Here is a 144,179-nt window from a genome sequence, read left to right as displayed (position 1 = left end):
CGACTTTTTTACTGTAATACAATTATTGTAGCGATGTATAATGGTAATAGTACGGTACAATATGTATACGCCTCCTTATAGTTTCATGTAAGTTTTACTGTTTTTTGAAAATATGGTAAGTACGTAAAGTTTTACTTGCTCACGTATCACTTAAAAAAAGATTTAAGGAAACGCATTTATAAACACGTGAATTCAAAGTTTAGAATAGTTGTTTTTATTACAAGAATTAAAGCTTCCTTTTTAGTTTGTACACTAAAAACATTAATACAGATAATGTGTTACAAAATGTGCATAAGTTTTGTAATTACTGTTTTATTATATAGTCTAATGAGATTTCATTTAAATTATACAGCAGTTTATTTATTTGTTTAAATCTATTAGTTTTAAAAAAAACTTTGTTTGAATATTTTTAAATGCTGCGGTTTTTAGAAATATTTGTGTTGTTTGAAAACCATGCGTCTCCATGACGCGATTCAAAAAGTCCGAAAACAAAAATATGTTTGTGTTTTTCTATTTTGAACTGGATTTATATCTAATATCAGTTCGAAATTTTCATATAAACTTAATTGTATAAATATACTTATAACATACTGTATTGCTTAAGTCTATAAATCGAGCAACAATAGATTTACTAATAGATGTTTTATATAAAAAAGAGATTTAATTGTTTGATAATTTTAATAAACTTTTGAAATCTTACAGCATCAAATTAAAATGTATTATTATATTTGGTATCAAACAACTTAATGGTTTTAATAAATTTAATTGAACCGCAATTTTTGTTTTGCTGCATTTGTCTTTTACATAACATTCCTAAGCGTTGCACAATTACTTAACAAGATTACTGGACTTTAATTGAACGGTTTTTACTCAAGTCGGTGTGATTGTTGTTGAAAATTATTTTGTCAACATATGTTTGTGGTTATAGCGAGAAGTATATAAACTTTTTTTTTAATTTGAGTTCTGTCAAGGGATTTGTTTAAGGTAGATATATATATATATATATATTTAAAATTAAAAACTTTCAAAAGCATTTCTAAACATAAGTATGATTAAAAGTTTGAAGAAGATTTACATCGTAGAGTTAAAAAAATATTGTAAAAAAACTTAGATATAAAGAATAAAAAAAAATCTATTTGTATAGAATTATAGTTCGGTTATAGACTGAAGATGTTTTTGAGTTAAAAAAATAGGGATAAACTGTATTTACTTACCAATTAAACTTTATCACAAACTTCAATTAAAAAAATATGTTACTACGTACTTATGTACGGTTTTTATTTAACTTTAGGTTGTTCTTTGACTTTTATTCGCTGAACTAGCTTAAAAAATGATTTTATATTTTTAAATTGTTACATACTTTTGTAACTAATTACTATGTATTAGTTTGTGATGATAATTTAAAAGTTTGAGGTTATAAGATCATTTTTATAAGTGTTTTCTAAAAATAGCCTAATCATATTATTTATGCATTTAAAAGAAAAGGTTTTTAAATTTAAAATGAGAACAATAGTCATAATTATAATTTTAGTTTCGGTAAACTTCTACGAAAAAACACAAGTTTGTTTGGTTTTAGTATAAACTTACTTATGGCAAGAATGTGGTGGAAAAACTTTAAAAGAAGTTTTTGGTTCAAAGGGAAGAAAAAATTAGAATATGTGTTGTACATAAAACTAAAGTTTTAATATAGCAGGAGTAAAGTTATGTACTTTTTAGATCCTTGGGATGAGAAATTCAAATATATAGTTTTTATCTAACAGCTAATACTGTGTGGTAAAGTGTAAAAAAAAACATAAAACTGTTTTATTTAAAATGATATATTTAATTGCAGAGCTGAACTGTTCATTTTTTAATGTTTTGAAATTGAAATCTCTAACCTAGCCTATTTACATAAAGTTTATAATTTTTTCATCAAGATAAATTTTAAAGAATTTTAGTTTTATAAAACTTTTGTGTCTACATTGTATAACTAGCTTAAAAATATTTACATTTTTAATTTATTTCAAAGAAATTTTGTCGAAGTAATTCTTACAAGTGTACTTAAACCTACAATCTAATTTCATAAATCTTTATTTTTAAATGCAGATTTGATTTGTCTGGAAGCTGTAATAAACTGAAACAATTTTTTTAAGTTGCAATATTGATATAGTAAATTTAAACAAATATCACAAGTAAATGTGCTCGTATAATTAAATATTATACTGAACTAAAAACAATGAAAAAATGCTAGAGATTTGTTCTCTGTGCAAATATGATTTAACAACTTGTTTTTAATTAAAATATACTTACTCTTTAGCTTTGAGAAAATAATTATAAAAAACTATAAAATGATTTTTTTTATTGCTTAAATAGTTTCAAGTTAATATGAAAAGTTGTAACCTTAAGAAAATACTTTAAGTAGATTGTTAAGTCTGTAACTACAGAATAAGTACTTATGTTCTTTTATATCGGTTTAACTTAGTAATGGTTTAGTTCCAGCTAGAAAATTTTAAAATTTATTTCTTATAACTAGTATATTCATTTATAAAGTTTGTGAAAATGTTTTTTCAGAATCATGAAAATAATTACAGCTTTACTTTTCTGTTTTCTTGTTGCATTGATTTCTCGAACAACTGGGACATTTGGAAATGCTATAAGACGTAACACAAAACTTGAACAGTTGATAAGTGTTGATCCTAAAGGTAATACTAAAATAAGACAGTGCGGAAGACAACTAGCTAAGACGATCGCAAAAGTTTGCAGAATGAAATTCCTTAATTTTCTTGCTGTGGTAAATTTTGCTGAAAAGCTAAAATGTAAGTTAAGTTTAGTATTTTTTATTTGTTTTTCTATTATAATTTAGTGTTTTTTGTTTACTTAATGTCTAAAATTTAAACATTTACCAGTTATATTTTTTAGACACGTTTTATTTATAAGGTTCAATAGAATTTGCTTTGCGTGTTATTAAGTTTATAAAATATTTTTTCGATTAAAATTTTAGCCCGTTAGTTTTCACTGAAGTATTTTCAAAAAATATTTTACAGCAAGAAAAACTAGAGCAGCAGTAAAGTACTTGAACGAAAAAAGTGAAAGGTAAGTCATTTTTCAGTTATTTACAAATAAATTGTAGTACTTAATTTTCAAAATTTATTTAAATTTACACACGTTTGTGCAGAATTGTACAAGAAAAAGAAAACTACATAAGAAGAAAAATTAGTAAAAGACACCACAGTTCTGAAAAATGCTGCGCATCCGAATGCACAATAACATACATTGAACGTTATTGGTGTCGTATTTAGTTTCAAAACAAAAACAAATAACACTAAACGATATTTAACAAAGCATTTAATCTTTTGTCTTTATCAGTTTCGTTGAAGTGTTTTAGTGTTATATTTAAAGTAAAATTATGTTTTAAAACCATCTTGTAGTTTGTTTAATTATTTAAAACCGAACATTTATACTTTTACATGTTATAAACGAAGCTATTAACAAACTTGCTCAGTTTTACAATAATATTAACGTATTTAACTTTTTAATTATTACACGTAGGCTAACAAGTATTTTAATCTAATTTTTAGTTGTGTCTATTTTGAATATTAACTTGTTGTTTGAAGGTTTTGAGCGGAATTAAACTACAAGAATGAAAAAGTGTTGTTTTTATTTATTTTTCATGGCGTTATAACACTAAACTAAAAAGAAACGTTAATGAGTTATTAAAAAACAAAACTATAACTTTTTATAATTCACTTATAGTTGTGAAACCGTATTATCTATAATTTAATTTTAACTATAACTTTTTTTAGTTTATTCATAGTTGTGAAATCATATAAACGGATCACATACAAGAAAAGCAACAAATTATCTTTAGCTCACACTGTAAAAGCAAAAACAAAAAATCCCTTATTATAGTTAAAGAAATTTCCAAACTAACATAACTTGATACAAAGTACCTTATTCCAATACATTATTATTTAAGATCGATCTATGAGTAAAAGTAGCTTCATGGAAAAAAATTAAACCTTTTTAAAACATTTTCACAAATTTAAGCAGTATTAATAGCTACCAATTCTACTACACCAGTCTTCCTGTTAATACTTCTAATACTTCTCAGGTATGCTTTAGAATCCAATAAACTTAATGTTCAAAATGTATTTTTAAACTTGGGCTTTTAAATCTTAGATATGCACTTCCTGTTTAATACTGAATTTAACAATGTGTCCAAAGAGCGTATTTAAGATTAAGATTAAAGTACTTTGAAAATTATTTTTAAGATATACTACTATATCAATTTAAAAGTTTACTAAACATTGTCTTATTATAATAAGAAATCTTTATAAAATAATATATTTAGTTCGGACAAAAACATTAAATGTCTATTAATAATGAAAACTAAAAAAACTAGTTCTACTATATTTTTACATATTTTTGTTGTAAGTTTTAAACATAAGATAATAATTTGAGAATAACTTTAAGTATATACACATGTATAGAAATTGAAATGCTTTTAATTTCTATCAATGTATCATTGGTTTTAGAAACAAATTCGAAATAAAACTATAAGAAATTTTAGTTTACGTCAATTAAAACTTTTTTTAATTTAGAAAAGTTTTCAATTTAGAGTTTGCCTATTATCGATATCAACTTTTTTACAGCGTTTTACTGACTTTAATTTTTATCGAGTCTAAAACTTAATAATATAATTAAAGTAAGCTAAACACCAAAAAAAATTTCAAAAAAATTACAAGACATTAAACTGTATTAAAGTGGTATATGACTCGATATCATAAATATTTTCGAAAATCAGGTCGTAGAACCAAATATTTTGAGCGTTTATTTTTTTTTGTTGTTCAACAAGTTATCAAACTAATTGTTAAATAACAAAATACATATAATATTTCAAAAAGTTCACCAGAAGTTATTTTATTTTAATATACAACAAAAAACATTCCTAGCAAAAGTTATAGGTGTATAGAAAGTAGTTTTTTTATAACTTCTTTTTTTAGTTTCTCAGTAAACTTTTTTAGAAAAAATAGATACAAAAATAAATACATCCGTCGTCTACTTTTTTATCAAGTAAACTTAGACATATATATAAAGCTGATTATTTTTTAAATTTCTTCTTTGAATTAGTAATCATAAACCGACAATAACACGGTTAAAGCCAAATTTAAAGTTTAAAAGATTGTTAATTTTTAAATTACTATCAAAAGTTTGTTAGTTGATTTTAAACACAAACTTCTAATAAAATGCTTATTTTCTCCTTCCATTAAGAATTTATTATAAATTTTAGTTAACACATACAGATCGATAGTTTTGGAGTAATATATGGAAAACAACAAAATTAAACTTGTTTTAACTTTAAAAACAAAAATTTTAAGTATTATCAATAAATAAAAAGAGGCTTAAAACTTATGAAAAATAAAAAACTTTGCTAGGGTCATTCATACAGTATGTTAATATATTAATTTCTTGAACTGAAAAGTAAAAACATATTTATTGTCTAATATGTCAAAGAACTAAAAAAAAAGTTATTTGTTTTTTATTTTTTATTTCAAAATTTTATAATTGTTAAAGTTAATTAGCATTGGGCTACATTATTTTAAAACCAACAGTTGAAAAAAGCTTATAGTTAAATTATAATCATTTATAAAAGTTAAATAGGTAAAGTATATAATACCTTAAAACAAATTTAAAAGTTATTTATTAATTTAAGAAATTTACAAAAAACAAAGGCGAAAGTCAGCAGAGCAGAAGCCTGGACTTTCGTTTGCCGTGAGACAAACTCTAGTTTAACAAAAGGGTTGATCATGCCAATTCGATCATCAGATCACAAGTTTCGGTAGACTGAGACCGGTTTTGTCCTTATTTGGACTCATCAGTCAGTCACAACCGAAAATTCAGTCAGATCATTGTCAGCAAATGGTTGCTTTATGTGAAAGCATGATAAACCGTTTGTAGATTGACGACTGCAAGTTTTTCGGTTGTGACTGACTGATGAGTCCAAATAAGGACGAAACCGGTCTCAGTCTATCGAAACTTGTGATCTGATGATCGAATTGGCATGATCAACCCTTTTGTTTAAGAAATTTACTACAGTTAAAACAAGTAAGCTTTTAATGCTTTAATTTTATTTTCATATAAAGTATTCTATCAGAAATGTCTACTATAATCTAATTGACTCTTTATATAAACATAAAATAAACTATTGGTATAATAAATATTTACACAACAAATGTTTTTTTAAAAGTAAATTAAAAGTTTTACTAATCTTTTTATTAGTAAAAAAATATAAACCAGCTCTTTTATAGAACATAGTAAAAGTAATACGACCAACATCAATTATCTTTATAAAAAATATAGTTAATAATCAAACTGGATTAGTAAATAATACAACTTAACTTTTGGTTAATAAGCCATCGAGAAATTTTGCTTGTAGATAAAAAAGAATCGATAGTTTTTTTTACATATTACACCATGATTTGGTAAAAAAAATTATTTAAAAGTTTTTCATGTAACTATGTTTATAAAATATATCTTATTTAAGGAAAATCAATAGTTTTGTTTTAAACTAAGCAATTGTTCACTGCAGCAAACAAAATGTACGCTTAGATCAGAACGCTTTTATTTTTCAGTTAAGTACACAACAAAAATTCTTTTTTTTTATTACTTTTTTATTCTAAAGTAAGTATGTACCAAATAAAAGTACGCAGTTGTTAATTAAACAACAATCAGAGTTTATATTTCTTAAGAAACTATTTTGTAACTATATTTCTATGCCGTACAATATATAATAATATTCACCACACTACCAACAACAACAGCATCCGAGACAACCTACAACCGGTTTCGTCCTTATTAGGACTCATCAGGCAGGCATGGTCGCGAAAAACCGTTGTTGTGATCTTACCAAACAGGTTTAAGTACAAAGCACTGAAGCGACCGCTTGTGAGTAAAGTTAAATAAATTGACACAGCTAAATCATTCACATGCCAACGTTATCAAACATAGTCGGGTTATGCGGTACAATTAATTTGTTTATATACACCATTTGCAACTCAGTATATAGAGATTACTGATTTTTATTCTATATTTTATTTCACATACGTTTTCAAAACTATGCGAGTTTTATTGTCAAGTGGTAAATGTTAAATGAACTTGAAAAATTTTGGTTAGTAAAACAGTTTAAAAAATAAGTTTTATCATGACGTATGAACAAGTTCAAATAAATACAAACTTTAAAGTTTAGCAAGTAAAACTAAAGTAAAGATATGTTAATTATTAAATTCTTAATAATTTGCTTTTCCATTTAATGCTATTAGCGTATTTAACTTAAGTCGTTATTTCTCAATGAATATTTATTCCAGGCTGTAGAGTTTGCTTTCTTTACATCGTTTCAAAACTTTAGAGTTTTGAACTGTGTCAGAGTTTTGACAGCGGGAGCAATAAAAAAGACGGTCAAAAATTACTCTGTTTTTATCTGTTCCGCAGTGGTCTGTAATTCGTCAAAAGACTTGCCGTGTTGTTTCTCCAATGTAGGAGATGTTCTGATCTGCAGAGCAGGTGTACTTATAGATAACATTTGCGTCAGATACTACCGAGCATTTACTTTTGTTCTGAAATAGTCAGGAACTTTTTTGCTGGTGTAGGCCGGTTTAATAACAATGTTGTGTTTTTATAATATGAATGCTATTCATTTTTGGAATCTTATTGAACAACTACCAACGTAAACTGTTGTGAAATAAGAGCAGTTTTCAATTTCTGTTTTCTTTTGATTTTTTGTATAAATATTTTAATTTTGTTTAAATGTTGAGTTGTTGATTTTATGAACTTCAAGGAATTTGTTGACTTTGGACACTATAAGGTTTTTTGGATACTGATTCTTAAGCTATAAGTTTTTTATTTTTGTAAGTTCTTCTCTAAATGCGGTAAAACATGAGCATATATTTAGCGATCTGTTTATATAAAGTTTATTAAACCAAGTTTCCAAGATTTTGGATAAGTACTAGTGTATTGCATTATTAGACCTGTGTCTGTTGGTTTTCTAAACACATTTGTGTGTAGTTGGTTTGATACTTGCTTTACTTCAGTGTCGAGAAACGGTAGTTTTTCGTCAACGGATCTTTCTAAAGTGAATTCTAATTTTGTGTGTAGAGTATTCATTTCATGATAGAAGTTGGCTAAATCAGTGTTATTTAATTGTTGATTACGGCAAATCTTCCGAAGAATTACAGGCCACTGCGGAACAGATTAAAACAGCGCAATTTTTGACCATCTTTTTGATTGAACCCGCTGTCAAAACTCTGACACAGTTCAAAACTCTAAAGTTTTGAAACGATGTAAACAAAGCAAACTCTACAGCCTGGAATAAATATTCATTGAGAAATAACGACTTAAGTTAAATACGCTAATAGCATTAAATGGAAAAGCAAAACTATTAACAATTTAATAATTGACATATCTTTACTTTAGTTTTACTTGCTAAACTCTAAAGTTTGTATTTATTTGAACTTGTTCATACGTCATGATTGAAACATATTTCAAAACTGTTTTATTAACCAACATTTTTTCTTTAATTAAAATGGGATGAAAGTAGTCTTCCTCTTTTAATTCTAAAGACCGGACAGGATTGAAGTTTAGATAAACAAAAATAAAAATTGGTTAGAACCATCAAAAAAAATCATTCTCAGTCTTATACAAGCACTTTGAAGAGAGAGATCTTTTGTTTATTAAAAAATAAACGTTTTCAATTCTTATTCAAATAGAATCTTAAATTAAATTCAAATAGAAATCAAGAATCTCAAATAGACTCTATTTGAGTAAGAATTGAAGATGTTTGTTTACAATAAACGAAAAATCTTTTCAAAGTGCTTGTATAAGACTGAGACTGATTTTTTTTGATGGTTCAAAATTTTTTCAAGTTTATTTAACATTTACCACTTGACAATGAAACTCGTATAGTTTTAAAAATGTTTGTGAAACAAAATATAGAATAAAAATGAGTAATTTATATATACTAAGTTGCAAATGGTTATATAAATACGTTTTACCCTCCTATAATATAATATAGATAATTTGTTTTGTTATAAAGTCCACATCTTGTACCAGGAGTCGGAAGTTTGATGCCCACAACGCAAAAATTTTTGGTCTGCAATGTACTTAAAAATACTTTTAATAAAGAATAAAAAGTAGTTTTTATAGTAAAAAGTAAAAAATATACTTTTAATTAAATAGTTGCTATTTACGACTGCTTTGCTATTGCTTATTTAATCACACTTTAGATTAAAATGGTATTTTTATATTGGTTGACATTACTCTTTTCAATAACTACGGCCTGCATAAGACTGTTCTTCTCCAGAGTGCGGGCCGCAAGCAACATTTATTAGAAAAATTAGCTCGCGAGTTATAAAAGACTACCGACCCCTCCTGTAAACTTTTTAAAGGAAAATCAGTTATTTTGTATCAATAGTTATTGCTTATCTAACATGAAACACTTTTTATTATATTCTTTTGAAAGTTTATAATAGTTAATATGTCGGTAAAAAAATATCAAAACATCAAGTTTTTAAATAACATTGCTACCTTAAAACAAAGTTGTTAAAATTTTTGTAGATAAGTCAAAGCTAAAGTATAGTTTCCTAAAATATGTTTAAGACCAAAATATGTTCGAGCTACCATTGCGCTTCTATAAAAAACTAGTTTTACTTTTTTTTAAACTCTTGTTCACTGAAAATTAATACTGAGCAATTAATTTTTTAAAATCGTTGCTTAGTTTTTAAAATTAATATACTAAGTAACTAATATCATTTCATATCGCTAAAAACGTGCATAAATGATCATGAAAACATTATAAAGTTGTCTAACTTTAGAATAATCTTCATTTTAATTAAGTAGTTCACAACAAACAGATGTATTATGAGAAGTATTTCGTTTTTTTTCATTATTTTACAGTGAGAATATTTTACCTGTTAAAAATGACTACAAGTAAACTTCCTTTTTAAGTTACCAATTCGTAAAATATAGATTTTATGATGGGTCAAAACGGGAACTTAGTAAACTAATTTAAATTAGTTTTTCATTATAAAAAAGTAAAACAAGGTATAATTTGAAAGTGTGCAATATTAGCCTTTATAAGAAAGAAACAACATTAATGCATATCCAAAATATTTTTCAACCCTCATTTATTTAGAAATTACTGGTTTAAAGAACCGATAAATAGTTGTTTATATGAAAATTCATTGTTATTTAAATAATACAAGCTTAAACTGTGTTAAAAAGTTTGAAGTTAAGTTATTTAATAAAAATTTTATTTTGAAAAAAAGCTATGTGTACAACTTATTATAAAATATGCTGTTTTAATGCTCTCACTTTAAGTAAAGTTAACAATTTTAATTAATAAACGTATAAAAAATATTATGATAGTCAAAAAATATAAAAGTTGGTCATCTGTTATACTTCTTTGCTAGTATACTTGATTATCTAGACTTTGAAACTTGTAACTTATTATAATAACATATATTATTACCTTTTATCAAGAATATGTACTGCATTTTAGAAAATTACTTTGTAATAATTGTTATTTAAACTATAACAACTACATATATTGCTCATATAGTAATTCAAAAGTCGATTCAAAGTTATTTAATCACTTAGAATTGTTTTCAAATTGATAAGAACATAGATAAAAACAGAAAGAGAACTTGTAAAAGATCGTAATTATGAGTCAAACTAAGAAATTTGCGTGTTAAATGAAACTAGGTACTTAATTTTCACATTATATTTAACTGAAAAAACGCTTTCATCTTTATACAACATACTAGCAATAAAATACATCAAACTAGCAGACAAACTACTAGCAATAAAACAAAAATCTGTAGCTAAAAAGTTAACAGTTTCGATTACCTAAAAGTTATTTAGTTGCCAAAATAGAAATTAGTTACCACTTTTTGTCTTAATATTAGTACAGAATATGTTTGTGAGCTTTATTTACTATAAAATATTAGTAGTTTTAAAAAATGAAAAGCATCAAGATTAATCAACTTTAAGTTTGGCGTAGTTGTTAAAATTGATCTTATTCTTAATAATTTTATCTTATTTAGATCTAAGAGATATTGTTTATGGCTTAAAAAGCTGCTATGTTCAGTGTAGTTAGCGAGATATAAAGTAAGCCAATTTAGTAGGGGATTTTTTAATACGATTACTATTGTTTTGTAAAAAATTTTACCAATTTTCTTAGACAAATACAAAATTTTACGACTTTTTTCATAAAATTTTAATTATTACAAATTGTTTCTTAAAGCTGGTGTTTAATAAAACTTTAAGGACTAATAAATATAGTATATAAACTTTCTTCATTATGATAATTTTATTAAATTCTAAACTGTTTGTAACTTTTTTTTCAATATATTATAAACACTAAGTTTTTTGTTTTATACAAAGGTTTATTTTTTCAATGCGTTATAAACTCATAAGTGCATCAACAGTTGATGCTAATAATATTTTTTTTCAATGTAATAAAGTTTGAAACATATATAAAGTAATTAACAAGTTAAATATTAACTTTTTAAATAAAAATTAATTTTAGTAAGTTTTAGTTATAGAAAAAATTCTTGAAATGTGATTTATGAAATGTTTTATTTGAAATAAAACACTTTAGATTATTTTTTTAGCTTAGTTAAAAAAATTTTAGTAAAAATTTAGTTTTGTTGTAAATCAGTTGTTTACTTTCTAACTATAACAAAAAAATTTAAATGAAAACCAACATACTGGTACAGGTACACTGTGTAATTTACAAAAAGTTGCATAAAGTAACCTTTGCTATAATTGTTTTTTTCAAATGGTATAAAAGCAAAACCAGGGAATAGTATAATATTATTAAATGTTAGTATTGTTATTTTTGAATTAAACTTTTTGTATTGTAAAACAAAAAAAAGTTATGAATTTATATACAAAATTTTAATTAGCTGCTCAATGAAATTATTTTTGAAATAAACAGATTTAAAATATAAAAATTCCTAAGACTTTAAATTAAAATTCAAAAATTGATTGTTTTTTTACCATTCTCTTTACCTTTTATTTTTAATTTAACATTCCTAAAACTATTGTTTACCGTTTTTATACTACCCGTGAAGTTGAGTGTGACAAAGGTCTACTAAATACGGAGACTTTTTTGGTTTTAAAACTTCTTTCTTTTTAAATGCATCAGACTTAAAACTTCCTTTATTATTGTTGAAAGTTTTAACATTCCTGTTTGTTGAGCTCTTGTAGCTTTGTTTTTTACCTGAAAAAAAACCTACAGGCTTTAAGGTTTCTTTTTCTACAGAGTTGGCATGGAAGTGTTTGTTCGTTTTCCTGCTTTTCGTAAATTTGTAATTAAACTTTTTTGCTGGTTCAGATGGATTTTTCCATGCATGCGAAGGAAATATAACACCTAAAATGTTTTAAACAGTTACAACCAGATGTACTGTTTTGTTTTTCAATAGAACAGCTTAATTATTAAATGTATAAAAGCTGTTAATACACATTTAAAATGAAAAATTAAAAAAAAACCAAATAATTAAAAATTAAAAAGTTAAAGTCTAACAAAGACAAACTTTTTTTTTATGTATTTTAGCTACAGCTATTATTATAACCAATTGTTTTATAGAAGTTTGTTTTAATCTACGATTATTATCATTGTACAAAACTAAATTTTGTTCAATTATAGCATCAAAAACTAACAAGAACTTTTATTTGAGCTTGAGTTTATGCTCGGCAGTGTTAAAACTTCTTTGTTTCTTCTCTTGTACCGTCGGAAGTCATCGCGATGCGGTCTTTTGCCGTCGGGAAAATCGTCGACAACGTCGAACTGTACGCTCTTCGCTTCGGGCTTCGCTTTGAATATGTATTTTCTCTTCGGCTGTTTTCTTTCGGTAGTCTCTCTGACGTGACTCTGCAAGCTTCTCGTCACCATCGACCTCGGCTCGAGCATCAAGCAGCCTTTGACCGCGAACGTTTGGTCGGTGCCGTCCTTGACCAGCAGTCCTTCAACTGGCGGAAAACTCAACCGCTTCGGCTGTTCGCGCTTCGAGTGGCACTTGAGCATGCAGTCGTTGTGCTGAGGGAAACCGAAGGCAGGATTTCCGAGCAGCCTGAGCACCATCGGCTGGCGGGCGAGTTGGTGGGGGGGAATTACTTTTATTGACATTTACAAGTGTTTTTAAGGCTGCTGCATGTTAAAGTAGTATGAGTGTTATGTCCGTAAAAACATTTAATTAGGAAATTCCGGTGGTCAAAAAATACGTGAGTATTAGTTGCAAGCTAATTAAAATTCAATCAACTTTAGTAGCTTGGAATAAATTTGTTTTGATAAAATCTTATAAAAAAAGTAGTTCCATTAGTTTTTTTTTGCTATAAAAAGTTTTTTAAAGTCTACATAATGTTATAAAGTTAAAAATTATAATTTACTTTTAAAGCCGAGCCGTAATTAATAAATCTTTCTTAAATTTAGAAGTAATAATTTTGATTTTTTTTTCATCAAAACTAATTAAGATTTAAGTATGAGAAACTATAGCATCTACAACTTATAAACTAGCAAAAACTAAACTTATGACAATCTAGGTCATAGAAATCAAAAATAATTTAAAATAAAAATAAACCTGGAAAGGTTCTTTTAAACTTTTTAGATATTGAATAGCCACTCATTTTAACTGTTTATGCTAATCATGCAGCATGCTACTAAAATCAGTATGCATGAAAAAAGTTTTTTTGTACACAAAATCGAAACACTAACAACATTTTTATCGCTATGTTGAAAGTATTTCAGTTTTGTTTGAAACTTTTCTTAATGGCTTTTTAGTAATCTTAAAAAGCTTTTCAAGTATTAATGTAGTTTTAAGCTGCTATACGTATTCAACAAAGTACTACTTCTACAGTACTGTTTATTGAGCAACAAAAATACAAGGAAAAGAATAATTGATCCTAGGACCTGGTTAACGAAAAAACCTTTCGGTTATCGAGTCGCACACAACTTGGAAACCTTTTAATGTATTGTCTACGACTTAAACTATAAACCAAGTACCATAAACTATAATTTATTATAGAAGTATTGTTCAATACATAGTTAAATAATAAACTAAAATAACTTTCTTTTTCAATATGGCCTATTTGTTTGACTTATGTTCATAAGTAAATTTTCTTTACTACTAAAAATTGTCCAAATAGTTAAAGAAATCAGTTAATAGCCAAATCTAAATTTATTACAAAAAACTAATAAAGCTGGGTCTAATATAAATATTCTCATACGATTTTACTTCAAAAGATATTTGTTTTATCTGTTGTTGAAATGCTTGAAATACTTTACACGAACTTAGCAGTCATATTTTAAATGTTCAACTTAAATGTTAAAAACTTTAAAACTATTTTTTAGAAGGAAATTACTTTAATTTTCAAATTTATTGTTTAATGAAAATTTTCTGCAAAGTAGTCATGGAGCTTCTTAAAACTTTTAAAGCTGATTTAAAGTTTTTTGCTTGTGTTGTCTGAAAGTTTGTGTTGCAATAAAAAAAAACAGATTATAAGTTGCACGTAATTATAAGTAAGAAAATTACAAAATTTTTATTTATAGTTTTTATATAACTTTGATTAATAAAAAGTATTTTATATACTTTAAAGTGAATGTTGGAAAAAAAGTTGTTGATAATTAAAACAACAATTTTTAAACAATTTTCTTCAAGTTAATTTATCTTAAAGTTACTTTATTGATATTTGTACACTTATTTTCTCTGTTATAATAATTATACCTTAAAACAGATGATAATTTCAAAATTCTTCATTTTTCAATAACTTGTAGCTTAAATCGTTAAAACTATATTTTGTTTAGAGACTAAATTAACTAGGCTAATTTTAAAATTTTAAAGACATTAGTAACAATTTTGTAAATAGAATTAAATTCGAAAATAGCTTCTTTATTTTTTAGGTAATAACCTATACGTTTACGTACCTAAAGTTTTTATTTTTTGTAAGGTATAACTCAACATCTATTTGAAGTTTTCCTAAATAAAAATTTAAATTAATGATTCAATGAATATCTTAATGAGTAATTTTTAATAAAAAAAATTGAACTTTTTAAACTATAAATGAGTATTAAAAATTTACTACAAAAGTATTATTACTGACATTTTTTAATAGACTCAGGTTAAGTAAAAAACTAATAACTGTTTTAACAGACATAACACTATTAAAAGAAAGTTTAATATCTAACACTAATTTAACTCTACATTTCATTAAAATTGTTTTTTAATAAACTAAAAGTCTGCAGATAGTTCTTCAGAAAAAAATAGTTAAAGTGTATTTGGTACTACTTAATATGCATTCAATTAATTTATAAGCATTGATTGAATTTTATGCTTAGTTCAAGTACTCTTGATACAAGAGGTTGTGCGTGATTAATAGTTTTCACACATGAAAGTAGCCGCATTGATTTGTCAACAACCAGTCTGAGTTAGATAACAAACATAACTTTATTTAAAAAAGGTGTTTAAAAATACACAAATCTGTATTTTTCACTAAAGTTACGTTGTTAAAAAAATATCAATGTATATCTTTGACATTTGTATATAAAATATTCGATTTCTAATTTGTATTTACTTAAATTAATTTATAGGAAGTATTTCACTCATAAACTTTGATGTTTATTTAATAGCTTTAAGTTTAGCTTACCGAAAAAAAAAAGTACAGTTTTAAATCTTTAGTTTGAAGTAGACTTAAGCTTATCGATTATTTCGGTCAACTGTTCTTGAACAATTATTTGTATAAAAAACTACCCATAGCACAAAAAATTATTAAAATTTTTTTAGTAAAACAAAAAAAAAGTTATTTTTAGTTTACATTATTGATCATTTATGTTATAGCAATTTTTTTCACGGTTAATAGAAATTACAAGTTAAAAAATAGTTTACTTTAACTCGGTAACCGATTTACGGTTCCTTCGTAAACTAGATCCTAGGATTAAATATTTTGAGCGCTTTTTTCATCGTTCTATAAACACTACTATAGTATAAGTTTAATATAAGGGTCGATCATACCAATTCGATCATCAGACCACAAGCCTTCATTAAACTGAGACCGGTTTCGTCCTTATTAGGACTAATCAGTCAGTCACAAACGAAAAATCTGCAGTCATCAATCCAAAAACGGTTTGAATTTTTTTTACCATTTGTCAACCCACTTTGGAATAGTTATAGCTGTTTTAAGATGTTCCTATTGCGCTACAATTTATATATTTGAAAATAAATACTTTAAAATTAGTAAAAAACCACCAGCAAAACTATCACATGTAAAGTTTCCGAAAAAAAATACAACAAATAATCTAAACTTCCTTTTTGTTTTCTTTTTTAAAGCTAGCACAGGCTAAAAGAAACAGGTTTGAACCGTCTTTAGATAACTTGTAGATAAATGTGTTTAAGCACTGACGAGGTCTTTGACCGAAACTTAGTTTGTAAAATAAATTTTTGAAAGAATAAATATATCTATATAAATGTGTTTAATAAAAAAACATCAAAGTTTTAAGATTTTTTTCCTAAAACTTGTGTTATAAACACGTTTCTCTTTTTGTTTATTCTTACATCGCTAATGATATGTAGATATTCATAGTGTATCCTATATTAACATCTTATTATTTATCATACCGCTTGTTTGTTTTTTATATTTATTTTAACCTTCTTAAATGACAACACAGCTTTAAATCGACATTGACCCCAGAACCAAAAGAAGAATTACTTATTATAAATCCTAAACTATTGCACTTGCTTTTACGTAACGTTTTTTTTCCATACTGTTATATGTATAATAGTAAAGTTTACTAAGTTTAAAGCAGGGTTACCAGAATTCAAAAACAAAGAGTTCTGAGTACTGAATAACTTAAATTCTTAAATAATCCTGTATTCATTTCTCACAAATAATTGGTTTAAAAGTAATTTAAAACTACAACTTTTTTCTAAACTAAAATTCTTAAATTGTAGACTAGGTAGAACTAAATGACTTTTGGGTAAAAAAGCAGAACAAGACAGAGTTATCAATCGTTAGTGAGGATATAGGAATTATACTAATTTATTGTTTAACTTTTATTGCGTTACGCCATTTCGCTGCGGAGCAGTTCATCAGACGCAAACAAAAGCTGAAAAACAAAACACAAAGCGATGAATTATAAAATAAAAATACACATACAAGTAAAACTAAATTTAAAATATGACTTACCATTAACATGTTGTTTATAAAAAATAAATTACAATAAAATATAGGAAAGTTAAATTTAAGTATTCTGTTAACTATACATTATTTAAATCCATGCTAATAAAGAAAAATAAAATTAGTTTTGCACAAAGTTAAAACAATATTTTTTATATTAAACTTTGAAAAAATGTAAATATTAGGGTTTATAGAGGATTTTAATAAAACAAAAATGGTCTTTTTATGTAAAAGTTGTAACTCAAAACAAAAATACATACACAAAACAAACATAAATATAACAGAATCATAAACTAAGTAGGATAAAGTAAACTTAGTTAAAACAATTACAAATAAACTAAAACTATTCCTTAGGGCAGGGTTTCCCAACCAGGGGTGCTCGCACCCCTTTGTGGTGCGAGGCAGCATTCAAGGAGGTGCAAGATGGCTTTTAAATTTTGTTTAATAGATAAGGAGATTTTTTAAACTTGGGTGGCTGTAAGCCAAAACTTCGTTCACTAAACATAACTATCGATTTTTAAAGCTAACAAGCAATTCAAATCATTAGAAAAAAAAAAGATAATTACGCCATAGTATAATTGAATAATTTTAACCTAAGCTTTCAAAACCAATACTAATTTAGTAATAAAGAATAACATTTATTTATAATTTAATAATAAATAGAAAAAAATGGTCATTAATTTTAAAGTTGATCTTTTGTTGAATTCTAAATCTTTTCAAGAAAGTCTAGCATAAATAAAAACTTAATTTTCCGTTAAATACGTTGTTAGTATTCGCCAAACGACGTGTCAATAGGAGTTTTATTGAAGAATTAGAATTAGATTTTTGTTTTTATATTCGTTAGTTAAAAATAAAATTTTTGTTTTTGTGTTTAAAAATAGTTTCATATTTATTTTGTTTGATTAAAAGTTATTTTTTTTAAACTTATTCAAAGATAGGGCAGGTAGAATAACGAGTGATGAGCCTAAAACTCACTTGCTTGACCTTCAGAAAACGTTTATCGTTGCAGAAGGAGTCTGAGTTCTGCTGTTTTTTACCTTAAAAAAATCATGCAGTTTGTTGTATTTTTTAATTTCCATATATTTAATTCTTGTTAATGTAGACCACTATAAGAAATTGATAAACAAGTCTTTATCGTTTTCTATAAAATTGTTCTTATTGAATCATTACATTTACTGCAAGGGGTGCGAGAGCAAATAAAAATATTTTAGGGGTCGGGGTGTTTTAAGGTTGGGAACCACTACCTTAGGGTATTGAGGCCACTAAGTATCCAGTTTATTTCTCTTATTTAGGATTACTCTTTTGTTAGTTTTTGCTATGTACAGTCTTTCTTTATTACATAATGAGCACATAAAGTTTGGTTTGAATCTTCTGTTGGTCTATCTAAGTATTTTCCATTTAATTGTGTATTTTTCGTTTTTTTTCATACAATTTCCATATGTAATTGGCGGGTTTTGTGCAGTTGGTGGGATTCTTTATGATTGGTTTAGGAAATGGTGCTCTATGTTCGTATAATAGTATTTTGAAAGGTCTTCAAGTGGATCCAATATATGACATATTTTCGTTTTTCTCTGATGAGACAATTTCTTCGTAGATTACATTTTCGGATTTACATTTGTTCGTTACTGGACATAGTATTTTGTTTTTACAGTTACATAGTTTTGGCCCTGTTGATGGTTTTTCGAGCAGCTTTTTATTGTGTCCACTTATGATTGTTTTATGTTTGGGGAACAATTATGAGGCAATATGGTCTACTAAGTTACATTATAATTTTATATAACTGACTAAAATTTTATATGTAAAAAGAGTATTAAAATTTGTACTCATTTTACAGCTTTATGAGGATTCGTTCTTAGCAAATTTGTACAGATTATCAATTTTTATCATGATAAATAATTTTAGTTTTAATTTAACAAATCTTTAAAGTAACTTTTGTACATTAAAACATAAATCCCCCAAAACAATAATTTTAAAGTTTTATTAAACTAAAAAATAGTTCTTTAAAAAGTTGCATATAATACGTTTGTTTTATACTTATCAATTAATATTTGAAACCAGAGATCGGCCCGCGATTAATTTATAACTGAAAAACACTTATAACTTTTCGTGGTAAAACTTACAATTTAGGCTATTCAATTAACAGTTTAAAAACATTATGTGACTTGTTAAATATTATTTTTTTTTACTTTTTTGGTTTAGAACAGTATTTTTTATCGATTAGAACAACTACTTTATATGAACTTTTTTTTTAACTTACTTTATAAAAAAAACAAAGTTATTGATGAAACCAAGGTCCATATGCTATTAGAAATTTAATTATTTTAAAATGAATACATACTATTTTATTTCAAGTTCAGAGCCGATTGTACTCTTTTGTGATAAGCTTTTACTTAAAATACATAATTTTCTACCGAAGCGTGCCGATTATACAAACTTTGCGCCAAAAACTAAAAAAGGTATGAATAAGGTTTAATTTTAAAATTAAGTACCTGTAAAATTTTTTTTTTACTAAACGGTAAACCGATAATGTCAAAGAACTAAAAACTATTTTAATACACAAGTTACATTTATATATTTACAGTTAAAACTTTGTACAAAAAAATGTAGCAAATGGGTGTTAAAAGTTTTAAATTAGGCTAATAGTTTTCAATAGTTTAGGGTCAAGAATTTTGTGTTTAAAAAATTCAAGGATGCTACTACTTAAGTAAAAAAAGTATTATAACAACTTAATGAATTATAACTAACATAGCTTTGGTATTATTACAGTATCAAATAACACAATTTTTTAGGTCATATTAACTAAGTCAACATCGAACTACTTTTCGTCTAACTTAAACAAAATCTTTTTGAAAGATAAAGTGTATTCTTGCACAAACGTAACAGCAAAAAAAATTTACAAAATCAAAATGCTGATTTTTGCTTCAAGTTTTCTAATTTGCTAAGTTTGCTAGGTATCAAAAGAACAATTTTAAGCTGTATAAAACGTTGTTTTGTTATGGTAGTTAAAGCAATTTTTGGAATGTAACTTAACAAATAGTTTAATATCGACAAAGGAAAAAGAAATCTAATAGAAAACAAGGTTGTGCAAAGGGGAAGATTTTAGGTAATTTTTTAATATTATTTTGTATTCTGTAGTTTAAACAAAATGCTTTTTACAACCAGATATTATTTTTGTTTAGAAAATAAACTTACAAGTTTCAGAAATCGAATTTTATAACGCTGCTAATGAATGGTTAAACTACGACATTGATGAACGTAAAGAACTTGCTAAAGATCTTTTGTTGAAAGTGCGTCTTAACTTGCTATCAGTTCATGCTGTTAAGCTACTTCTAAATGACTCGTCGTCTTTCTCTAAAGTAACTGAGTGTGTTGAAATATTAAAAGAGGTTTTGGATGACAAAAATAGTATTTCTGTTAAAGATTCTACTACCTATTATACAAGTAGATATTATATGTTTTACTCTGTTTTACTATTATACAACTAGGTATTGTAGCCAAAAAGAATTTATGTTTTATGTTGTCGAGGATTTGATATAAAGATGTTTCGAAAAATTAGCAATGTGAACTTTGTTGATGTAAGTTAGGAATTTCAAAAGTTGAATCTCAAATAATAACTGAGCGACAGTTTTCTAAAGTAGTTTATCTAAAAGGTAAACTTTATGTATTTAGTGGTCGCGGTCTAAGTAGAAAACGGTTAGAATCTGTTGATAAATATTCTCCTGTCACTAATAGTTAGAATAAAGTATTTGATATGATTGAAGATGGTCAAGTTTATTATTTTCGTGCATTTGTGAACAACATTTTTATTATAGGAGGAAGTAATGAAGAAAGTCACACATTAGATTCTTGCTGAAAGTTTGAACCCAAACATTGAACTCTGAAAGATACTTCTAGAATGAATCAGAGCATGTGCTGCTTGCGCAGTTTATAAAGAAACGAACAGGGTTGAATCACTCGATGTTCTACCGGCCGAATGGTTGCCAATTCCTAACATGAACACTACTAAATATGGACACCGTTTGGTTTCTACCTATAACAAGTTTTATGTAATTTCACACAGTGTAAACGAGTTTGAAGTTTTCGACAACCTTTTTAAAAAGTTTGTAAATTTTAAATCATCAAGTATACTAAATTTTTTATAATGCTAATGTTGGAAGCAAAATTTTTTTTTTACGAACTGACATCCAAGTTTTATATATTATGACATTGATAAAAACGAATGGTTATAAGAATCATGTGAATTTACAAAAGATCTTGCATGTTGTTCTTTTGCAAAACTCCCTTGTTTGTTTATAAAAAATTTTTAGAACCTAAAGTATTTATTTTTTGGATACTTCTAACAATATTATAGTTTTTTATTGTCTAGTTTTTGATATTTTCCTCAAAGTATACCTTTGTACAACTATTATGATAAAAGTACTTTATGCCAACAAAAATAAAGCTTCATTTAATTCTAAAATTATAAACCAATTCTGTTATTTTTAAGGTTTGAATAAACTAGAAATATTTATTAGTTTATTTTTACATATTTTAAGGTATACATTAAAATATTTGATTCTTATTTTCTGAACTTACTTAATTTGTTGAAATAAATATTGTTGTTTTTTTTAAACTTGAACTCGTTTACTAATTAGCTGGAAATTGTTTTGCAGTCAAACTAAATAACCTACTAAGTTATAGAGTATTACAAGTAGTATTATTTTTTTTTTATGTTTTTTGGTATTAAAAATGTTTTAACTATTGAGTTGGAAACAAGTTTGACAGAGTAATGTATCCAATAAAAAGATTGAAAATAGCGGTGAAACAGTGTAAGTGTGTTTCTTAAAATAATAAAATTGTATTTCATAAAGAAAAAAAAAAGGGACGTACTTATTTACTAAAATGCATAAAACTATTAGTTATTTCTAAATGTTTTTTTAATTAATAATCATCTTTAAAGTATTCTGTTGAAGAAAGTAACTAAAGTGGTGTGGTCTACCATATCTGGCCTCAGGTTGCCGAGATCTGGATCAAGCAAGATTTTTTTTGAAAAAAAAAAGTTTGAATCCGGTTCTGACTGGATATTAATTCAAAAGTTATGTCCTATTTAGTTTAGGTTTGATTTCAATGTAGTTAAAAATCGAAAAACGAGCAAATTTATTATTAAGTTTAGCTCGGCCGGATCTTTAATATAAACTAAGGTCACACCAAAATTAGGTATGAACTTAATTTTAATTGAGATTCAGTCAAAAACGGATTCATTTATTTTCTCAAGTATTTTATTTGATCCAGATCTTTCAAAGTTATGGTCAGATTAAGTAGACCACTTCAATTAAGCAAGTTTTTGCCAACTATTAATTAATCTAACAAAAGGAATTGAATAACAAGTTACAAAATTAAATTTATTAATATTTCATTTTAAACACTAGATTTTAAGTTAATTTTAAATTTAATGAACAATTTGTTTAGGTTTTGTAGTGAAGTTTTTTTAGTTTCAACTTTATTGGTACTACAAATAATATAGTAACTTTGAAAGTTATTTTTATCCGTTTTAACGACGAGTTCTCTTAAATCAATAAGAAAAAATGTTTTTTAGTAATATAATTATCAGGACATTAGTTTTTATTAATATTACTATAGTTTATTGAACGACAAAAAAGACGCTCAAAACATTTGGTCCTAGGACCTAGTGCACAAAGAACCTTTCGGTTATCGAGTCGCACAACACGGATACCTTTTAACGTCTTGTCCAGAACTCATATCAAAGCAAATGTCTTCAGAAGTTGATTTATATGTTAAACCTGAACGTGCAACGTATTGCTTTCTCTTAAATTTGTTGTGACAGTATGTAGAAAACATTTAGAAAAAAACCACCATTAACTTTATAACTTCTATTAGGTTTGAAACTGAGTTTTGTTTTTTAACAATTTAGTTCTTAGTTTTCTCTTTTAATTTACGTCTGAAGTATCATACCTTTTTATATATGCAAGAAGTTGTATGTGTTGTATAGTACTTAAAACTAATTAAAAATAACTTTACATAAAATAGTTCATCATTTATTTATACCATTTGATACATATTAAACCATCTAAACCAGGACTTTTAATTTTTATTAGAATTGATAATTAAGACCTTCATTAAACGAGTATTTCGCATTTAACGGCAACTTAAGGTAAGCAACGATAAAGGCCTGAGACATTTTTATCTCACCACCCTTAGCCAGCGCAGGCTTGGTATTGTTCTAAAAATTACAGGTATGCGCATTTCAAAAACCTTGTTTTGCAGAAAGTTGGTAGTTAGCAAGCGTTATTTTTGTCGACCAAAACAACGTTACAAAGAAGTTTTTAAGCTTGGCCTGAAGAGATTAATATTAGGAATTGAAGGGTTGACATAGCTAATCTCAAAACTTTGCGAACTCAAATTTTTAAATAACTGGGTAAGATAGAAAAATATTCAGCAAGCCCAAGAGGACGAAAAAACAACAACAACTTAAAGACAAAAAAATATAATTGTTCTTAATTAAATCGTTTATTCTTGCCACGTATATTAAATAAAAATCACGTGACCACGCTATGGGTAGCCGATTTCGGCTGTTAGCGGGTCATTACTAATGCTTGGTTAAAATATAAGACCATGATAAACTCCTGAAAACATACAAATCATTTTTTTTATAATTTGTTGATTGAAAATTATAGAGCTTTATATGTACTTATTTTATTACTAGAAAAATAAATGAATTTATACAAAGAAAACAAAGTTTTCTGTATCAGTTTTTTTTTTCTAGCTTTCTAAAATACGCTTCAACAAAACTAAAATACATCAAACTTCAACTATAAACTAGATAACATTTGTAATAAAATTAACTTTTTTATAGACTATACTTATTAGCTTATCTATCAAATTTATAAAAAAAAATTTTGTTAACTCATTAGTACTACACTCTTATTGTGTTAAGTTGAAATATTAATAAACTTTTAAGTGTTTAAGCAATAAATATTTGTTAGAACGAGTCCATCAGAAACCTATAACTTTAATTTAAACTACTTTTATTGTGATTGTAAACAACTTTATAAATTACGAATGAAAAAACTACAAGAAGCTGTATTTACTAATTTATAGAATCAATACAAAACTTGGTATTGAAGAAAATACTGAATTTTATTGGTAAATATAAAATAAATAATAAACTACTGATTAAGAAAAAAAAAAACTATGTGTATAGAGTAAAAAAAAATCAAATCGACAATTAAAAAACAACTTTATAATTTATTTTATTTTACTGAGTTTTATGCATTTCTGACATCTACTTTTAAATCAAAAACGTAGTCAATACAAATCACTGAATAAATTACTGCATCAAAAGTTAATATTTACACTTAGCTTTTTCAAGTTAAAAAACACAGCATTTAAAAAAAACTTGATTAGAAAATGCAAGGATATTTATAATAGATATACGTTGTGCAAAAAGTTTTATAATGTATTCAATCACTTGACCACGGGAATCTGAAATTTGTATAACAATTATGATTAATTTTTTTTTTAAATCAAGATGTACAAACTACAAAACAGTTTTTAGTGTATAAACTATAAAAAGTAAACTATATTATAAAAAATACTGTACTACATAATATTTAAGTAATTAATAAATAACATAAACATTTTTAAGTAATTAAATAAATATCAACTTTGTTTTTGTCTTAAAAAAAAATCAAATATCTAATGAACACTTTTTAGCCTAAATATATACAGTTATAATATAGTATACTAACTTAATAAAAGTATAAAGCTGTACTTCAGATATTTTTTTTGCAATTTATGGTCGCTAATTTTAAATAAGTTTTTTGATATGACAAAGTTAAATCCACACAATTTTTTAAGAACATAATCAAATATAAAAAGACTTGAAAAATTTCTTAATAGTAACATTATCATTAATTGCCGTTATGATACAATCAAAAATATTAAAGAAATTATTTACAACTTGTTTATAGCCACAAAACTAGTGGTAGCGTAGCAAGTGCTTTTTTATTGATTTCTGTTGAGGTCACATGTATAAGTCCAAGTATCATGTCAATAAAACATGTTATTGATTTTATACAACAAACAAGTGTCTAATGGAATTTTATTAAATAAGGGGGAAGTAAGACTTTTAAACAAGATAAAACTAAAGGACAATATCAAAACAGACTATATCTCCTTAGTGGAAAATATTTTTTATATATCACATGCATAGAAAAGTATTGGGAAACAAAACTAACAGTTAATAACTGACAAAACTGTTATGAAATAGAAACAAATAGTTAAAATTAATCTTATGTAAAAGTAATTTTAGAAAAAAAGTATAAAATAGTTTAGCCGAAATTTATCTTTTAAGCTTTCATAACAAAACTGTTATGAAAAGTAAAACCCATCTGAAATTGACTTTTTTTTTAATAAAAACTCGTTTTAAGTTATACAAGATTTGTTTTAAACATACTAATGAGTGTTTAAAAAAAACATTAATAAGTACTTTATATATGGTCAAAATTTTGCATAGTTTTAATGCATACAACTAATAACTCTAATGAATGTTTATATAAAGAATATCCAACAACTATTATCATATTTATTTTCAAATTTAGACTATCTAAACCTATAAATTTTTAATTTAGACGTTTAACTTCTAATTGGCTGGATTGTCTGTATCTTTAAAGATTTAACGTCTTAACACATCATCTATAATAATTTTTAAATAAAAAAATTATTTACTATTAGAACATAGTTTTTTCTACAGTTAATTTGTTGGCTTGGCTTATTTACAAAACGGTTGACAAAAATATAATACTGTTTTACTTGTTTTCGTTATTCAATTAGTTATTTATTATTTTAAGACTTTTTCGAACCCTTCTTTAAATCTCAAGTTTACACACTTAACTCTAAAAAATATCTTCTACAACTTGTACTTTTTTTTCAACAACACGTCTTAGCTGTGGACAAAGTAAACAACTTACACTTTACCTACAATTTAACTGCTGCTGTTTTAAAAAGCTTACTTTTCTATTGTTTAATACTACCAATACAAAGCTGACAAAACCAACTTCCAGCTCGTTTCTTTGGCGCACTTCCAAGTGGCGTCGACCAGCCGGAAGAATCCGGTGTCCTTCGGCCTCTCCAACCCCCGCATCAGCCTCCTCTTCATGATCTGGACGAACTCGCGATCCGACAACTTTCCGTTGCCGTCGTCGTCGAAGGCGGCGTACACGACGTCGATCACGTGGTCGGAAATCACCTGACCCGAAACCATTTTGGCGACCTGAAGCGGTGCTTGGTTAATTTAAAACGAGCGCTGTTGCTATTATATGCAGTAACTTTAATTTATGTTGTCTATGATTGTTTCAAAGAAAATGATGATGGATGTAGTTAAAATACAAATTAGATCGTTCAAGTTGAATTACATAAGCATGTTGGTGAAACTTAGATAAAACTGGAATATACAACACAAAATTTTGAAACTCTACTTAGATTACTGCATAATTAAACTTCATTTATTTATCTAACAAGCTAAATTATTTATAATAAAAAATAACAAGCTAAATCATAAATTCGGTCTTTTATAAAAAAGTTTGTTTTGTGTAATTATTAAAACACTGACAAAAAATACGCTTTAAATCAAAAATTTATGCACTAATGAATTTTTGATAGGTAATAGTATCTATAGAAAAAAGATATATGAAACAGCAAACTCTTTTCATAGTTTCCATGTCAATTTCAGCTCCGACAACTCTGTAAAAATCGAAAGCTAGATCCACATCATGAATTTGCTTGATGAAAAGAAAAAATGATTTTGTCTCTTCAAAAGAAATTCCAACTTTCGTTCCATCGCTAAACTGTTTTCTCACTCGCTGTAAGTTCATAAAGAAAAACATACTTGTAATTTATAGATTCATATAACACAAATGTAAACTTAACTTTACATTAGTATTTTATTTAAAAAAAAATCATTTTTTACTTGATTTTACAAAAACTAGTTTTTATTAGATTTATATTTAATAAAAATAGATTACAGGTGTTAGTAAGATTGTGATTTAAAACTAAGTTCGAATAACACAATATATTTTGACTAAATTAAAAAAAAAAGTCAAATCCAGTTTAAATTAAAGAAAAAAAAAACTCTTACTTTTAGCATAGATTTTTGCTTTTTTGGGTTGAGACCAGAATACGTCAGTAACATTTTTATGAATTTATCTTCAGTAATCGTTGTATCGCTTTCATCTTCCAAATATTTTTTAAATTCTAACTTCAAAACATCTTCCTTTAATGTTAATGATGTATAGTCTATCTATCAAACTTACAAAATATACTTTTCTTTTATCAACTAGTTTTAAATGTTTGGCTAAAATAAACTTAATTTATTTTACTGCATAATAAGCCCTTTTTGAGTACTATCATTAACTAAACAATTCAAAGTTTAGATGTTTTAATTGACTTTTAAGGCCTTAGAGAAGCTTAAACATTAAAAAAAAAATATTTGAAAGCTTCATGTATAAAGTAAGAGTAAATTTTTGGAGATAATAAAAATTAACTATATTATAAGATATACTAAGTTTTTCTATTTTTTTGATAATTTTTTTTTTATGTATTGACTCATTATAATTATTATCTTCCTCGAAAATTTCAATGCTAACTAAAAATATAACTATTTTTTTTACAAAAGAAATTTTAACTAGCAGGAAATATTTAATAGGTATGCACATAATACCAAACATACAAACTTTTATCTAATAACTCGATTATAATACTCTATTGAATAAAAATCTATTTATACAAGATTTAAACAGTAAAAGTAGACTAACTTTGAATATTAGAAAAAAAAAATTGAAAGGACAATAGATTTAAAGTTAAAAAGTCATTTGATGCCTTTTTATCTGGTGCCTTATATTAAAATAAATTGGGCTCATAACTTTGATTTCGTAGATCTGAATTATTACTTTGATGTTTTTAAGTCGTAAAGTTGTCTAATAGCTAAAATAAAAATCGAAAACTAAGAGTAACTTGTAAAACAACAAGGTATACCCTCTTCTGGATTTAATACAAGCTATCTTCAAAATCAACCTGCTAACTGTTAAAAGAGTATATTAGAACATGTGTTTTTTAAACGGATGTAATACATGAATAGAGAGATACAAAAAATATATATAAACTATTATTGATAACTTATACTTGACAAAAAAATTCTAACTCAATTGAAGTTGTTGTTAACAGCGTTTTCAAATAAATTAAAACACTAAAAAGGGGTTAATGTACCATAAAGTAAATTTAAAAAAAATTAAAAAATAATAATTTGTTATTTCTAAAAATTATATATTTAAATACTATGATCATATTTAGGCTACCACCTATACAAAAATTAATCATCTAACTTGCAGTTTTTTTTGAAACTCAACGAATTTGTCAACAGTAAGTTTTTTTTCTTTACCAGTAGGTCCAAAGAAATATGTTACAAGGGCCGAGTTAGATTCTTTAAACGACTTAGCTACATTACCTAAAAAAAATGTTATAGATTAGTATTATGTTTCAAAAGGATTCAACTGCTATTGTTTTTAAGGCAAAATAAATCTAAAGGCAAAGTTTTATGAATTGTGCCTTTACAAGTGTTTGGAAATAAATAATATACTTCGTATACTTGCCAGTATTTTTGTGGTCTCTATGTCTCATACCAACAGTTGTCTGGCTTCTTGCAGTGGTAGTCACTTGATAAAACTCATGGACATCAACTCTACCATCTCCGTTCAAATCAAACATACGAAATGCTATTTCAAAATTTCTTTGCGGAGTTGCAAGTACCTAAAAGTTTAAAATAGTTAAGTCGAGTTTGAATAAATAATGTGAGTTTTCTAAGAATTTAATGCTACTTAAACAGTTTTTTCAAATAAAAATGGTTGTAATTATAAATCATAACATTAAAACAAAATAAAACACATTTAAAGCACTTATATAAAATTATTTTATATAAAGCTAATAAATTAATACTATAGAATTATATTGAACGTTCCATAGTTCAAAAAGTAACTCTCATAGAAGTAAAAAAAAATAAAAAGCGTTTGTACAAGAATTAAATTGAAATGGTATAATAAAGTTAATAAAAAGAATTTATTTAAGTTGAATCGAAAAACTTCTGTTTAAAGAAGTAAAACAAAGATAAAGTAATTAACTTTTAGTCACATTTAACCTTCTAATAGCTAAGATTTTTCAGTTTTACTGGAGAGCCTTTATAGATTTATCATAAAGTATAATTAAAATAATACACAATTGCTTTTAGAATTAGTGGTTGAAAACTGAAGTCTTATTTTAATTCGTAGATACTTGCATACAAAAAGAAGTTAATACATAAATTAAACACTGTACTAAAACTCACTGTTAGCAAAAACAAATAATCACTGAAACTGATCAATCCATTTTCACCAAGTACCTCGAAAATAGATTGTGAGCTGTCCACAGAATTTGTTTCATTACACTCATTCAAAGTTTTTACAAGGCTTGAAGCTTTTTTATGCTAAAATTTATGTAAATATAAACATTAACAACTACAAAAGTTAAGTACAAATTAGCCTATTGTTTTTGATTAGTAGGTATTTTTTTACTTTCACATATTAAAGAAAATGGTTCTTGAAAATAAAGTTATTTACTAACTTTTATTAATAAAAAAAAAACTTAAAAAAAATAAAATTTACTGTTTTTTTAATACTATATTACAAGTATGCTAGCTAAAAAAATTATAAAACTTACCTTGAACTTGTCTAATCCGTACTTTTCAGGTTGTTTTTGCCCAGGAGTAATAGACCTGAGAAAATCTTCAGGAGTCATAAATATCTCACTATCACCAGTTTCATATATTATTTTGTAAGTTGCAAAATATCTAAATATTTTGTCAGGTGTAGAGAAGGCTCTGATACGATTTTCATATTCAATTATTTTCCTGTCCTAAATTTTTTTAATTGCTGAATAGAAATAAAGAGGGTAAAAAATATTATACAACTTATTTCATTGGCTTAATTACTATGTTTTAATTGACTGTCAAAGTACTTTAACAAAACTGTAGCATTTTTTTTAATTATAAACTAGCTATATTATCAAGTTTACTTTAGAACAGAGAAAAATGCTTGCTCAAAAATCACTAGAATTAACAGTATAATTAAAAAAGGCTATGTAAAAGTTACACCAAAAGTAAAGTACATAACTTAAGCTTACAATATTTTTAAAACAAAAGTAAATGTAAATTTACATTTATTCTATGTAAGTATTAAAGTTATAAATAAAAAAAAATGTGTTAAAAAAATTGATTTAGTTTTTCAGATTTTGATTCATTTAACACATGCTTTAAAACTTTTAACTGTGTTTGATTATCTATTTCTAAAGTGCAGAAAATAAAACATACTACTTAAGGGGGATGTTTAACATTTTTCAGAAAAATTAGCAATCACTCTTATTTGCAAGCAGGTTTTTATAGAATTTAAAAATGTTATTTAACTTTTCAGATTTTTGTAAAAAGGTTAACAAACTTAACAACCTCAAATTTTTCAAATATTAATAAAGCACCTTTGATTGTTGAATAAAAAGTTTAATAAGCATGTATTGTATTTTTAAAAATAATTTACCATATTTTTTTTTATGAAAAAGTACTATAGTTTATAGAATATATAAAGACTTGGTTACAGAATGAAAACTTTAATTTTTTTAAACAAACAAATATCAAGTCCTTTAACAGTACCTTAAAACCAGTTTTCTTTTTTCTTTCTGGAGTAGAATCTACTTCATTGCTTGATTCAACAGTTATATCATCTGAAGACTCTGTCTTTAAAGAAGTTATATTTTCAGCAACAGCTTTGCATTTGACAGCTTGAATCAGGCCTGAACTAATTGGGTTGATATGATGAAAATTGAAAGGTTTTTCAACAAACGAATTTTCTTTAAAATTCCTAGCTACTAAGTGTGAGCAATATAAAGTTGCAGCACCACCAACTATTTTAGAAAAGCGGTTCATGTTTATTTTATAGATTTTTTGTACATCTGTAAGTTGTTGACTATATTAAAACAACATTTTTTACACTAAACCATTTTAAAAATTGAAATCTCCACAAATAAAATCAAAAAAACTTAAGTATGAAAATTAAGAGCATTTGAAAAGTATTCATTAATTCTATTCTATTAAAGCATTTAATTTACAAAAATTTTTAATAAATTTAAAATTGCTTTTTATCTATATTTGTCTTCTAACTCAAAACTTTTAATTTATTTATTCGTACTTTTATTATGATAAAAAAGCAAAATAAGTATCTGTTTAGAAGCTGCCAAGCACAAACAAAAAGTTATTTTTAACTGTATAACTTTATACGTAAACAAATAAAAATTAAATAACAAAATTATTAGAAAAAAAAACATTTACTGATTTTTGAAAAAAATTAACTCATTATTATTTCAATAATTTTTAAAATGTCCTGAGCCTTTTTAAATAAGTTATAACAACTAGCTTTAGTAAGCTTATTACATTAGCCAACCTAAGTAATTTACTAGTATAAAAATTAGCATGATCACAGTTTACATAAAAATTACGGAAAAAATATGTGTTATAGTTTTAGTAAAAACTTTTATTACCTAAGTTTTGTGAAAAATTATATGCCTTAAAAGCTAAAATAAATTAAGAAGTTTTGAGATCAAATAAAAACTATACCAAAGAATTAGTGAAAGTTATATGTAAATTTATTGTTTTGACAACAAAAACACAGTATGATAACCAGAAAATAGGCTATTATTTATTGTCAAGTGTGCCTTTAAGATAAGTTTCAGCTAAAATTTTAAAATAAATTTTAAAATAATCACAAAAATTTAACACATTTTACCAAAAAAAAAACCATTAAGGACCATTATAGAAAATTATAATAGGAAAAAATACTAGAAAAGTCTTGGAACTGAGTTGATTTAAATTCATATCATTTAAGTACTCTTTTAAAAAACTTTGGTTTGATTTTTGCTAGAAAAACATCACTCTTACTCTTTTCTCTACAACAATAAAGTTTTTTAAGGTTAAGCAAGTTGCATCACCTGTAATGCTATTTAAGATTTGAAAACTAAAGTCAAATAGTAATAAAAACTATTTATAAAACTGAAAAAAATCCCTTGGTAACATGTCATTTGGCTAACACTCACAAGTTTAAAATCTCAACACTAAAAACTCTTAAGTGTGGTAAAATCATAAAGTATCTGCCGAGCTTTAACAATCCAACCATATGATTACTCCTACCAGTGTGGACTAACTATAGATAGTTAAAAATTTAAATTTAATTCTATTAAAGTAATTGGTACAGTGCCTATGCTATACTTCAATATTATGTAAATACTGGTAGTAATAGCTATAATATTTGTATAAGTACCCCCCACTTCTGCTCAATAAGACAGTATACTTACAATTCCCACCAGCAATCATTTTCCATGCGCGCACAACTCCCACCAAAATAAAAAAACTCCTCATTCATTTAACTTTTTTTATCATTTTGGTTTTCATTTATTTATTTTTTATCTTACTCTTTTTGATCTATGTGATCCCTAACCCTTGGTTGGTAAGCAGTTATCAGATTTGATTGGGTGGGAAATGATCGCGGATAGGAACTGAGCAGTTCCCCTTTAACACACATGTAGCAACAACAGAAAGGAAGGCTTACTGTTATTAAATTGACTTATGAAAAATTTGATTTTAAAGTGTCTTGTTATTGTAATCCAAAATAAAAAAGAGCAGTATTTTGCTCATTTGAACTAAATTTTTCTCAACATATAGTCTAATGATCTTTCAATGACAATTTATGTCTCTGGACAAAACGTTAAATGGTATCCGTTTTGTGTGACTTGAAAACCTAAAGGTTCTCTGTGCACCAGGTCTTAGAGCCAAATATTTTAAATGTCCTTTTTTAACATGTATTTCAAAATTTATCATACTAATAAATAGCATTTGATTGTTTTTTGTAGCTTGTTAGTTTATTAGTAAACAATTTAATTTAATAGTCTACATTTTATCTGTATAAATTAAATTAATAATCTCTAAAAATGTTTTAGCAAGAAAAAAAGAAAGTTAGCTATTTAAATCATGAGCTAAAATTACTTATAAAATTCGAAACTAATAACAGGTTGACTTATTTATGATTGTCATTGTTTTTTATTTTATTTTTTTTATTCAAAAAATAATTATTATTTTAAGTATTTATTTGTGGTTTTTTACATTATTATTTTGGTTTAGTTAAACTGCTGTATTAAGACATTTATTCAAGTTTGTAAAAACTGAAAGTTTTATTTTAAATATTGCAGCATTTTTTTTAATTTTATTTTTATTTTAATGTTATAGCTTTATTTTGATATTACTTATTTTTTAAGTTAAAATAAGTTGATAATAGAATCTAAATTCTTAAACATACTTTTAAAAAAATATTCAAATTTATTAACTAATTTAAATTTTCAAATTTTCTTTTAAATAATATAAAAGGTTAAATTGTTTGCTAAAATTATAACATAGTTTATAATTTTATAATTTAAATTTATATTAGTTTGCCAATATTGATAAATTTAAAAATTAAAAACATTTCAGATTGAAACTTAACCTTTTAATGTAGATTTCAATATATATTTTATGTGTGTATAATATAATGTTAGACCTATTATACAAATATAATTTTAATTTATTTAAATATTTATTTTTTAGAAAAATATTTAATGTTGTAAAGTTTAATAGTCTCATTTTTCATATTTTTTTGTTTTAGAGTTTAAATTTTGACTGTTAAGTTTTTTTTTTTTCTTTTTTAGCCCATTATAATTTTGATTAAGTTGGGTATGCAACTCGATGACTGTTTTGTGTATCTAGGTCCTTAAACCATAAAATCTTGATCAATTTTTCGTTTTTGTTTAATAAACCACTTGATAATAAGGAAATTTTGTTTTGTTTACTATTCTTACTAATTTATTCAGTATAGGGAGTTTTTATCGTTTACACTTCTTTTACTAGAAATACTAAAATATTTTTGCTGTTAGCTTTAGTTCTCTTTCTACGTGCACTATACAATGCAACAATGCTATAACTTTAAGTACTGTAATTATAATTTATTTCATATTTTTTACCTTTTTTAACTATAAGTCATTAGAAAATGTGAAAAACTAGCATTTATTCCTACCAGAAAAGACTTTAGAATTAAGTCTTAAATTTATTTACACAACTTAATAAAAATTTACTTACATGTTTAAATTTAAACCTAAAAACAGCTATATCTTTTAATTGTAATTTAAACATTCTAAAAACAAAAAGCGAATAAGAACAACTTTTTAAAGCTGTTTTTCGACAACACCCATAATCGGATGCTTCAGTGCTAGGGTATTAACTTTGTTTGTACCCTAGCACTAGTACTACTAAGTCCACTTCTTCAAACTGAAAACAGCATGTTTTGCAACTATATCAGTGTTCGTATTAGAACTAGTTAACCAGCCAAATTAGCGTCAATTATAACCTCAAATTAAAACTGACAATGCCGTAATTACACATAAAGTTTTGATCATACCATTTCGATCATCAGATCACAAGCTTTCAGTAGACTAAGACTCGGGTTTCGTTTTTATTAAAGCTCGAAAATCGTCAGTCAGTCGCAATAAAAAACTTGCAGTCGTCAATCTACAAACGGTTTGTCAACTACCGTTTTCTGGTATGTATGATCAGCTTTGCCAAATTACCGTGCAACCTTAATATACAAGCGGGCCACGTTTTCAGTTAGCGGGCCAGTCGAGAAAAATAGTCCTTTGCAGAACGGAGCATTTAATTTTCATTTATTTAACAAAAACTACACAACTACCTAACTCATATTAAAAGATCTTTTTTTCTCTGTACACTGAAGCCATATTTTTCTAGTGTAATTATAACAATTTGGTTTAGTAGAACGGATTAACATGCTTAATATATTAGAACAAACTTAATTTAGCTTTTTTTTTTTGGGCGTGTCAATTTTGCTCTGCAGGCCATACGTTGCTCACCCTTAATTTGATGCATTGTCTACTGGGCAAAAAAGCTGGTACTTATCGTGACCTTGTTTCACAGCACAAGTAAGTCCAGGTCTTGGCTTTCATAGACTTTCGCTGATGTTTTCTTTGTCTTAGTTAAATGTTTAATTATCAGCGATTTATTTGCGTCAGTCTCATGTTGTTTTACATGGTCTACATTAAAGCTATTGTGTAATTAACTACTATAGTTTTTATTTTATTTTATCATATCGTTTGTAACTTATTTGTTACTTTAGTTCGGAATGTAATGTAATAGATATTTTTAAATACTTTTTTTGTTAACTAATATTTATAATAAACAAAATTCAAAAGCTTTATTTTAGTAAAATAAAAGTTACTAAAGCAGAAAAGTTCACTATTGGTAAAGCCCTTTATATTTAAAGTTGGTGAGAGTTTGCTTTAATTAAATTAAACAAACTAACAAGACTTTACTTACAGAAATATATTTTTTGTTGACGATTGAATTTAACTTGAACATTTTTACGACGACTTGATTTTCTGCAACTACAAATTTACAATTTTTTTACCATTTTTTCATACTTTGACAACTAATATGAATCTAGATTAAGTATCATATACGATTTAAACTTGGTTAACCAGCTAATTTAAACCGGCACTACCGTTGAGTTGATTGCATAGTTTCCAACGGGCATCAACTTCGGAGCTTGTTATGATTTTGTCTTATGACTTTAATAAAAATGCTCTATAAGCATTAGTTTAAAAATTCCCATCATCCCCTATAGAACTGTGGTGCTAAATTAATGAAGATTTAAATGTAAAAAAATGTTTTACAATCGTTAGATCTATAAAACTTGTTATATCACCAATGGTTTCTATGATTGGTTTAATTTAACGATGACAGAAACAATAATTATTTTGTTAACTTTGATGTTTCAGTAATTAAGTCGTATTAAATAAAAACGCAATAATTTTTTAATTTTATGAAACAACTAGTCAAGTTTGACCTAACTATATAGTTAATTTGTTTTACATACCTTTTTTTAGCTTCTTTTGTAAATGATGTAAACATCATACTTAAATAAATAAAGTCTTGTATCATACTTACACCATTGTATAATGCATTTCCACCTATAACCGTATTTATAAAAATAGAGGCATATAAATAAATATTTTATACTAAATTGTTCTGCGTCAAAAAATGTTGTAAATCGTTTTGCAAAACTTTTTTGAACAGCTTTTTTCCGGTGCATAACTTACTAAAAATATATAACAGAGTGCATTTCATTTTGTTTAAATTTATTTAAGTACTTTCAAATAGGACTCGTCAGAAATTGTTTCCTACTGGATTGCAATGAATACAAATTGAAATAAAATTATACTGCAGTTAAAGTTTTAAGATATAAAATGACGTAATAATCAAAAGTTTAAAATTAAATAAGTTCTAATGCTAAACAAATTTGGTATACTAATAAAACTCGGTAGAATTAAAACAATCTAAATAAAGAAGCGATAAAAATTTAAAATTAAAACTATGCTTAAAAATAAAGTTTAACAAGAAACTAATTACTTTAAAATTACTAATATAAGGATTTAAAAAAGTCTAGTTTGGTAAACGAACTTTTTCTGCTTACATAAACTGGGCCTTAAAAATTGAATACATAAGGCTTCCAGAATATGCAATTGAAAAGAGTTCTCCGCTCTCAATAAGACTGAAAAATTGTCCTTTTTATAATTTTTAACACACTCAGGATTGTCCAACAAATGTTGCCCAATCGCTGAGAAGTATTTTTTAGTTGGTTTCTCAGAACGGCCATCAAACCTTTTTTGCTATAAAATTTAACATATTTTTAAGAACTAATTTAATCTGAAATTTTTGACTTTATATTTTACAACTTTTTATTTTAAACGGAGACTATACTTTAGCTAAAATTATAAATAAGAAGTTTTTTGATGTCACTTTTTATCTGTATGAAGTTTTTGGAAAAAATTGCTGTTCTGAATTCAAAAATTATTTATATTTAATAAATCTTCAAATATAGATAATCAATGTTATTAACTTATAAAAAACTCATTTTACAAAAAGAATTAAAATGCTTTTTTGTTAAACATGGATTGTTATATAAATAAAAATCTTAAGCTTATACTTTACTTAATTTACTTCTAACACTTTATTCAAATTTTTTCCAGTTGTGCTAAAATTAAATTAGTATAATATATTAAATATTCATAAAAATTAAAAATATATCTCAAATTGTTCTTTACTCATAGTCATATATTTTCCATGTCTTAAGCTATAAGAATTTTGTTAAATTTTAAAGTTTTATACTTCGTTTATTAAAATAATAAAAGTTTAAAAAAGTAAGTTTAAATAATTCAAGGACAGCTTTATATATAAGCAGCGTTATGTAATTTAGAAAAATACATCTTGAAAACTTTTAGTCAGTAAATAACTAAAAAACTATGTTTACAAGTATTTTTTAGTTAGAATTTCAGTCTTTCAAAAATGTTTACAACCGTTTACCGTAATTTACAACCGTAATGTATGCTTGTTAAAATATAAGTAATAACGCATGGAAAAAAAGTTGAGTTTATATTTTATTAAAACTATAACATACAATATAATATTAAACAAAAATTATTTAAGTTTTTTATTTAAATATGTTGTTCAAAATGCATGTAAAACTTCAAAAAGTTTTGAATTACATGTGAATAATTTCTTTACCGCAATTTCTAGTACACTACCAACACAAAAAGTATATATTTATATATTATTTTTAACAAACTTAACAGACATAATTGAAATTCAAAGTAAAATAACTTAAAAAATACTTAGGTTATTTTCACTTAAATTAATTTTTAATTAATGTACATTTTAATTTTATTAAAAAAATACCTAAAAATTTTTATTTTTAAGATTTGTCTGGTTTGGAACAGAAAACTAAAAGTTAAAACAAATCACCAATTGAAAGAAGTTAAACGGTAAATACCCATGTTTTACTACTACTTGAACAATTTCTTTAAAAATAAGAAAAGCGTTGAGTTTTGTTTTTAACTTTCTTTAAAATTCCGGTAGAACTTCTTTTGTTTTCAGTTAGGTTCAGGTGTTTTGGTTTCAACGTTGTAAAGTCAAAAGTAACTCTTTTGTTACTTTGTTTGTTAGAGCAGTTTGGTAAATTTGTTTTACTTCGAAGTTGAACATTTGTTTTTGATGCAGATTCAGTTTCTTTTAAAACACTTGCTCTACTCTCTGAAGGTTTATAACGGTGTTTTAAATATAAGCTCAATGGTGTTTTTTGATGCATGAAATGAGATTCCAAGTTACCATTTTTCAAAATAGTGCTGAGTTTCTTATGACAGAAAAAGTTATTTTTCTGAGTGTCGGGTGGGCAATCAATTCTTTTCTTAATTCTATTTATACTTTCGTTTTTTATAGTTTTAAACATTTAAATTGATTACCTGTCGTAAAAGGTAAGCACTTAAAAGCATTACAGACATATAGTACAAAGAAAAAAAAACAGAGTTTATATTAAATATTTTCTTTTCAACTAAACCTTAAACTATTTCACTGCTGAAAAAAATATTGTTATAAGATTTTTAAGTAAAGCTTATAAATATTTGGCATATAAAAAACGTAACTTGAACTTTTTTGAGAAAAAACTTTACATAGTTTAAACAAATACTATAAGCTAAATTATAAGTTCCGAATGATCTATAGAAAAACTAACTTGCTATATTCTAGTTAAGGTTTAAAAACATTAAGCATTTAATATTTTAGTTAAAATGAATATGAAAAAAATCAATGAAACTGTAAAATTAAAATCCAAACATTTGAATACAAGATTTGCTTTTGCTTAAATATTCAAAAAAAAACTGTACAACTGATTTATATTAAGTTAGTAATTCATAATTAAGAAACTAGTTTTAATTCCAGTATAGTTTTAAAAGATTAGTCATTAGTAATTTTAACATAAATTCAAACAGTTTTAAGATTTGAATATTTAAATAAACATAACTTAAATGTACGGGTTTTAATAGGGTTATCTAACCAGTTTTAACACTTTGAAACACTTTAGTTTACTTATTTTAATTAGCAGAGCTATATTTAGATTTAAATTTTCTAGCACTTCTCACTACAAGTAACTAATCTAAAAAAATAAATTTATGTCTGTTTTAAAAAAATTTAAAACTTGTTTAAAAAGGTTAATAACGTTTTAGTTTTTAAAATAAAAATTATAAGGTTATAGAAATCTGTTTTCGGAAAAGTTTGAATTATCTTGTACTGTTTTTTATAGTTGTAATATGTATTTTAATTATAATATTTCTAGTTTAGTTTGATGGTAACATTAAACGCTTTTTAAGATTTAAATTTCTCGTTCTTTTTATAATATATATCCTTTAAAGTAAAATAATCAAATCTAAAAAGCTTGTTTTTTATATAGTAAACTTTAGTTAAAACTTTTAAATAAGTTAACTACTTTAGACCAATTGTTATTTTTTCTCGAAATAACTGCATTAAATGAGTGTATTAGAACTTGATTTAAAGTTAAAAAAGTTGAAATATTTTTATGCTTAATATCTGAATTTTAAACATGAATTATGTGATAGAATATCAAACAAATAAAATAACTAAAATTGCCTTAGAATAAAAACATACCGAACAATACTAAGTAAACCTTCTATGTCAAAGTGTTTTATTTTTGAATTTAAGCCAAAACAAAAAAAAACAGTTGTCTTTATTTTAAAGGCATTTAAAACTCGTGTTTAATTTTTATTATATTAAAATAAAAAAACAGTTTTAAACAAAATAATAAGAAATTTTTATATAGCAAAACTACTTTAAAAATAAGAAAACGAGCGAAAACTTTTTGTTTATAATAGGAATCAGCAACGTACGATACGGCCCGAAAAAAGAACTTTATAGTCTGCGACTTAATTTTTGCTTAGAAAATCCTGTGCACACTAAATAAAGTTGAGCAAATTTATATCTAAAAAATCATTAATTGTTAATTTTAGTACAAATGTGCTTACTAAGTGATTACTTCATTGAATTTTCTTCTTTTTTTTCAAATTACACGGGCTGCTAAATTTTTTTGTTTTGGTTCGCAAAATATTTTTTTAATAGAATTATTCCATCGACTCTTAGTCTGAACTAATAAATCTTTAAACTTTTAAAAGTTAAGAATATTCTCTACTAAAAAAAGTAAACAATTGTTTTTAGTAAAAAAATGCTATTTTGGGGTCTAGATATTTTGTAGCAAAACAGTTGAAAAAATATAAAGTATGTTTTTGATATGATTTTTTTCTTAAAAATCTTTATTAAAACTATTAATTTTTTTTATCAAACAAAGTTCCACAAGAAATTAGACGAAAACACGTGATCATAGAAAAAGTTAAACAAGCTTCATAAATCTATTTATAATATCATCCAAATACTATAGAAAAGTGATATTTTTATAAACTACAACAGATTAGGTTTTATGCAAATACTTAATATCAAACTGTTGCTTTCAGTTGAGCAGGCATGCGTGAATTCCCACTAACTGACAAATAATTTCTTTGTCCTGATGCATTTGACGCAAGTTATACAAAGTTTTTTATACAATTTTCACGTCCATTTCAACGATGTTGATTGACGGTAGAGAATATGACCCTTCGTTTAGGAAATAAATTTTCAAAGGCTAGCAGTAAGTCTAAAATCTGAAGATCCTGACGAAAAAAGACTCAGTAGTACCTAAAGGTCTTGGTAGAGCAAGTGCAGCAACATCAGCCGAGATAAGATCTCGTACTATAGTGTTTTTTCTTTAAGTTTGCTCTCAGAAGGTTGAAAAGGATGAAATGGCTACCATGAGTTCACGTCCTTGCTTCATCTCAACTTAAATTTTAAATGTAAAGTCCGTTTTACTTTTAATGAAAAAACGCTACCGTCAAAATTTGTAGTCAGCTTTGTTCTTTTTTTGTGCGAGAATAATTCACTATGTTAAAAATTTTAACAATATCGCAAACATTCTATCCCTACTTGCTCGATAGAAAGCTTTCGTAAGGTCAATGATATCGGTATAGAAAGGCACGTTTTGTTCGTTACACTCTTTTGCAGCTGTCGCACAGAGAAAACTATATTTGCAGTAGAAAGTTTAGATAGTTTAATTTACGACTCTTTCAGCCAGCTTTACAGTCAAGGAAGAATTAAACGTGCACAGCTTTTAGTCACCAGCATAACTTAGATATATTTTAAAATATTGCTTACATTGTTTATTACTTTTTACATCTGGAACTGCTTAACTTTTTTTTATTTTAGTGTTTTAAAGTACCTTTAATTTTTTGATCACTAATATGTTTGTTTTTAAACTAATATCATTATTACTGCATTTAAAAATAAATAGAACTACACACTAAAAAAAATCTTAATGTATCTAAAGTAAAAAAAACTAATATTTAAACTTTTAACTAAACTCTGTTTTGTTATTAAATTGTAAATTCTTAAGTTAAAAAACAAATATTTTTTAGATTACTAAAGTTGTACTGTTTTTACTAAAAAAAAACAAAGTAACAGAAAAAAAACTCTTATTAAAAAAAAGACGTTAGTAACATCAAAAAAATTAATATTATAAGCGAAGTTAAAAAGCTAAAAGTATCGAGAAAATAAGATTAAGTAATGATGATTGTATGTTTTAGATCGAAAAAAAAAAACTTAACAAATAAAACAAAAGTTGCAATAAAATAAAGCTGTTTTTTTATTCTGCTCATTTATCCTTTAGATTTAGGAATATATTGTACAAATTAATTATTAGTTAGGTCAATTACATAAGCTTTACGAAAATTATTTGGTTAGAAGGGTATAACTTAATGGACAAAATTGAATAATGAATAATATTAGATGTTTTTTTATACAATTTGGATTCAATAGCTGAAAACAAATAAAGGTAAAATTAATTTTTAACTCTTTATTAAACAAGGGTCTAAAAAAAGGGTTTTAAAACATCAGTTATTTATTTGCTGATTTTAGATAATAAGTTTTAAAATAATACTTTTAAATCAGCTCAAAAATAGTTTATTTAGTAATGTAGTTATTTTCCTAAAACACTGTTACTTTATATAAGCTCATTACTAAATAAACAATTTTTAATTAGTAAATAGACTAACATGAAAACTTTCTTTGTAAGACTGTTTTACTAATTTGATTTATTTTGTTATATGTGTGTTTAATTTTAGCAAAAAGCATAGTACAAAAAATAATTTAAATAATAGAAATTTTCTAATAAATAGCTAACAACTTTTTGAAAAATTTATAAACTTATTAAGTTTTCTACAAAAAAGAGAGTATCAATGTATTTCTTGAATAATGAAAGTCTTTAACAAACCTTAATTTTGTTATACTTTTGTTTACTATACAAAAATTCTTTATCAAAACATTTTATAGTCTTGCAAAATCTTAAGGGTGAAAATTTTATTATGTAATTAATGGTTTATATATATTTTTAAGTCTTTTTATTCACATGATATACGAAACCTATTCAATTCACTAACATTGATCTCTTACTTTTAAAAATTCTTTAGTTTTTCTTAAGCTGTAAATCTTGGAAACGTGATCAAATTTTTAGAATTAAGTAAAATCTTTATACTTTATATCAAAAATTACCATTCTAAATATAAAAATATTAGACATACAACGTTTAAAAGTCAAATGTAAGAGATACTCAAAAAATGTTTCAATTCATTTTATTAGTCGATGATTATTGATCCAATTCCAGAATTTTCAACTTGTATATAGTCTCCAACGGTATTTAGTCAACTTGCATATAGTTCTTGTTAAATTTTCTTTCTACAAACTTGTCAAAAAATACCTAAACCGAGCTCATTTGAAACAACAACATATCAAAATTTAAAATGCATCAACGAAGCTTTACCTATCAATTTCATTATGATTTATGCCCATGTAAAAGTAAACGATTACCAATATACTCGTATGACTTCATTAAAAATGTTTCCATACAGTTATACATGTTGAGACAAATTTGTCGATTACAAAAAGTTAACCGTTATACAGTTAGTTTTGAAATTTGATTTTACCTTTAAGTTTTACTTAAAATTATTTAATTTAAGTTTTTACTGTTTCATAAACAAAAGAGATAATAAAAGAGAAAATCAATTAATTTTAAATTCAGTTTTGAATATTTTTTTATAAATCAGAAATTTGTTTTTTTTTAGTTTTAAGTATGTTGGTAACACTATTTTGAACTAAATTTCTTAATACAAAGACACTACTTAGATATTAAAAAAAAAGACAATGATATTTAATAAGTATAATTTTATATATTGTTTACTGTCTATTATATTATAGTTGTTAGAAAATAAATTGAAAAAAACATTCCAGTACATTACACGATTTTGTACAAAGTTCAAGGTTTTTCCAGGTTTTATGGCAAACCTGTTTAAGACTTTTTTTTTTCTTTCACAACGATTATTAATAATTTGGCAAACATAAGTTCTTCAAATTCATAAAATAAATGAAATCTAGCGAGTATTATAACATTTTTAGTTTAAAAAAGAACTTTTTAAAGTTTATTTGAAAACTTTTTATGTATTTACTATCTAGTATATATTATTAATTATTCAAGTTTAGGGAAAAATTACAACTTAAATAATTACAAAACAAAGCTTTTAAAGATTTTTTTGTTAAAAATTGTTCTTGAAGAGTAGCATTTTTATTTGAAAATAAAAGACGAAATAAAGAAACTAAAATAATTAAACTTCTTTCTGGCTCTAAAACTTCTTTTAACCAAAAAAATACATCTGAAAAATATACATTTTAGGCACAATTTATAAAAAAATGTAATGTAATGGATATATAACACTTAAAAAAAATACTAATTGATTTTTATATTATAAAGTCAATACAAATCTTTAAAAATACAAATAGAGTTACAAACACTTTAAAAAGCTATTGCACATGCTTAGAAAAGTACAAGAAAAAATACACCAAAATTATTTATCACAACTATAGAATTAAAAAATATATAAAAATACATCCTTAAAACTGTTAAATTATTGGAAATAAAGTTTTGATTAACCACTTGGATCATAGACTACAAGGTTTTGGTAGACTGAGCACAAATAATTTAACAATAATATATTACTTGATAAGCCAAACAGTCTAATATTTTGCAAAATAAATTGATGTTAGTATTTTTACTTATTCTTCTATTTTTTGTTAAAACCTCTTTAGTTATGATAAACAATAAACTTACAGCAATATGTAAAAACCTTAAAAATTTTATTTGAAGAAAAATCTCTGTGTAAATAGTAAAAATAAATCATACAATTTTTTTAGATTAATTAAAAGCTTTTTAACTGATCATAATATTTAAAACATTAAACCAAATTCTACTTTGAATATTAGTGCCTGATATTAGTCATTTGTAAAACACATGTTTTCAGAATTGTAAACTGTTCTCTGTTTGCTTATTTTATAGACTAAATTACAACATTTTAAAATTAAAAATATAAACAAACCTAATAATATTCCAATTTGAGCTGATAACAAAACATGTAAAACTTTATATGTTTCAATTTATATAACATAGTCAAGTTGAAATACGATTTTTTATAGCGAACAATATAAGTTGAAAAGTAATGAATAAATCATTTCAAACGAAACCGGTCTATATAGTCCTGGTAAAACTGACGGTCAACAGTAAAAACTTTATTCACACTATTTTCATATATTCTTAATGATCTTTCATCAACTTTTGGTTCTGGTATCTCAACTGACTTGTAAATCTCATGATTTTTTAAGGTTTTGAAACTGCAGAAAATTGTTAATTTTTGTTTTAGAAGAAGATTAAAGCAAGAATATTTTAGAAATTTTCAATATTTTTTTTTCTTTTGTGTGAAGTTTAATAAAATTAGTTTTTTAACTTTATTTTTATAATTGTAGCAAAAAAAAAAAACTTGCAACAAAATTGAATACATATTTTATTATTTACTTTTTGAATTATAAATCATTACATGTTTTTAAACAAATCTTAAATTATAAAAATGCTATATGAAAATTTAATATTTATCATTACAATAAAACCACTAATTTAGTTTATTTACGATTAAAATCTGTACCAAATAAAACTATTTATAATACTGTCTAAATTAACTAACCTGTTTTTGTAGTTTTTATTTCTAACATAATCTTCATATAACTTAACATTTTCGGAAGAAACTTTTAAGTCTATTCCATAAAATGCTTTTGAAGTATAACTCTGTTTATAACTTTTTAGTTTTTATATACTATTTAACACAGAACATATTTACTTTTAAAGTGATAAAATAAAAAATAGCAGTATCATGTTTTGTTTTTCATAATAAATGTAAATATAATTCATAGCAGTAACAAACCTCTAAGGTGGGTTTTTCTAACCAAGGAGCATAAACTTTTTCACAGCTATCTATTTGTTCAGAGTTCTTGGAATCATCAGCACTACTAGAAGTGTAATCACTCGCATAATCTTCAAAACCTTCTAATATATCTGAAGGCTTATCCAAGCTGTATCATCATTATTTATTAGTTGGAAAAAAAATATTCAAAACTTTTACTAGGGTCTTTAAGTCAGTTTTTAAACAAAAAAATTAATTTAAATTCTGTGTTTGTTATTAGTTTTTAAATGAAATTTTTTTGTCCATTGAGTATAAAATGCAAAAAAAAAATTATTCAGCACCAATAAAAACTAATAAAGTAAGTAAAACTAATTTATAAAAAAAATTCTTACAATAAATACTGCTTCCTGACTAAACAATTAGTACACAATAGTTCTGAAACAGTTCTATATAAAAGGCAAAACAGCAAATATAAAATACGTTCATAAAATATGCTTGCACTAAAATGCTCTATCTTTTTTGAACATCATGTACATGACTTACAGGTCTTTGTCATCATTTTGGGTGGAAGATTCAGTTTTGCGCACAATAAATGGATTTAAATCTTCGTAGCCAGCTTGAATACTTCTATAACAAAACAGCTTTTAAGGTAATAGTTTCAATACGTAATTTTGTTAATATAAAAATATTTTTTTCTAAACGTTTGAACTTAATATTACTTAATATATTTCAAAGTATAAGATTATGTATTAAACAAGTATCTTAATTTTTGGGATTTATTCGAACATGCACAACAACTCAATACTAATAAAATGCTCTGAAGAATTGTTATTTGATGAAACTAATTAGTTCAGATTAATTATAATTAAAAATAGCTATCCGCAAGAGTTAGTTAATTCAATAATTACAATCCATATTGAGAATTGAATAAAAAAAAAAGTTTAATTAGAAATAATTTATTTAAAAGAGTAATCAATTCTCGGCTGGAAAAAAAAAACTTTTAAGAAAATAAAAAAAAGTTCAGGGTTGCCAAAAGTTTTTTTTTAAATTTCTTCCGGGTTTTATTAAAACAAGTTTTTTGGTCCATACATATTAAAATTTAACTTAGGTTAAATAAACGGTCTTAAATAGTATGATGACATTGAAAAAATACTGCGAAGCTACTTTAAATATGTTTTTTAATGAAACATTTTTTATATGATACACTTTTTGTAAATTCTGTACATTAGATTTTTCTTAATCAAAATTTTGTTACTTTATATGTAAAAATCGGTTAAAACTCCAGGTTTTTTGTGATTTTTATTTGAAACTCCTTTCATTTTTTTTTTCAAAATTTCTTAAATTCCACGTTATTTATGCCTAAATTGTCAAATTCGAGGTTTATCCATGATTCCAGGTGTCTTGGCAACCCTGTTTTTTTTTATATATTACTTTGTGCATAGCACTGAAACTCAGTAGTGTGGTAGTCTGAATAAACATCATTAGAATGAAATAAAGGTACTAGGATCTGAAAAACTTGCTGTAATTTTAAAATTACCGTTAGTTTATAATTGTCTGATAATTTAAGAGTTGTAAGAAAAAAAGTAAATCAAAACGTCAGAAAACTTAGTTGGGCAGTGAAACTCAAAGTAATATTCACGTATAGACTACTATAAGAATTAATCATGGTATGATCAACCCTTATGTTAAACTTGAGATTGTCTCACGGCATACGAAGGTCCATGCTTCTGCTCTGCTGACTTTCGCCGATGTTTTTGTTGATTGTACAGACTACTATTGAGACCTGGTAGCAAAACTCTGATGTCCAAGCATAAAAGCACAATTATGTTTCTTTTAGAACTAACACTAGCTGCTCTACTTAATATTTCAGTGCATATTCATAATTCATATATTTCCTCTTTACTTTAACAAAAATGAGTTACAACTACTTTTATATCAGTTTAACATATATATCACTTTTAAGTATATTCGTAACTAAAATTGTAAGCGCTATATGCTTCTTCTCCGAGAGACTTTGAAAAAAGAAGAAAGTTTACTGTAGCGTAATACTATATAAGGCCGAGCGCGGCTTGAAAGTGGCAGTCTTTTGGTACATTTCTGCTTTCAGATTTATAAAGCTTTCAGCGTAGTTACAATAACTGGGTTGCACTTGCAGGTTCATTCATTTTTCGACTTTGCTCTGACTTCAGTAAGAATCACCGAGAACTTAAAATAAACGCTAATACATCTAGTGAAAAGTGCCGTGCAAGCAAACCGTCGAGCTCTGACTTGCACGTGTGTGAATGTTTTTTTATCGCTTTATAGTTATTTGTAAAATAAATTTTGAGTGCTGAATATCTGTTTTATAGTATTATCGGTATTACGTAGATATGTAAAATTTATGTTATTAGTACTAGTGTATCGTAATTAATTCTATATTAAAATTGTACAGTTAGTTTTACATCAAGATTGCTCAGACTAAGTTAAACAATTACTTTCTAGTCTATATTAAGACTATATATAAAGTTGTATTTTAAATTACTATAGCCTAAGCCAAATAAGTACTTTTTGGCCTAATTTAAAAGCATACATTAAACTATATCTTAAGACCACTAGTTTAAATTTAATTGTTTTTCTTAGTTTTAAGCTATGAGTCTTAATAGTGAAAAACCTAAGATTGTTAATCGAATAGTTATTAGTTCTCTGCTATCAGACGAATAGCAGAGAGTTACAAAATATTTGTAAGCAAACACGCTTTTAATGTGATAATTCATCATAAAGTTTATTTCTTCAGTAAATTTAATCAAAATATAAATTGAAATCAACATATAAATAAAATAACAATAACTTTTGTTTTTTGAAATAAGTTCATAGTCTTATGGTATGAGTAGTTATGCGGTATATCTACTTAAAAGCAATTTTAATACCAAATTAAAGCAAACCTAGATCTTGTGTTATCCATTTTTATTAAAAAGCAATCATCAAAAGAAGTCAATTTAGAAGTTTTATGAAATTCATCAAACCAATCAGTGCAATCAGAACAGCAAAATTGTAACTTTGTAGGTGGCATTTCTAACATGCGACCTAAAAATTTTCAGTTTCTTTTAAAATTTTGTTGTTCAAGTTGTATTAAAACTAATCACATATAGTAATCAAAAATACACTTATTTCGCAACAGCTTTATCTAAACAATGTTAAAGAAAAACTTGAAGTAATCTGTAAAGAAAAATTATGAAATTGCTAATTCTTATTATTATCAAAGCTTTGTCATCTTAAACTTAAGATTTTTTACTATTCCATTCACTAAAGTTCTACTAGAATCTAATTTCAACAAATGGGTAAGCAAAATTTTTTTTTTAAATATCAAAGTCGGCTGCAAACCAATAGCGGTTGGTAAAGGATAGTTGTTTGATGATTTCCACCAATGAGAAGGATTGCATTTGTTCGACTGGTTTGTGTTGTGCAGGTACTCATCAGTTGTCATTTCCCACAGATGGGGCATGTTGACTCCACTGTCCGGCGAAGGAGGCTTGTAAACTCCCAAAAACAAATTTATTGCCGCCTAAAGTAAATATATTCACAAGAAAATTTTAGTTTCTCATCTCTAAATAAAACAAATTTGACTTTTGTATGCGAGAAAAGCTTATCAAAGTATATGGAATAGAATAAAAACTTAAAGAAATTTTAAATTAAAACTTTATCTTAGCTTGTAATTTATGAATTTTAATTTCATTTAAACCTGCTTGTCTGCATCTGAGAAAGTATTGCTGTAGTAACGAGATAACGTAGTCACTATATCTCTAGAATGTGAAGACCATGGGTTAGCAATGCGACGATATGATTGGATTGTGTGGACCAATAAGGACCCTCCGTACTGTAATGCTATTATGTTTCCATGAATCTCAAACATTTGGCAAAACATTCTGAAACAAAACAGTGCGTCTTTATTGGAGCAACTATTTTTACTTAGAAATGTTAAGTAGATGAAAAGTACTAAACATTTTAACTAATGTTTACATATACTAATTCAAATAAAGTATTGTCATGTAAACTAATTTACTTACTTAATATATTTTCTATATAATCGAAAAATAATTGTGTTTAAATACTTTAAGTAAAAAGCTTGAATAAGAGCTAACCGCATAGCATCAGTGTCAAAATGCAGATGAATTTTGTCGATGACGCCTAATGAAAATAACTGATATGCCAATGCACATTTAGCTGCTACTATTTGCGCGCTGTTGGTTCTATCAAGGCAGTCGACACAATTACTTCTTAGAACTCCCGTCTGAATTCTGCATCCTTCTGCAAAAACCCCGCCTAATTTCATCCATCTGTCACGATTATATTGTTTAATTTTGTGGTCTTTGAATTGTCTTATGAAAAAAAATGTAGACCTATACAACTTCTGCATTTTTCATTTTTTACTATTTTGAAGAAAAGTAAAAAAATAAAAAACTACAACTTTTTAAATTATAGCTTAAAAAAATTTGATAGATTTTTTTGTACACACTAGTTAATGTAAGCACCGGCAAAACAATCTTAAAATAAGCCATAAAATACAGAATAAAAACGGATTAGTGTAATTTAAAGAACTCTAAGAATTATTTCTGATATAAAAATATTTTTATTAACTTAGGGTTATTGGTCCGTCCGTCATCTGGCAAAACAAGATCTGGTTTGGAATGAAAAAATCCAGTCTTCTGTATTGACCTTTCTGCTATTTTTTCTAATCGATCAACAACATCTACGTTTGTTCCTTTTAACAAATGGGCCATGTCCACAGCATTGTACTTTAGTTTTTTTGTATTTAAAAATAATTTACATTTATAAGTTTGTCAAAAATAACTTTACTCTTGTTTTATACAATAAAATTCTTCTTGTTCAAAATATATGACGTTTTAATTGTTAAACAATTTATCATAGCTTAAATATATAATATTTAAATAGACAAGATGAAATAATACTGATACTATAAGCCAAAATCTAAGAAAAAAATTATTTATACGTATAACAACGAGCTTACAACTAAACAAATTAAATTTAAAACCATTGCCATTTAAGCATGACAAACTAGTTCATCTTCTTTTAAACTTTGTAATTTTTTTTAAGCTTCATAAATACACATTAATAGTAATAACATTAAGATAAGTTATTATTCTACAGGAAAGAGCTGTACTGAAAGGAGCAAATATGATAATCAATGAGACAATTTTAAATTCAGAGTTTATTACTTAACACTGTGTTTCATGCGTTTAGGCATTGAACACATTTAATATTGAGTTTTCAAAATGTGATCATTGCTTAAGCACATGAAACACAGTGTTAAGTAATAATTAAAATTGTCTCATTGACATATAAATACACATTATATATACAGGGTTGTCACTCGTTTTTTCAAAAAACTTTCCAGATTTTCCAAATTTCTTCAAGGTTTTTTAAGGTACACATTTTTGAGTCTATTTTTAGTTTCAAGTTAAGTTTAAGGTAAGAAACTGTGTTAAATAACATAAAAACATTGAAAAGATACTGTAAAGCTACTTTAAATATGTTTTTTACTAAAAAAAATTTTTGATGATGACAAAAATTTCTTATTTAAATGATAGATTTTTTAAGTCAAATCAAAATTTTACTATTGAAAATGTGAAAATTGTTTAAATTCCAGGTTTTCCAGTTTTTTTTCAAAATTTCTCAAATTCCAGGTATTTCCAGGTTTTTTTGCCTAAGTTGTCAAATTCCAGGTTTTCAAGGTTTTTCCAGGTAAAAGGGCAACCCTGTATATATATATATTTATATATACATACATTTTTTAAAAGTAAATTAGAAAATAGAGAAGCCCTCCACAAGTATTTGCGGAAAAACATTAAATTTAAAAACTAACCTAAATCAAGCTTTAAACAAACAAATACTTTTGTTTTTTGTGTTAACATTTTTCTAGCTGCTTTTTATATAAATTTTAACGTTTACACAAATTTAATGTGGCTACTTTAAAACTAATTGACTAAATGACGTGAAAATTCCTAAAAATTTTAGTTTAATTTGTGAGCGTTTTGATTTATGTTTTTATTTATTAAATAAAATTACTGATGAAGTACTTGATAATCATAAAAACTAAAGTAAGTTGAGGTGTTATAGATTAAGATCTCACTTACATAAATTTGGTAGTCACTTCTTACAAACTGATTTAAAAATTCAACTGAAGTTTTATACTCTTGTCCAAGCATTGTTTCTCTTGCATTTTTATCTCTTTTCTGTTTAAAATAAATTGATATGGAAAATAATCAAGAATTTTTGCTTATAGCATAAAAAATCATTTAAGACGTTAAATAAGTAAAAAATTTTTAAAACTTATGCCTTTATATTTGTAGAATTTTCAAAATAATTGGAAATTACTTAGTTGTATGCACATCTGAACTAAAACTATAATTTAAAAATATAATTTTGTTTACACTAATCTTTTTATTTATTTTACATTAAAAATGTTAAAAACCTTAACAAGGTCAAGTACAGTAACTGGAGCGCCATATCGTTGCATCAACTCAGAAAAATGAAGCCCGGTGGATTGTGCATAAGCATTGTCGGATGTCACTATTTAATTGGTTGTTTATAAGAAAAGTTTCAACTACATCAATTAAAATTAATGTTGTGTGCTTTATAATTGAAATTAATGTTGTGTGCTTTATAATTAAATTTAAATATGTATACATTTTTTAAGCATTTCATACTCAATAAATACTATAATAGTTTTTTAAACAAGTAATTAGTTTTAGTAAAAAATTTTTGTAATTTATTTAAAAACATAACAATGATTAATCAGTTTAATAGCAAAATTAAAAAACTAAATTGTTAAACAAAATAATGACAGCTTTAAATAAAAATCAAAACAACTAAAAGAGCTTAAAGTTTTAAAACTGTATTAGATAAAATTTAATTTACCAAACATTAAATTTCTTTTACAGCTAATTATTTTACAAAAAATCAACTTTTTGTTATACTTTATTATTAGCTGTTTTTTTTTTTTATCGCTGACTTTAATAAAGTTTTTACAAAATAGCTTACAAAATTATGATTGAACACGTTATCAATGTAAACAAATTTCATTATAAACATACAACAAATAGGAGGTTTAGCAGGAACTACATTGGCAGTTATGTCTTGACTCCAGTGCAGCGGAATGCTGCCTCTGTGTTGAACATATGAAGTCATGACACTCGTACTCAATGAGGTCATAATACTTTTGCTTACTATCTGCTCTGTTTCAACATCGTTTGCCACTTTTCCCTTATGATTTTAAACCTTATATTTCTTAAAGGATTTACTCTAATGATATAATTAGCCGTTACCTTTTAGCTTAAGTTTAGTAAAGAAAATTGCTATAAAAATATTTTAGAATAAAGTCAGCTACCAATTTTAAGAAAGCTTCTTTTTTTTAAATTAAACCAGTACATAAATTGGTCAGTGTAGAAAACTTGTTTTAATAAAATCAATGAACATTTCGTATTAAATACACAAACTTTGAGTGATATAAAAAGTTAAGATAACATTGAAACAAAATACTTTATTATTACAGCCTCTTTTTAAAAATCGAGTTCCAGCAAATTTGTTGGACCTTCTTGCAATAAGCGTAACATAGCATTTTTCAACGCCAAAATCTATACCTATAGAGAAAATGCCTAAAATCATTCTTCAAGTGACCACTTTCAAAACAAAACTTTTTTTTTATGACAAAAGAAAAATAAATAACTGCTAGTACATATAGGTAAAATATAATATTTTAGTCAAATTAAAAACTTATATTTTGATGACTTACATGATTGATTTATATACCCGTGTATAACGTCAATTTTCCAAAGATGATTTATGTTGTTTGATGTTAGTTTATACTGCAAATAATCATTCCATACAAACCGCCTTTGTGGACCACTACCCTTTTCATAGTCACTGTTTAGAATATTTTCTTAAGATACTTCATAAAACATAAAAATATTTAAAGTAAAAAAATCATGTAATAAATACAAATGCTATAATTTTTGACATTAGTAATTTTCTAAAATTTACATTGCACTATTTCTTCAAAATCTACTTACAACTATAAATAATTAAATACAAATAAATATATATTATATGACACCATCGATATGTTGTCAACCATGTACCTAATTCCATCAACAAAATGTTTACAACTATATCTAAAAATGCGAGCTCTTTGAACAGAGCGAAACAGCACTACCAGGAAGCTTTAGTTAAAGGAGGTCACAAGCACAATTTGAAATATAACGCTGGTAACGATAGAAAGACCAAAAGGAAAAATATCCTGTACATCACGCAACCATTTTGTTTGTCCATAGAGACAAAAATCGGCAAACAGTTCTTGGAAATTGTTAGTCAAAACTTTGGCCCAACGCACCCGTACCATAAAATTTTTAACAGAAAACTGTTAAAAATTTTGCCGTCGTGCATGCGAAACATGAAGAGCTAGATAATGTCTCATATTCGTAATTGTTTAAAGATAAGGCAGAGGAACGAAAGCAATGCAACTGCAGAAATAAATGCATGGTGGATGGCAACTGTTTATTAACAAATGTTTTTATATAGAGCGACGGTAATAACATAAGAGAAAAGTAGGTAGTATGTTGGCTCATCAGGTTTATCGTTTAAACGTAGGTAAACGCTGCATAAATGTTCTGTTAACATCAGTAAATACAGACTAAAAACTACGCTTTCGAAATACATTTGGGATTTGAAAAATAAAAATAAAGATTTTAGCATTTAGTGGGAAATTTTAGCACGAACAAATAACAAATTCAACATGGCAGAACTCTCTGCAATATGGAAAAACATGAGATCTCAAAATTAAACTGAAATCCAGCTTTAAATAAACGAAATGAACTTTTTAGCAATTGTAAACATTTTTCAAGCTTTTATTTTAAATAATTTAGAACCGTTATGTAAACTTAGAGTGTCTTATATTTTATTATGGTTTATATAGTGATGTAACAATCCTTAAAGTTTTTGATTAATCTAATGTACATTTTGATTTATGTTTTAAGATATTATTATAAGAAAGAAACTGAAGAGCTGTTTTGTCTGACAGAATAGTGAAACAATTGTGTTTGTAAAACCTAATGTTTTATTAATATACAGAAAATCAGATCCATATGCTTGACAAATGAACAGTTCAGAATTATTTAATACAGTTTAAACGTTAAAAATATGGTAATTCTACTATTAAATGGAAATTTCTAATACTAAATGTTAATGTTGTCTTTTTTTAGGCATTACAACAAACCAGTGATTTAGAAGTTATTTTTACTGTTATTATGTTTATAAAATTTAACTGTATCGAAAAAGTAAAGTAATTAAAATTTGTTCATACCTTTTTCTACCAATTCCACAAACGCTACAGCTTTCTCCTAAATTCAAAATATATTGTTTATTTTTAAATCTATACAGTTTATCTAATCTTGGTAACTTACCATTTGGGTCTCTCCATGTTTTTTTCAGCTAAAAATTGTTATTTTACACACCAGATATTATATAAAAAAAGAATAGGGAAAATAAAAATTGATATATGAAGTATAACTAACTTCTGTGTTACTTAGCAGTCCAGGCATACCATTATCAACTTTACTTTCCGTAGTTTTGCTTCTAAGTTTTTTTACATACTTACTTCAAATAAGTTTTAAAAATCTACTAATTTTGAGAAGTACAACACACTAAGTTTTTAACTTAAGTTTAAGTATATAGTTTATTTTTTCAAAATTTTAATCAATAACTTAAGTTCCGGTCAAAGACCTTGTCAGTACTTACATTAAAACCTAGAAATATATGCTTAACAACCATAAAAAATAGTATATTTTTTCTTTCAAGACTTTATTATGCATTAAATTTTATTTGAAATACAATACAAATCGGTAAAATGTTATTAAGTTTCTGCTTAGTAATTAATAGCCGAAAAGGATTTAAAAGGAATAATGTTAGTAAAAATACCTAGATATAGGCTATTTTTTAATCTTGTTAGCCCTTAATTTTTTTTATAATGACAGTTGTTAGTAGTATAAGAGCTATAAGTTTAAATATATTCTAGTGTGTTTAATTTGAATTATGGCGTAGCTATCAAAAAATTTTTAAATAAATGTTTGAAATAACTATGAAAACTTGAAATTTTGCTTGAATGATTTTAGCTAGTTTCTTTTTTAATTTTTTAGTTTGCTGAAAATAGTTACTACATAAAAACTTTTTTAAGACATATAAAAAACCAATACTACAGAAAACTTAAGAACTAAGTTTTGAAGTGTAGTTTTTTGAAGTGGGGGCAGAAATAGAAGAGTTTGTATCATTTCTTTAGGTTACCTCTTATGTCCTCTTTGGCAATTGCCTTTTTAAGGACACAATATTGTGCAAATTTTTGGCTTCACCATTATGATGGATTTTTTCTCAGTCTATTTTAAAGTTAATATAGTTATTTTTAAGTTTTCAGATGTATTTCAATAGTTCTGTGGCGTTTTCCTTGTAACTTTAAAAATAAATGGCTGTACCATCTTTTTTTTAATGTGCCACCCGTTAAGCCCAATTTTTTTTTAATTCCCTTGCCGAGCTTATTGCCGCTTTGTATAAGACATTTTTGACTGGGCATTTGTTATGGAGGGGACATTCATTTTTTGCTTGGGAGTTGCAAAGCGTTTCGTTTTCTTTATTGCTTTTAGATTTTAAGTATTTTGGTTATATTTTTGAATTAACTTATTAATGTTGCTCATGCAGCTTTATAATATTTTACAACTATTTCTATTTATTATTATGTTTAGTTTGTGACCTTCTTTTAAGTTTTTATCTATTAGTTGCAAAAAAGCTTTATATATTTGGGTTCTTACCGACTGGCAGTAGGGTGGGTCGAAATAGATCGTATTTCTGTTCGTGCTTTTTTTTTTTGTTTTGATTGTTTTGGTCATTTGAGTAATTATAAGCTAATGTTTGAAATTAAAGTTAATTATTGCATTTTGGTATCCAGTTATGGATTATTTGAAAACTTCTTGGTTTTTTTATAGTCTGTTGTGTCTTTTTTTGTTCATTTTCGGGTGTTCTTTTTGATAATTGACGGATGGTTCGAATAATTGTTAATATACTCAACGCTGAAGTTTTATTTATTTTTATTTTTTGTAAGGTTTGAATAGAGGAAACAGCACAGCCATATCAAATACATCTGGAAACTTAAAAATAACAATATTAAGTTTAAAATAGACTGGGAAATAATCGATCATATTAGTAAAGCCAAAAACCAGCACAATATTTGTAGTACTTGTATACTTATAAAAGTCGCGATTGCCAAGCCAACAGAAGGGATAATCTAAAGAAACGATACGAACTATTCTATTTCTGCCCCCACTTCACTAAAACTACACTACAAAATGTAATTCTTAAGTTGTCCGTAATGTTGGTTCTATGTATGTTCTTAAAAAGTTTTTATGTAGCTACTATTAAGAGCAAACTAAAAAAGTTGAAATAAAAATAACTAAAATCATTCAAGCTAAATTTCAAATTTTTATAGTTACAGTGCTTCCTCGCTAATCCGGTCCTCGCTAATCCGGTCCTCGCTAATCCGGTTCCTCGCTAATCCGGCCGGTTTTAGTCGAGAAATCGACTTACAGTAGACTACCGCTTAAGTACGCGAATTGAACCCGACCAAAAAGTGCGTACTTAGCACGGGTAGTGCGTACTTTTTGACGACATAGTATAATATGAAATTTAGTTGTTTGTTATCTTTCTTACAACTAGCCACCAAATAAACAAGTCTTTTTATTTAAAATAACATTTAATACATAATTCTAATCTGCACATTTTTTAATAGATTTTAAAATTGTTTATTATTTCTATAAAAAGTTTCTACATAATTAATACATACATTTAATATAGAAAGTCAATGTCAGTCAACGATATAAAAAAGGTTATTATGCCATATTTTCCATATTTTGTTTTGTTAGAGGGAAAGTACCAAACTACATTGTGTTTACCAAACATTTTCAAAACATCAATGTGTGTACATTTAAATTAATTTATGACTTAACTATGTTGTATTTGTAGATTTTTTTTTAACTTTGTCATCAGATTTATTTATTTTATAGCATTACAGCTCAAATATCATTATTCTTTTCACTTTTCTGCAATCACTACATAAGTATTTAGTTTATTAACATTTAATAGCAGGACTGTCACAATCTCAGGCCACTTAGACTACTCAGGATCACTCACCCTAGTTTAAAAGTTGTAAAAGTCTCAGGCTAACTCAGCAGGTCGGCCATTCTACCTGGAAACATAAAATAATCTGGAAAAACTTGATGATTGAAAATTTAGGCAAAAAAACTGGATAAGTGCGTACTTAAGGCGGGGTGCGTACCAAAAAAAGTGCGTACTTAAGCGGTAGTCTACTGTATTTACTTTAGCGTTTTTAGCGTTTAATTTCATTTTACTTCGAAAAAGTATTCAATTTACGTTTTATAAGTATGCAAACAATATATTGTTACGTCATAATAAAGTATCAATTGTTTAATCTTAAGTTTTTTTCATACTTTTCCCGCTCAGTTGTAACAAACTTGTTTACAGTAACCTCTCACATCTTTACGCACTCGTGACGTTACGCACTCTCGTTTAGTTACGCATTTTAGAATTCTAAAAAATTCAAAAAATAAAATGTTTTTTTTTTAATATTGCACAAAATATGTTAATTGTATAATTTTTATTTAAATTATGCTTTTAAATGCTAACTCACTTCTCTATATCTTTAGACTTTGTAAATTCATATTTCTTGACTTATTTATAAACATTTAGTAAATATATCTTTAATACAATGCAAGAAAAGTTTATCCTTATGTGGGCAAAGGTAAAATTAAAAAAAGTTCTAGTAACATAAACAATTTTTATTAAATATTTTTCTTATATTTTATATATTTTTGTTGAAAAGAAGAAATCCATTACAGCACCAAATGCATATTTTTATAAAAGACTACAGAAACAATTTTTAATATAGACATCACACCATTTCTTAGTTGTAAACAAATACTTAATTATGAATTTGCTAAGTAGAATAGAATATAAATGTTATGTATCAAATAAGTCACATATAAACAAAGATAAAGCAAACTTTTACTTATTATTAAAACTAGTAAAATTTTTCTACAAGTATTACTATTTTACATAAATTTAAAACCTTTTTCTTTTAATATATGTATAGTTTTATCTTTTGTTTTCATATTTATAAATAAAGCAAACAAATTGTTAAAAGTGAAAAAGTCCCCAGTCTGCTTTTAACTAGAAGTAATATCAAAAAACAGTCATTATAGTAAGATTTTTGGTACCTCTCGTATCTTTACGATCTCTCATATCTTTACGCACTTTTTCTGTGGACACAATGTGCGTAAATAAGCGAGAGGTTACTGTATTATTCATTTGCAATTTTTCTGTCTTTGCTAAGCAAATTACACTTTAATATACTACAATCAACATATCTGGATAAAAAATGGGAAAGACAGCAAAAAAACGAAAACGCGTTCAACTAACAATTGAAAACAAGTTAAAAGTTTGCTAAAAGTTTGTTCATGACAAAAGTTGTCGACACCGTTTCATCTGCTTCGGGTATGGTAAAGCCTTCTTCCATTAGAAACTCATGGAAGAAATTAATCCCATTACAGCAAAGCTCTTCCATGCAAAGCATAGACCCTTCAGAAAAAACTTAAGACAACGAGTTTGTACAGCAATTTGCGAGATTATATATCACATTTACAGAAGATTATATTCAAAGATGGATGAGTTGCGATGGTCCTGGATATGAGCATATGGACGAGCAAGGAATTGTTGAACTGGTTACTGGGGATAACGAAAAGGAGGCTGTTGAAGTTGTTAAAGATGAAATTTGTGTTTCCTAGCCTTCTAAGTGTTTATTTTCTCATGCTGAAGCCATGCAGAAAATGGACGATTACTTAGCTTACTATCGTTGCCAACCAGAAGCCACACCTGAAGATGTGTCAAAACTCATCCAATTTCGTGAGTTTTCTGCTAATAAAACGAAAAAGCACTGTAAAACAATCTTCCATTCTTTCTTTTTTCAAAAAAAAATCTTAATTTAGTTTAAGTGTTAACAGTGTATTTTTTTTCCATTAATTTTAAACTTATAAAATTTAGTTTCGTTTAGTTTTGTCTTTTTTAATTCTTTTTTCTTTGAATAAAGTAAAATTGATTAAATTAACAGAAATTTTATAGTACGTTTTGTTATATACATTCATAATATAACTAAGGTAGATAATTTGTAAAAAAAGCGATATTTTGTTCTTATCCGGCCAAAGGCAAATCCGGCCGTATTTTCAAAAAAATCTTGCCCAACTTGGCCGGATTAGCGAGGAAGCACTGTATTACAATTATTTTTTTTAACTTTTGAGGCTATGTCATAATTTAAATTAACCACATTAGAATATATCTTAACTTATAAATCTTGTACTACTAACAACTATAATTTTTTTAAACAATGCTGATTTTTAAAAGCTAACAAGATGAAAAAATAAGCCTAAATTTAGGTTTTTATTATTTTTGACTTTATTTATATCTTTTTCGAATAACAATTACTAAACAGAAACTTAACAGTATTTTACCATACATTCAACTTTAAGATTAAAATTTGATTTGTTTTGTTCTTTATGAACAGATTTGTTTATGTTTAATGTTTTAGTTTTGTTTACATACTATTTTCCATGACTGTTAAACACATCTTTCTAAATTTTAATGTAAGTACTTACGAGGTCTATGACCAAAATTTAGTTTACTGATTTAAGTTTTAGAAGAACAAATTATATTAATTTCTCCTCTTGAAGTAGAGATCTTAAAAAAATCAAAACATATAATAAATTTAAGTACGTTAGAACACCACTTAATTGGGCTTTATAACACGCTACTTCTATATGATTAGTTGTATTTGATAAGAAATCACAGATAGTTTTTGTTAAGTTGAAAATATGAATATAAATTATCAGTAAGAATTCATTACTTTAATCAAAAATAGAATTAAAAAACAAAATAACTGGAACTTTTTTATAAATATATCTAAATCACTATAGATTAAAAAAATATCTCGTCTAACATATTCAATAAATATTAATTAGGATTCAACTTAATTTATAAATCTAGATTATCTGAATTTCATTCAACTAGCTCTTTTTACTTCGTTTCAAAAATAATTATTAAATGTATTTAAACAAAATGTTTAGTAAATGTACAACTTTAGAACTTTACTTTACTAGTAAACAGAAATAGCTTCAATATCTTTTTAAATTAACATTTTTTAGTATTTGTAACAATAATGTTTTTTTACGGCTTTAAATGTTAAATATGTTAAAACTTACTCAAACTTGACATTTTCACTTAAAATGTGTTCTGTTTTTTTCAGCTTTATTATGTTGTGTTGTAAAGTATTACTCAAATCGTAACTATAACTGAAGTAGAAGTTACTACTTAAGTCTACTGATTGGAACAACTTTAAATACCTGCAAAAAATATTGTCTAGTTTAAGGGCATATGAGGTTTAACTTGTTTTTACAAGTTAATCATATTTTAACTGGAGTTAATTAAAGCCTTTAAAGACACTAACAAAATTCAAATCAATTTTTGAGATACAAGGGATTTCAGTCAGGGAGTTCAACAAGTTTCTTTTGAAACATAATAATGTAGAACGCTAAAAAAGAATACTTCAATGGAAATATTTTTTAAACTTTTTCATTTAGTCTGTTATTTACCCAAAATAAAAGAATAAAGTCTTAGTTTATTCACTTTTTCTTTAACAAAAACTTTCAGTTTGTCAATCCTTTTAAACTCGTTAAGAAATGTTTTTTTAATAATTTGAGGTCTGTAACTTAAAACATAAATAAATAGAAAAAAAAAACTTTTAATAAAATTAATAGTCAAAAACTTGTAGTCCATTTGCAGTATTGAAAAATTTTTATAAAAATGATAATGCCACAATAGTAAATTATATTTTTGAATTCGCTAAAACCTGGCTTAAGCATTAAATTTATATATAGGAGCCAATGTTAATTTTTTTAAACAAAGGTCGTTATCCCCTATGCCCTCAATTATATCTTCATAGTATTAGTAGTAACCAAGTTTAAAATACTAAATTAATTTTTTTTTCAACAAATAAGGAGGTAAAACTTAAAAAATATTAGTTAACATACATACTTAAAAACTTAGCTTAAGTATAATTCTAATTGACAAACAAAATTTTCTATAAAAAAAATTACCATCAGTTTGAAAATATCAATATTACTCCTACATAAATATATTGTTTTTTGTGTAAGCTTAAAAAATAGATACAAGTCTACGTATATCAGCAATAAACTAAGTAAATATTTTTGTTTAAGAACATAAAAGTTTTAGTCTTTTTTATTTAAGTAGTACTTACAAATGAAAATATCTTTGATTACTATTTAGAAGGAAAAAACAATATATATTTTTAGAAATTAATAACAAGATAAGTCACATAAAAAAAAACAACTGCAACAGCTACAATAAATTTGTTGACAAAAAGGAAAACTTATATGAAATCAGAAAAGGTTAACCAATTTTTTATCAGAAAAACTCATACATTGTATTATGTATATTAAAATTCTGTTTTCATAAACCAAGTATTCAAAAACATATATTTAAGCGTTTGTTAACAAAAGATCCTAGCGAAACAAGTTCACTGGAATATATAACATTAACAAATTATACAGTATCCTTTCTTTATTACACTAACACATGTTTCTGTGTGTTAACGGATAATTTTAGTGTAATATAATAAATAATAAACTTCACACGACTAACAACAACAGCATCCGAGACAACCTACGACCGGTTTCGTCTATTATTAGGACTTACCAAGAGGACTTAAGTACAAAGTACTTAAGCGACCGTTTGTGAGTAAAGTTGATAAATTTAATTCAGCTAAAACATTCACAGTCCAGCGTCTCAGACATTGTCAGCTTATTGTGAGATTATAGTTTGTGCTTGTTTGATCAGTTTTAACCAATATCTATTTCAGCCATCATCAACAAAGTAGAGATGTAATAAAGTACTAATATAGTTGTAATAAAAGTAAAGTACAAGATATATTAATATTTTATAATATATATAGTAATAGCTATAAATGTAAAGTACAGTGCTTATTCACTTATCCGGACAAGTTGGGCAAGATTTTTCTGTGAACATGTCCGGATAATCAAAATTCGGGATAAGTACAAAAAATCAATATTTTCATATAATAATATGATTTTGAACAATGTTTGCTAAAAATGACCTAGAATGTTCACCGTAAATGAAAGGTGTTATTCAGAGGCATTTTCTAAGAGTACTTGATCAATTATTAGATTAACTTTCTCACGTTCCTGACAAAGCCAGATATGAAGGGCGCTGTCCAACTTTTCCAACCAGCCTCCCTCTACTTTTTTGTTTGTTTTTGTGGCTTTAATTAATCCTAGCTCCTCTTTTTCTGCTTTAAACTTTTCTAAATTTCGTATAAAGTTGACCTGCCTATGCTGAACTGCTTGATTATCAAAGACTTTGGCTTGTTTTTTACCATTTTACAAACTTCTAGTTTGTTTTTAATGGTTAGTGCAACTCGTTTTCCTTTTTTTAGAACTCTTGTTCATCTCTAAAACCTGGTGTGTTAAGTGTGTCAAACTTATATAACTATAAAAAATATATAGTCATGCATCTCATCTTAAACAAAAAATGTTTGAATTAACAAAATTTGTAATGTTGTTTGAACTAAAAATAAAACATAAAATAACTGTTATACACTCATTTTCTAAAAATTCAGAATTTAATAACCTATAAAAAAACTTTGAAAGTTTAAATTAAGACAAAAGTTATGTTTTAAATTACATTGCTTTAAAAATTTTTAAACTTACTTACTTTACATGCAAAGGTTTTTGATAACTAAACTAGTTATGAACAAAGATGGAATGTAGTTTTTAGTAGTATTATTACATGATAATAATGAACAAAATTGTAGAATTTACAAAATCACTAAAAGTTTTTTTACAGCATAAAAGCTTACATATTTGTATCATACAAAAATGTTAATGTTTAATATTGAATTTTTTTTAATTTTCTTCTGACCGAAACTGTCCGAATAAGTGAATAAGCACTGTACTAAAGTAGTAGTGAAGTAGTGTACAAAGAAAGGATACTGTATAACTTGTTTTCATAAACTATAAATCTTTAGTTATTGTAAAATTATTTATTATATATATACATCAGATTCAAGTGGAAAAGTTTATTTTGTTTGCTTCAGCTGTTTCGAAGGACAATACTGTCGTTCTCTTCAGGCGTCAACAAAATATTGGTAAGCACTTTTTAGGCAAATAACATTGAGTAATGTTGTTGAAGGGGGCCATAGCTTTTTTTTTATTTCTTCAAAGGGGACCATTTGTAAAAAGTTTGGGAAACCCTGGTATAGTGTGCCAAAATAACAGAACATCTAGTTTATATTCATGCGGTTGGTTTTAACAACAAAAAAATAGCTTGTTTTCACAACATTACCTGCTTTCATCTGGGTTATTTGTTGCTACATTTGGTATATAAACCATACTTGTTTCTTCAATTTTGTACAAACTATGCCCACTTATTTGTCCAGTATGCTGTCTTTTTGTTAATAATATTAGGTAATAGCCTTCCAAAAATTTCACAAAACCTGTATTATAAATACATTAACTGATAGAAATTTATAAAGTACACTTCATTGTGTACTGTATGTATTATCATTTTGACATAAAAACATTCACAAAGCCTAACCAACAATTCCAAATGCTTTAATTACATTTGATGCATCAACTGGTTTAACTTTGGTTGAGTTGTTATGTTTCATTACAAGAGTGGCAACTTTTTCAATTATTTCAGTTTCATCATAATCAGTCTAATAAAAGATATTTAACTTTAAAATGTTTCTAAGCCATACTAAGGGCATAGGGGAGTCCACCTTGATTTTTACAAGTTGATCTTATTTTCTAGAGTTGTATTTGAGCTATCAGACATTTAATACGGCTTGAAAAAACTCAAAGTATTTTATAAAAGTCGGTGACCTCAATAGGTTCCTAATGGAAGGCGCAAACTAAAAATGCAAAGCAAGACCATTTCACTAAAAATCTATCTCCTCCTTCATTTTTAAAGCAATCTTCTTTAAATTTTTACAGAAAGTGTATAATAAAATTTAAAAAAGATTGAAAGCAGGAATTTTTTTAATTTTAAAAATTCCAACGTTTGAAGTCTTTTAAACTATAAAAGGAATGTTTCCTGAAAGTTTCAGGTCTATACTTCAAAAAATGAAGGAGAATATAGGTTTTTAGTGATTTTTTTAATTTCCAAGAAAATTGACCTTGAAAAATTTGCAGTCCATACATTTGTATTGGAAACTTTTTATAGAAGTTACAATATCTCAAAAGTTAAATAAGATTTGTTAATTCTATAAAAGCTGGCTTGTAGTTTGTACTTCAAGCTTTCATGTAAGATCCGATGTTATTTTTAGTAAAAAAAAATGTCGGACCCTTCCCCTATGCCCTTAACAACTTGTAAGGATAAAATATACATAATTAAATTTATCAAAAAATATTATAATATAAAATTTTTACACAAAAGACCTTTTCTTAAAATTACTACTAAAATTTCAAACATTAAAATATTAAATGACAAACTATTTAAATACTTACTAAAGGTCAAATCAAGATTAATTAATGAAAGGTAAAAAAATGGGTAAATTAAATAAAACAAAGTTTAGTTATAATCATTGGCACTAATTGTACTTAATATAAAATTAAAAATATGTATAATGTACATTTTATTTATACTTAAGTTTCTCATAACTTGCAAATACCTTTAGAAAAATCAATTTTTACTGTTTAAGTAAGTTGACTGCAATAATTTTACTATAAATAAATAATTTTAATGTATATATATTAAAGATTTTATTAAAAGTTCTGGTCAATAGTGGTCTTGACAAATTGAATTGAAGCTAAATATTTATTTGATTATATAAAAAACAATAGTTTAAACGACTGTTTTGTATATGAGATATAAACCCCCATATTCTCCTCAGTAAGCTAAAGTTTATTACAATGTTAAACAGAAATTTAGAACTTGAAAATTTTTATAATAATTATGGCGTAGTAATAATAGATAGAGTTTATTGTACAGTACGCTGAACTTGTTAATTCATGCGTTTTGGAAAAGGTTATATTAGAAAAATGTTTCAAACTTTTAGAAAAATCTTCTAAACTTTTTGTGTTTGCGGCTTAATTTTTACTTTCAAAGTAAAACAAAGTAAAATTAAGCAGCAAACACGAATAATTTAAAAGATTTTTCAAATAGTTGAAACATTTTAATAATCTAACCTTTTCCAAACTTTCCAAAATGTAAAAAATAATATGTTAAGCGTACTTTTCCAAACTCAGCTTACTGTACTCTATCTATTATTACTACCTCATAATTATTATAAAAAAAAAATAAATTCTAAATTTCTTTTTAATATTGTAATAAACTTTAGCTTACTGAGGAGTATATGGAGTTTTATATCTCGCATACAAAACGGTCGTCTAAACTATTGTTTTTTATATAATCAAATAAAAAAATGAATATATGTATATATATAAAATAAGGTTATTATTTAAACTTGAACACCTTCTACTGAGCCCACTTGAAGGGCTTTTAAATAATTTATTAGAAAAATAAGATTTTAAAAATACTGGTACAAATGTTTCATAAGACTAGACGCCTTAATCATCAGCCAGCTAAATTTAAAATAAAAAGCACTTTGCTTTTATAACTTCAGGGTTGCCACACACTCAGGGAGCTCAGGGAATTTTCAAACTGTAGAAAATCTTAGGGAAACTCAGGGAATCTCAGGGAATTTCAGCATTTTTTTAAAACTCAGGGAAACTCAGGGCAGTTTTGATTTTTTCTCTAAATTTCAGAGAAGTTTTAAGATTTTAGATCTAGAATCTAGATCTAGAATGAGGTTTAGTTAATCCAGTTTCAATATTTTGTTCAAAAGTAGTAATTTTCTTTATTTTAAGTGGTTATTTAGAAATTTTTTAGCCTTGCAGCTAGTTCTTCAATATTCTTAGTATTAACAATGTAGTTTTTTTAAGTTTTAAATTTATATTTATCTTTACTTTAGTTAATTAAAAATAAACAGTTTAGAGAAATGAAAATTGTGGTTAACTAAGTATTGAAAAGTTTTGATAACCTTTTTATTTTTAGTTACTTATGTAGTTTAAAAAACTATGTTGTACTATTAGTTCTAATTTTTTAAATAATAAGTTATTTGTTATTTGTTTACAACTACTTGTTTACAGTAAAAAAAAATTAAAATGAGTATAGATTAGTGTTGTATTACTTTTGTTAAAATAGAGGTTAAATTTTTGTTTATAAACAATAATTTCAAAAGTAGTAGCTGTAATGGTAATTAATTTTTTAGTGTGAATGTTTTAATGTATTTTACAGTTTTTTTTTGCAGATTTAATTTAAAAGCTTTTTTTTAATATTATGAGTAAAGTACAGTTTAAAACAATTTAAAAAAAAGTTGGCTTAACCATGAAGATTTCAAGGATTGGTTACTTGAGGATGCAGACAAAGAAAAATTTAAATGTAAGTGGTGTGGTGATATGATACACCAATGGCTTTATCAAACATGGGTATAAGAGCATAGAAATCGCACAGTATGTCAAAAAAAAACATCTTAAATTGAAAGCCTCTAAGAGTAACAATAATGCAATTACTTCATATTTTGGTGGGGCTAATAGTTTAAGTAGTATATCAACTGCAACTTCTTCGACAGCTGCTGAAATTTATTGGGCTCTCAAGTGTACCAAAGAAAACTGGTCAGGAAACTCTTGCGAAAATAATAACACTTTATTCACTACCATGTTTCCTGATAGTGAAATCGCAAAAAAGTTTTTCATGAGTAGAACCAAATATTCATATATAACAAACTTTGGTATAGCCACTTCTTTTAAAGATGTCTTAAAAAAACAGTTTTGTGCTTATATTTTTATTCAATATCGTTTGATGAGTGTTTCAATAAAGACTTGCAAAAAACTCAATTAGATTTGATTGTACGTTGCATGAAGAAAAAAAAAGTACACTGTCAATACTTAACTTCAGCATTTTTAGGGCATTGTACTGCGGATAAATTAAAAAAAGCCCCAATGACCAAAATTCAAGAGTTAAATCCAAAAATCAAAATTAAACTTTACTCTTATGTAGAAAGTTAACTAACAAGTTTACACAAAGTTGTGCACAAATTTTGTTTTTAAATTTTAATTGGTTTAACCTTTTAAGATTGAATTTTTGAAAACATTTTTTTTCATAAATTTAGTAAGCATTTAATTCAGAAGCATACACATACAACCTTTCTTTTATTATTAAATAAGAAAAATGAGCATGAGGTATCAGTAATTTGTGTTAGAAGAAAAAAAAATAAGGATTTGAAATATACTCAGGGAAACTCAGGGAAATTTAAGGTTACTCAGGGAAATTTCTGGTCACTCAGGGAAGATTTTTTGACTTAAAGAGTGGCAACCCTGTAACTTGTATAACTTTTGCATCAATGTTTAGCAAGATGCTTTTTATTTTGAATCTAGCTGGCTGATGATTAAGGCGTCTAGTCTTATGAAACACGTGTACCAGTATTTTTAAAATCTTATTTTTCTAATAAATTATATATATATATATAAATTTATTTAATTATATAAAAACTATAATTTAAACAGCTGTTTCACACATTGAAATGCAAAATTTCATGTGATCGTCAGTAAATAAATATTAAGCTCCAATTTGATTTGTCGAGCACTATCGATCAGAACTTTGTATAAAACCTTCAATATATATATATATATATATACAGGGTAGCCACTCGTTTTTTTAGAAATTTTTCAAGGTTTTTCAAATTTCTTCCAGGTTTTTAAAAGTACACATTATTGGGTCTATTTTTAGTTTAAAGTAAAATTTAAGGTAAGAAACTATGTTAAAAAGTATAAGAAGACTGAAAAGATACTGTACAGCTACTTAGAATGTGTTTTTTAAGTAAAAAAAATTTTTGTGATGACAAATTTTTTTTATCTATATGATAAACTTTTTGAGTCAAACCGAAATTTTAGTACAGAACATGTTAAAATTCTTAAAAACTCCAGGTTTTTTATTCAAAATTCCAGGTTTTTCTCAAAATTTCTTAAATTCCAGGTTTATCCAGGTTATTTTTACCTAAATTATCAAATTCCAGGTTTTCCCAGGATTCCAGGTAAAGAGACAACACTGTATATATAAAACAAGATTATTATTCAAACTTGAACACCTTCTACTAAGCCCACTTGAAGGGCTTTTAAATAATTTATTGAAATGTACAATTTTAAAAATACTGGTACATATGTTTCATAAGACTAGATGACTTAATCATCAGCCAGTTTGATTTAAAATAAAAAGCACTTTACTAAACATAGATGCAAAAGTTATACAAAAAAAAAACAAAAAACAGTATGACGTAATATTGTGCATTACAAAAATTCAGTATAAAAATCAATATACCATCTAACTAATCAAACAACTAAAATTAACAAAAACAACAGTTAAGTGACTATAAAATGCTTTAAAATTTGTTGTATTTTAAGAGGATCTTTTTCATATGTCGACATAACGATATGAATTCACTCCTCTTATTTAAACAACCTTCGTTTTTTAACGCATACATAACAGCTGTTGATTCTTTTAAGCACAGCCTACAAACAGGGTTGTTACCATCTGCTATTGGCTAATGCTCCCAAGTTAATTTAAAATCAATGTTTTTACTCTTTTGGCCGCAAATTGAAAGCTCAGTTTCATTTTCGTATACACCACCTTTAAAATATTTTTTTATAATTAGCATACAGAAATCTGAACTGAGTGGAGCATAAGCCGATGTAGAACTTCTTTTCAAGGTCAGAGTTCACTGTTAACTGTCTGACCGGCAATTTCCCCCCTTCAAATTACATTTACAGCCACCAGCGCAATTACTGATTTTTGATTAAATTACTTTTGTTTAAAATCCTTTGATTGTGTGACTAAATTAATCTTTCCAAATTCACCATACATGAATAAATTTGCATGTTATGTTTGTTAAAGATCTTTGAAAATGGGTTATTTTTGTTGAAATGATTTTACTAGATTTATAAATTCTCTGCTGATGTTTGGTCATACCTGAATCTGGACTGAGTCGCGCACAAGCCAACGTAGAACCTTGTCTCAACGCCAGAGTTAACTGTGGCCCTGTAAACAATGTTCTCCGAATGGCAATTGCCCACTATCAATTATATTTACAGCTACCAGTGCAACCATATGACATGGACTCCAAATTTCTGAGTTTTGATTTAAAATTACTTGATTGTGTGCCTTAATGATATTCTCTAAATTTGCCTTACACAAATAACTTATTTGCATATTATGTTTGTTGAAAATTTTTGTTAATGGATTTTGTTTATTGAAGTTTTTTTTGACTAGATTTATAAATTTTCTTCCAATATTAGTTTTAAGTGAATTGCTAAAAGGAGTGTTGTACCAGATAACATTTTATTTTATTTTATGTTTTTGATTAGTTTTAGGTTGTTGCTCAGGTTTTTCAAATTTAAGTTTATTATTGTAGCCGCATTTTTCATTATTGTTTTGTATATATCTTTTATCTTTAAAAAAATTTCTTCTTTACTAGTTTGTTTGTTCAAGCGTTGATTAATAATGTTTGTAATTTGTTTTATGATATTTTTAGGATGGCTTGATTGCTTGTTAACATACATAATATTTGTGTTTTGCTCCTTATTAGGCATAAAAGATTTATCATTCAAGTTGAGCTTTACACCTAGGAAGTCAGTTATCACTAGTGGCGATTCCACAGTGACTTTTAACCCCATAAATTTGAAAAAGGCATGAGTTTGTTTTTTTAGCTTCTCAACTTTAAAGCCAGAAGAATTAGGTAATACAGCTAGACCATTGTCTCTGTACAACCCAAAAATATTTAAACCAAAGATATCTTCTAACCAGCCTAACAAGAAAAGTCCTACAAGTTTGCATAGCTCCAAGCACATATAAGATCCCTGCGAAGTTTTAAAAAGAGCACATCCTATAGTTGACGGTAAAATCCCAATATGTAGAATGTGTCTCAAAGAAGTAACAGCCGTTGTATATGCATTAAAAGATAAGATATGCTTAAACAAAAGAAGCAAGAATGTATTGTCCTGTAGACATAAAAAAAATTGCTTTTGAAGTTTAATAAGTTTTAGTTTCACCTTATAATAATTCAAATTTTTATTTAACTTTTTATCTCATTCAATTTTCTGTTCAAATATGTAGTCACTCACTGAAGTTTTATGAATTTTTGCCAGTTTATTGTCGATTGGTAAGTTAATTTTTGCACAAGCCGTTTTGTTTGATTTTTGACAGTTTCAAAATTATGTCATAATCTATTTATGAATTTATTCTTTCAAGAATTTATTTTACAAACTAAGTTTCGGTTAATAACCTTGTCATTGCTTAAATAAATTTTATTCACATAAAATTAGAAATTCTATTTGAATAAGATTTATTTAAGCACTGACGAGGTCTTTGACCAAAACTTAGTTTGTAAAATAAATTCTTAAAAGAATAAATTCATTATTTCTCCTCCAGTAGTTGAGATCTCTCTATTTGTTTTCTTAAACCAAATCATATATTATAATTTATTTATGCTTAAATTTTAAACTTTCATTTGCGTGTTTTGTTCTGTGCTTTATTTTGAACTTGTTTTGCAGCTGAGGAGTGCATAGGCATGAAACTTGAGTTCTGCAAGTTTTTGCATATTGAAAAATTTTTTTTTATAAAATAGCTCTCAAGGTGGGCTCAGTATTGAAAAATCTTATTTACTAAGTTAATCAACTTATTTCTATATATATATATTTATTGGAAAAGTACGACTTAAAATATACTGGTACTATGTTTCATAAAGCCTTAATGTTTTATAAAGCTTTAATAACTAGTCAGTTGCATTTAAGATAAAAAGGACTTTACTAAACACAGATGCAAAAGTTATGCAAAAAAACAAAAAAACAGTATGACGTAATATTGTGCATTACAATAATTCAGTACAAAAATCAATCTTCCATTTAACCAATCAAGCAACTAAAATTCACAAAAACAACAGTTAAATGACTATAAAATTTTATATACTTATGAGTATGTACAATCTTTAATAATTAAACTTTATTAATACAAGGATCAATTATTATTTCAAAAACATTTTAATTTTCAGATAAAACTTATCACTACTAAAATAATTATTTGTTCAGATTTAATAATTTTAGGTATAAAAAATAAACTATACTATTTATACTAATACCTTGTTAAAATTAATCGTTTTATGTAACATTTTTAAACTATTATGACTACATGAAATGCTTTAAGAGCTTTGATGATGTATATAACAAACTACAAATTTTAAAGATTTCTATATTAAATAAGATAGACAAAAACTGACATACAAAAAAGAATGATTATTTTTGAAAAGAAAAAAACTTACATCGTCTTCAAATAAATGTAAATCATTTTGTATAGTTCTGTCAATTTGTATCACTTTAAACCGATTTTCTGCGGTGTTTGACCCAACTAGTATAAGTCTCTGAAGAATAAAATAAACTTTGAACATTTTTTTCATAAAATGACCTTTCTTAAAATAATTTCAATATGAAGTACCACAAATTATTTTATAGTATACAAAAAAAGTACTAGGTATACTATTTCATAAAAAATATTTATTTCTGCAACAACAAAATGCATAGAAGCACTGTGATGATTGTCAATCAAAAAACAATACTAAATAATATGTACAGAACCAATAAAAAGTAGCAAAGACAGCTTTGTCTACGTTTGCTGTGTGAGGTAGTATTGAATCTTAGGAAGGACTATCCTAGATAAAGGCAGTTTAAAAATACCTTAAAGAGCAGATGTACTAGATGCAATCTATAAATTATGAATATTGTTAAAGAGGGTAGAAAAAAAAACTTAAATACTAGAAAAAAAAACAACTAACATCTATATGTCTAGTAGACATTGTCCACTCTTTAATTTTTTTTATTTCTATTACTCTATATTTATTTTTTTTTTGTGCTTTTAAGTTTTTTTGTTGGTTTCATTGTTTATTTCTTATTAGTTTTTAACAAGTATTATTAAGTTTTACTTATCGATATAATACTTTTATTTTAAATGTCGTTGTATTGTTTTGGATATTGCATATAATCAAAAACTAATAATTGACTTTGCAAAACTATTTGTTAATTTTGATATTTAATATTGTATTGCAATTTTATTTTCACTGGTAAGTTCTGAAGAATCTTTACAGGTAAAACATTGTAAACTTCATGACACTATAGTTGACTTAAAAATTAACTACTATGTATAAATAAGTTTACAAAAACTGAACAAAAAAAACTTGAAACAAAATAGATGTACAAGCTTTATTTTATCTTAATTAGTTTCTTTTAGAGGAATTTTAATTAAATAATGTCTAACTCTAACTTTTTTCATAATTGCTCAAGTAAGAAACATTTAGAGTAACAGCTTAAATGAATGACATTATAAGCAATTACATGAGGTAAAACTTTAAGATAAGTTAGTGTTATTTAAAATAGGAGTGCTAGAGCTAAAAACTAGTTTAACTTCAAGAACAAGATTGTTTAAATGTTAATAACTATTTTTTAAATAATAATTTATAAACCAAGTACAAATTATTTTTATATTATTTGTAATTTTGGTCATAATAATGCATTTTTTTATAGTTTGAATATACTATTTACAGCAGGGTTTGTTAAACTAGCGTTCATAATCGCCCCTTCGACACAAATTAAAAAATTAATCGCCCCCTTTTACTAAATATCAACTAATAAATTACTCATTTACTTTTTTTATTCTATAATAATTATTACCAACTGATGGCCAAAATTTCTACTTAAAGGGCAATACTGTCTACTTTAGATTCTACTTTACAGATTGTTCATTTGTTTCTAAATAAATTTAATGAATGGAAACAATCAATTGTTCAAAAATTCACTATCAAGGGTAATATTGTTTTCTTTAAGTAGGCTATTTATGATAAAAAATATGTAGATGTATCAAATCTTGATAAAACTACTAATTAAACTTAAAAAACTAAAATTTCAAAGCCTCTCATAATATAACTACAATTTTTCTTAAATACTTAAAATAAAAAAAGTTGTTCAATTGTATTATCTTTTAGAATAGAATTATAATTTAAAAAACTTGATCAAAGTAAAATTCTTACAAATTGCTTCACATCAACTAGAATTTGTTGTTAAAGACAATTTTTTTAATTTAGTTAGATCTAATAAATGTGCTCAAATCTTAACTGTTTGGCTAATGAATTTTAAAGTATTCAAATTTCAAAATTTTTAAAAATTAAGAAATGACTTTAAATTAAATCAAATTGCATGTCAACTGTACTCCAAGACCATGATGAAACTATCAGAAAGTTTGCTTTAGTATTTAAGAAAATCAGGAACTTGCCATTTCCCACAGTAGACGATTGCAACTTTGTTAGGTTGAAAAAGTAATAAAGGATGTGATGCTTGCTAGTGTTGGAGACATTATCATTAGAACAGCGTTGCCACTTGTTTTTTTAAGATTTTTTCCAGGTTTTCCAAATTTCTTCCAGGTTTTAAAAAATACACATTTTTGGGTCTATTTTTAGTTTTAAGTCAAGTTAAGGTAAGAAATTGTGTTAAATAGTATAAAAACATTAAAATGATACTTAAAATATGTTTTTTAATGAAACAAGTTTTTGATGATGACAAATTTTTATTATTTATATGATAATTTTTTTTAGTCAAGTCAAAATTTTACTACTGAACATGTGAAAATTGTAAAAATTTCAGGTTTTTTTTGAAAATTTCTCAGATTCCAGGTATTTCCAGGTTTTTTTGCCTAAAATTTCAAATTCCAGGTTTTTCCATGCTTCCAGGTAAAGTGGCAACCCTGTTAGAAGAATAGTTCTTAATACAAACAGAAACACTCAGATAATGTCCATTTAACTAATGATTTTTACAAAGTTGCCTATGAATATCTGTCAACTTACTTTAAGTATGACAATGACATTGCATTGTATCTTAGTGATTATTGAACCTACATTCTACAAGGACATAGTAGTACCAATTTACAAAACACATAAAAAACAATTCAAGCCAGATGTCAAGTCTGCAAATTAAATTCACCTTCTCAGCCTCCCATACCAAAAGAAGTATTAAATCTTCCTACTGACCTATTTGAAAAAAAAAAATGCTGATTTTTTTTTTCAGTTTTTCAGTAAAAACATTTTGACTGTATTCGAGTTTTCAGGCTGTTTGGGAATAGACTCAACTGCAAATGAAACCTTTCACAATAACCAAACGCCTGAGATTTTCCCTTTAGGTTTGGAATACCTAACTTTATATCTAGTAATGGTAGACATGAATTAACATCTTGTTCAATCTCAGAGCTTTAAAGAATCAGGATTTTATGCATAGTTTAATTGCTGCATACTATCGTAGATCAATTGGTTAAATAGAATTAGCTTTCAAACGAGCAAAGTATCTACCAAGGTTCATAGAACCTGCTTAAAATATTGGAGAAGTAATGAAAAACAGTAGAGGACAAAGCTTGGTGAAAATTAAATGCTAGAGTCTCTCTAACAAACTTTTTAACTTTCATCAATAAAATTCTTTTTTATCCAACTGTAACCCCACATGTTGAAGATATGTTTTAAGATATACTGATGTAATTATGAGTTTTATTAAAAGATTTATTAAAAAAACATTAAATGCTATTTTTACTAAACTTAAACTAACTGAGTAAGTTTGATAAACTGAAATATTCTGAATCCACTTAATCATAAAGCTTCTTTGACCGTTGTTATAAGACATTTAAACCTTTTGAAAAACCTGTTTTCTTACATAAAAGTAGTTTCAGTTTAGAATATTTATAAATAAAAAAATATATATTGCAATTTTAAAGCATAGATTATTTAAAAAAATAATAATCTAAGTCATAAAAAACTCTTATCTAAAACAAAAGAGATACTTATATTCATATTATAAATATTTCTTTGTAAAAAATAGCTCTTATGGATATAACAATTTATTTAACAAAATTTGTCAAAATTAATAATTGTAAGAAAAACTAAAAAAAAATCACTGTCTCAGTCTTATTTGAATCCTATTTGAATAAGAATAGATAATATATATCTAATAAATGAAATATCTTTTCAATGTTAGTGTTTTGTAAAAGACTTAGATAGTGGTTTTTTAATGGTTCCTAACCATTTTATATCTTTATTTAGTTAATTTTTTTAAAACTGTCCTGTTTTTAAAGTCAAAAAAGGCAGACTACCTTCATCCTATCACTTAATTTCCAAACTTAAGTTTTTAGGCGGAGTTTTTTGAAGTGCGGGCAGGAATAAAAGAGTTCGTACCATTTATTTAAGTTATCTCTTCTGTCAGCTTTGATAGAATAACTAAGAAGAAATAACTTAGATTAGATTAATTAGAGAGATAACTTAAATAAACTGTACTAACTCTTTTATTCCTGCCCACACTTCAAAAAACTCAACTTCAAAACTTAAGTCTGAAGTTGTTCATAATATAGGTTTTATGTACGCTCTTAAAAAGTTTTTATGTAGCTACTTTTTTCTTTTTAAAAAGTTTTTATAAAAACAATTCAACCAAAATTTCAAATTTTCAAAGTTATTAAAGTATAAAATTCTTTTAATTTTCAAAAATAGCGTTACAATTAAAATTAGCTGCATTAAAATGTATCTCAGCTTAAAGCTCATTTACTTCTATTGACTACATTTTTATTTAAGCAATGTTTATTTGAAAACTCACTAGAAGAAAAAAAAGCCTACATATAGGTTCTTATTATCCTTTTTATTATCATATTGATTTAGAAACCTAACTAAAACTTAAACTTTACCATAAATTCAACCTTAAGATTAAAATTAATTTGTTTTGTTTTCAAGTGAATTTGTTTTTATTTAATTGTTTAAATACTTTTTTCCATGACTGTTACATATCTTTTTAGATTTTTTATTTAAGCACTGATAAGGTCTTTGACATACTCTTAGTTTCCATAATAAAGTCTTGATAGAATAAATATATAATTTCTCCTTTTGTAGTTGAGATCTCTAAACCGTTCTCTAAAATAGAAAAAAAGTTTTTATTTAGCTATTAAGATAAGGAAAACAATTTGGTCTAAAGTTTGGACAATTTTTAAAAATTATTGAAAAAATTATGAAGCTAACTTCACACTTCTAATTTGTTTTCTATGAATCAAAACATATAATAAATAAATAATTTGAAGTTTAAAGTTAGGGTAACTACCTTTTTAATAACTATTTTTTACTAGGTACAAATTACGAGTAGTTTTTGCAAAGTATTCGATTCGAAATTAATTTAATATGTAACTATTTTCGATAACAAATAAAAATAATTTTAGTTTATTACCCTGAAAATACTTTTCAGAAAACTATTTCATATGATGTAAAAATTAGTATCAAAAACTGTTATAAGCCTTATCATCAAGGTAATTTTAAAATTAGTGTTAAGTAATTTTAATTTTTTTTTTTAATTACGCTACAAGAAAAATTAAATTTTTGCCTAGAAAATCTTTATATTAGAGATAAGTAGTCAAATTTTATATTGTAAACTGGAGTGGTTTAGCTTTCCTCAGGGTTTATAATCTTGTAATATAGTTTTTGATTTTTTACGTTGTTTTTTTTTTTTTGTGTTTTGCCTAGTTGTGTATTTTTGAGTTATGGCTTAATTGGATAAAAAATAATTTGCTTTGTAGTCCGTACCAGAATTGTCAAATTTCCAATAGTTTTTATGCCAGTGAGAACTGAATAATACAATTTTTTTGTTGTAAGTTGATACTTTCATGCTCGAGTACATAAACAACTTTTTTTTTCACAGGTATGATTTGTAGTAAAATTTTAAGTATTTTATAAAATAAATTTCAAACAATTACCTTTGTAAAATATTCTACTTAAGAACAAAGAAACTTTACTTATTATTTAAAAATAAAAGCAAAAGGTGAAAAAAGTGTATTGTAAAACTATTAAAATTTAAATAAGTACAAAATTTCTAACAAAAAAACAATTACAACTTCAACTACATTGGTTTATAAACTTATTAATTAACCTTTTTAATTAGACTTAAAGATGCAGCTTTATACAATATGTACTTTTTGCAATTAAAACTAGTTAATAATTCACCTTAAAATGCTATAGTAATGTTAAGGTTTAAAATTTAAATACCAAGGCTAAGCTTGTTTTAGATAATGTTAAAATACGCTCTCGGAAATTTTATTTACTTATATCCGAGCTATAAAAAAGTATTAGTTTTATATAGTATCAAAAGCTTAAAAAATGTTTAAACGTGGTTAAAAGAAAACAAGTACCTAAGTAGTTTTTAAATATATATCATATTTTATTTAAACTGTATATCTTATACTTAAAGTTTGCTTTTTATTTGAACATGAGTAATTATTTAAGAGTAATTTTATCTAAAAAATTTACTTCCACTGTTGCCACTTGCCAGTCAGTATGTTTTTATTCATATACCTTTAAATATTAAATGGTCAATATATTTTTTCTTGGTTTAAACTAAACTGTCATGCTAAAGCTCGACCTCGAGTAATGACTTTTAAATTAAACAATTTTTTTTAAAGTATGCTTATGTTAACCATACTTTGTTTATATAAAAACAATTATTTTGTATCATTTTATTAGAATCTAAGAAAAATTGTTTGTAAACGGTGAACGAAAGAGTTTTTAATTAGCTTTAAAATTTAGTAAAGTATTTTTTAAAGTATTTAAAATTTTATTATAAGCTTTTAATATTTAGTACAGCATGAAAATTTAATTGTCGCTTTTATCAAGATGTTGTTTTTAAATTTAAATAAAAAGGAAAGACTATTTTAAAAACACCAATACAGCAAAAATGCAGAAAGTCATAAAACTAAATGTTGTTAAGACAACTTTCAAACATTGTTGAAAACTTAGAAGGCAAATTTTAGATTTAATCTGTACAATTTTGCTAAAGAACCTAATTTCTTTTATAAACATTAATTTTGATAATTTTAGCAAAAATCGTGGAACTTGATGTTTTTAAAAAAACCTATAGTTAAAAGCAACATTATTGTTTGATATGTTACTAAATATCGTTTAACATTTTTAAATTTTTCATTTCCAAAATTTACTTTAAGATCATAGTTTACAAAACAAGATAAAGGTTAAAAAAAGTGTTGTTTTTGTTTAAAGTTACAGAGCTTAAATATAATAAGATTTATTCAATCACAGTCCTGTATAATAAAATATAAAACAAAAGTGTTTAAAAAACCAATCATAATTCTATTATAACATCATTAAACAAAAGGGGTAGTTACCAACATATGGCTTTATATTTATGCAAAAACAGTCATTAAGTTTTTAGATGGCCCAAAAATGTTAAAACTTTATAATTGAACACGATAAAATTTCTACTGTTAAAAATGTTATATAAAACTATTTAAAACTGTTTTTAACTCAATGATGTTTGTAAACTTAAGCAATTTCAGTTTCAAACAATGGCATTTTCATGTTTTTTATTTATTTTGTTTTTTGATCAACACACTTGATTTTATAATCAAAAAGCACTCTTTAGCTCAACCCTTTGATTATTGTGACACCACTTAGTGAAAACAATAACTTTTTTAGCACTAGCAATCATCTTTAAACTTACTTATACCTTTATAGAGTACTTTTAAGTAAAAATATAGATATCCAAACTACAAATGTTGTAGCTTTGACATTGTATTGGAAAAAAAAGTTGTAACAAAAAGTAGAAAAAAATGAAAAAAAATATTTTTAGGGCAATTTGCTTCTCAAACTATTTATTTTTAATATTTGGCGTTTCTTTTATATCTTTCTGTATCACTAGTAGACTGTCAAAAATCATGTTTTCATTTCTAAAATAGATAAAAATTTTAGCAAAGTGTTTTATTTTTCTCTATTTTTGATAGACTAAACTATTTTGAACTAACTCAAAGAAAGAAGTTTAAACATTCAGCTTAGTTTTAAGCTATTTTGTAAACATTATTGACAACACTGTATCAGTTACTGCTTTAGTTTTTTTTGTAATTTCTGTTGTAAAACCTTTGTTATTAAGGATATAAAAAAATGAGTAAAATAATAAAAATATTTTATTTAAATTAAAAAACTACAACTTTATCTTAAAATGTATTAAAATCTAATAAATGTTTTTTATTTACTATAACAATAGTATTGCAATCCTATAAATAAAAATTTGTTTGTATAAAACTAAAATTGTTAATAAGTAAAATGTCAAAAGTAGTGAACATTTAAGGAAATTATATTATTTATGTTTATGTGTTTAAACTGAGTTCTAACTAATGATCAAGTTTACTCACACCTGAAAATGTATAATTTTTTAAATATAAGCAATTTAAGTGTACTACTGAAATTCGAAAATGAGTTACATATTAAGATAATCTTGATTTCTATTCTTTGACTAAAACTGTTGAGAAAACACCTACCTGATAAGTAAAAACAAAAGTTTCTTTAAGCTCAATTCCTACAATAGTTTGTAACTAAAATACGTTGTTTATTCTAACTTTTATTACAAAATGTAAAATACAGACTATTAATCTGCTACTTTCTATGTAATGTTTTAAAATTAAAATTATATATGGAATGTGTACAAAAAAAAAAAAACAGTTACTATATATTTCCTAATAATAGTGATTGTATCAAGTATCAAACTGATGTAGTTTCTATTTTATTATTAAAATTTAAATAAATATTATATTTTAGTTTACCTTAACTTTAAAAAAGTTTTTATAGATTTTATGCTAAGTTTTTACCAGTCCATTAAACTTAGTAAGCTTTAGTTATGATTATGAAATTTCTAAAATCACATAAATTCACTTGTTTATAATTTAAGATAGACTTTCTGTAAAAAATTAACTTAATCAAATAATGTTTGATAAAAAAAAGTAAAGATTTAAAAATATAAATATTAATATACATACTCAATAACTTTTGACATAACTATACTATACCCAGCAATATAGAACTAACTTTGTAATACACTTACACATGTACTAAAAGCTTTTATTAATGTTTTAAACAGATAAATATAAACTTTATGAACTATTATGAAATAAAACAGTTATAACAAAGCTTAAAGTTTTGGATGTTAAAAATGGAACACTATTTTGTACTACGTGTTGATGAACATCCAGAAAGTAAAAATAAGACTAATAGGAAAAAACCACCTCCACAGGAACATCAGTGTGACATCTATGATTCTTATGGAGATGATTATGAAGAGTACAATCCTTTTCATCAGAGAGGTGTTAGAATGCCTGCAATCATTGCTTCAGAAGGAACATCAAAAGCTATAAAATTGTCACAACCTAAAAACAACTTTTATGGAAAACCATCTTTTACTAATGATATTTTAAAAAGTAAGCCTAAATTGAAGCAAATGACAAATGAAATAAAAGATAAAGACTCGAACATAAAAATAAAAAGTTAGTTTTATATCATTAAAAAATTTTTGGCAAGCTTTTACTACTTATTGCTGTTAACATAATATTTATTTTGATGTTCTATTAGGAATTCCAAAATTTGAAAAAATTAAATTTTGTTGTCTAACAAAAGTATTCAAATAATATTGAATTTGATTATTTAGAAAAAAATATTTGAACTTATAATTAACTCCATAATTTGTTTTTGACATTTATTTTATTAAAAAAAGGAAATGTTTTGTAATTATTCATAAGTTGATTGTTTATTGAGACAAAAAGCTTGGTACTTTTTGACAAAAAACTGTCAATGATATATGTTCAATGATATATGTTCAATTTAAATCATTTGTAAATTTGCAAAATAAATCATTTACTGCATTTAAATATTGGAAAAAATTAGATACACAAAAGTTGTAATAATCAGATTATTTTTGCAATAATTTTTTTAACTGTTTTGTCTAAAACATTATGATATTTTTATGTTATTCTTATAAAAAAAGTTTAGTATTAGATTAATTTAGACTATTAAATCTTTCTTTTTATTTTTGTACACATTTATTTTTATTATGAATTTTTGCTAAACTAAACATATTTAAATTTTTACTTATGTAGTCCTTTTTAAATTTTCCTTGTTGTTCCGACTTGTAATTAGTTATAAGCTATCACAAAATTATAGGTTAAAGATAGCAACTTAACCCAGCTGGCCAACCAATCTGTTAGCTTGAAAATAAATTTTGCAAATCAAAATTGATCTTTTAAATGACAAATACTTTCAAATATGCTAATAATAAATTTTTCTGTTTGCAGTAGTGCTGTTTATTTTATACTTTAGATAAATTTTTGTTTTAAATATTTGTAGAGATAGTCTAAATTTCTGATTATACCTGACTTTAGTTTTTCAAAAATTTATATGTTTTATATGTCAAAATTTACTGACCAACCATTTTAAATTTAAATTTATTTTTAGTCAAAAGTCGTCTATCAAACAAGTCTTCCTCAAGTACATCTGTTTCTAGTGATTCAAAATCATCTTCCAAAAGGTTAACAATAGTTTTTACAAATTGTAAATTTTTATTTTCAAATTATTTCTAGATAAAGTATAGCTTTAAATATTAAAAAACACATAAAATCACATTAACTTAACACTGTTGCTTACTCATAATTTAATTAAAAACAAATTTAACTTAAAAAATTTATTTAACTTTAAATAAAATCCAAACTATGCAAATGGGAGCCGATCATTTTTAACCTGCTATCATTTCTAACCCGATCATTTCTACCCTGATAATTTCTAACCTGATCATTTCTAACACAATCACTTCTAACCCGATCATTTCTAACATGATCATTTCTAACCCAGTCATTTCTAACCTGATCACTTCTAACTCATTCATTTCTACCCTGATCATTTCTAACTCTTTTAGTAAAACTTTTTTTTTAGGTATTATAATCAGGATTTAGTTTAAAAACAAAATCAAAATTACAAAATTGTTCTTTTAATGAAATGTATGTTTATTTTGTCTCAAACAAAACAAAGTGTTTATATAGTCCTACTAAAATGCACTTTTAGTTTTAACTTAATTTCAACTTGTTATAGTTTCAAATTACTTACCTTGTTGTGATATAAATTTGCTTAAACCCATGTTTTTGACTATATAAGAATTAATAAACGAAAAACATTCTTAATTAAGATGAAATATAAGACATTTTTTTGATAAATAAATTTTAACACACAACAAACTAATCTAGTATGTCTATTACAGTAATGAAAAGATAAATAACACATCTATAATGATTTTTTTTTTAAATTTAGGTTTATTGGGTTGATGCTAAATCCCATAGAAAAAGTGGGACTTTTTTTTTTGTTTAGGTAGCATATCTCAAAAAATAAACATACTTTTTATTAACTCTCTTTTCAATATTATTCAATCAATTAACCTTTATAATCAGCGTGTTTGTTTTTTTCATAAAAACTTTTTTTTTTTTGGGATATTGGTCATTTTTAGTTATTCCAGTTTTGGTCTTTAAATAAGTCTTCTTCTTGCTTAGCCAAATTTTTAATCTAAAATAACTGATGAATGAAAATATTTTTATTAAACATAGGAAAAATGCTATTTTTTTTATTTGCATTACGCAAACTAAGAACCACAAAAGGTTCTATAAATGTTTCTTAGTTTGCGTAGCATTTAGAAATAAATTAAAATTAGTATGTTCGTTTTTATTGAATGGTTAACAAACTTTTTTTATTTGTCAGTGATTTTAGATTTTTTTTGGACTAAGTAAGAAAACGTAATTAAAGACCAAAACTGAATAAAAACAAAAATAGCCTTTATCTAAGTTAATTCACTGTAATAAATTGAAAGGAAATTAAATAAAATTATTATATGTTGGGCTCTAGTTATATTTTTATTTTGAGATATGCTAAAACAGCCAAAATGTCACACTTTATGTATGGGCTCTAGCACCATCAAGTCTAACAATGGCCGTGGGTAATCAAATATTGTCTAGTAAATCTTCTTTTAAATTCATAGTTTTAATTATTGATTAACTTTTTTTTGTTTTAAGTACAACTTTATTAAAAATTATGTTGATATACATATCTTTTATTTTTTACTTTATTTAAAAAAGTTAAAACAACGTGAAGCACGTTCAAAATTTCAACAAAAAAAAGAACTTAAAAAAAACACTTGTAATTAAATTAAGTATACTTACAAGCAAAAGCTCATAAAAACTTTTTTTTATAAATTAATTTAATTAAAATAAAAAATCAACTTAAGTACTAGTTTAAATCGCAATTATAAAGTTTTGGATATTAAATAACCTTAAGTGAAGTTTTTTCAGAAGATTAAATAAACAAGATTTAGTAATACTCGGCCTTGTTATATTAATAAATAAGTCTGCTTAAGTGATTATATCTAAAAGTTAATATTTTCCAATAAATAAAGCAAAAGTATTTAAGTTCGCTTAATGTTTGTTTAAATTACATTATCTAAAAGGTCTGTGCAAGTTGTAAAACAATTTTTGTGGAAACTTACCGACTATAAAATCGTAATAGATTAGTCATTAAGTATACAAGACTTATGACAATAGCTAGATATACAGCATGGCATCTAGACTGTAATATGAAAATCTTTCTATTATACTTTAAACATGTAACAGTTAATCTTTTAAAATTTACTTGCGTTAAAAGTTTATTATACTTACGCAATTGATGGGTAGATATAACTTAAATATAGTGATAACAGCTTAGTTTAAGAATTTGACAAAACAGAATAAACTATAAAAAGTAAAGAAATCTAGTAAATCTTATTTAATCTAAAAAATCAATCTAATCACATTAACAAAAGTAAAAAATGGTTAGAACCATTAAAAAAATCAGTCACAGTCTTATACAAACACTTTGAAGAGATCTTTTGTTTATTAAAAAACAAACATTTCTACAATCTGTACAAATACAATTCTGTAGAAAACAAAAAAATATACTAGCAACTGGAGAAAATTAATTACCGTAAATTAAATATTTTTAGTAAGATATAAAATAAAACTAAAAACTACCATATCATTTAAATACTAAATTTCATACTTTTACTTCAAAATTAATGGAATACTTATATTTGATCAGATTAATATAAAAAAAAACAATATAAGCAAAATTATTTGAAATTATAATAAGTTGAAATAAATTGATTAATAAGATTTTTTTTTAATTAAAACTATACAAACATTAAGTTTTGCATAAGACAAAGATAATTATATCTTAATTAAAAAAATACTGATAAAAAAAAATCTAAAAACCAAAAATTTTTACTCATTGAGTTATGATCAGGTTAGAAATGATTGGGTTAAAATTATTGGGTTAGAAATGATTGGGTTAAAAATGATTGGGTTAGAAATGATTGGGTTAGAAGTGATTGGGTTAGAAGTGATTGGGTTAGAAGTGATTGGGTTAGAAATTATCAGGTTAGAAATGATCGGGATAGAAATGATCAGGTTAGAAATGATCAGGTTAGAAATGATCGGGTTAAAAATGATTGGGTTAGAAATGATTGCGGGTTTGATATGGTAGTAAATCTATGCAAATACAGTGGCAAGTTTGTTGACACATGACTTTGGGTATTAAAAAAAATGTTTTCCATTTGCTTATTAGCAGATATTATTAGGATATATTTTTTCTGTAAGGTTTATTGATTTTTCTGTAAATAGTAAAAACAATTTAAATGAAGACAGGGCTGTTGTCTTCCTTTTTCTTTTAGTTAGCAATATTTTTTTCTAAATATTAAACTTCTTTAAGCTGCTTAAATTAATGTTTTGTTTTGCTTAGGCAAAGTTGTTCCTATTTAAAGTTTTAGTTTTTGTTCGTATTTTTAAGCCCCATGTATAAGTTGACAGTCTGTGTTGTATCTTTTTTTTCTTGTTTAATCTTGTGTTATGGTTCTAGTATCTACTTTTTAATGTATTACTAGTGAAGCCTACGTACTTTTATTATGTTGTCTGTTTTTATTTTGGATGGGTAGACGAGATTGTTTGCTAAGTAGTTGTTATATACTTATTAACATAACAGAACCATACAACAAATATTTAACAGAAATACTGTAATACCTATTTTATTTTTTTTATTATACTTTTTACTTTAGATTAATATATACACACATTGGATTTTTTCAGAAATAAAAACTCTCTTAGATTAAATAACTTATAGTGTAACTTTGATTAAAAATTAAAAGTATTTAATGATTTTGTTTATAAACTGTAATAGAAAAGAAAGTTTAATTTAGGTTATCTGTTTTTTGTTTCTAGTTTGAACATGTGAAAGTCAGCTTAAATTTCTTAATTTTATTCTTTATATAGTTGGAAGTTAACAACAACTTAGTAAAAATATTTTACGAAGCTCAATCAATTTCTTCAAATAAATGTTTGTTCATGTTGAAAAAAGTACCTTCTTTTTATCTTTACATTCTATTTTACTATACTTGTTTATATAAATATATTTAATTGATTCAAGAAAGTTTTATTATAAAAGTTTCTAAAATATTTTTTTCTATACTAAGTTTATCTGAGTTAACTGCACTTTTTATATATGTAATTGTTTTTACTAATTTTGTAAATTGTTGATTTTGTTAATTGATTTATTTAAAATACTATCTATAAAAGTAATAAAAACCACAAAAATATAGATTTCTATGATTCATAGTTTTCTTTCATCAAAATTAGCTGTTGCAAAGTTGTTATTTACTTATGTATTAAATACACATAAAAATTAAAGGTCCTCTGAAAACACTATTAAAGATATAAGATCGACTCAAAGTAAAAGAAAACTAGAATCAGCTGCATCCGATGAGAAAATTGAAAGAATTTTGCAACAAGTTGAAGATCATGCTAGGCAATGGATTGGTGAAGTCAGTATTATGAATACTTTTTAATAATTTATATTTACATAATTTTTAAGTATAATAAATTAGTATACTTCGATAGCCATAAGAATTTTTTGTTGGAAAAGTAAGAAATATTTATTTAGTTAAACTTTTAAGTTTACAAATTGAAAAAGACTAATAGGTCTTTTAAAAACTTTTAAGGGACTTATAAAGCAAGAAAACAGCACCATCAAACCAATGCCTTCTTTTGTCTCTGATTTTTCATCTGCGTCTCCGGATAAATCTAACTCATTTTCTAGGAACATTGTTCTTCCAAATATAAAAGAATCAAAAGAACCTATAGATAAACAAACTGCTAAAACAAAAGTGTTGAAAGAAAAGAATAAAAAATCAAACACTTTCAAGAAAAAAAAAGACCTTCAAAGAATAGAAAAGGGTACTTTTTAAATCAAAAATTTTAAATATAGTTCAATTTTTAACTTTAAGCATGTAAAAGTTTTTACAATTTATAACTTTTATTTTTGTGCTTTTCTTAGTTAAAACCAGAAAAATATTAGTAATGATCAAATAAAAAATTCTATTGTTTTTTTAATTATTTTACTTGTTTCTTTATCGTATACCTTAAAATTTTTTAAACTAATCTAAGCCCAAAGTTTTTAATTAAACTAAAAATTACAATAGTCTAAAAAAAATTTACAAACTAGTTATTAATTGCAGTATTCTTTAATTATTTGTACAGCATTGCACAGTTAATCGCTTGAAAAAAATCTGTGCACACTAGACTATAAAAAAATAAGTTAAAAAATAAACTTTTTCCAGAATGTTTCGAATGTTTATTATGTAAACAAAGTGTTATGAACTTGTAATTTAATTTAAAACTACCTCTTAAAAAAACAAAAAACAAACGTCATTAGAAAACCATTTTTCCATCTTACTAAGTTTTCTGTCCACACTACTGTACACAGGTGCGCACAGTAAAAATCACTACTTTACTAAATTCTTTATTTTTCTTTTAATAATTTAAAAAAGTAAATTGAGTATAGTCTGTGAATTTTTACAACTATTTTTCTTACATTTTTATTGCAGAAAAAATTGAACCGGTAATCAGTAAACTGTTTATGTGTAAAGAGGATGAAATCTTAAAAGCTTCTTTAGACTCCACAGAATGTTTAGTCGGAAAACACAAAAAGAAATTTGAAAAAATTTCTAAAAATAAAAAAAGAAGTTTTTACATTTATTTTTATGTTTATTTTTTTTACTTATTAAAAATCCTTTTTGATAGAAAGCAAAATTCCTCTCAGTAAAAGAAAAAAGTCTACACACAAAGTTGAAAATACTGAAGACATTTTTTTAAACAAAAATGAAATTGACTCTTTAAAACTTCTTCATCAGCCAAATACAAAAAAAGAGATAAATGATAGTAATCTCACCATATCTTATAAGAGAAGGGAGAGCAGTTTTGATTTTTTAATGTGAGTCCGCTAAAATTCTTTGATTTTTAAAATTGACTAGTTTTATAAATAATTTTTTTGAATTTTGCTCTTGCATTAAAAAATGATAAGTACTCTGAACCTACTGTTAAGCACATGTCTGTATGCATTGTTTTAAGTTTATTAAGGTTGTTACGACCTGAAAACAAAAGTACATTGTGCTTAGTGTTTTTTATGTACTTTGTTACTATATTTAAAAAATTTAATTTGTGTATTATTTAAAAAATTTAATTTGTGTTATCGGTAACAAAATAGGTACTAGTTGCTTTTAGAAAACGGATAAAAATAATAATAGAAAAATTGCATTCTCATAAAATTAAACCATTTTATACACACATATATTTTATAAAACAGTTTTTTTATGTTTTTGTACTTAACTTTATTATTATCATCTTATATTTTGTTTACATGAGGTATTTAAAAAAACTGTAATAAGTACAAATAATTTTTTTAGTAATGTAATGATTTGCAAAAATCTTTATTTTCTAATTTAGTTTTTAATTATTTGTTGTTGTTTTATGTATTATGCTTTCGTTGTTTGTAACCTAAAAATTCATAGTAGCTTTAGATAATAAAATTTATTCTATTTCAAAAAAATAATATAAATAAATATAAATAAAAGAAAATACTTAACATTAAGTTTTGTAAAAGAATATATAAGGATTGAAAGTTTAAATATGTTTTTAAGCATGAGTATTTAAATAAAAGACAAATGATTATAGCATTTGACACACATTTGAAAAAAAAATTAGGATGCTATGGTAATTAATTTTTTTTAATATAATCTATTCATTTTAGTGATAAGGGTATGTTTAGTGGCACGCTCCTTGGAAAATCGAAAACAGTAACGGTAAAAAAACAGAACAGTGTAATGGAGCACACGATGCTTGAACCAACTGATATAAAAGGGTGGAAGATGCTCGTTGAGGAAAAGCTTCAAGACGAAGTTGACTGCAGCATTCGCGGCAACAGGTTAAACAATAATAAATCTTTTTTGGTTTTTATAGCTAATAGACTGCCCATTAAATGATCTGTTAGCTTTAAAAGTGGACTTAGAGCATTTTTTCATTAAAGTTGATGAACTAATAATTGAATGTTATATAGAAAATTATGACTCTTTAAAAATTTACTTGCATTGTAGAAATAAGTAGAATACAGTCTATTGAAAACATAACGCAGTTTATTTTTTTTTAACATCTTATGGATGTTATGAAGTTTACGTTTTAAGTTGTAAGGGTGACACAAACAAAAATTTTCATCATATACCTTTAAATAATAAAATGATTAAGTCCTAATGGGAGATAAGTCACTTTTTTTACAATGTGATCTTGTTTTGTAGAGTTTTAACTAAGCTACAAGTTGCTTTTTACATATTCGTAATATTCAAGTTAATTTTTGAGATATAACCGGTTAAAGTCCTTGCGAGAGATTTTTCTAAATATTACAATGAACATATTTGTCTATCTCAAAAAAGTAGGACAAGATAAATTTTTCGCCTTTTTAGTTTGTGTCTCCCTTAAGGAGCCTTTTATACTCTCCGACTTTAACCAGCTTTATCTCAAAAAATAGTTTTTACTTTAAAAATATGTAAAAAATAACTTGTAGCTTAGTGCCTAGCTACTCTACAAAACAAGATCAACTGGTAAAAAAGGTGTCAACCTCCCCCCTATGGCCTTTATAATTTATTTGTACATTAAAAATTTATATGTTTAAACTATTTATTAAAGTCTACAAAATTTGATGTTGTAGATTCTATGGGCTACTGAGCAAAATAAGTTTATAGTAGGGGCTTATTTTCGTCAATTTCGAGAACACTGCTATTAAGATTCAAGTGTGTTTGCTTCTGCAAAGAGCACATTTCGAACTTATTTATTTCTCAATTTTTCATAGAAAAAACTTGAAATTTTTTCATATCTTTAAAACAAAGCATGTTGTTATGTAGGTGAAATCTTGTAAAGTTAAATTAAAACTTTGGAAGATTTTCAAACTTATGTAATAAAAGTTTTTTTGTCAGTCTTGAGGATAGGTTTATGCCGAAAACAAGTCTCAACTGTAAACACCCTTTGCTCAGTAGTCTATGATATCTTCACTATCAAATTCCGTAGACTTTCTCACATTAACAAATTTATATAAATATAACGAATTAGTTATCTAATTTGACTTTTATTTATATATAAGTGATAACTTTTTTTTGTGTCACCCTGAAAAAAAAAAGAAGAAAAAAGTATAGGTGTTATTTTAAAATCTGAATAGTTTTGCTATAAATGTTATATAAATACTTTGAAACATTATACCCCTCGCAGTTCTTTGTAATTCGAGTAAATATTCTAGCAGTGTTTTGGAAATTTGTTTGTGACAAACTTAAACAAACTTTTAGAGTTAAAAAGAGTGGGCGCAATCAATACAGAGCTCTCATGGACTTCGTTCCCACTAAAATGTTGCTAAAACCTCAGGTTGTCAAGGAATCATTGTTTCCAGCGTACCACGGAACAGTTAATTTGTTAAATAAATATCATCCCAGTGACCAACAGGTGGTTTAAATTTAAAAGTGTTATGATATGATAAGCTTTGACGTAGTTCTATAATTTGTAAATCCTTAATTCAAATATTTAAATATTTTTTTTTTCTTTAAATGTATACCACTATCGTAATACAACATAGGTTTCAAGTATATTTTGCAACGTTTTAAGCTGTAAAACATAACTTAAGGCTTGTTGATTTTAGTTTGTAAAAAGCAACAATCTGTAAATAACTTTTAATACTTGTGCCTTTTAATCTGAAATTAAATTATAATTACATAGAAAAAAAGTCTGTTACCATAAAACCATAAAAACTAAAAAAAAATTATCGTTAAAGTTTCTTTCTGAAAAACAGAATTCTTAAAACAAAAAAAAATTAATATTAAAATTCTATTTTATTTGCAAATTGAAAGTTATTTTATGTAAAGATATTTATATTATAAATATCCCTAATAGTTAATTAACGTTCCAAAAAACAGCTTTTAAATGCTGAAGAAGTTGATACAGACGAAGAAGTTCTGGAAGAAAAGAGGAAAAAAACAATTTTTGACATGACAACGTTACTTCGTAAACACAGATCTACAGAAGTAAAATAATTTGTATTTTTCATAGACAACTTTGACAGTAAATTTATAAATTTTCTGGTAGTATTTTATTTAAAGTTTTGCTTTAACATATATAAACTTGCATAATTAAAAATAAGCATGTTTAAAACAAGTTTACTCGTAAAATTCAAACATAATTTTTATAGAGACTTTTAAAAGAAGAAAATGGTATTATAGACGAGAAACTTTATGTAGAGGATGAAGTCAAATTAAACAGATATGCATCAATGCCTAATATTCACATCTTTGCTGTTAATAAAGACGCTCGATCTTCACTGGTTAGAAATTGTTGAATAAACTAAGTCCTTATAAAATGATAATTTACCTTTACAAGTTTGATATTTTTGTACAATTTTTTTGAATAAAAATATGCTTGATTTTTCAAGTATTAAATTTTATGTTATAGAATAACAAACTATAAATTTTCATTGAGTAGAAAAAAATTAAATATAATTTCTTTTATAAGCATATAAAATAAAATATGTTTTTTCAATACAACAAAAGCTGTAAGAATAAGGTAAACAACTATTTTTAACGGTCTCTTCTATTTTCACAATATATCTTTATTTTAGATAATACTAACTAACGTTTAAAGTATCAAAGCTTAAGTTTCTACCAAAACTGCAGGCAAACACAGACTACTCGACCGGGATGAAAGAAGTTGAAATTCAGAAGGAAGCGTTCGCAGATGCGCAGGCGCAGGAACACGACAAGATTGTCAAGAAGGCGTTGCAAATGGGCATGACCATCAAAGAATACGAGGAGTGGCTCCTTCTCAACCAGTATCAGGCCGTTAAAATGGAGGTTAAGACGTTGGAAGAACGCGAAAAAGAAGCTGCCGCGCTCAATCTGCCGTTGGAAGATTACATAAAGCGGGTCAATTCGAAAACGAAGCGGGGACACAAAAAGGCTTCGCTTAAAAGCAAAAGGCTGCTCGGCATCACGCATCAAAACGAGCATCAATCCGAAGACGTTACGGACGTGTCGGAGAGTGTTGATAAAAGAGCTGTTTTTAAATACAGCAGCAAAGACAGCTGTCAGAAGAGACAGAGCGAAACTTTGCCGTTTGAAGAGTACCAAGCTTGGATATTGAAAAACGCAAAGGAAAACAACATGACTCTAGAAGTGTACGCAGCGTACTTGCAAGGACAAGCGGACAAGTTGAAGCTCTCTCTGGAGGAATACATAGCTCGGCTGATGAGAACAGAGTTTTCGAAGGTTTCGTCGCTTGCGACTTCCGACAACTGGGACTATTTCGATCCTGCAGTGATCAGAAGACACATCGAAGGAGTCAGGTACTCTGCTCCTATTGAACTAAAAAGAGGTCTCAGGCCTATTCTAGACTCGAAAGTGCAGCGAAAGAGTTCAGTGAGCGTTGATGATGATAAAGACAATGATACCGACGATGACGAGTTGGCGAATGTAATTGCTAAAGAAGTCCGGTCTAACTTTAATCTGCAACAATCACACTTAGCTAAATCTTATATTTCAGTAAGTATTTTTTTATTAAATAAACAAAAAAAAATCTTGTAATGTTTAAAGTTTTGCTATTTGTGTATTTTTTAAGGATTTTTAAACAAAAGTTTCTATAAAAAAAGTTTTGTACAATTACGTTTTATTAGTTTATAAATAAAAGATTCTTTAAATAGTATGTTTTTGTGATAAATTTAATCTTTTCAGTAACAAAGAAATTTAATTTAAAAACTTATATTTTTAAGGCTTGATTAATAAAGAACTACTTTAGTTATAACAGTTATAAGCTGTTTAAAAACTTTAATATAATGGTAGTTTTAAACCTTTATTGCAGAAACTTTTTAAAACTGACATAGTAATATTAACTTCAATTAAATTTTATCATTTTTTTTAAGTTAAGTAGTGATGCTAATTCGGAGGAAAAAATCATTTATACAAATGTGAAAGTCGATGAAAGGAAGTCAAATAAAATTAAGTTAAGCCCTCGCACATCAAAGGTATCAAGATTATCTATGAAGCCTGAGTCTAAAATTCTTTCAAAACCTAAATCGCCTAATACAAAGAAAAGCTCTCCAACTCGAACTTCTCCTACTAACCGAAAAACCTCTCCAACTACCAAAAAAAGAAAACATGTTAGATAGTTAATGTCAGATTAAATTTGTATTTTTTCAGACGTTGAGGTATTAGAAGCTCGTTTAAATTCTTTTGGTTAAATGTTAAGTTTGAATCTCAACTTACATACTATTTTTAGACTACAAATCTAAGTAATATTTTTCGTGTATACGTTTAATATTCAGACAAAATTAGATGCTTTGCATAAATTTAGTTATGTCGTTCAGATATTTCAGAATAGACTGTTGTAAAAAAAAAACCTAAACATACTACTGATATGTTTGAATATTTTTACTTTTTTTGTTAAAAAAGATAATTATATACTTACCTTACTTATCCAATAACAGAAAAAGAGAACAAAGTTTGCTGTTTTTGCTTTTAAACAACTGGAGTTATACGAGCCCAACAAGTTGTTAAGATCTGATTCTTTTTCCTCTAGCCTTCACCACCAGTGTATCTTTCTAAATAAAAAATTCAACAAAGATCATACTGCGTTGTTTTACGGAGAGTTGAAACGATCGCAAAGGTTTTGTTAAATAATAAAAATTAAACTAGTTTTGTTAAACTTTTTGTTATTTATTTGAAATATAAAATTTTTTCAATTTATTAAAGGGTTTACTTAAAAGGTCTTTAAGAAAACATTTTTTTTTTTGTAAAAGTTTTTTTTCACAAAGCATGCCAAACGATATCGATTTTGAGTGGTTTGTATCAAGACATGAGAACCACGAAAAATATCAAAAAGGCGAGAGAGAATGGACACGAGATATTTGGAACGCTTGGTTTGATCAGGTTTGTTATTTTAATAACTTGTAAGCATGTTTTATAGTGATTTTTCATGCTTTGAAACTTTTGATAAAAAAAACCTTAGTTTAACTTTTGTGTGTAAAGTATTAGATGTTGCTTAATGTCTGATTAGAGCTTGAATGCAACTAGCTGTTTAGAACAGTGGTTTCAAGCTACTTAAATACTGTACGTACGCATAATATTAATTGTGTTTAAAGTTAAGAATATTATGTTTTCCACTGAAAACTGCTTTAATAATTTTAGTAGTATGACTAACTTTTATAAGTAATATTTATTCGACTTATTTAATTTTTGGTGAACAGTTTTGGAACTTGTTTATTAGTTGAACTATCTTATAAGCATTTACACGGTAGGAACCATTTTTAGAATACAATTTATCTGTAGTAATATATTGGAAGCTAGATTTTAAAAAATTGAAAATATTCTAGTTCTAAATATAAATACATATCCTTGGTATGGAAAGACGTCTAAAAGTTAAATTATAGTTTTAAATCTTTGTGAGGAACAGTTTGTCTTAGAAGTTTTGTTTAACACTAAAACATTATTTTATTTATTATAGTTGTCGAAGTAGTGTTGCAACGATATTTTACATTCATTTAGGTATTTCCCCCGGAAGAAGAACTTGCATATATTCCAGATGAAGAAGAAGGCAAAAAACAAGATGTACAAAAACAATATGAACAAGAAGAGAAAGAGTTTGAAGAGAGCAATGATGTTATTGAGGCAGAACTCAGAAAAGAAATCAGCAAGTCAAGCGTGAAAGTAATCCCTGATGAAATACCTCCTGCTATCGTGCACAGCTTGAACAGTCAGTGAAGATTGATTTCTATTAAATTAATCGTTTTTATGCGTGTTGTATTAAATAAAGTTATTTTAGCTGTTGCCACTGACTTATTTAAAACCTCTTAAAAGCTTGTTAAAACTTATTTTTCAATATCATTGCAAAATAAACTTATATTTTTCAATAGTTAGTGCACGTTTGTCATTTTTTGTTTATTATGTTCGTTTGTCATTTTTATATACTTAGTTTATTTACCTCCACATACCGTTATAAATATATAAACTGTGGTAAATATAAAATTTATAAATATTATTTAACCTTAAAATAGTTTAAATTGTATTAGTTTTTATATTAAAAAATATATGTACAAATTGTACCTCGGTTGTTTTACAATCTTTTTGTTAAATTATACTAGTATTTGTTTAGTTACTATTTTAATAAAAATATGTTTTTAGATGTAGTTGAAACTGAAGATGCAATTAAAGCAGAAATAATAAACTTGACTGCCCAGATCAAAGGGACTGAAAATTTTGCTAAAACAAGAAAAGCGCTTCACTTGGTCAGGAGAGCAACTTTGCTCCGAAAAATAGGAAAGTTAAAGTGTGTTTAGTTTTACTTTTGAGTGTTAAAGCAAGCAGTAAGACTAACTATGGATAGTTTCAAGTTTTATTTTCAAAACATAAGGCCATAGGGGGGATAAACCATGTTTTTTACAAGTTGATCTTATTTTATAGAGTTTCTTCTAAGCTTCAATATGATTTTTATTGTTTAAACAAATTCAAATTATTTTTTGAGATATGACCAGTCAAAGTCGTGCCGCATAAAAGATTACCTATGGGAAGGGAAAACTAAAACAGCAAAAAAAGACTATTTCATTGAAAATCTATCTCCTCCTACATTTTTCAAGCAATCTTCTTCAAATTTTCACAGTCTAATCTTTATACAATAAAAAAAAAAACATTACTTTGGAATTAAAAAAAAAATTGTAAAAATATATTATTTTTGAAAAAAAAACACTTTTTTATTTTATTTTTGTGATAAAATTTTTATTTTTTTAAATTGTTAAAATTCTAAAGTAACGTTTTTTCTTTATATTATAAGGAACGTTTCCTTAAAATTTGAAGAAGATTGCTTGAAAAATGAAGGAGGAGATAGATTTTTAGTGAATTTTAAAATTTCCGAGAAAATTGACCCCCAAAAATTTGCGATCCATACGTTTATATTGGAAAATTTTTACAATAAATTAAATATCTCAAAAGTTAAATGATATTTTTGAAAATATTTAGTTAAATGATATTCTATAAAAACTAGCTTGTAGTTTGTACTTAAGCTTTCATATAAAAAAGCCAATGTTAATTTTTGTAAAAAAAAAATGTTGGACCCCCCGCTATGGCCTTAAGATATTTTTAAGTGTTTAGTTGTAAATAAGAATAGTTTTTATCTGAAGTATAACGACATTGAGTCAGATTTTTTTGAAAACTATACTTTTTCGACTAATTAAAGCTCGTTTTTTTAAGGTATAAAGCTTGATTGTGACTTAAATTTTTCGATATATGGCTGCCACTGCTAAATATTTTTATGAAATTCTTAAAGTTTGTTTTGTGGTTTACTCAAATGAGATAAGTTGGTTTAAACTATTGCTAGTGATCTTTATGTCCATATTTAAAGTTTAGCTAAAGTAAGTTAAGAGGTTTAATTAGTTTATAGCAACATCTGTTATATAGAGACTTCAAAATAAATTTTCAATCACAATCCTAAAATTCAGCTAATTTAAAAACTTAGCTTTTATTTTTCAGTTTGTAAAACTTGTGTTTTTTTGTAACAAGTAAAGTTTTCTGCTTGCTTCGAAAATGTAAGCACGCATTATAAATCTTATTACTTAGCTCTTGTTTATTGCTTTCTCGCTAATCCAACAATGTTGGAAAAGCTTTTATGTCCGGATAAAAATATAAAATCGTCTTCTTTTTTAAATATACCTTTTGTAATATTATGTAATGCATATCAAAAATGGCACTTATTTTTCTGTTAATACTATTTATTTTGTTTTTCCAAAGAATCAAGCGTATAAAAGATGAACAAAAAAAAATTTAAAAGTTTAAAATCAATTTAAAAAAAAAATAACCAAACTGTAAACAATTTAATATATAACAGCTTTAAGTTTTAAACTGAAAACATTGATTTTTGTTGAATCTGATTAAGTTAGCTTTTTGACTAAAGCTGGCCGAATTAGCGAGGACCAGATAAGCGAGGATAACTGTATTAGTTTGAGACCTTAATAAAAAGAATGTAGCGGAGGAAGCGTATTTTTTAGTATAGTTTAAAAACTCTAACTGACTCAAACTAATTTTGGCGACTTAGATTTTTTTCTTCAAAGAGTGGTATGGTAATACATGCGTACTTTGAAAGATGAAAAAATTGTTTATATATTTTTATGTTAAAAGTTTTAAAAATATGATAAATAGTTAATAAATAAGCTGTGTTACGAATTTAAGTAAAACATTTAATATAAAGTTGTGATATTAAATCTACTATAGTAAATGCTGACTAGCAAGTAAATTTTTTAATATATAACTGAACAGCTATTAAATTATAACTTATACAGAGAGTCGTTGAAAGATTTGGAGCGAGCGTTGGAATATGAAACGCGACTTCCGCAAGCTTACTGGCAACGACATCTTATTTGGCTTGTCTATGGTGAACACAATCTTGCCATGGATGATGTAAATTATCTGCTCAAAATCAGCCCTACGGATGTTGCTGCTTACAAGTTTGTGTAGAAAACAACTTAATGGCTATTTTGTTATAAACTTAAAAAGAAAGGTAATGTGTTTTGCATACATTACTAATCTATGAATAAGAGTGTTTTATTATAGAAATTATAAAAAGTTTAATGTTTTTACTTTGCAAAATTAAAGCTAGTTTAAAGATTTTATAACCAATCGTTCTAACTGTAATTTTTTATTTAATGAAATTTGTTCATCTTCTTCTAAAAACTATGTTTTATTTGTAGACTAAGCAAAGTTTTGCTTTTTAATTTTATTTTAACGATTTCAAACAAATATGTTTAACATTATAACATTTATCAGGTCACGAGCGAACTTGTATGCACTAATGGGAGATTACACCATGTCTATTATAAACTACTCTCAAGCGGCTAAAATCGATCCTCTTGATGCTAGTATATTTTTTGAACGTGCTGTTGTCTACGAAAAAACAGGTATTCAGCGTAAACAGTGCCAACAAAACTGCTTATAAAACAAAAAGTTATAGGGATGGGGACTTAATTTTTTTTTACGAAAACCTTTGTTTGACTTTTCAGTCAAACTTTGATTTTAATACAAAAGCTTTATTTAAAATCTTAAAGTAAAAACTATAAAACACTTTATATAGAAAATAATATCTTTTGAGATGTAGTCAGTTTTGTAAATATTTCTGATACAAACGTATGAAGAGAACATTTTTATGGTGAACTGGACACTCAAAAAACTTCAATAAGAATTTATCACTTCCTAGGCATTTTATGCTAAAGAATTTTTGTGAAAATTTAAAATCTTGTAGTACTTTTAAGACAAAAAATATTAAGGAAATACTAGAAATATTATAATAAAATATACAATAAAAGACATATATACAAAAAAAAAATTGAAAATAAAAGTTTTTTTATTGAAGTTGAAAAACACGTAACATTTTTATTAGTGTGTTAACTCACAAGTATTACATTGAGAGAAATTAAACAGGAATTTTTAAAAACAGTAGGAGATGTATTTTGCTTTTAATGAAATGGTCGGTTATGACCGTTTTAATTTTCACACTAGGTACCCATTAAACTTTACAGCTTTGATGTGCTTTATCTCAAAAATTTTTTGGATTTTAAATGTGGTAAAACGCAAAGGGTTTTTAGTTAAAAAATCTGCAAATTAATACTTAGTCGTAATAAAAGCTGGTTTACCTACTAATGGCCTTAAGGCCACACGGTTGGGTCCAACATTTAAAATTTTTTACACCAGCTTTTATTTAAAAGCTTAGAGTACATACTATAAAATAGTTTCATTCAAAAATTACAGTTAATTTTGAGATATTATTAGATTTGTAAAAAAATCATATGTAATATAAAAAACTTCATATAGCTATTTTCTCGTAATTTTGAAAAGTTTACTAAAAGTCCGTCTCCTCCTTTATTTTTGAAGCAATTACTTCAAATTTAAATATTACAATAAACTTAAAGAAGGGTAAATAAAAAAAAAAATCATGAAAATATATGCTAAAAAATAGAAAGTTATTTACTTTCCCCAAACTTTACTGTACTTTACTACACTTTAAAATATTTTTATTGCAGTTAAAAAGTTTAGATATTTTAAAATTAAGTCATCATAAACTTGCTTATAATATTTGAGGGGTAAGTTTCTAAAATAACTTGTGTGCTGTTTTGTAACTTCACAAACAAAACTTGTACAAATGTTTATTTTCTTTTACCAACTTTTCAAAAAAATAAAAGAATTTATTGCAAAAACTTTGGCTTCAGGCGACATGTTGTTAGCTATGGACGATTACGCCGCCGTGCTTAAAATTGATCCCACGAGATGCGATGCGTTAATAAAAAGAGGTTTGTATTTCTTCCGTGAAAAGCTGTGGCCGTCTGTAATCGAAACCTTCACTCAAGTGACGTGTCATCCGGAACAGCTGGCTCTGGCAAGGTCAATAGGTTGATTTTCAGCCAATTTTAAGAAAATTACATACTGCGTTATAAATAGTCAAAATACTTGTAGGTCGTATAGGGGTCAAGCATACGCCAAAATGGGCCGGACCACCGAAGCTTTGCAAGACTTGTCCGCCGCTATACATCTAGACCCGAACAATTACGAGAACTTTTATTTGAGGGGAGCCATGCTAAGGAAAGCTGCACCCAAGAAGGCAACTCAAGATCTTAGCGTTTCACTTATGCTTAACAACACAGAAAAAAACGCACTAGTAATTTTGTTTTATGATCTAAGCTATTTAGTTTCGCATGTTAATTCTTGCAAAAAACAAGCACTGCCGACAAATACCAGAAAAAATAAAAGCTAATTTCTGTTAATTTTAGTCTTAGAAATAAAAAAATATTAGTTAGTTTTTATTTACTAAAAAGGGGTTAGCTTCTGCTTGCTAAATAAAAAAGTTAGTAAAATATAAATTCTGACTAATACTCTAAATTAATTTATTTTTATTTAATCATATTTTAAGTGTTGGTACAAAAAACATTTCATAGATAATCATAAGTTTTTTTTTGGTATGTACTAGTTGTGAGTATATAGTTTGACTGTAATGCATGTTATATTTTATTAATTACACGTTTATCATCTAAAAAAATACTTATATTGTTTGTTTACAGGAAAAAAAAATCGTAAGTTTCTTTCGTCATCCATGTAAAAGTGATATTTTTTTAAAGCTTGAAATATTATTTTTTCTTTTTTTTTGAGATAATAAAGTTTGTTTTTGTTTAAAGCTATAAAATACTTTTGGAATTTTTGTATATTAATTTTTTGTTTTTGTTGATGAAATTTTATTTCATAACTTATCAGGTGTTATTTCAGTGTAAGATGTTTATTGTTAGTATTGTATATCTATCTGAAAACAGTTCATTAGTAAATTTATGACTTTAAATTGTTAAAGAATTGATAATTTGAAAGCATTGCTAATTTTATTGACTAAAGAATATGTGCTTTTTACTAAGCATTTTACTAAGCTCTAGTATCTCAAGTTTTAGCTTTTATAATATTTAATTTCTCTACTATCTCATTAGTTTTGTCATAAAACTTAATGGTTACTTTACAATTTTATTAAAGGCATTTCTACACCGGGGGATTATTTATTGTGATATGGGCCAATATTCAGAGGCATTAATTGATTTTAGAAAAGTGTTAGTGTTGGATCACTCAATTGTTTGCGCCAGAGTTAATATCGGAAGCGTTATACTGCAAGTTAGTAGTTTCCACTGAATTACTTATGTTAGAAATAAAAAAGTTATACACTTATTTCACAATATTAAGGGTATTTCTTGATACATTACATAATTAAACGATCTAGTTTTAGTATGTGTTAGTTTTCATAAAAATTTATTTCATACTAATGACTTTGATAGAAGTTGCACGAACCTCTAGAAGCAGCAAAGCAATTTGAAATTGCAATCAAAACTGATCCAACTTATTTCAGGTTATTGTTTTTGTTAATTAACTTGTATCTTCTAGTTACAATATTTTAAATCTATATTAAGTCTATATTACTGTATATTTTATTAAAAAATATTCTAGCCCGACAATTAAAAAAAATAGTTAGAAAAAAGTTAAGCAAAACTTTTTAAGCTGCAAATTGAAGTAAAGTTTTTATATACAATAAACTAAAAAAATAATCAATATAATTAAATTAAAACCTCTAACACTAGCTGTTTTTAATAAGGGACCTTTTATGCGCATCTGAGCTACTTAATAAAATACGTACAAATCGCAGCACTTATTTTTTAAACTTACTTTACAGCATTTTGCTCGAAAAGCATAAAAGGTAAAATTCATGCTAAAAATCCAGTAACTAACAAACGATTTGAAAAACGATTGCCAACAAAGTTCATTAACTTCTCAGGGCGTACTTGTGTCGGGCGGAGGCCTACTTCCAGCTGAAGCTGTACAAATCAGCATCGAACGACATAGCGAGGGCGACCCACATGAATCCGGATGACTACCAGCTGCGTGTGAGGAGAGCGCGCGTCCTGCATGAGATGAAGGAGTTCGATCTCGCCAAGAAGTGCATCAAGTACATCGCTGACATGGAAACTGTAATGCTCGTTTTAATTAAAACACGTATAACATTAAAACACGCTTTTGAACAGTTATTAAGCTGGTTTGATGCTTAATACGTTGTTATTTGTTCTTTTTCTAGTGTAAACAGTATAAGCTTTTTACACAAAACTTACTCTTTAAAATGTTCGAGTATGTTTTATAGTTATTAACAAAAAAGTTAGTTATTTACTTTTGTTTACATATTTGTACGGGACTGTAAAAACATGTTCTTATCAAAACATTTGTACTATACAAGTTAAATATTTTACATTGTTATGTGATTCTCAAAAACTTTGCAGTCGGACCAAAAATCATCGGCCGCACAGAAAGCAATAGTTCAAACATTTCTTGAAAATTATGATGATGCAATTACGTACATGGAGAGCATCTGCAAAACGAATCCAACTACATACATTCATGTTTTGCTGGCAAAAACTATGATGAAAGCTAAAAGATATCATGTAAATGTTGCTTTGTATTGACTTGTGGTAAATTCGGATTCCGCTTAAGTTGTATCTATAAGTTGAGATCAAATACACATTGTATTAATATGAAAAACATGTGTGTAATAAACGCATTAGCTATTGAAATTTTACATAAAAAAATTAAACTCATATTCTTTTAAAGGAAGCCATTATAAACTTCAAACTGTCGTTGGAAATAATGAACATTTTCGGATCAGATTCCTCAAACTTGGGAAAGCTATTTCCTAAGAGGAAATTCAAAAAAGTAGGTCAGTATCAAGCGGAGACGTTTTTCTTGATTGGCAAATGTTTTCAGGAGATGCTTAATTATACTGAAGCTGTTGAAGCTTACAATCTTGCCATCAAAGTAAGTTTAAGGCATTGATTTGCTTAAATAGTCAATGAGTATATAAAATCTAAACTTGTATGCTTTTATTCGTCTTTTTAGATTGTTGTGAATTTTAGCTTTATTTTTTAGTCGAAATCTTCAAGCGAGGTAACTTTTGACTGACTTTATAATAACTTTTTTTCAATATTAATATAAATCAGTGTTGCCTAAAAACCTGGAATTTGACAGTTTAGGCAAAAAAACATGGAGTTTGAGAAAATTTAAAAAAAACCGGAGTTTTAGACTATTTTTACATTTAAAGTAATAAAATTTCGATTAGATACGAAAAATCTATCATAAAAATATTTATTTTGTTAAAAAACACCTTTAAAATAGCTTTATAGAATCTTTCTGATGTCATTGTACTATTTAAGATAGTTTTTTTTTTACTTAAGTTTAATTTTATACTAAAATTGGACCAAAAAACTAGTTTTTTAAAAACCTGGAAGAAATTTACAAAAAATCTTTGGCACACCTGATAAAAATATATACTTTTAACGTGTTTTTAAAGTGTGCACAAAAAGGTTTGTGAAAAGCACCATTAGTTTTTGTATATGTATATCAAAAATTATTATTGTTAATTAATTTAAATAGTTTTTAAGGCATTGTATGTTATCAAGTTCTATTAAATCACTACAATTGTAGTTTTGAGTATAAAATTATATACCTATAACCCTAGTATGCGCATATTATTTCAAAGTCATCTATTGTGCAAAGTTTTTTTTAAAGTTTGAGAACATTTGTCTACAAGAACATTTTTTAGTTTTTGACTATTTTTCATCTAGTAGAAAATTTGTCGTTAGAACTAATCAAATTAATAAAGCAATGTCCTAGGCCGATCATGAAATGGAAAAAGCTTACAATGAGAGAGGGTTTTGTCGTTTGAAGTTGAATCGAGCCAAAGGTGTAGAAGACCTTAACAGGTCTATTTTGCTCAGTAAAAGAAACTTTAACTCTTTTTTTCTGAGAGCTGCGTATTATGGTTCTGAGGAAAAATACAGTAAAGTAAGTGTCTTGAATATTTCATAAAGGTATTTTGTATAAATGTTAGTTGCAACTTTAGTTTTGTTTATCAGCAAGAGGTTTTTGATAAATGAACTATTCAAATTACTGCATTAAACTTAAAACATTTAAATTTTATTTGAGTTTAAGTTATTTAAAATGCTAAAGTTTATATTTAATCTATATAGTCTGATCCCAGCTGCAACTATATAAGTTAAGTATTCTTCTCTAAAAATTTAGGTAAAAGTTACTTTAAGGGCGTAGGGGGAGGAGGGAGGGTAATCACCTTTTTTACAATTTAGTCTTATTTAATTGAGTTTCAACTAAGCTACTAATTTATTTTTACAGATTTTTGAAACTCAAAATAATTTTTGAGGTATTGCCGGTCGAAGTTGGAGACTTCAATAGGTTCCTTATGGGAGGCGCAAAATTGTCAAATGTTTCTTGCAACATTTAGAAAAAAAAAAATTTATGACAAAAAAAAAACGTTTTTTTGTTTATTTTTTTTAATTTTTTTAATAAATTTTTTTATAATATTAATATATTTTTTAAATTCCTTATTACAGATTTTTTTAAATATTGCAAAGAACATTTCCTGAAAGTTTGAGGTATTTATCTCAAAAAAACGTAGGAGAAGATAGATTTTTAGTGAAACAGTCTTTGTAGTTTTAGTTCGTGCCTCCCATAAGGAACCTATTGTTGCCTCCGACTTTGACCTGCTATATCGCAAAAACTATTTTGAACTTTTAAAATCTTTAAAAAGCATCTTGTAGCTTATTTAAAACTTTATAAAATAAGATCAAAATGTGAAAAAAAAGTGATTTATGCCCTTAGTTTGGCGTAAAGTTGAGCAAAATTATAGCCTGTACAAACATACCTATATATAATTTAAGTTTTTATTTTAAAATAACATCTTAAAAAATAAAAATAAAAGTAGTTAATAAAAATTTTCAAACAACTTTAGGCAATACTGAATTGCAACGAAGCGCTGAAAATCGAACCTCGAAGCATCAAAGCGCTCATGTGCCGAGGATGCTGCAAGTTTTACAACAACTCAACAAGACTTGCCTTGGACGATTTGAACAGAGCCGTGAAGATAGATCCAACGTGCTACCTCGCTTTCTACAACCGCGCTGTTTGCTACCAGCATTCTGGTAAATGGCACAAAGCTGTGCAGGTTGGTTGTGGGTTTTTTATTAGTCTTAATGAGAACGTACGGTATAAATAGAATACAGAAATGATAAGAAAAAAATGTTGTACCTTAAGGTCATCTGACCTTAGACCATTTCATTAAAAAAATCGAATGATTATTTAGAAAAATTTAAAAATTTTTTATGCACATATAAGTTTAAAACGCTTTCAAGTTGAAAACCCTACTTCAAAAACCTTTCAATATACTATTAGATCTAAAACATATTTTTGCAACTAAGTTAAAGATAATGATTTTTTTTAATTTTTAAACTAATATGTGCATAAGTTTGTAGATTTTTCTTAACAATCATTTTATTTTGATATATACTTGATGCTGTAGAAAAACCCATAGTTAAATCATTTCTTATATCCTTGATTATCTTATGTATATATATTTCAAAAATTTCTTAAAAAAAGGTTTTTTTGAAGGTTTTAGATATTTTTCAATTTTCATTTGGCTAAATTGTAACTTGATTTGGATTAAAAATGCTAGTTGACTGTCTTTTACTAAGTGAAAGTTTGTTTAACTATTGTATCTCACAACTTCATTTAAAAAGGAAACTAAAGCTTTTTTCTCAGTTTGACTTAAACACGTTCGTTTAGTTTATATATATATATATATATATATATATATATATATATATATATATCTAAAGGTTAAACACGATTAAGATGAACTTTTATATGTTATACAGTTGACTACCGCTTAAGTACGCAAATTGAACCCGACCAAAAAGTGCGTACTTAGCACGGGTAGTGCGTACTTTTTTACGACGTAGTATAATATGAAATTTAGTTGTTTGTTTTCTTTCTTACAACTAGCAACCAAATAATTAAGCCAAATAAACAAGTCTTTTTATTTTAAATAACATTTAATACATAATTCTAATCTGCAAAATTATTTAATAGATTTTTAATTGATTTATTATTTCTAAAAAAGTTTCTACATAATTACATAATACATACATTTAATATAGAAAGTCAATGTCAGTCAATGATATAAAAAAGAATATTAAGCCATATTTTCCATATTTTGTTTTGTTAGAGTGAAAGTACCAAACTAAATTGTGTTTACCAAACATTTTCAGAACATCAATGTGCGTACATTTAAATTATATTATAACTATGTTGTATTTGTAGTTTTTTTTAATTTTGTCATCTAGATTTATTTGTTTTATAGCATTACAGCTCAAATATCATTATTCTTTTCACTTTTCTGCAACCACTACATAAGTATTTAGTTTATTAACATTTAATAACAGGACTGTCACAATCTCAGGCCTTTTAGACTACTCAGTATTACTCATCCTAGTTTAAAAGTTGTGAAAGTCTCAGGCTAACTCAGCAGGCTGGCCATTCTACCTCGAAACATAAAATAATCTGGAAAAACTTGATGATTGAAAATTTACGCAAAAGTGCGTACTTAAGCGGTAGTCTACTGCACAGTAATTATCAATTACCGCAAGTTATTGAAACATAGTTTATCATCACCCCAGCAAGCTAATAAAAACTCTATTTTTTACAGACCTAGAAAAATTTTTTTTAACGTAGGAGTTCTTTGTTTTAGCCCGTTCCCTGCGGTGGAACTATTATTGTGCTTAAATTTAGTAGATAGTTTAATTTGTTAAATAAATTTGTAATTTAAACTTATTAAGAACTTGGTTAAGAAAACCAATATTTTTAAACAAAAGTTTCTAAAATACTTTAACGATGACTTAATAAAGCCTTTTTATTCAAACTTAATTGTTCAAAAAAAAAACTGAAACTTAATTATTCAACTTAACTTTATAATGGAAAAGTACTAAAGTTAAGACAGTCATAAAGAGAAAAGAACTAAGGTTAGTACAGTCATAAAGAGAAAAGTACTAAGGTTTTTAAGTTTTAGAACACAATTTCACCATACTAAATAGTTTTATTTATAATGTTTTTATACCACCATTCATTCAACTAAACATTTAATTAAAAATTTTAAGTTTTACTGAAATACCGATGTTAGTTTTATTAGTTTGCTTTGTAATTTTTGGATTTAGAGAACGTTACAAAGTAGTTTCTTGTAGTAAATTTTTTATATATAAAATGTCTTAAAACTTGACAGTAGTAAGTTTAGATAAGTAGGACTAAAATTTAATATCAGTTTGACAGGGTTGCCAAAAAACCTGAAATCCTGGAAAAACCTGGATTTTTTAACAATTTTAAGATGTTATGTAGAAAAGTTTCGATTTGACACAAAAAATCTATCCTATAGATAACACTTTTTTTATTAAATATAACATTTAATGTAGCTTTACAGTATCTTTTCAAATTTTTTGTATCTTTTAACACAGTTTCTTTCCTTAAACTTAATTTTAAACTAAAAAACCCAAAAATGTGTACTTGTAAAAACCTAGAGAAATTTAGACAACCCTGGTTGAGTTTTTCTGATGCGTGACACACACTATACCGTAGAAAGTAAGAGCTGAAAATGATATTTTAAAGTTTTATGCTTTTACTTACTCAATTCTAACTATTTAAAATAGTAACATGTGAAAAGAACGAAATCATAAAAATTAAGTTTTTCAAAGTGTAGTGTTAGATTAGATTTTTCTCAAAAAAAAAATCGAACTTTGAAATTAATAAAATAAGTTCAGGAATTAAAGTAAAAAAAAAACGGTAAATATATTTTTAACTTGATTATGTTTAAGTTTTGAAATTTAGTAGAACATAGTACTTGTTTTAATAATGAATAATGTTCAAATATCTTTTGTGTTCCTGATTATGTGTATTATACTTTTCTAATTATGTATCTAGATTATTAAGTTTCATTATTCTTAGTAAATAGATGTGCCTTAAATAACATTTTTACACAGGACTATAGCACTGCGCTTTTACTTATGCAAGAGAGCAAAATAAACTCAGATGTTAACAAAAGCGAAGATAATATTAACAAGAAGATTGACACTAAATCATTTGATGAAGACGTAAAGTTTATCAAAATGTTGAAAAGAAAGATACACATGAACAGGTAAAATGCATGATTCATTTAGTTTTATTTATAAACAAAATGTGCTAATAAAAAACAACACCTTTTATTTTTCTTTTAGTTTTATTTAAGTTGTGAAAACGAAATAAATTATTATTTTTTTTTTAATCAACTTAGAGCTACGTTGTACTTGAAAGATGATCATGTTGATTATCGCAATGCAGTTTTCGATCTTCATCAAGCTTCTAACAAGAACACTTCGCGTGATTTATCGCTGTACTTCACTAGAGCTGTTTGCAAGCACAGGTTAATTTTATAATACTTTTTAGAAGTTAAAAAAAAATATCAACATAACTAACACTTTGAGCAAGTTCTTGCATATAAAGTTTTTCAGTAAAAGCACCTTTTTAGAATATATCACAGAACAAGATTTAAAGTATTTATCTATCTATAAATATATTGGTTGCTGCACAGCTTATTAAACTTAAAATTACTTAGACTTTTCCAATTGGAAGAAGCGATAGAAGATTACGACAGATGCTTGCAACTGTGCAGTAACTTCATGCCTGCCATGCTCGGCAAGGGAGATGTGTTCTTGGATGCGCACAACGTGATGGCCGCCTTGAACGAATACGTCAACATCCTTCTCCTCGATCCCACCCAGATCCCTGCCAGAGTTCACATTGGATTCTGCTTGCAGGTAGGGTTTATCTTCTCGTAATTTTTGCTTATGATTAATCTTACTTCAATTTTTCTTTGTAATGTACAAGTTCCAATCTTTTGGTTGATTACAGTTAAAAAAAGAAAAATATATAAGTTTTTGCATTTTTGGCATAATTTTTTAACCACACATGCGTTCAGTAATTTAATATATTTTAACTTTTTATTAGTTAGAGTAATCTTAGTGATTGTAACTATAATTTACTAGTGATTTTCCTTATTAAATTTGAGTTAGCATGAGTCTTTCTTTGTTTAATTTAATGCTATACATTATAGTTACTTGTATTATGAAACTTTTAGTTACATGTAAAAACATAATTTTTCAAAAGTTATTTGAAAAATGTACAAGTAAGCAACAGATTTCTCCAATTCTTAAAATATCCTCAATACAATAATAATGGATAAAAAATTTTATTATGGTGTTTATCTGGAAAATCTTTTCTCCTTATTTTCTTCTTTACTATTGACACTCTCTGGAGTGATACTTTTGACTTCAAGTAAGTTAATACTTTTTGACATCGATATATCTGTTTAAAGTAAGCAAACACTGTATGTATTAAATTTTTATTTCTTAACCTTAAAAAATTAAATAAAAGGAAGTTGCAAAGCAGTATATCTGAAGAGCACAGCAATATATCTCTTATAGTTTTAAATTATTTTAACACCATCTTTTTGCTGTACATAAAATATTGTTTTAGAAAATTTTAAGAAATTAAAAATAATAATTTGAAAATTTCTAAAACTAAGATATAAATGAATGAAAATTGATAAATATAAGCATACTCAAAATAAGTAATATTTATATGAAAAGTGGCTCTAGTTCTTTACTTTAAGTAGTAGTAGTAGTAGTGTGGTTTAATTGTTTATTGTATATGAATAAGGAAATAAAGAATTTTGAACCACACATAATTTAAACTTCGTCGACCAAAAACAATACTAGTTTTTACATAACTTTTTTGCAGTAATAGTTCCACATAAAAAGTAGCATACATTTTAAAGTTTGAAACTTGTTTGAGTTTTAAGTACAACTTTTATTTTAATTGAGAGATTATTTAGCATGTAGCAAAAACTTAATACAGTTTTAATTTTATATTCGATTTAAAATCATCTAAAACGTCATCTTAATTTGATACACTAATCCTTTTTTCGAAGCTAACTAAAACTGTTCAAACAGGCATGTGGTTACTACAAAGAAGCGTGGAACCACTTCACGATAGCCATCAAGCAGACGAGCGATCAGGACAGTTGCTCGGAAGCTTACACGGGCAGGGCGATATCGAGCTTGTACTTGTGCAACATCGACGCCGCCTACAACGACATCATGCTCGCTTCGAAAACGGCAAATTTGAAATCGGCCAGGTTGTTCACGCTGTACGGCGTCGTTCACCAATGCTCGCACAATCTGAGGAGCGCTCTCGCAATGTACAAGGTTTGTTGTTAGGTTTCTTTGTGTTTGATTGTATCGTGTCGTACTTACTTTTAAATTAAAACTTTGAAATGTGATCGATTTAATAAACAATTTCAAATGACTAAAATTATAAAGTTTAATGTTTTGTGTTCTGTAACTTTTTCCATTTTGTTATTAGCTGAACTTATAATCATTTTAAACTAAATAGTTTATAACAAAACTTTTAATTATTCTTTTTTAGTATTCTCTTGTTTTCTACTTTTTAATTTTTTATCAATTGTTTAATCTTTATGCTATCTAAAGTTTATTAAGTAGAAAACCTAGTGTAACGTTTAAATGTAACTATATTTGATAACATTTTTGTTTCATTTTATGAAACTAGTATAATGATTTAAAAATTGAAGCATATTTTTACCAATTAAGATAATAACATTCAGTTTAACAAAATTTAATTATAGAAACATATTCTTAAAATTATAAAAGACTTGAAAATCAAAAACGAAATACACTATCAAATCAAAATATACTTTTGTAAAACTTACATGTTTTTACGATAAATAAAATTCTAGTTGAATTTATAGAATTAGATAACCTTAAAAAAATATATATAGTTATAAATTATGCACGTTAAATCATTCAATTCTTACACTACACAGTGCATTTGAAGAAAATTTTCAGTTGAGTTTTACAGTTTAGTTTTAATACGAAATTTTAAGTACTAATAATAATTTCCTGATGAAACTTGATTTAAGGCGTTGGGGGGGGGGTAAAACACTTTTTTTTACAAAAATTTACTTTGGATTTTATATAAAACCTTTAAGTACAAACTACAAGCCAGTTTTTTATAGAATTTAAAATTAATTTAATTTTTGAAATATTTTATTTTTTATAAAAATTTTCTGACACAAACGCCTGCAAAATTTTTGGTTGAAATTTAAAAAGTCACCAAAAGTTGATCTACTCCTTTATTTTTCAAGCAAATTTTCAATATCAAATTTCAGGAAGTGTCCCTTATATTATAAAAAAAAACGTTACTTATGATTTTTAATAATTTAATTAAAAAAAAGTTTTATGACAGAAATTAAAAATTAAAAGTCTTATTTTTTCAAAATGAAAAGTATTTCTACTTTTAGTTTTTTAAAGTCTAAAATGTTATTGTTTTTATTGTATAAAGATTAGACTGTAGAAGTTTGAAGAAGATTGCTTGAAAAATGTAGGAGGAGATAGATTTCAAATTAAGTAGTCTTTTTTCTCTGTTTTAGTTTTCCCTTCCCATAGGGAACCTATTATGCGACCCGACTTTGACCTATCATATCACAAAAAATAATTCGAATTTTTCTAAACGGAAAAAACTAATAGCTTAGTAAAAAATCTTTAAAATAAGATCAACTTGTAAAAAACATGGCTCACCCCCCGATGGCCTTAATGAAGTTATTAAAATAAGTACTATTATTATTTTAACTGTATTCAGGCTAAATGATTAAACTCATAATTTTTGTCTTTGTGCCTATTTTGTAGTATATATTTTTAACTTTCGAATTGTTATGTAATTTTTCTTTGTAGATAAACTCAAGTTACATTGAAAAACATAACAATCCAAAGTTTCATTACTTATTTTGTATATATTTTAAATTAAAAAAGGAAATAACAAAACTTTTGAAAAGTCTTCATTTTTCGTTCACAGGAGGCCATCGATGTAGACGGAAGTTTTTGGCCGGCTTATTTCAACTCGGGCACTGTGATGCTGCAAAGCCACCGGTACGCGGAAGCAATTGAACTTTTCGATGCGACCCTCAACCTTCACAACGACCACCCGGCCTCTCTGGTCAACAGGGCCTTGTCCAAGATATTCCTCAATGACTTACATGTTTGCGTTGTTTGAGTTTAAATTTTTGTTCCAAGTGCTTTTTCAAGCAAAAAATGCCTTTAAGTAAATGAAAAGTTATGTATGTTTTCATTTCAAGCACAAATTTATTATTTTAAATTTATTTTAAGTTGTAACTATAACTTAAATTAGATTTTCATAGTAATTATTTAAGAAAAGTTATTAATCTGATTTATAAATTGTCGGTTTCGTTCACGAAACTGCTGTGAAATTTTCGCGGTTTTTTTAGTTTCGCGGTTAAAACGTTAATTAGCATCAAGTTGTATATTTACTATAGAACAAAATATTTCGGCTATTTTAAATTTCAAGTTTAAAATTAGTGTTAAAGAAGTACACGTTAAGTTAATTGTCAAATTATATAAATTTATTACTTTTGTTAACCAGGGTGCAATGGATGATTTCGACGAAGCAATCATACACGAAAGCGAATCATCACACGCATTTTACAACAGAGGAGTGTTGAATGTTGCAATTAAAAAATACAAAGACGCAAAATCTGATTTCACCACTGGTAATTTAATATTTTAAATATAAATATAAGAATAACGTTTTTTTTTCGAAATGTGCAACCTTGTTAAACATTTACTTTTCTAATATAGCTTCAATGTTGAAAAGTTTTTCTTTTCAGTTTTCTACTCATTTTAGTTGTTATCAGGTTGCATGTTGCACAACCTGCAATTACAAGCGAAACAGTATAGTTCAATAAACAATATGAACATTTGTTTTAAACTTTACCCAGCGTTGGAGCTAAACCCTGGCGATTACGTTGCGATGAAGAGAAGAGGCGACGTCTACGGGATGATGGGAGACAAGCAGAGCGCGATTGAAGATTACCAAAACGCACTTGAGCTGTACGAGTCAAAGCGAGAGTACGACCTGAAGACGTAACAGACGTTTCAGCTACACTGTGATTGGTTATCAAACACTGTTACGAAATACCTGAACGGAAAAAAATATTCCGGATGCTGTTGACACTGTGTTCATTTGTTTCTTTTAAATTTTTTCATTATTTATAAGTTTACCTACCTTTAGTTGCCTTTACTTTTTTCTACCTATGCAATACATCATTTAGACAACAATTTTAAAGCAGGGTGTACTTTAAACCTATCTGATTATCGTATGTATGTTTATTTATTTTTGTGTTACCGCTTGCTAGTTGAATATTTCTCTATATTTTTATTATATTTAAGTTAAAATAAAGTATAACAATTTGCTCGTTTAAAGTTTCTAAAACTGTTTAGATTTTAATCCATTTGTAAATGGTTAAAACTATAGTATAATTTGTTTTTGTCTTTTTTAAGTAATAAGGATATAAAATTAGTTATGATTGAATTGTAAAACTTAGTTTAACTAAGTTTTACAAAATTTAAGTAAATAGTAAGAAAATAATTTTACAAACAAAGAGATTTTAGAACCAAATTTAAGTAAACAAATATAATCTTACTAATTTAGTAGAAGTATAAAAAAGGTTTTAAAACAAAGCTTGATTGGTAAATTATTGAGCTTTCCATTAGTTTTTGAACTATATAATAAAGTTTATATATACAAAAATAATAATTGCTATATTTTATTTCTTCAGTAAAATCATAACTAGTAATAAATTAAAGTGAAATAAAATCAACTATGTTGAAAAGGTAAAGTTACATTTGCTGTTGTGTACACCTGAGTTGCTTGAAGCGGTAAAAATTAAGTGATTTAAAAATTTAGTTCAGATATTAAAGACAAATACAGCTGAAGATCAGAGTTAAACAAAAACTAAGGTTGCTATAATCTATTGATAGAGTTTAAGGTGTGTTTAATTAAAATAAAACCATAAAGTATCTAAAAAATAGAGACATATAAGTTTACAAAACGATTTACTGACAACAAACTGTTTAACAAGTTTATTTTTTTCGTTTCAAGTAAAACTTCTATGTGGCTTACGAAATGGACTTAACTCGAGTTTATACGTATATGCTGTGCTTTTATACTTTTAATGATAAAGTTTCTGTGTAAGAAAAAACTTGTAACTTTCAATTTTAAGTGAAAAGTTTGATAAGGAGAAAAGCACTATGATAAATTATTGAATAAAAAAGTCTAGTTTCAACCTCTAAAGATTAATATTATTTTAAGACAATGAACAGTAAAATAATTTTAGAATAAATGTTTAAAACTAGAAAAGTGCACACATATCAAAAATTTCATATTTTTAATTACAGAAACTAGAAAGTCTGACAATTTTTAATATACATAAGTGCCTTAATGATGATAAAACATATTTCAAGCTATATTATTGTTTCTATATTCTTTTATATCTGCCTATCTTTTATTCTTCCTATTACTTATGAGCAATTTTTACTATTTTGTAAAAATAGCAAACACATTGTAGATTCTATACGTCAGTTTAGTAAAAATTAAAAAGTTTATAGTAAAGAAAGATTAAGATGTAAAGACTGATTAATATTTACTTGAAAAAGAATATATTATAGCTTAATTTAAGTATTAAAACTAATAATTTAATAAAAAAAGACAATTTTACAAAATAAAAAAAATTTAAAAACATTTTTTTTCTTTTAATTGTTTTTTTTTAAATATTAATTAAATTCAGAAACACATGTATGAACATTTTTAGATTTTTCTTGGTAGTATTTGTTATGTATTTTTAATGCCTGCACAAAAGAATTTAAGATGAATTAAAAGTTATATTAATCAAGACACCCAAAACCTAGTAGAATTTTCTCAATTAATAAAGTGATTTTATTTAAGTATCATTATTTTTTTTAATAAAACATAAATTAAACATAGAAATTTTTTTTTTTGATGCCTAAAATTATTTGTAACTAAATTAAAAAACAATAAATATCTATTTACGTTCCATAAACGTTTGATCATATCAATTCGATCATCAGACCACAAGTTTTCGGTAGGCTAAAACCCGGAATTTCGTTCTTTTTAAACTCGCCAGTCAGCTGCAACTGAAAAACCTGAAGTCGTCAATCTACAAACGGTTTATTGACTCTTTACTTAATGCCGTTAAATCTGTTTAAAAAGTTTTTTACTATAACGTTTAGTAAAAACTAGTAAAATTTTTTTTTGTTTACATAAACTTTGATAGACCAAATGTTACAACATCTTTAAGAGTCTTTTTTTATAAGTGTAGGACTTATTTATCTTTTACTAATACTTATTTTAATTAATTTATTTTTTGCTATCACTAATACTCTAAACCCTTACCCTTAGTCGATGAGTTTTTTATTTAATGTTTGTTTTTTTTTTTATTTTTTTGTTTTCATGTATTTTTTTGGTCAATTATTTTTATTAGATATATATACTTTTTTCTATCACTGTTGAACCACTAACCCTTACCCTTGGTCGGTAACTTATTTTTTCCTATTTTGTTTTTTTATCAGCTTGTTTTATTTCTTTTTTCTAGTTTTTATTTTTTTTTTTGTAATTTAATTATTTATACTTTTATTATCACTGCTACCATTTAGCCTTACCCTCGGTCGGTAGACTTTTTTTGTTTATTTTGTTTTTTTTTTCTACAGTTTATTTTCTTTTTATTTTATATATTTCTTACTCTCGTGCAAAGATTCCCCTTCGTGCAACAGTGACGCCGTGCAAAAGTGTCCCTTCGTGCTAAAGTGACGCTCGTGCAAAAAAGTCGCCGAGCAAAATTGACCCTTCTCACAAAAGTCACCACATGCAAAATTTTCTATTTGTGCAAAAGTGACGTTCGTGCAAAACAGTCGCCGTGCAAAATTTTCCATTTTTTCAAAAGTGACCCTCCGTGCAAAAGTGTCCTCTCGTGCTAAAGTGACGCTCGTACAAAATAATCGCCGTGCAAAAGTATCCCCTCGTGCAAAAGTGACCTGTTCCCAAAAATGCATATCTGTATATTTATTTTATGATATGAAGTATAGTTTAGTTCATTTTTTTGAAAGATTTTAAAAATGAAATTTTTTATTCAAATTTAGCCAATCAAAAGTGTTTTAATAAACTATTTCTGAATGATTTTTCAACTCGAAGGGCTTCATTTTAAACTTTGAAAACTTATGACCAAATTATATATTGTTTTTATTTTAACAACATTAAAAAAAAACGTAGTTTTACAATTTATTTTCATCAAATTGTTAAGTGAGTTCACGTCTGCTTAATGGTTTGTTTAAAAAAATAATTGTTTTTTATTTAATTTTATTTTTAGCTAAATAACTTAATTGAAACTATTTGACTATGTAATTTATTTACATATCAGTGAATACTTTTTTCTAGTATTAAGATAAGTTTAGGTAGACTTAGACATAAAATTTGTTTATAGTTTTGATTAGTACTACGTTTTATTTTTTTTTTGCATAAAATATTTTCTTATTGATGTTAGCTTCACAATGTATGATAAAATTTTCACATTGTCAATAAAAACAGGACTTAGGTTTATATTTGAATTGTTCTACTAAAAATTAAAGAAGTGAATTACTTGTTAAGATTATGCATCCTATTTTGTGGTATTTCAAATTTATTAAAAGTTCAAAACCTGATATTGGTGTACCTGAGGTATTTTAGACAACTTTGTAGTAGACAACTATGTATTTTTTAAAAGGTAAGTAACAATCTACTACACAAAATACTTTACTATTGAACAAAAAAATTGTGCGACCAAACTAAAAAAAAGTCTAGACACGCTCTTGCTTAACAATATTAAAACTTAAATTGTTGTACTGCATATTCAGTAAACCATAACAAACGTTTTTTCAACTTTGATTTAGTAGAAACTTTAATCATAAAAATATATTGCGCAAATATTTAAATTGAATTTGTTTAACTATATGATGTTTTCCTTTTAGATGTTGCTGCTTAGCTTGAAAGCCTCAAAATAAAATATGTGACGTACGTTTAGTCTTTACATCTGCGTTGTTATTTTAAATGAATTATACTTTTATTGTAAATTATAAATTTACTTTAAGTATATTTTCAAAGACTTAATTTTTTTTGTTTTATGAGAAGTTTATGAATAACTATATCATCGTATGTTAATGTTCTTTTTAAATTTCTTAACAAAAACTTTTGTTTAATAATTTTTTTCATTAACTTTTTTTACATTATGTCGTAGAATATTTGATGAAATCACATTTTAATTACAAGCCTAAAGAAATTTCTTTAAAAAATATACCATTTTGCATTGTGGATACTTTCGGATCTTAAATTTAAGTCATATTATATTTTTATGAAAGTTTAAGTTAAATAGAACTTTTATTTTAACTGGAGTTTTATTTATTTCATAAAATTTTTAAGTAATTCGAGATCGGTTAAAATATATTCTAGAGTTATTGTATTTTTTTGTTATTAATCAATATATGTCTAAGCTAATTTATAAAACTTGTTATAAACTAAAAATTAGAGTGTTTAAAAAATTATATGCATAAATAGTTTTAGTTTTGGTAAAAATAAGCTAGCTAGTTAATAAATTAAAACAGTGTAACTTACTTTTTGACGCTAACTTGACGTTTAACTTCATTGTTAGCTAAATTACTAATACCCACAAAAAATAATAGTTAGAAAAATAGGTAAACATCTATTAATAATATTTCAATGATACGACTTTTTGATGCTGTTACAGTTGACTTTATAAAACTTCGTTTTAAACAGGTTTAAATAAATTTTTAATTCAAAAAATTTTTCGTTAGTATATTGATATTTATATCTTATTACATTTTTAAGTTGTCTTATGTAATTTTTAGTTATTGTTAAGAGAAGTATACACTAAACTATTATTAGCAAAGTTAAGAAACAATTTTATATTTTTATATTCATAAGAACTGAAATTAATTATCAGTATTGTAATATCAGTTTATAAACTTTTATTAAATAATTTACCACAGTTTTAGTAACGTAAAATAGTTAGCCAAGTTGTATCAAAACTCAAAACAATTTTAGTTAAGCTAAATACAAAACAGTCTTTATTGTAAAAAAGCAATTAATCTGTTTTTCATGTGTTTAGGTTAATCTATTTGACTTGAACAAAAATATCTATTCTTATAGCGACAAATCATTTCAGCTATCTGTTTAAAAAATACTTGAATGTTTTATTACGATAACCGAAAGGTTTTTTCGTACACCAGCTCCTTAAACCAAACTTTTTGATCGCTTTTTTATCGTTCAATATACAATTATAGTTTATATACATCATTTACAAAAGCCGACACATTATTTTCTTACTTTTTATACAACCTTGTAGAAAAAATATTTCTGTATATACAACTAAATATTAAATCATAAAAAGATTTTTTTTTTGTTTTATGCTAACGATAAAACTTTTCAGCTAATTATAAAAGCATGTTGTTACATAGTGTAAAAATGAGTTTAATTAATAACAGTTTAATGATAATTTTTTTATTTAATTTAAATAGCGTGCAACAAAGTATGGTTTAATTTAAATGGTTTAAAAAAAATTCAAATGAAATACATGCTTAAAAGTTACTTTGTAAAACTAGCACAGTAAGATTACTGTTTATTTAATTAATAAATGTTTATAACAAGCATCTTAGCGAGTAAAGTTTTGATTAAACTTTTGTATTCAAAATATCTTATGTTTACCTACCAAAAAAAACTTCGGTTTATTTATCTAATTTCTTAATCTAAGCTTTTGAATTTTGTTTAATCATGCTAAAAAATTGTACAAAATGTTAGTTTTACTAATTTTACTTCCATATATTATTCCGTCCGTCTTTAGTGATAAAAAAAAAATAAGGGTATAAATTTAATCTGCTTATTAAACTAGAATCTACTACAAAATTTTTCAATGCATAGTAAGGTTGCGGTTGAGTATATTGTTCAATGATAGATTACTATGAAAGTACACCAAAGTGATTAAAATATCAAGAAATTTTTCATCCGCAGTACTCTGTTCCGCTTGCCACTTGCTGGAAAGTTTTCCATCACCTTTCCACAGTTTAAAAATATTTTTTACACAGTTTGACAAAATACTTCGCACAAAAGTTTTATTGTTACGTCACATCGCATTCAGTAAACGCAACAAAGCCGTTCAATGGCCACTGTTACCTGCGTTTTCGGTGACAGTAAATATTTGTTTATTCCTAAATGCAGCACCACAAATCACAAGTAAAGGTCAAAGAGAAATTTTTAAGACATATTTTAAGACATCAACAAAATATTCACTTTTTAGAACAGAAAGTTGCCCGAGGAGATAATGAGTAATACCATTTAGTCGCTTAAAACCACGTGAAAATTTGGAAATATCTTTTAACAACAAGAGTAGCAAAAATAAAAGAACTAAGTATTGTGTAATGTAGACTATGTTGTGTATGGCATGTAGATATAGGTACGTTTTCGAGCAGTTATTTGGTCAAGCTTTTGAAAAACAAATCAAGTGAAACTGAAAATTACCTTTGCATATTAAGCTTTCCAAAAAACAAAAAAACATCATTTAGTTCTATATTAATTATAGAAATTGCTAGAGCGCATAAAATATCTTGTGATGCTTTTATTTTTATTTTTTTATTAATTTTGTTTTCGTTGTGAGAAAAAAATGAAGTCTTGTTTTTAATAAGTATTTCAAAGTATATTTTTTTTAAATTGTTTTGATAGAAATTAAAACTATATGGTTTTTGTTCAAACTGAGAAATATTTTCTTATTGTTTATTTAGAAAAAAATTGTTTTTAAGTTTAATACTTATGATTATTTACTATTTATTTACTTTAGATCATGCTTAGATAAAATAGTAAAGATCAATTTGTTTCAAAGAACAAAAAACTATTTACTCGTTTTTTTTATAAAAACTCGTTAATAACTAAAGTTTATAATCTTTTTTATAGAAACTGGTTAATAATTATATGGTCTAAACAAAACTTATTGACTATTAGGTATAAATAAAAAAAGTAATTTTCAAATCTACAATAAATAAATACAATCAAAATAAATTACATTAAATGGTATATTAAAAGTTTAATAACTATTGAACGGCTTATGATAGTTTTTTAACCCTAAAATATTTTAATGTTAATTATTTTTTTTACTCTAAATAACTTCAACAATACAGCAATTTATTTTAGAAGAATTAACTTTAAATTATTTTCAAATATGTTACAAAAACCTTTTGTTATTAATTTATTAAAACATATGTTATTACTTTAATATCTTTTTAGTTTGTATGTATTATTTCGATTTTTGTTTAAAAAAGTTATTTCAACTGATTTGTTTTTTCACTAACTACATTTCACATGTAAAGCTAAAAATATTTTTTAAGACATAAATACCAAAAATAGTTTTGTTGCACCACCGGACATATTTTACTATGCTTTTACTTTAAAAAGTTTGTAGGCACCAGATTTATTTGATGATTCCATAAGTTTTGCATGCTATACCGTGCTTATTTCACCTTATAGATTAAGAAATTCAGATTTCACACAACTTTTAGAAAAATCTGATCTTTTCAGTTGTGAGGAACAAAGTGAAATTCAAACTAAGAACAACTAGAAATAAGGAAAAAACAGTTCTTTTATCTTTAAAATTAGAGAGTTTTTACTAGTGTAACTAAAATGAAACAACTAAGTGGTCATTTAAGTTAAGCAAGAAAGCACTAGTTTTAAACATTAACTCTTTAATCTACTTTCGCTTATTTTTACAACAAATCAAACTGTTTCTTTAAATATGACTATTTTTACTTTTTTTATTGTTTCTTTTAATACATTATCAATTAACCAAGAACTGGACACTATATGTGCTCGAACTAACTTGGAAAACTTTTAATGAAAAAACAAATATATACAGATAGTTTGGTTATTTTAATAATATTAGCTTACGTTTTTACGTTCAATCTAAGCTACGTTTTTAAAGTATGTTGAAAAGTTGAGCCCAAAATTATTTTTGAAAGCTGTTCAATCTTTTTACACATAAGCCGGGTATAATAATAGTAACAATTAAAAAAAAAAAAAATCAAACTGTATATGTTTAAACTTTAGTTTAGAAATTTTCATAATATTATTTCAGAAAAAAACTTAAAGTACTATTTAAGCAATGTAAATAATATTTTGCCAACAATTACTTGTTTATAAGCAAACTTTGAAGCAATGGTCTACATTTTTTTAATTTTTTGTTACTTTGTATATGGTACGATTGCTAAAGAAGAAGATATATCGAAAGAAACAATTGAAAACAGTTTAGAAAATTTTCAGAGTATTACCGAGAACATGACTGAAACTTTAGGTCTGCCTGAACTTACTGTGAGTTTAATTTTAAGTCAAAGTAAGATAAACAATGTAAAACTAACCTGAATATGAATATGTTTAGTTATAAAAGCATTATTAAATATACCTTGTTCGTACAAATGCGAATTTGACACAGAATAGTTTAAATACTGTAGAAAAATGTAAACATCAAAAACGTTTTACAATTTTATTTTATTTTGTGTTTGAGTAGTATTTTTCAATCTGAAAAAGCTTTTTTTTTAGTTTTTGGCTCAAATACATTGACAAAGTTGTCTAAAATTAAAAATTGTTCTTGTGATTTGAGTTGTAGTAAGTTAAGTAGTTACTAGATATGTATTATTAAAAATCGTAAAGTTTAATTTTTTATGTTATAGATAGTCTAAATTTAAATAATAATTTTTTTTTATAAAAAAAAAGGAAACATTTTGATTCTGTATCAACAGTTATTTGTATTGATTTACAATAAAAATAAAGTTTATACCTAATTGCTTTTTAACAAAAAAAGCTTTTATACAGTCAATATACTGTAAAAGGTTTGTTTTTAAGTAAATATTACTATTATTATAGGTGCTTTAATTATATCTTTGACCTACTTTTAAACTTTTTTATTAATTCTAAAGTGGACTAATTTATCAACACTGTTTAAAGTTTTACAATATTTTTTTGCATACAAAAGTATGCAAGTTTTAAAAAAACAGATGCTTTCAGTTAAAATTGTCATAAAGTATTGTCAAGCTTAGGAGAAATAGTAAGCTACTCAAGCATTACCAAATACATGTTGTTTGAAAAGTATTTCAAGTTCAAAGCGGGAACGTTACTTTGTAAAGGACAGAACTGACAATTGCTTATCTTCGTTCTGTTTTGATTTTTTTTGTTGAAATACCTAAAACAATTCTTTTGTAAGAAGCATTTCAACTAAAAGTAAAACTCACTAGCTATCGTTCTTCATAAATACGCGTTTTATATGTTTTTTTCTCAATTAGTTGTTTCAGCGATAAAAAAACCTATTTCCTACTTTTATTAACTTTATTTTATTTTATCGTTATGCTTGAAGAAATATGTTTTATATGCAGATAAATCTAATTACTGTAAAAAAAATTATTTAATTAAAATGGATTTTAAGACTTGTATAATTTTGTTATTTGCCGTGTTAACCACATACAATAGCTCTATATAACCAAAAAAAAAAGAACAGTTATAACCCTCTATGTAAAGGTATTATAAATAATAAAACACAATTTAAAACAAGTTAATTTCAAAATTTTTGTTTTTTAGAAAATCACTGACCAAATCAATAGAGAAACATCAAGCATACATAAAAATAGTGCTCAAGAGGTAAAATATTGCTATAGATTGTATCATTAACATTATTTATTTCGAAATTGTTAAACTAACACTGAGCTTTTTTAATTAAAAGATTTTAGTTTTTGTTAACACTAAAATTGTCTTTATTGGCTAACTTTTTATTAATTAAAAAACAAAAAATTATGTTTTTTTCATTCTAAGTTATAAAGTAAACTTCAGAAATAGTTTTGTTGCAAAGTTTGATTTTTTAAGCGTGATCTTCTAATAGGTTTTCAAAGTAATGAACCATACTTTAACGAAAAACTAAGTATCATAAAAAGTACTGTATCAGTAAAAAAAGTATAAAAATTGCAAAAATTGTATAATAAAAGATATGATAATGTACTTGGCTTTTAGTTAAACAATATTAAAGTTCTGGACTAAAGTATCTTTAAGGAGACGTGTTATATTCTATTCTCACAGATTACTACAACCAAAACAGTGTTTCACTCTTATATCAAACTATAAGAGATCATCAGTTGTTAAAATAGTTTTAATTCATGTAGAATAAATTCAAAACACTTTGTTATATGTAATCTGTGAGAGTGAAATATAAAAGATATAACAAATGCAGCACAAATGCAGCATTTTTTTAAAATAAATGTAAGTAGATTAGCCTTTGTTTGATGATGTAAAGAAATCCTTATCTAACTAATTATCATACTCATAAACTATATGATGTAAGTCAAACATAACACTATAATATTTTATAAACAGATGGCTGAATTAATTTGGAGCAAACTTGAAAAGCATTTTATAGTAGTTGAATCGTTAGCAAACGAGTCGAACGAACCCGATGAAGATGTAACACTTTGTTGTTTAATTAAAACCGAAAACTCTATAAAAACCAAAAACTTTGGCCAAAACATATACGTAAGCTAACAAATTTATTTACTGAATACCTTAAAGTTTTAGTTCCTTTTTTTCAAACAGTTTTGGTCTAGCTAATGTGGCAAATTTATTTTACTATTATAAAAAGACGGCTTTAGACTGGCTTTCCGGAGCTTATGCGATACTAACCCTGAAAGAAAAAACAAGCATTTCAACTTTGATAGAAATCTACGAGAATAAAGTTTTCAAAAATTAATGTTAAACTTGAAGATTTTTGAAAAACTAAATAAAGAAATGCTTAACTCAATAGTTTTTTTTTATATTGCAGCTGTTTTTTTGTACTTGCTTGGCAGATTCATAAAATTTCTCGTGAATTATGTTTCTTGTTTTGTTCTAACATTAGACTTAAAGTATAATCGTTAGGCCGACGTTATTTGATATTATTTATTTTGTTATTTATTTTTGCTTACTTTAAAAATGTGCTTTTAGAGCATCATAAAAATAATGTTTGTTAGCAAGGAAAAAATACCTAGTTCTGTATTTTTTTTTAACTACTCATTTTGATAAAAAAACTTGTGGTTAAGTATTTTAAAGTTCTAAAAATAGTAAACGCATTTGTTTGTTACTTTGTTCCTAAATACAAAATTATATACTTTAGAATTTTTTAAACAACACTTTAACTTTAAACTTTCACAGGCTTTCAGCTTTGAACAAAATATACTAATTTTCTTCTAAAATGTTTTTTTAATTTTAATTATAAAAAAAAATACATTCTATTTGTTTAAGGCCTGAAGATCCCTTAGGGGTGAAACGTCGTTGCCTTTACGTAAATAAATAAATTTAATATTAATTTTGTCTCTGAAATTAAATTTTTTGAGACCTATTGTGCCCAAGGAATAGTCCTTGCATATAACTAAAAAAGTACATGGAGTTTTAAAACAGTTAATAAATAAACAACAAGCCATCGTTTTATGGAAAACTTAAAGATGAATTACGTTAATAAACTTAAGTAATTTTATATTGTTAGATGTTTTTTTTTATATTATCGAAGTAAGTAATCTGTTGCACTTAAAGTGAAAACTTAATTTTTTTTTTCTTAAAGCGTGGACAGTAGTTTTTCTAAATTTATTTTACTGTTTTAATAATGATCAAAAATATAAAAGAAAAAAGTTTTTAATTTTAAACTTTTCATACCATTCTTTAAAACTTTTTGTATAAACAATATCTAATAAGTAACAAGACCATAATGTGCTTAATAGCTTATTTATTGATACAAAGCTTTAAATTTTAGAACTACAACCAATAAATATTGTTAATTAAAACAACTAGGTGTTTTACTTTTGGGAAAATTTGTGGTTTTTGTTACTTTAACTTTTATTAAAATGACGGTGAAAAATTGAAAAAATCGAGTTTGATATGATCTATATTAATATAATCGAGTTTAATACAATTTAGCTTAATATGTTCTAGTTTAGCATAATTAATTTTTATATGATTGAGTTTAATATAGGCAAGTTTAATATGATGTATTTTATATGACCACTTGAATATAATTGGGTTTAAAATGGTCAAGTTTAATATGTTTGAGTTTATTATGATCGAGTTTAAAATGATCAAGTTTAGAGTAATCGCGAGTTAGAAATGATAGTAACGCATTCGCTACATAGACTGTAAAACTTTCCATTTTAAAAATAAAATACTTAAAAATATTGATTAAACTTTCTCCTACACTTTTGTACAACTACCCTCAGTCAACAAATAAAAATCAGTCTTGATTGTTTTTTTGACAAACGTTAAATTTTATTTTTTTTAGGCATTTAAATCTCTATTTAAAACCAAAAGTTTAAACTTTTTTAAGCCTAAGCATATTGAATAAACTTTTAATAGTATTTCATTAATTTTAAAAGTATACAAAAAAAAGTATTACAGTTCTTAAATCTTATAGTGCGATTCAAAACTTTATATTTCATCAAACTAGCACCATTATGTTAGTAGGTTTACTTCTATTGTGTTGTTTAAATTCAAAGCATACTATTTTTAGTTTAAATGTTCTAAACTTATTTTTCCAATCATTTACTTTATATTATCTAAAAATTAACTTTAAAAGGTATTTACTAAAAAATAAAACAACATAAAGGTTTTTTAAGAAATAAGTTAATTTGAAAACCTTTTAAAATGACTTCCTTATTTAATACTTTAAAGACATTGAAAAAAAAGTTACATAACAAGCTTTAATTGTAAGTAGTACAAAAATAAATAACTACCAGGTTGACACATCTCAGCCATGCCAGCACGTTGCCAACAATTCCGAAGCAGGCGAGAAGGAAATGGCACCGGCATCGCTCATAAAGAAAATGAAGGAAAATTTTGAAGCATACGACAGTGACATCAAGTGGCAGTATTACGCTACTGAGAAAGGCATGATGACCCTTTACCCAGCTGCTGTTGAAAGTTCTGACGAAAAGTGTCAATTTTACGACCCTAGGTTCAGGTTGCGTGAGGTTTCATGAAATAACCTTTTCTATTGTGCATAAGTATTAAATATTTTTATAGTAATTGGTCAGGGATGCAAAACTATTCAAATTCGGACAGTTCTAATTCTGACAATTCAAACTTTAAGAAAAAAATACTTAAAGAACCATATCTCAAAAAGTAATATACACTTGGAGAAATTTAAAAATACGTGTGTAAAATACTTATTAATATATACAACCAACTTTTCTTTTTTTTAAGTTGTTTAATACTTTTTAGATACATAGAAATTACGTAATTTAAAACTAATTAAGCCATATCCCAAAAATTATTTAAAATTTTGCAAAATACTAAAAATGACAAGTAGATATTAATAAGATCTACATACATTTATTTTAATGTACTTTACTTATTAAGTTGTGGGCATCTAAATACTTTTTAAGAATTTAAACTACCTGAATTTGAATTGTCCGAGTTTGAATATTCGTGCACACCTGTGCTTAGTTTTTTGTAAAAACCATTTAAACTTCTTAAAAACTTAAGGTGAATCGGTTACTCATGATATCAGTATAAATGAAGTAAACTTTTTTAACACTATAAATAGAAGCAGTACTTAAAATAAGAATTAATATCAAATTTAATAGTTTTGCTTAAACAAAGCTAATAATAGTTTTCTTTGCATTTTTAACAAGCTTAAAAGTTTATTATTAACATACAGACCATGGTATAGAGATATATCAAGACCACTAATCAGAAACATCGTGATTGTTTTGGATACATCTCAATCAATGTACACTAGTACTTACACATCGCATAGACTTATTGATATTGCAATTCAGTCAATTGAAACACTTTTTAACATGATAGATCATCGTGATAACGTAAAATTGTTTTTATTGGTCGTTAAACTTTTTTTTTATAAATTTTGTATAAACAAACATTTAATTTTATAAAAAAAATAAATTAGCAACATAAATATAAGTTTTTTTAAATAGATTTCTTTTTTGATTACAAAAATAAAATAAAATCTTTAAAAACAGGTAATATGTAATAACAACAATTTGGTGTTTAAGCTTTTTTCGCAAACTTTTCACCCAGAGCCAATCATAAAATTGATTTACTTATGACGTTTACTAATTTTTATGTTAAGTAAAAGTTCAGTTTAATCAAAATATATTTTTTTTAATTATTTTACTTAACCATTTTGAGTTGTAAAAAGCAAAACCAAATAAACAACGTAACAAACACAAATTAAAAAAAAGTCCAAAATGAACTAAAAATAATAAAAGTAACGTTATATTTAATGATAAGTAAATTAAAAGTTAATAAAAAGGATATAATTTTGAAACATATATCTTATATTTTTATTCTTTGCAAAAAAAACTTTGTTTGCTTTTTAAATAGTTAGCCTATGTTGGTTTTGGATCTTCAACTCAAAAAGGTCCTGGTTGCTACGAAGAAGGATTTGTAAAAGCTACTGACAAAAACAAACAGTTACTGTTAAACTACCTAAAAAATCTCAATGCAACAGGTATACTTGTTAAGCTTAGTAGAGTGTAAAATTAATAAACTTTTCGTGCTAACTAAACTTTTTTTTTGACTTAAAAAATTGACGAATGTAAATAATAGGTCAGTCTAACTGCAATCAAGGCCTTAATGAAAGTTTTAACATTTTTAGAAACAATTTTGAATCAAACACAAGTGGAGGTTTGTTGAAGTAAAGTTGTTATAGTATTGTTAATAATTTTAAATATAAAGTTATTTGAGACGATATCTTCTAATTTGCGATCGCTTAAACTCTTATTTTGTTTTTAATTAAGTTATGTTTTAATATGATAATAGCTTGATATATTCTATTAATGTAAATATTAATACAATTTTAATATAATTTAATGCAATTATAATTTAAATTTAATCTAGTTTTAATTTGAATTTAAATTTAACTGTGCTCATCGAACTGCTTTATTAAGTAATAAAAACAAAAATACCTATCATCTTATAACGGAAAGTTAGAATATCTGTATTAAAAAATCTATATTCAAATAGATACTGTGTTATTTATGTAGTAAAAAAAAAGTTTAACGTAACTAAAGAAAAAATCTAAAAAAAAATATATATTTTTTTTTATAAATCTTGGTTGAAAAACTAAAACTTATAAACATTACTGTAACAACTCCCCTTTTTTTATGTTTTTTATTAACAGAATAAGTTTTTGATTTCAAAAATTTATGTCGATTTATTACATAGCTAAAGTTAAATTAATCATATAAAAATTCTAAAATTAATATAGATAAACTTAAGCGTAACACAATGTTCATTAACTACAGTTTATAAAATGCTTAAATTACGTCAAAATGGTCTGTTTTATATTTTTTTTTTTTGTTCACCCTTTTCTTCTTCGACACAAAATAAATCAAAATAACAAATATTTACATATTTTTCAATGTTTATTATTGTATGATAGCTTCAAATATAATAATGCTTCTAACGGATGGGAGAGCAAGCGAGGTTACAGATACAACATTTATACAAAGAAGTTTGACTGAATTAAAAATCAAGTTGTTCGTTGTTGGAATTGGGAGAAACAGTTAGTTGAGAACTTTAAGCAAAAGTTGACGTTTTTAAGGTTTTTCTCATAATTTTAAGCTGAGTTAAGAAAAAAATCAATGTGTAAGACGTTTCTATAAAACAATAAAAGCTTTTTTTATTACACAGTTAATACTACAACGCTTAAAGAACTTGTTAGGTTTGGAAATGAAGATTTTGGTGGTAAGCTTTGGACATTAACTTTTTTTTTTACTTTTTGGAGCAGAAAAAAAAAGAAAGTTAAGGATGTAATAGTTAAACAGTATCTACTGTAATAGTAAAACTACATATGAATTAAAAAGTTATTGATTTTTTGCGTATAACAAATCTGAACATATCATATTTTTGTTATAGTTGTGTAACAACAGTTTTATTAAAACTCCGTACAACCTAAATAAATTTGTTGAACAAAATTCAAAACTAAATTTAAAATACACAGAAGTTAATAACACAATAAGTCTCAAAGAAGTTTTGCACCTTCGCAATTGGATGACAATATTTTCAAAAAAAGTAGAAGATAATAGTACAGTTATATCTTCTCCATACATAGACATAGAGAATTTAGGTTTAAAGTTCTTCTTTTTTTATAGATTTATTTTATTACTAACATAAACATGTTTTATACACTCATAAAATTTTATATACAAAGTTTAAAAAGCTAAAAAAAATAAAGGCTTAGTTAGTACAATCGGAAGAGCGGTCTTTAAGTCAAACGGGTACTTAAAAGGAGTTGTTGCAACTGATATCGTTATTGATAGCTATTTTCAAGAAGTTTTCCAAAATGGAGATCAATACAGATATTTATTTGTTCTAGGTATGTTTGCCAAGTTTTTGTTTTGGGAAGCAGCTACACACAAACTTTATGTAGTAAATGTATCTTATTAAACACCTTAATTTTTTTATCAAAAAACATTTGAAATTTTTTTTTTTTAATTTTTCATAAACTATATATAAAGATTAATAAATATTATATTTATGCATAAAACATTATGTAAACTTTATGAATGAAATTGTATTTTTAAACAAACTGAAACATTTTCACAGACAGTCAAGGTTTCATTTTTCTGCATCATCTTTACCCAACTTCAACTTTCAATTTAAACCCTACAAGTCGCGTTTACATATCTAAAGTTGAGTGTCTGTCGGAAAACAATATAAGCAGTATTGTTAGTGGTAACACAAGTTACTTTATTACAGCTCCAAACAAACAATGCAAACAAGTAAGTCTGAAATAAATTCTTAAACATTTATAGATAGAAGTAACAAAATATTTTTATACAGAGCTACAAGTGGTCTTTTGCACCAATTGGAAAGTCAAAACTTTTTTTAGTTATAAAGGAAGTAAACAAAACTAAAACTATAACAATCGATAAAAATAAAGAATACTTATTTGAAAATAGAAGCTTGTCTAGCAACTCGTTTGTATACCATCGGCTTGATTTGTATGATAAACATGTAAATTGTACTCATTTTAAACGGGTAAGTATATAATAAATAAACTTTTTCTATTTAAAATGTTGATAACTGTTTATTATCATACAAATAGTAATAAATCGAAATAAAGATAGTTACATTAAAGTGTTATTTTTCGGATAAAACTTTTATTGATGACTCCTTTTTTTTTTGAAAATCTTTGTCTTAGTACTAATTTTTTATAAAATTCTAAAACAAGTTAGTTATTTAAATAAATTGAGAAATATTTGATAAAACTTTGTATAATTCTCATAAATTTAAATTTCTAAAAACTAAAATGTGTAGAAGAAAGATATTTACAAATATTTGTCTAAGTTGTTACTTCATAAAAAGACAATTCTAAAACTGAAACTAATGGTTTTTAAGTGGTTCAACAAGTTCAATTTAGTTAAAATTGTGCCCACACCTTTTAGTATGTGCTTCTTCTGCAGCTTAACTGACTTTCTATGTTAAAGATATTAGTTTTAAATTAAATCGAATCTAAAGTTTGTTCTACAACGGATTAATGTTTAATGATATAATATAAACTAATAGAGTATTAAAACTTAAGATTACGGGAAAAAGACTTTAAAAGTGAATTAAACAACAACTAAAACAGAAAAACACATGTTTTTTTGAGTATTTTTGTTACTTTGATGTTCAATAAACTTCTTATTGTTATTTTTTTTTAAATAATTTTGTTGTTTTCAAAACTAAGGCTGAGGTATTTCAATAAATAGCAGTTCTATAACTAACAGGTTTATGTACTTTTAGATCTAGATAGTTTTTTTTTAATTTTCTATCCAAGTAATTCTTGCACAACTTGGATAATTTAGAAGGAGTTTGTAAATAATTTAAGTTGTGCTGATAATTACATGGTTTTTTAAGTTTTAACATTTATCTAGTACGTAAAACTAAAAAATAAAACAAGTAATATATAAAACAAGCTAATACGTTAAGTTTCAAACAACTTATTGCTAGTAAAATCAACCTTAAAAAACTCAAGTAATTCCGTAGAGTTATATATAGATATACATATAATGTTTTACTATTTGTTTTAGAAAACGTATAAACTTACACAGGCTACAACAGTAAGTATCACAACAGTTAAGCTGGCACCTTACTGCTTTACCAATGCACATGACTACCTGTTTGAGACGGAAAGCACTGGTTTAGTGGAGCTGTACACTAATTTTTTCAATGAGGCTTTAAACACAAAAAATTTTGCCGAGCTTGAAATTGTTCAAAAAAAACATAGTAGTATCTCTGGTTAGTTTTTTTAAGTTGTTGCTTTTTAACACAGTTTCATTAAAAAAAAATTGACTATTTTTTCAAAAACTGTTCAGAAAAAATGATTACTGATGCTATTTATGACGTGATTTGGACGTCAAAAGTAAATGAACTTTGGGAATACAAGTTTCGAGAACATTCAGCATTCCTTCTGGGAACAGAATCAGGCGTTTTTAGGTTGTTACCAGGTGGTCAACTTTCCAACGACTATGACCCTACAAAAAGACCATGGTATATTTTATGTCAAAAAATAAGTACATACAAACATATTAGCAAATAAGTTTTAAACTTCTACTAAAAAATGAGTAATTAAAAAAAGTTTGTTAAATAAAAAAACTTACTAATATTTTCAATTTTGTAACAGTTTAAAAATGTTTATCAGACCACTTAAAGAATAAGTCTGCTAACATTTTATTTAAGTTAGTTAAAACTTGTCTTTTGCACAATACTTGTTGCTTGATAACACGTTATTTATATAACTTATTACCACCAATGTTATTAAATTAGCTAGTTTTGTTTTTCAAAACAATGTTAAGACTTATTTAAAAACTTTTGTAAATCTATATTTAAAATGCTTAAAATCACGGATTGTTTTTTAATACTGTGACTAAGGTATATATTAGTTTTTCCGTTTTTTATAACTAAAAATATTTGTCTCAAACATTGCAGCTTAAACATTAAGATTTTAAACTTAAATTAAAAGAGCTTTTGTTTTAGTTTATCTTCGATAAAAAAATTAATCAAAATACTTTTTTTTTAAGGTACCGTCACGCAAAATTAATCCCCGAAAAAATGATATTTTCTAAACCATACAATGATGCTATTGGTGTTGGAAGAATTATCACATTATCTAAAGCAATAAAAAATGTTTAGTAAAAATTTGTTATATAAATTTAATTAACACAGGTTGTATGCTAAAGTTCATAACTTTCTTATTTTACAGAACTCTTCATCGACATCTAGCGAAAGTTCAATAAACGGTGTAATAGGGCTCGATATGAGATTAACAAATTTTAAACAAATCTTTGAAGAAAATTTTCCTTTTTGTAAAAGGGATTCTTTGTAAGTAAAATTCCAATTAGTTGTTTTAGGATTAAGTAACTATCTATTAAACTTGCTTACGGCTAAAATTAATCTTAAATACTAATATATAAAAGTTTATATTGATAAATTTAGTTGTAAGCTTGTTATTTAAAATCTTAAAAAGTATTAGTCTATTTTTGATTAATCTATAATGCAGGTTTTATTACAAATTAATTTATTTATTATCTAAACGTACTCATTCTTATTTATTACAAACTTCACAGAAGATGTAAACAACTAGCCTAAAAATAAGGCGATAGTTAAATAATATAGCTTTAAAACCCATAAAAATAAAAAGCTGCTGACTTCTGACCGAAGTATTTACTAAAAGAACGTAGTATTAGATTTGAATCTATCTAAATTAAATTTATTTAGATTTTGCGCATTAGTAAACCAACAAGGTGATTATGTATACGTGGAAGACTATGTTTCTCAAGATGAATTAAGAATAGCGCATATTTCAGGTTTTTTTTTGATTAAAATTACTGATTTACATAAAATCTAAATTTATTGGTTTTATTTGTTTTCATTTAGTTTTACGACATAAACCGTTATAAAATTACGCAGTTTCAACATATAACTGTTTTAAATTTTTTTATTATTTATTTTTTTTAACTTTAAGACAAATTTTGGAACACTATACTAACTAAAGCAAAATGTTCAGATTTACGTTCGTATTTTCAAATTTTATATATTAGTAAAATTTAAATCAGTTTAGACTATTTTGAAACTTAAGCATATATAAGTTATAACTAAATAGTAACTGTTTAGACATAAAAGTAACATTGTATGTGCTGCTTTATTAAAAATGAAATAAACGATACTACAAAGATGCTTACTTATCGTATAATTTTGTCGTAAACAAAAAGAGATTTTTTATTTATTTAATACTGCGACAGCTTTTTATTTTTTATGTTTATAACTAACTTGTTTAGATACCTTCAGAATTTTTTGAAAAAAAAACAATTTTAATCAGTATACCAAAAAAAAATTCTTCTAACTTGTGGTTTTAAATAAATAAATTTAAAATAAATTTTAAATAAATGTTACTTTTTAAAACTAAACTGAATTTATTTACAAATTTTTTTTTTAATACTTAATCTGCTTCTAAAACTTACTTAATTTTATTTTTTTCTGTAAACAAAAACATGTTTTATAAGTTTTTTAAGACTTGTTTTACTGTAACATAATTTTAGGTGACAAAAACCTCTACAATCAATTGAGCGAAGCTGGTTTCATTTCAAAGACCTCTTGTATTGATCATTTAACGAAAGAAGTAAAAAACGAGTTCATCATTAGTTCTGATGCAAAAATTGACTTTTTAAAGTTTGTCTTTTTGAGCTTTTTTAAAACACTTTTACTTCATTACCTTAAATCTGAAACAACAACAAAAAAGTGAATTTAGAAACCAAAAAGTGTTAAAATTAAGCTAAAAAAATGATGTATTTTAATCGCTTGTATTTACTTAATAGTTATTTTTTTAGTAACACAGAACAATGCACACGAAATTTCTTTATACCAGTTGCAGAGACAAATGTTTTTTTGTTAGTTCAAAAAAGTGACGATTTTTGTTACTATATTGACTGCTTCGATGAAAACAACAACTTAAAGGTTTTTAAGAAAACAGATTAAATAAATTAATTTAAATTTTTTGAAAATCTACAGAAAATTTGTTTTTTTGTCTTAACAAAGTTTTTTAATAAAATTTATCAAAAGACGTTAAAAGGTATCCAAGCGCTGTGCAACTCAATAACCGAAAGGTTTTTACGTGCACCAGGTTTTAGGACCAAATAGTTTGAGCGCTTTTTTTGTCGGTCAATAAACAATATATACAAAAAAATGATTTTATTGACAAATAAGGTAAAATTTTTAAATGAAATAATCCTGCTATACTATGCTGACTTCAAAATGTTTTTTTTAATAAGTATATTTTTTAGGAATGTAGAAATACAATAGAAACTAGTATTAATTACTTTGATTGCCCTTGCTACTCTACAAAAGATGAAAATGATTGTTTAATCGAAAGTGAAAAAGTGTGTACGGTTGAAATCTTAATATTAAAACTTAATTGTAGTTACTTAACATATTACTGATAAAACTGCAAATAATCTCCTAAAGCTTTGAACTATCCACCTAATGTATCAATATTCTAAATTAAAACCTACAACGTTGTTTAAGGAACTTAATGAAAGTCTTCCGGTTTGCTTGCCCCCCTTACCAACCACTGATCCACTTGACCAGTGTTACCCTCAAAAGTTGCCAAAGTGTTTTGATGATAACTGTAATTCAATTGTTAGTTTTACTAAACTTTAAACAGCTTTTTTCTACAAGAATAAAGTATTGCAGCTTTTTTTGTAGTCTATTAAAAGTTGTTGGTTTTCTTTATTTAAGAAATACTAAAACAAATATATTGTAATAACGTTTTAATAATTCAAAATTTTTGTTAAGCTAAATGAAAGTGAATGCATTTCCCCATCTAAAATTCAATGTATTTGGTGCACGAAAAAAGATGAACTAAATTTGCTGGACGAAGCAAAATGCACGTACACAGTTAATTGTTACGAAGGAATTCTCAACAACGAAATTCCTGGGCAAGGTTGAAAATATATTTTTTTAAACTTCGCAATTATTATAAGTATTTTTTTTATATTAACGCATTTGTATTATAGTTAAATATAAAAGAGTTGTAGAGTATAAAAATGCTCAGCACTTTATGAAAGCTTTAAAAATTTGTTTTACTTAGCCTGATTAAGTTAGATAAATCAATATGTAAAATTAACTTTTAAAATATTTAATGTTTTAGAATTATAAAGTAGTATTTATTTTAAAACTGTCTAGTTGCAAAACAGCCATGTGCAGAAGAGTATTTCGACGATTTATTATTAGTAGTCTTGTTATGTGTTGGGGCAACTTTATTTTCTACATTTGTTTTCGTTGCTGCTTATTTGTACTTTAGACGTAGAAAAAACAATAAAAACAGTTTTGAATCGAGCTCTAACAGTATAGGTAAGAATTCTATAGTACTTTGAAAAAGTGTAAATAAAAACAACTATTTAAAAAGTACTAATACTAAAAGTCAAGCATATACTTAATAAAGCTACTAGTTTACGTTTTAGTCTTAGAAACCGTACAAATAAAGTGTTATCTTACTATCAAAACTTTAAAATATTAAAGATTTACTATAGTTGTACTTTTGTTTATTTCAGAAAATAATGAAGCAAATGAAGTAAGTTCTTCCCGAAGAAGTATTTCATCAAAAAACAAAAAACCGACAGTTCATGTTGTTAGTAACTACTTAGCTTTTGTGTTTTTTAAAGTATTTATATTTTTAAATGCCTTTTTTCAAATGGTTACGTTTAATTTAATATAAACAGTGGCTAAATGTCTACGATGACGATGGAAATCTAATTACTAAAAAGAAAGTTATTGTCGGTTCAAATAATTCAGCGAGCCCAAGAAATAATCGAAACAACAAAAAAAAAATTAACAAAAAAAGTAGTATTTTTTTATTAAAATTTCATATTTTAATACAAATTTTCGTTTGAAAAATTTTTTAGTTAAAAGAGTACAAACTATATTTTTGAACATATTTTTTAAAACTACTTATTTTAAAATTAGTATATAACTGTAAAATAATTATAACTCAAGCTTTATTTTTGCTAATATATATATTTTTTTAATTTAAATTTATTTTTTTTTACAGTAAATAAAAATAAAAACGGAAATCATTTGTAAAATTATGCATAACATTATTACACTAGATTTTTAATTAGAACAGTACCTCCTCATTTATATTAAAATTTACAAAAACTCTAGTGTTTGGGTTAAACAAAAGTCAAGACGCCATTAGTTGTGAAGGAGACACAGAACAAGACTCTCCTCATTGTTCAAAGCCTCAAAGAGACAGCTTAAGAAGAAGGTTTCCGCATAAAGAGCAGAGAAAGCGAAGCTTGGTAGAAAAAATACGAAATTCCCCAATTGTCAGCAACAAAAAACCTCGTAAAAACGCGGAGTCTGACACTCCAAGTTCACCGATATCCCCAACAAGCACTTCTTCTTCAACCAGGGAAAATTTAGATGTTAACGATCGAAGGAGTTCAGCTGAAAATCCAACTGAAAAACTTAAATATCCGAAAATAAATTTTGTAAAAAGTAATTCAACTAGTTCAACAGAACTGCCTGGCAAAAAAGATTCGAGTGTTTTAAATTACACAAATATAGACTTTTCAAACAAAAATATCAAAAATTCTGAAAACCAAAGCGATAAAAAGCCCGAGGAAAAGCTTAACTATCCGAAGCTTCGATGGGAAACGGTAGACGGCAAAACCAGTGTTTTGCTTGTTGAAGACAAATCATCACACACCACGCCATTTAAACAGCCGAAACAAGAAGATCGGAGAGATAGCAACGCATCAGTGTTTTACTCAAATCTTTCAACAGCTAAATCTCCGTATGTTAACACATACAGTAGTTCTGATTCAAAAACTAAGTTTAGATACTGAATTTAGTTGTAGATGGTAATATTCTTAACTTGTGTAAAAAATTCAAACATGTATAAAAATTTCATAAGTTTTTATGAGCTCAAATTAAAGTGCAACACTTTATTTGATTATCGTATTTTATCCCGAATTCAAATTTTAGACAGCGATTAAAAAAAAATCAATGTTCTTCAAACTAATTTTAAAACCAAGTTTTCATCTGAAATAAAGCTTTTAGTTATAATATCTTTTAATTTTTTTTTGTGATAGAGGTTTAACATTGTTTTTTGAATGTTAAACTTATTCTTTTCACCTGTTCAAAAATTTAATTCTTTGTAAAATCAGAACTTTTAAGAGGAAAATTTTTGAAGTCAAAAACTATCTTACAGCTATGAAGTTAAATAAAGACTCTTTTACTGAATCTATTCATATCTTTTTAGGTTTTTGTGTTGCACTGTCTATCATAAAATTTGCCAAAATTGCTGTTTTTATATTACTTTTTATTACTATGCAACAATTTTTTATAATTGTTTTTTAATTAAGCAATATTAATGGTAGCTGTATTTTTGTTGTTTTGTTTATAAATTTTTATAGAGAGAACTAGTATAAAACTTTTGATTGATGTAAAAAAATCGAATAAATTTTAAAACTTATATGCTTAATACCTTTCGTTCCTTTTTTTGTAATACTAATAATAAAAAGCAAAGTAAAACTTAGTTAAAATAAAATAAGTTATTTTTCTACATTTATTGAAAATTTATATCAGGGTTTTCCAAAGTGGACCAAGTAGCCCCTTAGGTGGCAATGACAGATACTCAGCGGGCCATGAGCAGCAAAGGCGCCAAAGAAGGGAGGATTAGCATTTGAGGAGTCATAGGGGGCCGTGAGGTCATAATTTGGAACTTACACTAGATATTCGGGAATTGTTGATGTAGAGCAAAAAAAAAAGTCCTTGGGGTTTTTAATGGTAGTTTTTTGAGTAATCTTGTTAAAGGGGGCCATTTGAAAGAAGTTTGGGAAACCCTGATTTTATACGTTTATTTATATCTGGTTTGCAAACATATTTAATTTAGAAAATTCTTTCTCTGTTAAATGTTAGTTTAAGTCATAAAAGAATAAGTTATAGTTCTTAGATACTCTTAATTTTTTTTTGTATTTTATCTGTTTTCTTCTAATATTAAACATTTTTTTAAAGTTTATTACCACTCTCTCTTGAAAAAAATATGATGTACATGAAAAACAATGAAAATTAAGTGCTACACAACAGTTGAACTAAAACCTTTAAAAAATTAAGTACGCTCTAATTATAAACTTTATTATACAATAAAAAGTTAACTATTAACTTATATATCAAATAAGTTTTCTAAATTTTTTATTGTTATAAAAAACATGTTTCAAGTATTTCAAAAACAAACGTTTAAAATATTTTGCATATTAAAACAGTAATATTTAAAACAAACTTTAAATATTAAAAGTTTTATTAAAAGAATTTTAAACTAAGTTAAAATTAAGTGTAAAATACAAAGTTAAAAGCGAATTAGTAACAAAGTATATATTTTCGTTCTAATTGTATTGTATTAAAACACAAGTTGTAATAAATAACTAAGTAAGAAAATGAAAGCAATAAGAAATGGCTAAACAATAAAGTAGATCAGTTTTAACAACTTAAAAAGTTTTATTTAAATAGTTATTACTGACTATGCTAATAAACAAATGAAGCTTTTATTTATAATGGTAGAAATAATAATAATAATTGACTTAGCAAAACAGGAAGTAACGATTGAACGAAATAAAAGAGTTTTTATTTAGAAAAAATCAAACTCGGTTTTCGATTCAGCCGCAAATTGTTTGTGTTGGTTGTCATGGTAGATTCGTCAAAATCCAAATTATGAATCACGTTTTAGCGCGGAAGTTCGCATTTCGTTCTTACAAAAACGCCATAACCGGACCTTTCGCTTGGCGGGTGGAAAGTTTTGTTCGGTTAAATGTCAAAGAGACTCCATTCACACGACCAGCAACAACTGACGAAACCGAAATTTAAAAAAAAGCATAAAAAAGCTGAATTTACGACCTGGCAAACAAAACTCTCTTTGAACGGCCGCCGAAACTTTCGTATATATTGTTTAGTGTGACGTAACTTTGCACTCAAGACTTATGAAGACGCCTAAAAAGACTACCATTTTTCCGATTCCTTTTACTGTAAACAAAGTTTGCGCACTTGCAGTTTTTCGATAATAATTTTGCTTTCTTAGTGTTTGGATTAAACAAGTTCTTTATTTTTTCCACTACGTTTTCAGGCACATACCTAGAAGCCCTGAGAATGCTTCTAAACTCTTTTACAAGCTTCCTACGCTTCTTTGCACCAATTCTCGTCCCTTTGCGTCTTTTTTTGCCAACGACTGTTGGGTTGGTTTTAACAGTTTGGGCTGTCGAGTCGTTGGTAGCGAATGAAGGCTGTTGAGTTGTCGTAAACTTTTGTTGAAACTTGGTCACAAGGGACGTTTGTGCTCCGCCGGTGAAATGTAATTCATTGACCAACGTTTTGACTCCGGCGCTTCTCACCATTTTTGCTTTCTTTATGGCTAAAAATTGATTGAGGTTTTGCTCCGGAAGGTCGCTTGCTTTACGAACTCTGTAAACAAATAAATATTTACATTACTCTGGAAGAAGTTTTTGTTTAACTTTTAATTCGTTTAAAATTAGGTTACTTAACCATAACATTTATTTTGGTATACGAGAGTAAACAAATTATCATCGTATACAGTTAAGTACTATATTTAGTGATAAACTCCTCAATTTTTATGTTTTACTGATAACAGGTTACTTACCGAGAATGTGTTTTGAGGTCTTGAGTGGTACAGTTTACATTAAATATTAATTGAAATACCACGACTGAGAGGAGTGAAAGTAGTTTGAAGTACATTTTGAGTGTATTTATAAATCTGCAATAAAAATTTAAAGATTAGGCTACTTAAATACTTTAATTTTGTAAACTGCTTTTTAAAACATATATTTGCTTAATAACAACTTTCACAAAAACTTTTAAAATTTTAAAAAGTAAAATATGTCACGATGCAAAATAAAATCTAAAATGAAAATTATTTTTTTCTGTCTTAGTTCGTTTTTTTTTTGAAAGTTATAAACTTTTAAAAGATAATTATGTCATCACATTAAGTCATAAAATGATTTGAAAGTGTAGAAAAAACTATTAAAAAAATTAAACTCATTCTGTTGTGTAGTACATAATTATATATCATTTATCATAAAAACAATAGAATACACACACTAGAAGTCTAAATGACTTTCTAAAATATCAAAATAGAAGCTATGTAAACAATAGTTAAGCGCATAGTTTAAAAAGGTAACAAAATTCAGCTCAGGGGTGGAAAACTGGGGCCCACGATGTATTATTCAGCTAAAAAAAATTTTTACTTTTGTGTCAGCCAAATCAGAGGTCGTAAGAATTTTATAAGTAATTAAGTAATGGAAAATTATTTATAAGAAAAGTTCCTCGCAGGCCGCAGAGGTAAAAAAAAAAAGGTTTTTCGTGGGCCGCAGTTATTTTTATCTAAATAAAGTGCCCATTATTACTCTAAACCAAAATGTGGTTCATTATTTAACACTAAAGCACTAGTAACTACTAATCATTTAATTAACGTCCCAATAACAAATTTTTACAATTAAAACTTTTAAAAAAATGGTTATAAGAAAATATTTTTAAAATTGTTTTTGTTCTGTTAATATCCTTTAATGTCGTCACTAATAAATAAATTTCAGCTTTTTTGTTGTCTAAAAAAAGTGTCTATATTACAGAATCTATAAACTTTCAAAGTTTTACATTTGACCTACAGTACTTAACATTAGTAAAAACTCAACAATTTTGTAAACTAATGTTTTACCGAAAAAAAAATGTATATATATCTATTTACTAAGTAAACTACTAAACAAAAGTTTGAAATTTAAAAATCTATATCTAATTTGATCAAAAGTTACATGAATGTTCAACGAACTTCTTTTAAAAGTTGTAAAGCTAAAATTACGCTCGAAACCTTTTTATAAAGGTTTTACTTAAAAAAATGCTAAAAAAAAATCCTATGTCTCTTATTTCTTCTTGTCTCAGTTTGAAGTCAAATTTTTGGGTGGTATTTGACCCTGCGACTAATTTTAGTGGGACCCCCCGGTAAAAGAACGTAAAAAGCTGAAGGAGAAAAGTTAAAAAACCATATATATTTTAAACAAAAATTTAACTTTAATTTGATTATGATGAAAATATTATATTTATTTCAAAAATTTTTTTGTACGTAAATAAATATATTTTGTATTAATAATTATAAATGTTTTCATTGTCAATTTCATTCTTTATCTAACAAGAAACTGATTTCATTATTTTTTTAAAAACTCATCTTTAAAAATATTTCCAGTTAAGAGTTTTAATTTATTTTTAGAGTTATGTTTTATTTTGCAACATAAGTTTATTGAAATAAGTGTAAATTAATGATTTATATGGTCAAAAGTTTTTTTATAACACTATAACTTTTATTGTTACTTTTAGTTTAATGTTATAATTTAATTAAATGATAAATATATACATTATACAAAAAAAATAAGTTATCGTTTTAAGCGTTTTAAAACGTTTAAAATTGTTCTGAATTTTAGCAATTATAAACAAATGAAGAACTTTTATTTTTACATCTACACTTTACTTGTTATCGGAATTTGTATGCTGAATTAAAACAAAATTTCTCTTTTACTTTACAATAAACAATGAACTTCACCATTCGACCAACAACAACAGCATCCGAGACAACCTAAGACTGGTTTCTTCCTTTTATTTTACTAAAGGCTATACAAACATTATACCCTATCTGGTTAAAAAGATTGTTAACAATTAAAGTATGTAAACAGTTTCTATTCAATTAAATGCGAACATGATTATTTTCGTTACCTTTTTCTTTAAAAAATGTTTTAAAAATTAGTTTTATATATAGAAAAGTATAGCTTTATAAAATTTGTTATTATTTCTCGTTGTTCAATTTCAGTCAAAATCATGTTTTCAGTATTAAACTGAATCTTTTGAAAAATTCCGAACCATAAAAATAAAAAAACATTTAAGTTATGATAAACTAATTAAAAAATATTTGAAAAACCTAATACAATAAATAAATAAAAAAGTATTTCGAAGACTAACAAAAAATGTCAAACAGAAACACTCTATGAAATTGTTTTTCATTAAATACCTAAACTTAGTAAACTTTGAAAAAGTTTGATAAACCTGATTACCTGAAAGTCTGAGAGCACTTGCTTATATACATCTCTCTTAATTGTAAAAAGAAAAAAAAAACTCTAACTGATATAGAAAGTGTGACGAAAAAAACAACACGATCGCGTCATAGTGCATTTCTTTTCAGTTTTTATAGACTCAAAAAGCATTAATTAACCAACACCTAACTCCCATAACAACTCTAATCTAAAAATCCATAACGTTCAACACGATTCTATTTTTAAAAAAGTTAAATTGGTAGACGCAAAAAATATTTTTATAACTTCGTGTTGCTATTTAGATTACCGGCGTGACTTACATGCTGGTTGTTTACGGTAGCGTGCGAGAAAGTTTACCAAAAAGCTCCAAGTTTGAGTGACGTTTGAATAAAGGCGGCGGCGCGATGAAGCCTCGCTCGCCGTCAAACGCGTCGAAGCAGCCGTGCATATTTGTTAATATGTCGAGTGCCGCTCTTTGACCTTTCACGACCCTTTGCAGGTCTTTAAAAAACTGCGTAGATTTTACTTAGATTTTTTGTGTTTCAACAATTTGTTGGCCTCTTTGTTTAGAATACACATTAGATTTTAAGTTAAGGAAAAATAAATACTAGAAACATATGTTTACTTTATTGACTTTAAGAAATTACAGTTCAAGATTTTGAATATTTTGATTAAATAGAGGTTTAAGATTATGAATATTTTCTTAGGAAGAAAATTATCTTAAATGTTATAAAATTTCTCAAAACAAATTACAAAAACATAGTTTTAGGAAGTACAAACTACTTTCTGTATCATTTTTAAACCAGTGCTTGATAATGTTAAACTTTTTTATTTAACTATTGTATTAAATTTACTTATAAATAATTTTTACAACTTTACCCCTATAATACAACTGACAGTTTGAATACTAGTATTCTTTTCCTCTAAAAACTATAAACGGCATGTTATACTTACTATGATTAGTATAAACTTTATTTTTTACGTTCATTATTCTTAAGTGTTCTTTCTTTTCTTTACTTCAATTTAAACAAAAATTGTTTTTTAAGTATACTTTTCGAAAAATTATCTTATAAACTAAAGTAAATGAAAAAATAATAGTTAACAAGCAATTTTGATACTGATTCATTATCTACTTGAAAAATATTATTAGTAAAAAATAAAAGTTCTTGGCAAACGCTAAAAACAAAAAATATTTATTATTACATAAAAGGAAGCTCAAAAATATTATGTACAAATGATGTGGTTTGTTGTTCCTTTAGATTAAATAGTGTTTTTAAAGTACGTTGTTTTTATTTTGGTTTATGTTCAAAAGATTTTTTTAAATAATTGAATAGAACTTTTTGTTTGACAATTTTTACTTAAAACCGTTTCTTTTTTTTTATTAGCTTTCGCACTTTAATAGTTTATTTAAGTTAAACAGTTAAAATAGAGATTTATTTATTTAATCTATAATCAGTCATTATAAAATATTTCGGATGTTTTAAAGAAAATTTGCTTTATTTCATTAATCAGTTTATTATTTTATTCAGTATATTTAGTAATAAAACCCATAAGTAAATGCAGTAGTTTCGTAAAACACATTAATTAATTTCTAATACGAATCTTTTTTTTCATTTGCGGAAGTTGCTATAGTTTAATATACCAAACAACGTGATCATTTTAATGTTTTTAGTTTTCGGTCTTTAAAAAGTTACGATGAATTTGCATTTTCAGCTATCGCCAACAGAGATTAGTTTATTGAAAAAGTTTCTTATCAAAGTTTGTCGCCGGTATATTTCTCTAGCTTTTGCAAGTTTGCTTCCAATAGATTGCTCAGCTATGTAACTTGTTCGTCGAATCCTGTTTTTTATGATTTTTTCTATACTTAAACAATCTTTTAATTACTTTAAATAGTGTTTTGAGTGTATTTAAAATTTTTAAACTAAAGTTTTTGTTTTTGGTGTATTTTTAATCAATCGAGTTGTAAAATGTCTACTAAAAAGCTACAACTTTCCTGCTATATGTAAGTAATTTTTCTTTAAATGATTTCGTAAATTTAAAAGTTTTATAAAAGACTCAAAAACAGTTTTTTTTTATTAACCATCTAATCTTTACTCGTAGTTCTAGTAACATAGGTAACAATGAATAAAAGAATTTAAGTGAACTTTTTACTAAGTTTTACTTTTACTTGACGTTTAAATTTTTTACCGATAAGAAAGATATAACTTTGTAAATTTGTTTCAATGTTATGCAGTTTTCTATTACTAGATTGTAAGAAAAAACTGAACTTTAATTTAAAGTTAACAATGTGCTTTTTTATTGCCTCTGTAAAATAATTAAGCATAAATAGTAAATGTTTATTAGTATTTATAGTTTAAATTCACGAAAGTTGTATGCATTTTACTTCATGAACTAGTAATAATATTTTTTATTTCAACATAGAAAAATAAAGTTAGTATCATAAAAAATTATTTAGAAAACGTACCGTAACAACATTTTTGTAGGTTTTTGATCGGAACTTGCATCACAA

The 144,179-nt window shown here is 25.7% G+C and overlaps 5 protein-coding genes across 5 annotated transcripts; 2 read left to right on the top strand and 3 right to left on the bottom strand.

The window, feature by feature from the left end:
- Positions 1 to 11,469: 11,469 nt before the first annotated feature.
- On the bottom strand, positions 11,470 to 13,179 carry LOC145838348 (uncharacterized). Its single transcript, XM_082945921.1, has 2 exons — positions 12,697 to 13,179; positions 11,470 to 12,406 (listed from the first exon to the last, which is right to left on the bottom strand). Exons 1-2 carry the CDS (start codon positions 13,160 to 13,162, stop codon positions 12,096 to 12,098), a joined length of 777 nt encoding a protein of 258 aa, XP_082802047.1. The 5' UTR covers positions 13,163 to 13,179; the 3' UTR covers positions 11,470 to 12,095.
- Positions 13,180 to 24,320: 11,141 nt separating this feature from the next.
- LOC145838655 (calcium uptake protein 1, mitochondrial-like) lies at positions 24,321 to 31,223 on the bottom strand. The gene is made up of 9 exons (XM_082946279.1): positions 30,929 to 31,223; positions 29,947 to 30,141; positions 29,576 to 29,713; positions 28,848 to 29,004; positions 28,581 to 28,702; positions 27,338 to 27,472; positions 26,904 to 27,062; positions 26,259 to 26,473; positions 24,321 to 24,684 (listed from the first exon to the last, which is right to left on the bottom strand). The coding sequence occupies exons 1-9, from the start codon at positions 31,199 to 31,201 to the stop codon at positions 24,663 to 24,665; spliced, it is 1,416 nt and encodes a 471-aa protein (XP_082802405.1). The 5' UTR covers positions 31,202 to 31,223; the 3' UTR covers positions 24,321 to 24,662.
- Positions 31,224 to 44,033: 12,810 nt separating this feature from the next.
- On the bottom strand, positions 44,034 to 75,553 carry LOC145837990 (polyphosphoinositide phosphatase-like). Its single transcript, XM_082945502.1, has 22 exons — positions 75,453 to 75,553; positions 72,137 to 72,235; positions 64,363 to 64,483; positions 64,111 to 64,261; positions 60,933 to 61,073; positions 55,137 to 55,197; positions 55,026 to 55,053; positions 54,926 to 54,962; positions 53,360 to 53,490; positions 53,107 to 53,207; positions 52,662 to 52,830; positions 52,040 to 52,137; positions 51,702 to 51,800; positions 50,185 to 50,342; positions 49,689 to 49,883; positions 49,289 to 49,472; positions 48,931 to 49,111; positions 48,492 to 48,633; positions 46,114 to 46,197; positions 45,592 to 45,739; positions 45,355 to 45,455; positions 44,034 to 45,007 (listed from the first exon to the last, which is right to left on the bottom strand). Exons 1-22 carry the CDS (start codon positions 75,525 to 75,527, stop codon positions 44,845 to 44,847), a joined length of 2,667 nt encoding a protein of 888 aa, XP_082801628.1. The 5' UTR covers positions 75,528 to 75,553; the 3' UTR covers positions 44,034 to 44,844.
- Positions 75,554 to 80,864: 5,311 nt separating this feature from the next.
- LOC145838869 (uncharacterized) lies at positions 80,865 to 112,743 on the top strand. The gene is made up of 34 exons (XM_082946490.1): positions 80,865 to 81,195; positions 82,160 to 82,232; positions 86,456 to 86,588; positions 86,766 to 87,000; positions 87,651 to 87,788; positions 87,847 to 88,036; positions 88,853 to 89,026; positions 90,432 to 90,585; positions 91,053 to 91,160; positions 91,325 to 91,456; positions 91,806 to 92,669; positions 93,047 to 93,283; positions 93,611 to 93,789; positions 93,938 to 94,052; positions 94,668 to 94,875; positions 95,304 to 95,448; positions 97,451 to 97,615; positions 97,935 to 98,065; positions 99,371 to 99,542; positions 99,615 to 99,816; positions 100,671 to 100,805; positions 100,967 to 101,037; positions 101,461 to 101,653; positions 101,957 to 102,118; positions 102,285 to 102,488; positions 103,344 to 103,514; positions 104,476 to 104,688; positions 107,549 to 107,703; positions 107,839 to 107,967; positions 108,160 to 108,361; positions 109,556 to 109,810; positions 111,474 to 111,656; positions 112,059 to 112,185; positions 112,414 to 112,743. Exons 1-34 carry the CDS (start codon positions 80,865 to 80,867, stop codon positions 112,560 to 112,562), a joined length of 6,435 nt encoding a protein of 2,144 aa, XP_082802616.1. The 3' UTR covers positions 112,563 to 112,743.
- A 7,918-nt stretch (positions 112,744 to 120,661) lies between these two features.
- Positions 120,662 to 137,151, top strand: LOC145837944 (VWFA and cache domain-containing protein 1-like). Its single transcript, XM_082945438.1, has 27 exons — positions 120,662 to 120,890; positions 122,151 to 122,210; positions 122,937 to 123,092; positions 125,318 to 125,541; positions 126,241 to 126,403; positions 126,927 to 127,053; positions 127,152 to 127,229; positions 127,987 to 128,109; positions 128,238 to 128,291; positions 128,548 to 128,673; positions 128,782 to 128,922; positions 129,153 to 129,328; positions 129,390 to 129,587; positions 130,643 to 130,829; positions 130,907 to 131,081; positions 131,612 to 131,717; positions 131,794 to 131,912; positions 132,309 to 132,397; positions 133,130 to 133,259; positions 133,418 to 133,544; positions 133,871 to 133,966; positions 134,112 to 134,225; positions 134,382 to 134,529; positions 134,772 to 134,939; positions 135,140 to 135,216; positions 135,308 to 135,428; positions 135,750 to 137,151. Exons 1-27 carry the CDS (start codon positions 120,738 to 120,740, stop codon positions 136,433 to 136,435), a joined length of 4,122 nt encoding a protein of 1,373 aa, XP_082801564.1. The 5' UTR covers positions 120,662 to 120,737; the 3' UTR covers positions 136,436 to 137,151.
- The last annotated feature ends 7,028 nt before the right edge of the window (positions 137,152 to 144,179 follow it).

The sequence above is a fragment of the Thalia democratica genome, chromosome 6 (genome assembly GCF_965202585.1).
Source record: "Thalia democratica chromosome 6, ktThaDemo2.hap1.1, whole genome shotgun sequence".
In the NCBI taxonomy this organism is placed as follows: domain Eukaryota; kingdom Metazoa; phylum Chordata; class Thaliacea; order Salpida; family Salpidae; genus Thalia; species Thalia democratica.
Note: the sequence above shows the minus strand (reverse complement) of the source record. Positions and strands in the feature narration are given on the sequence as shown.

Bases quoted from the DNA above. Each gene is read 5' to 3' on its own strand.
- LOC145838348 (XM_082945921.1), bottom strand. From the start codon at position 13,162: ATGTCAATAAAAGTAATTCCCCCCCACCAACTCGCCCGCCAGCCGATG. The intron at 12,407-12,696 runs GTTAGTTTTTGA...AAAACATTTTAG, and splicing joins AAGCTCAAATAAAAGTTCTT to GTGTTATATTTCCTTCGCAT.
- LOC145837944 (XM_082945438.1), top strand. From the start codon at position 120,738: ATGGTCTACATTTTTTTAATTTTTTGTTACTTTGTATATGGTACGATT. The intron at 129,329-129,389 runs GTAAGTCTGAAA...ATTTTTATACAG, and splicing joins CAAACAAACAATGCAAACAA to AGCTACAAGTGGTCTTTTGC. The intron at 134,530-134,771 runs GTTGAAAATATA...AAAACTGTCTAG, and splicing joins CAACGAAATTCCTGGGCAAG to TTGCAAAACAGCCATGTGCA.
- LOC145838869 (XM_082946490.1), top strand. From the start codon at position 80,865: ATGGAACACTATTTTGTACTACGTGTTGATGAACATCCAGAAAGTAAA. The intron at 108,362-109,555 runs GTAGGGTTTATC...CTGTTCAAACAG, and splicing joins ACATTGGATTCTGCTTGCAG to GCATGTGGTTACTACAAAGA. The intron at 112,186-112,413 runs GTAATTTAATAT...AACTTTACCCAG, and splicing joins AAAATCTGATTTCACCACTG to CGTTGGAGCTAAACCCTGGC.
- LOC145837990 (XM_082945502.1), bottom strand. From the start codon at position 75,527: ATGTCTTATAACAACGGTCAAAGAAGCTTTATGATTAAGTGGATTCAG. The intron at 53,491-54,925 runs GTATGAACAAAT...TATTCTAAACAG, and splicing joins TGTGGAATTGGTAGAAAAAG to TGACTATGAAAAGGGTAGTG. The intron at 46,198-48,491 runs GTTTGCTTTAAT...GTTTTGTTATAG, and splicing joins ATGGATAACACAAGATCTAG to AAGTATTCAAGCTGGCTACG.
- LOC145838655 (XM_082946279.1), bottom strand. From the start codon at position 31,201: ATGAACCGCTTTTCTAAAATAGTTGGTGGTGCTGCAACTTTATATTGC. The intron at 27,473-28,580 runs GTTAGATGATTA...TTAACATTAAAG, and splicing joins AGTTTCAAAAAAAACTGCAA to GAAGATGTTTTGAAGTTAGA. The intron at 26,474-26,903 runs GTTTGCTGTTTC...GCACCGCTTCAG, and splicing joins ACATGGAAACTATGAAAAGA to GTCGCCAAAATGGTTTCGGG.